This window comes from Platalea leucorodia (assembly GCF_965183815.1).
Source record: "Platalea leucorodia genome assembly, chromosome: 12".
Lineage (NCBI taxonomy): Eukaryota > Metazoa > Chordata > Aves > Pelecaniformes > Threskiornithidae > Platalea > Platalea leucorodia.
In genome coordinates, this window is record NC_138834.1 from 17,616,500 (window position 1) to 17,756,742 (window position 140,243).

General features: G+C 43.2%; 4 protein-coding genes and 1 long non-coding RNA gene across 14 annotated transcripts; 3 read left to right on the forward strand and 2 right to left on the reverse strand.

Annotated features, from left to right (window-relative positions):
• Nucleotides 1-528: 528 nt before the first annotated feature.
• Nucleotides 529-10,887, reverse strand: SNAP29 (synaptosome associated protein 29). Its single transcript, XM_082324772.1, has 5 exons — nt 10,411-10,887; nt 8,663-8,859; nt 7,843-7,928; nt 6,640-6,744; nt 529-4,917 (listed from the first exon to the last, which is right to left on the reverse strand). Exons 1-5 carry the CDS (start codon nt 10,636-10,638, stop codon nt 4,760-4,762), a joined length of 774 nt encoding a protein of 257 aa, XP_082180898.1. The 5' UTR covers nt 10,639-10,887; the 3' UTR covers nt 529-4,759.
• Nucleotides 10,888-11,149: 262 nt separating this feature from the next.
• On the forward strand, nt 11,150-76,531 carry PI4KA (phosphatidylinositol 4-kinase alpha; the record flags this gene model as incomplete). 2 transcript variants are annotated; one of them, XR_014229551.1, is made up of 56 exons in its annotated part: nt 11,150-11,347; nt 13,966-14,082; nt 15,311-15,404; nt 16,081-16,169; nt 16,881-16,953; nt 17,295-17,554; nt 18,252-18,318; nt 20,086-20,234; nt 20,838-20,903; nt 21,946-22,042; nt 22,438-22,629; nt 23,389-23,489; nt 24,247-24,376; nt 25,438-25,570; nt 26,236-26,331; nt 27,064-27,247; nt 28,037-28,140; nt 29,120-29,288; nt 33,074-33,124; nt 46,273-46,381; nt 46,916-47,052; nt 47,985-48,118; nt 49,115-49,197; nt 49,473-49,543; nt 49,661-49,785; nt 50,396-50,477; nt 51,195-51,278; nt 51,635-51,724; nt 52,950-53,069; nt 54,704-54,796; nt 55,150-55,306; nt 55,582-55,709; nt 56,967-57,125; nt 57,392-57,543; nt 58,059-58,166; nt 58,873-59,000; nt 59,081-59,200; nt 59,853-59,932; nt 60,083-60,276; nt 61,019-61,109; nt 61,910-62,077; nt 62,636-62,689; nt 63,933-64,053; nt 64,357-64,486; nt 66,620-66,690; nt 67,565-67,637; nt 67,757-67,827; nt 68,428-68,537; nt 69,149-69,253; nt 69,721-69,846; nt 70,169-70,289; nt 71,495-71,654; nt 72,907-72,996; nt 73,872-73,955; nt 75,876-76,033; nt 76,112-76,531. XR_014229551.1 is itself a non-coding variant. In XM_082324881.1 (55 exons), the coding sequence occupies 55 exons, from the start codon at nt 11,150-11,152 to the stop codon at nt 75,925-75,927; spliced, it is 6,351 nt and encodes a 2,116-aa protein (XP_082181007.1). In that variant the 3' UTR covers nt 75,928-76,531. The 2 variants fall into 2 exon arrangements, 1 of the variants encoding a protein (XP_082181007.1); XM_082324881.1 differs by having other exon boundaries at nt 75,876-76,531.
• SERPIND1 (serpin family D member 1) lies at nt 36,004-42,684 on the reverse strand (the record flags this gene model as incomplete). Its single annotated transcript, XM_082325127.1, has 4 exons — nt 36,004-36,218; nt 36,634-36,778; nt 37,750-38,023; nt 41,829-42,684. 4 exons carry the CDS (start codon nt 42,682-42,684, stop codon nt 36,027-36,029), a joined length of 1,467 nt encoding a protein of 488 aa, XP_082181253.1. The 3' UTR covers nt 36,004-36,026.
• A 5,462-nt stretch (nt 76,532-81,993) lies between the features above and the next one.
• LOC309596573 lies at nt 81,994-84,660 on the forward strand. Of its 2 annotated transcripts, none has more exons than XR_014229557.1 (3): nt 81,994-82,253; nt 83,316-83,507; nt 83,759-84,660. It is a non-coding gene; the product is annotated as an uncharacterized lncRNA (long non-coding RNA). The 2 variants fall into 2 exon arrangements; XR_014229558.1 differs by having other exon boundaries at nt 81,994-82,166.
• A 3,111-nt stretch (nt 84,661-87,771) lies between these two features.
• Nucleotides 87,772-101,563, forward strand: LOC309596562 (uncharacterized protein). Of its 8 annotated transcripts, XM_082324926.1 has the most exons (9): nt 87,772-87,810; nt 90,877-90,972; nt 91,361-91,477; nt 92,641-92,750; nt 92,952-95,918; nt 96,640-96,831; nt 97,083-97,192; nt 99,423-99,987; nt 100,909-101,563. In XM_082324926.1, exons 1-4 carry the CDS (start codon nt 87,783-87,785, stop codon nt 92,673-92,675), a joined length of 276 nt encoding a protein of 91 aa, XP_082181052.1. In that variant the 5' UTR covers nt 87,772-87,782; the 3' UTR covers nt 92,676-92,750; nt 92,952-95,918; nt 96,640-96,831; nt 97,083-97,192; nt 99,423-99,987; nt 100,909-101,563. The 8 variants fall into 8 exon arrangements, 6 of the variants coding, with proteins under 6 accessions (XP_082181052.1, XP_082181050.1, XP_082181051.1 ...); XM_082324924.1 differs by having other exon boundaries at nt 92,641-95,918; XM_082324925.1 differs by lacking the exon at nt 92,641-92,750.
• Nucleotides 101,564-140,243: the final 38,680 nt, after the last annotated feature.

Consider the following 140,243-nt stretch of genomic DNA (forward strand, 5'->3'; position numbering starts at 1 on the left):
CAATTCCCATTTGTTGAAGAACTCTTAGCACAAAGGCAGCAAAACAAGGTTATCAGAATTTAAAAAAACCTGTCAATCTCCCTCTAGCATATTGACCTTCCCTTTTCAGAGCTTTTGTAACAGCACTTCTGAATCTCTGCTTTGTGGTATCAAAGTTAATTAAACTCTACTACAAAAAAAATTTCAGAAGCCAAGTTCCTCCCTTCCTGGACAGATAAGAACCTAACTGAAGGTCAGGACATTCTGAAGTTTTCTGCCATCACCAAATTTGGGACCACAAGGGAATATTACATACCTGTTGGTTTTAAGTTTTCAAGATGGTACTTTTTTTTTTTTTTTTTTTTTTGCCTTACTCCTGTTCTGCCTGCCTTGCTCATGCATCCATCCAGTTTATGATATACCAAGCACTAAGGCAAGGTTAGTTTTCAAGCAACGTCTTGAATTATTCTATCACCACAAGTTAAAGTTCGCAAAAATAAATGCCTGTTTGCATTCCTCTTTCAGGATCTGAAAGAATCTACTCAAGAGTCAAGTAGAAATGTAATACCTTCTTTTTATTCTCAGAAAACAAAAACCACCAGCCGAAAAATTATTTCCATTCTGGCACAAACTTAACAGAGTAGGTCCAGCATTTTAACAGATCTTATTATGGGAAAGAAGCGTCAATGAAGTTGTAATCAAAGAATTTTAGGAAATAAATGCAAAACCTCTCCATTAACAATAAGCACCTTTACTGACTGTCTTACCATTCAACACTCATTTCATTCAATCTCCTAAACTGCTGAACTACAGTCCAGTTTAGCATTTAAATAAAAGAAAGATATTTCAATTTGACTTGTATAAAAAGTGGTATACTTGGGTGGCATAGAAGTAAAGTACTATTTAAAAAAGCCAGACACAAGCAATCACTACCTGTGGTTTTGAAAATTAAGCCCCGTGTATTCCGAAGTCAAAATTAACACATATCCTCCATATGATGTTATGCTTGTAAAAATGCCTACAAAAATCTGTTTGTTCAGAAGGCAGAGTGGTTGGAAAGTATTTCCTATTTCACCATTTAACAAATGACATCATTTCACAAAAACTACTAGGCAGCAGAATATTTCAGATAAATTTCACATATTAAAAAAGAACCCAATGCCATATAGTATCCCAACAATTTCAGTAGGCCAATAGAGTTCAGCACAGCAACAAATCTTTGTAGTACAGACTAAAATTTAGCTATACATCATTTGTTACAGTATTTAATTCAGTGCTCAGGAAATTTAAAAATTGAATACACCAAGGAATCTAGTAGTCAGATACTGGTTATTCCCACTTTTTTTTTTTCCTTGCTATTTTTACAGTATGTCGTCTTCTATCTACATTACGAAGGGTATGCTACTTCAGTGTTTAAAACCTCTGCAAAATTGATTAGCAAACTGTTTGAGAAGCAAGAAAATCACCTTTTATAAAGAAGACAATTTTTTTTTTTTTTTCTATCTTCTTCTGACCTTAATATTAAGCTTCTACTCAAGCCAGTAAGAGTAAAATTAACCAGAGCTATTTTGCTGCGAGGACACCAATTTCTACGCCAACATGAGTATTTAGGCAAAATCATTTAACTTATAAAGTTAGCGCTTCAGTGTAAATTAAATTTCTTCTGAAAGTCCTATATCCTACACAAGGTAAGTTTTTCAAGAGTATCCAAGAAGAAATAAAACTCTACCTCAGGAAATAGTAAGAACAGCTGCTGAAATAAATCCTTCATAACACATGCAACATGACATTTCCTGGAAAGGCAAGAATCATGGTGGTTTTTTTTCCTTTAAATTTCCCCTTTCTGCAGGATGGGAAGATATTCTAATGAGCAAAGTTCATCACTATTACAAAATAGTGGTGTCTCCTCATGTCAGTTAGACTTAAGTTCTTTATCAGCATAAAGCATCTGTATGAAAGCTGAGAAAGGGAATTCAGTTTGTAGCAGAAATTCATTTATACCCATGCACAATCTTTTTTTCCCCACAAAAGAAATCCAATGTGGGAAATAATCCTTTAAAACAAGGCCATTAAAAAAAAACAAACCCAAAAAATAAATAGAGTGGTAAAGCCTAAGTAAAGAAAGACATACATTACTGAGACAGCAAATGGGATTGTTAGAAGAGATGAGAAGTTAGACCTCTGTATGACTTCCACATGGCTGAGATCCTGGTTTTCTAGTCTGCTTGGTTCACAAGGTTCCCAAAGCAGAAACAGGCATTTATTTTTGTATTCCCCATCCCTGCCTGTGTTTTTAAAGGCAAAGATATCCAGGATGCAGTAAACATTTCATAAGGCTAATACAACTACACAGTTGACCAAAAACTTGAGTCTGTTTTGTGAAAAAATTTAGGCTAACAAAATGGAATAGCTTACACGAGAAAGGCAACACACTTCACTCTTAAATCAACAAAAATTTTTGCTTGGATTCAAGCTCCACGTTTCTTATTACACATAACACAACTAGATCCTCCAGCTACATTTTTCCTCCATTAACCATAACTTAGTGGAGAAAGTCTCAGTGTACGTCCTAGTTGCCAAAGTCTTACTTTGGAAAAAATGTAGTGAGAAATAGTTGCATACAGGTGAAGGCAGATTTCACACTAAAACAAGTCTTATTAATTACTATGCAATTTTTTGGTATTCTCTGTTCTGGAGAGAATTTATACATCCTTTCTAAGATGCAAGTGTTTGTTAACCAGTATTGGGACAAGAAAAAATACAAGTCTTTTCACCCTTTTTATTAAAAGGAAAAAGTCAAATAAGAAACTAAAACAGGTATAATCAAAATTTCAATCTTACTTCACTGCAGTACTTAACATTTCTAAAACTAATGATTGTGTCATTTACTAAATAAACGTATCAACCATCTTGAGACATCAAATCATACAATTAATAAATATTCTAACAGAGTAAGAGAGAATTAATCATGGTATACACCCTAAAAGTTAGATGATACATTGATAGTAATAAACTTTTTTATGGTTCCAAATGAGTATAAATGACACAAAGTGAAAATTAAAAAGCAATCAAAGGACTGCTGAAATCAATGACATAAGGGGAAACAGAGGCTCACCTTAAATCTAATTCACAACTCTATTTTGCTAGTAATCCCAGGAATAATATTTTTTTCCATAATACTATGTCCAAGAAGTGTAGCTTTTTTAGTGATTTATTCTTCCACAAGGGCACTTTCAGGAGACGCAGTAAAACAAGAAAGGCTCAAGTTTTCTTTTCTCCCTAACAATTGGGTGCACTTTGTAGCAAGTGAGCTCAATGTAACAAATCCCTTGAAAAAAGGGAAAGGGAAGGGTGTGAATGTGATGTTCATGAAGGATACAAGCTTGATAGCCCTAAACCCCAAGGTCTTCCTTTAATTCATAAGATAATGTGGCACCAGCTCAAAAAAGTAACTATTTCTGAGCCACTCATTATCATCTGTGATAGCGAGTGCTGCAATGCTGACACGGGTCCCTTGACCTCTCCAAACTAAAATAAGTTATTTGTTTTCAAGACAGACAGCAAGTTCTCATTGTCATGTCTTCAGGCTGGAGTAGAATTGTAATAATTTTGTTCTACAGCGACACTTACAAAGGAATAAAACAAATTGGAAGGCCCAACTTGTATCTGGAAGACTCCAAAACATTTTTGAGCTTTTCTTCATTTGCAGGAACTTTTCATACCTGCTAAGCCAATGCAGAAGTAGGTGAACCATAGCTGATTTTCTTAAAAACAGTCACATTACCTAGGAAAACAGAGCATCTGCTCAATCCCTAATCACATTTGAATTAAATGTTAAATTAAAGAACAATCTCCTATGATCTGTTTGTGCAATATCAGACCAACTTTCCATTTCTAAAATGGAAGCTATTTTTCAAATAGCCACCTAACTGAATGACCTGAGAAAGAGCACAAAATAAAAAAGCAAATGGTGACAATTTCTACAAAAGAATCTTTAAGAGCACATATGTTTAAGTCCTGATTTTGTTACCCAAACATTTCGGGTCACCATCAATCTTGCAGACCATAAGATACCCTTAGAGATCTTTACTGAAAATATTGCAAAGGTGATAGCATTTAGTGACCCAAACATAAACCCTCCAGTTCGTGGATCCACCATTTGGCAAAAGTAATCTTCGGAAAGGGAACACGCACAGGATATTATCATTACTGCATGACCCCCTTGATATGCTACAGCTTCCACAGAACAGTTTGTTCCTTAAGCCCCAGAAATGCCAGAGAACAGTCACCTCGAATTATTTATACAGCTGGAAATCAGCATTTTTTCAGAATTTAAAATAGCTGTAGGTAAACAGAATTAGCAACACTTGTTCTGAACAAAGCAGCATTCTGTTCCCCCTGCCCTCTCCCCAAAACAGAGGCAAAATGCAGTTACTTTTCTCATCACAGCTCCCAGGCCAAGGACACTGAAGCTTTGTAGATTGCAAATTCCTCCACGCACATGACGCAGCGTTATACAACTGAGCAGAGTATCCAGCACAAAAGCATTTACCAAGTGCTGAGAGATTTTACTCAACGTGCACTTTTCCCATGTACATTATGAAGAAATTTAAGGTATTATGCTGCACTTAAGATTATGCAATTTTAATGACAACAAAATCAATAACATATCAGAAAAAAGAGAAACAGACGCTGTCCAAGATTTTTTAAGAGTTCAGCTGAGATAAGACATCCAAGAAGAACTGACGCTGGACAAAAAAAAATTACTTCTAAAAATCCTTTAAAGTTGTCGGACTTTTTTATCAGTGCTTTTAATATTGACGTCCAGCGTCTCTACTTTTTTTGTTAGCCGATCCAGCATATCATCTTGCTCATCTATTTCTGTCTGCAGACCAAGGGCTAGGTTTTTCAGACGACTCAACCCAGAAGACATCTCATCTGTCAACGAAGAGAGGGACCATAAGAAATCAAAGCGGTTGTTTAATGTTTAAATAGACACTATTGGGATTCCCTCTTCTCCCAGACCCTGGGTTAGAAAGTGCTAGTTACAACTGTTCAAGTCCAAGTCTTCTCCTCCAATAGTGGAAGCACCGATATTTTAACACTTCTACTGCCTTACTATCAGAAATAACCACTTCCTTCTTTTTTCCATCACAAGTTAACTACAAATGCTTAAAACCAAATTGGACCTTTATAAAATGACATATCCTGTAATGTAGTTTTTACTTTTCTTTTTTTTTTAACTTATTTTATAGAAAATTGGGTACATCTTTTCTCAGCTCAGTATACAGAATATGCTCACTACCTCAATTGTTTTTCTTTAAACTTCATGCAGAGATATCGTCAACACACTGAAGATTTAAGCAGTTAGTTATTTAACATAGATGGAAAAACCCCATTTCCAGATTTTCTAGTTTGGCTACAAGGAAACTACTTTATTGTATGATTGATTGGTATAAATGCTTCTGAGGCTAGTAAGTTTTGCACAGCTTAGGAGTAGAACAAATGTGCTTCCACTAACTCTTACGCTTGATTATTTCTCTTTGATCTATTCCTTTCTGATTTCTTTCCAATCTCTTCTTTCTAGGTCAGCTAAACAATGACACATGTAAGCAAAGAGGCACTTTGTATATATGCTACAGAACAAAGGAAGAGAAAGTCAGCTGAATGGTTTGGGGAAGTAATAAAAGAAATGCAGCAAATTCACAAATTAAATATTTAGTGCCTTTTGAGTCTTCTGTTTTCTGCAAAACATGTTTATTTCAAAAGCTGCACACAGTTGTAAATTCTTTGGGTCCAAAATGATGTACAATGTAATATCAGAGTTTAACTGTCAGGTTAGTTGAATGCATCTTTCAATATAAGTGGTAAGCTTTAGAAAAAAGGTAGTAAGTACCCATACTGGTATAATCTGGATGCCAATTTGAAGCGGTTTTTCCTTATTAATATTACTAGTACCCGCTTAAGATTTTTCAGAATGGATGCTTAAGCCTGTTTGTCCCAGTGATATTCCAGTCAACTTACAGGATGATTCAATGAAACATTTTCATATCCCGAATGCAAGCATTATGGGATATTTCAGCACCATTTCCTCATTCAAATGACACAGATTTGCTAGCATATTCACATTTGGTAAGAATGTTTTTCTTATTGTCAATATATGATCTAAGGGGACTCAAGCTTTTGGTGTGGGTTTTCTCCCCCTGGTCTCTTTGCTCAGGGACAGTTCAAAATCTAACTATTTCTAAAGCACAAGCATGTTGCAGAAGAGTTGAAGTACTGATGTCAATAGCATATCAGTTTCCACAACAGATTTATACTATTCCAGGCATCCTAGCCAGTTTGTTTCTCGCTGGTTTCACGTGAAATGCATTTCTAACTCAGATTTGTTATTAATATTTGCAAGCAGTTGACCCACAGACATCCCACAGCATTCCACCATTCAAATAATGTATGTTTCAATCAAACTTTGGATTCTGCCACGTAAACAGTTTTGAAATGCAGAATACAACCAAAGGATTTTGTTTTTATTATCTAACTTCATACGTGAACTAAAGGAAAGGTGTTTGTTGGCAATATATTACTTAGTAATTTTCTCTGGCTTAAGAACCAAAAATTGAAAATTGCATTACATCAAACAGCTTCAATTTCCACGCTCACCTAAGTTGTTATCAATTTTCTGGTGGTAAGCTCGCAGGTGTTGGTTCTTCGCATAGGAATCCTGTTGCACTGAAGAAACTAAGTCTGCTTTGCTGAAATCATTGTCTGTTAAGAGTATAAAATACAGAATACTATATAATAAGAAAGCTAGCAAGAAGAGGCTTTAAAGTTTTAGAAGGGTTATTAAAAATTAGTCTAACCACAGCTGCCATGTAATCACATAACCTATTAGCAGGAGTATCAAACAGTCCAACATCACTATCTATAGGGCACCCCTCAAGATGAACAGTTATCAAGCTACAATTATGAACTTTCGGGCTGCCTTTTGTAGTTCTACTAGGTAGTTGAGAGAAAAAAAGAAGAAAACCCAGCCACCCAACCAACAAAGCACGTAGGTTGGTAACTTCTACCAGCAGTTAGCATTCCCCCAGGTCAAGCCACCAGAGAGTTATTTCTGCCCTCTATTGGACAGACTTTTAATATTATGTGGAGTGGAATGGAGATTAATGTTACCAAAAAGCATTTCTTTACTTACAGAACTACAACTATAAAGATACCCTGCTGCTTTCTAACTCATACTAAACTAAATAACTGAACCCCACTGTAAAAAAGGAACAGTTACTTTGTACATAAAAGTCATCACAGAAGTCAATGTACTGTGAGAATGGGGAACAAGACCAAACCGTGTACACTTCCTTGCATGAATCAAATAACTACTTCAGTGTGAAGGGTTATAGTCTGTGTTTGAAATAACAAGGAAAACATCTGAAAACTATGACAATTGACAGTTTAAAAAGAGAACCTCTGAACGTGTAAGTTAACATTTTGGCAAACATAGGACAAGGCTGCCTGCACATTGTGTGGATTCTTGGCTATAGTCTCCTCTGTGCAAATATAAGCACTGGATGCTTTTAAAGTCTTTAGTGGATATAGCATAAATCCCCCACAGAAAGGGCTAAATAAAATCTGTATCCAAGTAAAAAAAAAAAAAAAAAAAATCACATCTTCAGTATGGGTATAAAGAGTTTTAAGGGAAACAATTCCCTAGAATTCAAAGCCATGAAGGCTGGGATACAAATCTCCAGACATTAGGCAGCAATGTAAGTCAGCAGTTGGGCAGGCTGAAGGGTCTCTGCCTTCACCACTGTGCAAGTTTGCCCCATGTTGATGATAGACATTCAGAGTAAAATAAAGTTAACAAACCTGAATTATCTAGCTTCCTTAAATTTGGATGACTTTCCTGGTATTTTGACTCTTGTTCTTTACTAGACATCATTGCTTCTTTTAATCTAGTAATAAAGAGAATAAAAAGAAAACATTCCTATGGACCACAGGCCTCATTCTGAATCTGTTAAACAAGAACAGGTATAAAATTTATCCAAGAAGACCAAATTTGTAAGACCTGACCCAAAATGTTCCTTTAAAATGACCTATTAGCATTTGTCTCCAGTGAAAGCAGAACCAGACATTTTAGTGCTGAAAATAGCATACAGAAACTTTGATATCAAAACCAAAGCTGTATCTTCTGTTTTGGAGGCAATCTATTCCTTTCCTCTAGTGGAGGATGGAGGGGGAAGGGAAGGAGAAAAATCAATCCATGCAGCATTACCAGGCTTTACATAAATTTCTCACAGTAATTTTACAGCAGTTAAGTTTTATTTACAGCTTTTAATAGAAGCTAGAGAAATACACATAATATTTAACTGGAAGCATGTCAATGCTACAAATCATGATTTCCTGATAAGACTGAAGTGAGCATGATAATTCAGAAGACTGAAGAACTACTTGTGTAATTTTGTGTAACTGTTTGCATTAATTTCCCACAAATACAAAGTTATTCTTACCACTACAAATATAAATAAAAGTAAAAATATTTTTCTCAGAGTTAAAGGAAAAAGGGAGCTAGACACCCCCTCAGGAGTTTACTTGACAGAATCAACAGATTTTTAAGTTCTGATTTTCTGGTGACATTTCAGAGATGCTGTAGGAGATAAGTCCCAAGTAAAATTTGTATTTTACTTACCGACTGTTAGCATAATATTCAGGGGTTCCATTCTGCTCTGGCTTGCTCTCTGGTGGTTTGGCTTTGAAGTAGTTTACCAAGCCCCCCCAAACACTCTTAATGCTATTTATGTGCCTTTGACTAGTCTTCAAGTCCTGGTCCATTTTATCTACCATCTGCTCTGTGCGCTTCAGTGCCTCTCCTTGACGTACAAGCTCCTAACATATTGACAGAAAAAGAGAAGATAGTAAAGCCAAGATAAACTGAAACATCAAATATTTTTAACAGACACTCTAAAGGGAAAATAACAGAGTTCCTTCATCTGTGTAGATTATTTCTAAAGGCATACAGTTTCTTCCTCACTCCTCTTCCTCCAGGGCATTTCAATCAAGAGTTGCTAGTCAGCCATAGTATTAACCAGCTACAAAATCCTCATCACTTCGCAATGCCCAGGTTCCTGACACCTACTACAAACAGCATCCAGGAATTTTCTGTATTGGCCTTTTGTCAGGTTGACATCTGTGTTTCTTCTTGATGAAACAAGCGTGGCACCAGATAGGTGATATAGTGAAAATGCAAAGGTTTATGGCAGGGAAATGAGCAAGCAGAACTATTTCTAGCTGTGAATGACACGTTCATGAAAAAGGGATACTATTTTCACATTACTGGGGTGTTCCTGGTAATTTAGAAAGAGAATAACCAAAGGAAATAAACAGAAATAGACTTTTCCCATACTGCAGGAACAATCTTTTAGCTAATACTAACAGTGTAGAATTTAGAAATTCTGATATATGCAATTATGTTATTTTTCTAATTCAGCAGCACAAATGCTATCCTAAAGTAATCCAAAGATTAATTCTGGCAGGAAAGTTGCCTGCAGCTAAATTAGTGCAAACCAAAGACCTTGTGTTCATATTCTCTCGACACTTTGGGTAATTCTAGCTGAATATGACTTCACCCCCTCCCCCAATAAAGCAGCAAACACATACAATTCAAGCTTTACCATGTGTTAAGCCTAAATTCTTGATTCCTCATTTGTGCTTTTCTGGACAAACAAATCACGAGGCTGCAAGTTTGCAGAAGTGCTGCTGAGAACCCTCTTCAGCATAAGCACCTATTGCAGCTGGTGGATGCTCTCACATTAACTTAGGCAATCGCATTACTAACATTCAAGGAAACATCCCATTAGCAGGTGACACAATGGACAAGACCTTTACGAGCGATGTCTCTGAGTATAAGCTCTACTCTGAAACAAGTGCAGAAGAATGAAGGAAATGATTAATCGGGATGATGTGAGCACATCACAAGCAACTAACTGAGTAGACTTTTCATTTAACCAAGAGAAGAGCTGAAAACTTTTTAGACAGATAAAGATATATATAAATGCCCTTAATAAGACTTAGTAAGAATTGTTAAAAGCAGATAAAAACAAAGTTGAGTCTCAGTATTGTACAGACACAGAAGGTCTAACCGGGATTTTTTTCTTCAAAAAACAAACCGCCGCCACCCAGAAAATCAGTCCGCAGTACCACAGAGGGATATGCTGCCTCTGAAACAGTGAGAAACTGTAGAAAGAGATATTTCGGGAGACTCTCGGGGGAAAAAAGGAAAACAAGACACACCCCCACACACACCCCGGAGGTTTAAGCCGACAGGCCTGGCGGCAGGCGCGGCGCAGCCCCCGGCGGTACACCGCAACCGCCCCCGGGACAAGGCTCCGTTCCCCGCTCGCCCCTCGAGCTGCGCTGCCCCGCGGGGCCGCGACCCACCTCGGAGGCGGCCACGCCGATCCGCTCGGACTCGTAGAGGAGCGAGAGGGAGCGGGCGGTGCTGTCGGCGGTGGCGGCGGAGCGACGCAGCACCTCCTGCTGCAGGTACCGCTGCCGCTCGGCGCCGCCCGCCTCCCCGCTGCCCCGCGCCGGCCACGCCGCCGCCGCCGTCTCCTCCTCCTCGTCGTCGTCGTCGAAGGGGTTGTAGCTCCTCGGGAGGGCCGACATGGTACCGCTGAAAGCGGGTCGCGGAGGAAGCGTCCGCGGTGAGCGCCTCACGGAGGCAGCACCCCCAGCCCTCGCTCCTCACGGGAGCCGAGCCGAGCCGAGCCGAGCCGAGCCTGCCCCGCCGCTCGCCGCCGCCTCAGGCTGCGGCCCGCTCCGCTCCTTCCGCCCACAGGTCGCCGCCGCGCGCCGGGCGGAACCAAAGCACGCGCCCCCCTCCGGGGCGGGACGAGCGCGCCGAGCGCCCCTGAGGGAGGGCGGTTGCCGGGAGAGGCTACGGCGGCGCGGGGGGGAGGGTGCCGGGCTGGGCGCGCCCATCTGTAGGGCGGGGCCTGGGGGCGCGCGGTGAGGCAGGGAGGGAGGGGCACCGGCGAGGGGCGGGGCGGGGAACCGGCCGGCAGTGAAGCCGCCACGGGCGCCGCCATCTTTGCGGCGTGATTGGTGTTGCGTGATCGCGTGCAAGCCAGCGGTCTCGCGAGAAAGGGCGGGGCGGCCCGTTACTTTCCCCCGCAACATGGCGGCCGCGGCTGTTGCGGCGGCGGCAGCTGCTGCTGCGGCGGCGGCGGCCGCGGCGACCACCACAGGGGCGGCGGCTCCGTCCGCGGGCGCGGGGCGGGGGAGCAGCGCAGGTAGCGCGCGCGGCTTCTACTTCAATACCGTGCTGTCGCTGGCGCGGTCGCTGGCGGTGCAGAGCCCGGCGCCGCTGGAGAAGGTGAGGGGCGTCCGGCGCGGCTGCACGTGTGGGGAGAGGCCGACACACGTGGGGGGCTGCGTCTGTGGGGGGCTGCGTCTGTGGGGGGCTGCGTCTGTGGGGGGCTGCGTCTGTGGGGGCGGTAGGAGTGTCACGCGTGGGGGCTGCGTCTCGCGGGGGCGGTAGGAGTGTCACGCGCACGCGTGGGGGCTGCGTCTGGCGGGGGCGGAGGGGCGTCATGCGAGTGCGATCTGTGTGTATGTCACGCGAATGGAGTCTGCGTGGAAGGGCCCGCATCACGGGTGCCGTGGCGGGGAGGCATGGGGCCCTTCTTGTGCAGAATATTTGTGCCGCGTGGGTGGGGAGGGTGGGGGTGTCCGTGGCCCCGTCATGCGTGGGAAGGGGGTCAGAGCCAGCGCGCCTGCCCGCGGGTGGGTTTACGCCCTGACCTCGCGGGGGCTGTGGCCGCGCCCGTGGGAGGCCGGGCCTGGCGTCTCCGCTGGTGCCGCGGAGGATGCCGCGCCCTTCAAGCGGGGGCTGTCCCGTGGCCGTGGGAGCGGGCTTTGGCAGCCCAGCTGGGGGGGGGGGCGCCGGGCCTACGGGACGCTCGGGAGGCCCATCTTGACCGAAAAACACCGGCGCGGCGGGAGGCGTTGGCACAGCAGCCACGGCCGGAGACCTCGGAGCAGCCCCCCACACCCTCGGGAGGAACGTGGGTCCTCACAGCGGCTGCGCGTCCCTGAAATTTGTGGAACATGGTCTTGAAAGCGTAATTAGTCTCGGCCTAATTAGAGCTAGTTGCTTTATTCTACATATCTGGTTAAATCCAAGCAATGCAATCAGCTCAAGGTAAAATCTGCCTGGTTGAGATAAACCTCGACTGAATGTAACACCAGACAGGGGGTCTTTCTCTGGACAATTCCCTTCATGGGTCTCCGCTGCTGGCACGGGCAAGTGTTGTGCTGCTGCGGGGAGGAGAGGTGGACAGCCTGGTGTTTCGGGAGTTGGCTTCTCTGAGCATAAAGTGCTTGAACTTCTAAATTGCTCCGTGCAATGATGAAAGATGACTAAATTATTGAAAAGCACAGCTCTGTGCTGGTGAAAACTATAGTGCTTGTTCTTGGCTAGCTGTTGCAGGCTTCTTTTCTTAGTTCTTGTTCTGGAAGTCTACCATTGGTCTGACAGCCAGCCGTGAATAGTTTTTTTTAAGCCTTGCTGTTGATTCACTAATATCCAGGGATATTTTTTCTTTTTAGTTTGAGGGACTACAGTAGGAGATAAATGATATTAACAGTTCATGTCTAGTTCACTCATGTTATTGCAAATATTAACCTGATGTGGGACACACGCATCAGAAGTTATTTTCCAAAGTTCCTATTTCCTCTGCTGTATTTTATGTTGAGCAAGAGGATTATTTGTGTTGTGTTACAGGTCTTGTAACTCTGAGGTCTGGCAGTTTAAGGACCAGAATCTTAAATTCCACTGAGCATCCAGTAAATTCTTCTAATCCTCTAGGGAAATAGGTTCTTGATTTAGAAATTTCAAGGCGGGGTGTTTAAAGAGTTATCTAAATAGGAAGTAACTTGACATTCAAACATAGGTCATTCAAACATAGGTATTTATTATGACAGTCCTTTTTAGGTAATATTTATTAACATCAAGGAGATTTATAAGCAGACAATATGCTTGTTGCATTTTTCCCTTTCTTAACAGTTCCATAGGAAAACAAAGTGTTTGGGAGATTTGATATATTCTTTAGATGTGTGTTTGCTGGGTGTGGAGTGAAGTAATAGGTAAGTAGTGAGAAAATAATAGTTCTGGAAACTTACTCTGTTATGTTAAAAGGCTTTGAGCAAAAGTCATACTCTGCTAGGTAAGAGTTTATCGTTCAGTGCCGTATATGAAAAATGCATTGGTGTAGCTGTAACCAAAGCTCCATCTGCCTGGTTTTTGTTTATAGGAATTGAGTAAATATGATATACGTGCCTGCTGCATATTTCTTGCACATCCAAAATGCCTAGTGAATTAGTGGAAGGAAGACTTTGTTGTACCTGGGATGCAGGAATAAGTTCTGTGAATGTGATGCTCTGAAAAGTTTCAGAAATTCTCTTGAGATGTGAAAACAAGCAAACAGCTTGATCAAGTGTTGAAGAAAACTTTTAAATCGACCCATGTGGTGGTAAAAATGTTTGACATCTACTTGAGATTTTTCTGTCTTTTTCTAGTTTCTGTCATTCATCAGTCTTTCCTAGCCCTTAGATGCTCTCATTAAGATTGATGACTAAAGGAGGGCGATGTGGCCATCTGTCTTCCAGAAAATGAAAAGACTACTGTCCACTTCAAACACAGGAGGTCTGAATGAGTCTTGAAAACTACAGCCTGGCAGCTCGTTTCTCTGCTGTGAAAATATTTGCAATTGTATTAGTGCTACCCAGGCCTGTTGCTTGGCGTGCTCTAGGGCATGGACATGATGTCTAGCTCTGCTCCATAAAAGAGAAGCTGAGAGCTTTTTGCATTGCTTTCCTGAGGTCTACTGGTGGATTTTTGAAAGACAGTTATAACACATGTACTGTTGTTCCCCTGCATTGTTTGACACTTCTGGTTTTGTTCCACTGTTTTTTCCCTCCACTGTTTTTCAGGTACAAAAACTGCTCTGTATGTGTCCAGTGGATTTCCATGGGATTTTCCAGTTAGACGAACGTCGCAGAGATGCTGTTATTGCTTTAGGAATCTTTCTAATTGAATCTGACCTTCAGGTATTTTTCCCACTTAGGCTAACTCTATTTAACTTGAAAGATTTTGGGTGAATTCAAATGTAGTTGTTCAATGAATGAAAAGTTGGTATTTGCTATTCACAAAAATAAATATAAAGATGAGAGATAACAGATGGATGCAGGCAGGAGGAGATCACAAGGAAACAAGGACAGTGCTGACGAGTGTGATCGACAGTAGCCATGGCACTGCCGCAGCCAAACTGCTGTTGTGGTGTTTGGTCATCATATCTTAAGGAGAGAAAGGAAAGGCTATTCAGGAGGGTTCGCTCAAACCACATGTGTCATTACGTTCTTCCCCACATGCTTCTAAATGACGTGTATGTTCCACCATACTCCTGAATGTCAGGTTTGTAATAGGCCTTTTCATGCCTGGTGCTAGCCGGGATAAAAAGACAAACAGTGCACATAGGCTGCATTGTATACGAACATCCCTCTCATGTCTGTCAGCCTGTTTATGACAAGCTGGTTCTCTTCCCTTCGAACTGTGGGCGTGATTTCGTGCAGAGGAAAGGAATGATATACCGAGTCCTAGGTCCAAAGTCATTAGACCTAACTCTTAATTTGTTTAATATTGCTAGTGTTTGTATCAGGCCTGAATTTCGTCCTATTTAGTATCTACTATGATACAGCTTACATGCATATTGTCCTTTTTGCTTTTTTTGTAGCATGAATTTTAAATAAGGCAGCTGTATTCACGTTTCGTAGCATTTTTATGATGTTTTCAAAGCCAGCAGTTAATATTAATTAATCCTACTCTATGAGGAAGGAAAGTGCTATCCTTTGATTTGCAGATTAGGAAGCTGAAGTTACACAGATGTGCTAAGTGACTTGCATAAGGCCATGGGATGGATCACGTGCTGAATTGGGACTGGCACTCTGAATTTCTAGCTGCCTTAAAATTATTTTGTGACCTGGCTGTAAACTAATAAATTGTTTGGGGCTAGTCACTGTTCTGGAACTCTTTTCTTCAACTTTCATGGAGAATGAACTGTTGCCTGGAATGAAAGGATTGGACTTATAGCACTGAATTGGCTTACTTTCATTTGCCTGTGTTGAAATCAGTTTTGCAATATTCAGGAAGCCTGTGGAGTAATCATTAGAAGTGAGTTCTCTGTGTGGTTAATGTAGTCTTTCCATATGTCTAAAATACCTTGAGATGATATGGTTCAGCTTTTCTTCTCCATTTTCAATAGAGTATTTTCCTCTTTAGCACAAAGATAATGTGGTTCCTTACCTCCTCCGGCTTCTGAAGGGTCTTCCCAAAGTCCAGTGGATAGAAGAAAGCAATGCACGGAAAGGCAGAGGTGATGTTTGGGTTTTTTCATTATTATGGAATGCCAGCCAGGAAATAGACATAATAAAGGTTATTCAGGACATGGTACAAGGGGAGGCGATAGGTCCTGCTAAGTTCTTAGCCCCTGACTCAACAGCCTTTAATATTGATTTTCTTTAGAAGCAAAGAGGAATCTGAATAGCTCCCAGCTTTCTTCCTTGGCTGCTTTGTGATAAATTGCACTTTCCAAATAATTCCGCGCTCAATGTATTTTGTTACTGAATTGGAGAAGATTGTGTAGCAGTTAGAGCAGGAGAGTGGAACCTGAGATTTGTACACTTTACTTTTAACTTTGATGCTTAGTTGCTATTTAAACTACTTAATTTCTTGCTCCCTTAATTAAAATTAATATAAGGCTACTTTTCCAAAGGGGTTATTATAAAATTTAATTTTTTTTCCAATTACTTGAAAGCCTGGAAAAGTTTTTAATTATTGAAGTTATTCTTTTAACATTTCATGCTGAAATTATGATAGTTAGAGTGTACTTCTAAATTTTGTAATCAATCCTATGTTTTTCTACAGTCTGTCTCAGAACTGTATGACATGGGAATCGCTTATGTCTTCTTGCTTTATTATTATTTGCTCTTTCTATGTTGATTCTCTCTAATAATGCTTATGTGGCTTATTTTCTGTCCGTTACTTTGCAGGCTTGCTTCCAGTTGCAGAAAACTTCAGCTTCTGCTTGGTAACGTTGTTATCAGACGTTGCTTACAGGGATGCGTCTCTCAGAGAGCAGGTAGAGTTTATTTTAGTTTGTGCTGATGTAGTACCCAATTCTCCAATGCTGCAGTACTGACAAATGTCTAGAGAAGAGTACACCACAGCTGCTTTCTTTCTTGCAAAGGGATTGATTGCTTTAACATGCGTACTGCTGCATTATTTTGCTTGTGTTAATTAACAGCCAGGTACCTAGAAGATATTCATAAGTCTGCTGTCACTTCCAGGTGTCAAAGGATGTCCCTTGCTGAGCCCAGAGTTTTAGAATTCAGGTTTTGATACTGAAGTTAGGACTGCTGCAATTTTATTCTGCTAGTACATACCAGCTAACTGCAGACTTTACAAAAGAAGCTGGAACAGCCTCCCTGGGCACTGGAACAGGCTGCCTAGGGAAGTGGTTGAGTCTCCATTCCTGGAGGTATTTAAAAGACAGGTAGATGTGGTGCTTAAGGACATGGTGTAATGGTGGACTTGGCAGTTATAGGTTAACGGTTGGACTCGATGATCTTAAGGGTCTTTTCCAACCTTAACGATTCTATGATTCTATAAGCTCTGTAAGCTGAGTGAGGACAATATACTTTAGTCACATAGCATTAAAAAAATCTTGTTTACAGAGGTGCTTATGGTAATATTTGCAAGTTTCTTTTGTGTTGTAGTGATCTAGTATAAGAGAATAATATCTCTTTACCAAAAGGTATTTTTTTTTTAATGTCTGTCTTGATTACTTTAGATTTTGGATGCAATTCTACAAGTAATGCAGTTCCTGTTGGGAATGTGCCAGACCCCACAAATGCATGATAAAGGTACTACTGAAATAACTCTTTATATTGTTGCTATACCTGTAACTCCTGTCCTCTGAACTTCTCCTGTGTTTTCTAATTATCAGGATCACTCCTGAAAAGTGAGCAGCTTTTTCTTTCGACTGCTCTTAACAAATATTTATTCTGTTTGTTGCTGACTGGTAAATACGGAAGCAAGAGAAGTGTGTTAATTTGCAGTACCTTCATGGTTATTCCTCTACTTGCACAAATAAGTCTTTGCAAAGCCCATTAGGCTGAAACAGTTTAGTGAAGTGGTAGCAAAACCGTGAAGAGGAAGTCCTAAGTTACTGTTAATAACTGTTATATGTGTTTTTCTTTTCCAGAATATTTATGCAAGTATGCAGTACCCTGCCTGATAGGAATTTCTCGAGCCTTTGGTCGCTACAGCAATTCAGAGGAGGCTCTCCTTTCAAAGCTTTTTCCAAAAATTCCCCCACATTCCCTGAGAGTTCCAGAAGAGCTTGAAGGAATTCGCCGACGATCCTTTAATGATTTCAGATCAATTCTTCCCAGTTCTCTACTCACTGTTTGTCAAGAAGGAACGCTAAAGAGAAAGGCTAGCAGCGTATCTAGCATCTCACAGGTTTGTATGACTTGCTGCGTGTTTGAGTCAGTGCTTAGATGATTTTGTGGATGTCCTGGTGGAGCTAAGACCGCATTAAGCCTGGATACGCACACAGTCTCTTAACACATTATTTGACGAGATGCAGGGATCTTTATTTTGGTTCTGCTACTGAGTTTCAAAATTATTGTGTAGCTCAGAAACTACAAGATTATCAGTGACAGTTAAACTAACAACTGTACTAATAAGTCTTCACATGGAACAACTGGCAAATCCTATTCCTTGTGTTGTTCTCATGGAAAAGCATTGTAACGTATATCTGCGAATTTGGGAAGCTGGCACTTGATGGCTAATGTTTTCAGAAGTGCTGAGGATATGTGAGCTCTCACTGGTTTCACCAGGAGCTGTGGATGTTTGTTGTCTTAGGGGAAGAATGGATTCAGATGCTGGTTTTGAAACCAGAGATTGCTATTAGCATGGTTTCATACAGTACAGGAGTCGTCATTCTGATCTCTTCCCTTTAGTCGAAAGCACTGAACTAGCTTTTTTTAACTTCCCATTTTTGGTTGGAATTGAGCTGTTAGGCCTGGCAATACATAGTTCCTGTTAGTTTTGCTTGAAGCTGTGCTTCATTATAAAGTGTATGAACCATTCTCTGGAAGATTTTTCAATGCTTTATAAATAGTTTGTAAATTATGGCTTTTGTGTGATGTTTCAGGTTAGTCCTGAACGTGGAATTCCCCCTCCCAGCTCTCCTGGAGGATCTGCAATTCATTACTTTGAAGGTAAATTATTTTGCAAAGGAACAGTGTGTGATTTGGGGGTTTTGTTGCTATTTATAGAAAATTGAAAACCAAAATAATTTTGCCCCCTTTCTTTGCCCTCTAGAATTCTTATAGTAATTCTCTGGCACATGCCGCTAGGATTTTGAAAAATTTTAGGGTGTAAAGACAGTAGGAAGTTGTTATTAACACCGCTGGTTTCCAGGCTCAGTTGTTTCTAGCAGGCTTCTGAGAGAGACATGATTTCCTTACTGCTAGGCTGTGCCTAGTACTGAAGAGCTTAATTCAACTAAGCCAAAAATATTTCAGGAGATTAGGCTGAGTAACTTTGAAAAACAAATGTTAATATCATGCCTCACTAGACAATTAAATTGTTGGACTAGGGTCTGGAATTTTGAGACCTTTGTGGCACGTTGTATAAATCTAAAACAACTGCTCCATTTGAAGTAAATGTGATATGGGCTATTGTGTAAGAACTAGTAATTTGCTGAAGTGAGAAATAATAAAGGAGACACTGAAGTCAGGTGCTCACTAATGTGTGTTAATTACTGTATCACAAGGCAGAAACGTGAAATATTTTCACGAATAAATATACAAACTCTTAACCACTGAGTTTTGGTAGAGCTCTAGGTGCGAGTTCTGCGTCAAAGCAGGGCTTCAAAATAAACTGTCTTTCATGAATCAGGTGGAGGACTAGCTCTGCATCTGAGGTGTTTTTGTGTCTCTAGTTTTGTCTGGCTCTTTGAGGTTTTTGACAGTTTGGGCATTCTCTGTTTCTGGGTCATTCTCCTCTCTTGAGCACTGACTTAAATTAATTTCTTCCACATTACTTTTCTTTTTCCTTCATGTTACTATTTGTAGAGGCATCTGTCTTCCTTAGTCATATCATGGGATTGCAGGGTAATTCAAATATCATTCTTAAATTGCCAAGTAGGAAGAGACCTGTTTGTCTGCTGTCTACCCTGTTGAACCAACCTATACTTCTTAGATTTTATGGTCTTCATGTTTTGAATTTAAAAACAAACAAACAAACAAAAAACCACGCTGCAGGTTAGATAGCGACTATAGTTGTAGAACAAAAATAATCAATTAAAAAACTATAGGTGGATAGTGGACAAGTTTGTAAAAATTTCAGAACCCTTTTAATTGTGTCTCTAGCAGAGTTATGATTATTTTAATCAGGATTTTATTTTCAATACTAACTCCTACCAGATATTTCAGATACAGGCAGCCCTTGTATTATTTCCGATAATATAGTTTGTGATAGTCTTACTTTCTGAAGAGGATGAGTAATGACCTTGTTTTTATTCTGGCCAAGGCTAATGGTTTAGAAAAAAGGACTGAAAACTGTTTTTTTTTTTTTGGGGGGGGGGGGGGTGTCAATAAATAGTGTTGCTTGAAAGCCTATTAATCACAAGAACATTACTTAAGCACAGGCAGCTGAGTACTTTAAAAAGGCAGAGATGTAATTTCTATAGTGGAAACAGTGCCAAAAGCAGTATGCTTAGTAAGTTGTTTGTTGTTTGCTTAATTGAATCTGACAAGTAATTTGATTTCTCTTTGCCTTCAAATCGCTATAGTGAATTGGTGAATTTTCTGTCTTGATTTACCAGTAGATTAGCTGAAATGCACCTCTTGATAGCTTGCAAGTTAAAGACTGTACCTGTGTTGGAAATAACTCTTCAGCAGTGACTAAACATTACCATTAAACAACATCTATATATTCTCTCTCTTCCCAAACTTTTATTCCTGTTATTTTTTTCTGATCAGGTTCATATCTTCCTGATGGGAGTGCACTGGATCCTGATTATTACTTCTCTACAATCAGCTCCAGCTTTTCAGTTTCTCCTCTCTTCAATGGCATTAACAATAGAGAGTTTAACATCCCACTGGAAATGCTCCGTCAGCTGTTGAACATGGTATGTGATGAGTTCTTATGAAGGCTGCAGTGAGATTGCATTGTAGATATTCATGCTAGAAGTAGATGCAGTTTAAGTTTAAGCTTTCAGAATTGCAAATAAAAAGACAGTGTTTATCTCTCAAGCTTTGTGTAATGTTATTTTTATGGCATTAAACATCATGCTTCAAGAATATTTTTAAAAAGCTCTTATATGAACCATGAAGAATTTGGAAAATCAACTAAGTTTATGACAGCTTATTCCTGTTTGAGTCTTGCAGACTACTTGATCTGAGGTAACTTATGTGCTGCTAGTTGCTGAAATAGAGGATTGGCTTTTGCTGTGAGAATGAGACCCTTTTCTAGAAGGGTTTAGTTGCTGGGAATTCTCGCAAGTGACAGAAACTACTGGCCCCGTCTGCTTCCTGCACCAGCTATTTTGGAACAGCACACAGAGGCTCAAATATATTCATTCTTGTTGCAGCCAGAACTTCTTGTAGTTTTAATTTCATCTGACACTTTGCGGTCAAGTGACCTGTGTTTTCTGTGCACAGGCAAAATTGTATTGTCTTCCTATCTAGAGCCATCAACAGCAAATATCCTTTTTTTTTTTCTTCCTCTGTAGGTAAAACAGATCGTTGGGGATTCTCTGCTAAAGACCTTAGATGCAGTTGTAGCTGAAGTTGCAGAGGTATCTTTTTAAATTCCCTTTCTAATGACTTGAATACTTCATTTTTTTGTCTTAATAATTAATACTTGGAAAATCAGTCTTTTACCTGTGTAAGGTATGCCTTCTCTTTGCAAAGCAATACTAATTTCCTGTTTGAACTGTTCTTTCAGTGGTTTAAATCTAGCCTTGGACTGTGTAAAAATGAGCGGGTGAGGGGGGAATGTTTTTCACTAACATGGAAGGAAATAGTTATTCTCTTAAAAAAATGAATCATTTTCTTACTTTAGCTCTGTTATCCTGCTAAATTACAGCATTGGTTGCCCCAAACTGGTTTACTGTACACTAAGGTCTTTATTGCATATTACAGTAACATTGTCTTTTTTCATGTAGATAAAATGTGTTGGTTGTTTTCTTTTTCTGGCTTGGAAATCACTGCTGCTCTTTTAGGTGCCATTTCTACAAGTTTAATAGCGTTACAGTTTGTGGACCTTTACTTTCAGAGGTAGCATACTTGTTTCTGTAGGTCTGTGAGTCCTTGTTTTCCCCTTCCTGGGGGCAGCTCTGTAACAGCCTCCATCACGTCTTATGGCGTTAGCCTCATCTCCTCGGGGGCGTAAAGCTGTGTTGAAAAGAGTATGTCTTCAGTTGTGTGGGAGAATTACTTTGCTGTTCTCTCCAGCCTTCCTTCGATTACTGCCATATTTGAAATGTAGGCTGAAGTGGAGACAGCTTCAGTTTCTCTTTTTGCTATCTCAGTAAAATAATAGGTTTGAATCCTCTTTTTTTTTTTTTTCTTTTTTAACAACACTGTTAGAACATGTATGTGCTCTTCAAATTGAAAGAGTGACTGAATTGTTTAATACACTGAATGGCTGTACTTTTCCTTTTGATAAAAGTAGGGGGGGAAAGCTGTGAGGTTACTTTTGGTACCTGTTTTAAACGCTTATTTTCATAAGGAAAATGGAGGAAAATAATTATGTGACTGGAATGAGAAGATTTATTTATCCATACAATGGGAAATACTTAATTTTGAATCTAGCAGGTTGCTTCTTTTCTCTTTCAGATGGGTGCTAATACAGATCTCTATTATAAAACATTCAGTGACCCTCTTTATCTTGCTCAGTTTAAAATGCTGAGAGACACATTATACTATATGAAAGGTATAGTATTTGTATTTTTTTTTTTATTTATCCTTCAGTATGTTTAGGATCCAAAGCATTGTCTGCATTGTATGAAGGTCTTGAACATAGGGGTTTGCATTTAATGGAAACTCCACGTATGCAGTAAAATTTGTATTTTGAAATGTTTCCATATAAAAAAAGTGCTATGGAAATAGGAAAAAAAATATTCTGAGCACCACTAAAAGGGTTAATAGATGGCATTTCAATTGTCTGCGTACTGGTGGACTTTGCTGTGAAATTTATCTTTTAGGTAGGGGATGAACTTTATGAAATAATTTCATTTATAACGTAGCAATGGATTTCATATATGCTGTCATTCTGACACACTGACTCCCATCCTTCTAGCATAATGCTATTTCCTTTTATTTCTTTAGACCTTCCCAACTCATTTGTGAAGGAAATCCATGATTTTGTGTTAGAGCAATTCAACAGCAGTCAATCAGAACTTCAGAAAATCCTTCATGATGTGGATCGACTGCACAATGAACTGAGTCCTTTAAAACTGCGTTGTCAGGCTAATGCTGCCTGTGTGGATCTCATGGTGTGGGCTGTGAAAGATGAGCAAGGTAAAAAAAATGCTCTTCGGTCTCTGGAACGTCTGTCTTTTTTTAAGTTGTAGAAATACTTATGAGGTCTCTGAGAGTAGATGATGCTCAGAGAAATATAAAATAAATTTCAGCAGAATACTTTTTGCTAATAGAATACAAGAGTAAAACTTCCATCAAAAAGTCATCAAATTAGTTAGCTAGGTAGTTAGACATCTCTTCACAGAAATGGAAACAGAAACATCCTATTGGTTTATCTACAAGAGGTGGTATAATTGCTGCATTACATGCAGCTGCTTATTTTCTAGTTTATTTTATGTTTTTATTTATTGCTCTTAGTGTCTTAAATGTTTCTCAGTTGTTCTTTTAAAGAAAATGTTTTTTCTTCATTGCTAACAGGACTGGGAAGCTCTTTCTCACTTTTTCTCAATTTTTTTTTTTTCCTTGTTGTATAATTCTTACACATTCTCTGAATATGTGAAGAATTTTTTCCTTTGGACCTTGCAATACTTAATTGCTGTCAAATGTGAAGTACGCTCAAAATCAAGTACTGTCATTCTTTAAGTCATAGTGTTTGACAGTTGTTTGGTGCAGATGCTAAGTTTCCAAAACTGTTTTCACAGAAGAAGCATTAAATATCTTTGAAGAATTGTAGTATGAGGATAGTGAAGCTGATAAGTTTTCTGTGTTGTTTTAGAAATTCCAGTAAGCATTGGGTTGTGTGTGGCCTAATAACAAATCTGATAAACATAAATTTTTCTGTTGGATTTTTCATTTAAGGTGCAGAAAACCTGTGCATCAAGTTATCAGAGAAGCTGCAGTCGAAAACCTCAAGCAAAGTCATTATTGCTCACTTGCCACTGCTAATTTGCTGTTTGCAGGTCTGTCTTTACAGTATTTGTACTACATCAGTGAGTGAGAGTTTGGGGGGTCTTACAGGTTGCTAGAATAACAGTTTTTGTCTGCTATTTGTATTACTTTCCATCAATGTGTTCTATGTTTGGATTTTAGAGGTCTGGTGTGGAAACCAGAACTGTGGTAGAGTAGTGCTTTCAGAATTTTCTTATCTCAACTACTTCTTGAAGAATAAAATTCATGAGCTTTTTTTAATCAGTATTTCATTTCTGAAATAGTTCTCAGTCCATTACATAAACAGTTAAAATACTGGGACTGGCAGATCACTGAGTTTTAAGACTAAGACTTCGTTATTCTAATTTTTATGTCTTCTTATTGGGCACTTACTCGTAGTCCTACAAATGTGGTGTTTTCCACCACATAGTAAATAGTAAATTATCAGGATTCTGTAAATGTTGGAACTTGTCCAGTAACTTTATTTTTAGAGAGTGCAGTTCATTTCGTGTAACTCCTGTGAAATCACCCAGGAAGAGAGCAGCAAGGCTTGACTGGCATGACATGCTCTAGGATAACCTAAAAGAACTAGAGGCTTGAAATTCTAAATCTTCCGCTAAAAATTGAATCCCTCAGAAGTATGTATGGTTTGGTTTGTGTTTGTTTTTTTTTTTTTTTTTTTTTTTTTAATTGAGGTGAAGTTGCAAGCTTACTGTTGAAATAAAAATTGTGCTGTGATATTCTGAAGCTATATTCCTTTTTTTTTTTAATTTCCCTTTCATTTTTTAGGGTCTAGGTCGTTTGTGTGAGAGGTTCCCTGTTGTGGTTCATTCTGTCAATCCATCCTTGAGAGACTTTCTTGTGATACCTTCCCCAGTGCTTGTGAAACTTTACAAGTATCATAGCCAGTATCACACAGGTAAAGGAAAAAAGGTCATGTTCCAAAGGATATGCTAGTGATTGTTTTCCAACTTGCATGTCTTTTGATGCTTTTGGATATTTTGTGGTGATATAGCTGTAGGGGGAAATGGAGATGCATCTGTGATGTTTTTGGAGGTGAAGAGGAGGAATGCAAATCAAATACAAATCAAAATAGGAGTGTATCTAAGCGCAAGCAGTATATGTAGAACTACATTTTATCCTAGCACCAATGTTGCTGTGCCTCTTCTGCTGAAACCGAGGTAGTCATACTTCAAGCACTTTTGTCCTCAGTGAGATCACTAACTACTATAGTGTGATGCTGCAGTATTGAAAGTTGTATTGTGTGTGTCAATCTCCTGCATTCAATTCAGAGCAGTTTGCTTAGGGCTTTGTCCACGTGGTTCTTCAAAAACCTCCAAGGACAGAGATTCTACAACCTGAGCCAATGCATAATTATTCTCATAGTGGGGGGGGAGGAATCACATACCCAATTGGAACCTCCGTTGTGTCAAGTTATGGCTGTTGTGTATCATTCTCCCATGAAGCCTGCTGCTGTCTTCTTGGTAACCTACTTTACACTTCGGAAGGCAGCCGCTAGGTCTGTCCAAAGCCACCTCTTCTCCAGGGTGAACAAGGCTGTGTTCCTAAGACTCTCCATACAGGTCTTGTGCTCCAGCCCCGTGACCATCTTGATGGCGTTTGGCAGGTTTTTTGTTGTTTTTTTTAAATTGTAGTATCAAGTTATGATTTCCAAAATGAAAATGTTCAATTTAAATCACTTGCTAATGCAAAAGCAGTATCATAATACTAAAGCAGAACAGGTCAAATGAGAACTGAGGGTGACTAAATTTGGGAATAATTGTTTAGGAATAGTTAAATGCAGTAATATCTTGCATAGCTAGTGACAACACATGCACTTCCAAAGTTCTTCAGCTCTCTGAGCTGTAAAGTAAGCTGTTTTGCACTCGCTGACCAGATTTTGCCCTCCCTGTGTGCTCTCATCTTGGGGGAAAAAAAGGTATTTCAAATGGTGCTGATTTCTGTACTCTGTGTTCTTAGTAGGTGGTAATGACATCAAGATTAGCGTAACCAACGAGCATTCAGAGTCCACTCTAAATGTAATGCCTGGCAAGAAAAGTCAACCATCCATGTATGAGCAGCTGCGTGACATTGCCATAGACAACATCTGCAGGTAAGAAGAGAGACTTGCACCATGTTGGAACACGTGTTTTACTTCCCTAGCAGAAAAGTACTGTGACGTTCAGAATGTGCTGCTATAAAGGCTTTTTGCCTTTTTGAATCATGAGTTCATTTGCCTTCAGACATCTCTTGGTTCTGTTTATGACCTAATTGTAAAGTAATAATTCAGTCTCATTGTTTTGCTTCCCACCTACGTAATTCATGCTAGTCGCCATTTTGATACTCAGTGGAGTTTTTGTTTTCTGCTTAGATTATCATGTTGAGTGAGCCTCCTGTAACAGAAGGATTGTTATGCACTCAGATGTGGGCAGTGTAATGACTATCCTTCCCTTCTAGACAGCTACAGAGAGCTGGAGGAAAGACAAATAGTTGGTGACTAGAGACAAGGGATTAAAGTTTCTAAAGCAGTGGATTCTGAACTTAGCTTATTGCATATCCTCATCTGTATTGTTGCTGGAGAAAGCAGCAGTAGAAACTCCGCTCATTTTTTTTAAAATACACCTACAGCATTCCTAGGCAGTCAGTTCTTATACATCAGTATAAACTTTTTTCTCTTATACCTGGCATGCATTTAAAGTAGTAAAAAGTCAAATGTTTAATTCATGCACTTTTTTTTTTTGCCTGTTCTAGCAAGTTTTCTGTTCATTGTTATTCCAGATGCTTGAAAGCTGGCTTGACTATAGATTCGGTGATTGTTGAGGCCTTTCTTGCCAGTTTATCTAACCGTCTGTACATCTCTCAAGAGAGTGATAAGTAAGTTGTTAGTCATCAAACCAATTTTTTCTTCACTCAGTGAACCTAAAGCTTATTCGAAGATGTAAGTACAGGCAGCATTATTTTAGAATTAAGTGTCTCTGAGGTTAGCGAGCTTGTATGTGCGGTCAAGATCTTCCCATGCAAATCTTTGCAGAGCTGAGCCCTTGTTTTCATACTGAGAGGTACGGATTCATTTTTATCTGATTGAATCAGTAAATCTTTGGTGAGTATTAGCCAATTTTGAGTCCTAGATTGAGTGATACTCTCTCTGCTGTACCCTTCAGGCTTCAGTCATCTTTTATGGTTAGACACGGCTTCTCACTTGTGGCATTTGACTTGCTTCATTTTTAAGAGACTTGCCAACCAAGAAACCTCCAAAGGGAGGTCCTACAGTAGCTGGTCTAACTGTCCTGTATTAATGTTTTGCAGATCACTTCTACCTCTCTTCACTGTTGTTTCTAGAACAGTTTCTTCATGGATTAGTGTGGGTTTCTTGGATAGTGTTGGGGGGGGAGGTGTTTTTTATTTCGAAAACCAACTTGTGGAAGTATATCTCTAATGTTAATGTTGGGAGTAGATGGGTATATAGAGTGGCAATATTAAAGCTGTTAGTGATGTTTAAATTTAGTGTATGAACTGTTTCTTGTATGAAATGTAACCATGCTTGGAGGTGTTGATAACTCTTGAACAGTTACATGTATGTTTTTGGGTTTTGTTTTTTTGTAACAGGGAAGCTCATTTGATTCCTGACCACACAATTCGTGCTCTAGGGCACATTGCAGTGGCACTGAGGGACACCCCAAAAATGATGGAACCCATCCTACAGATCTTACAGCAGAAGTTTTGCCAGCCACCTTCTCATCTTGATGTACTCATCATTGATCAGCTGGGCTGCTTGGTTATCACTGGAAATGTAAGGAAAGAACTGGCCAAGAGAGTGCCAGTTCATGATCCCTTTCCTTTAGTTAAAAGGAAACATATTTTAGAAACTGTATTTGCAGAAGGCTTTTAAGTTGGGTGTTTTTTTTTTTTTTTTTCTTCACCACAGGTATGCGCTTGTATAATCCTCATGTCTCTGTGGCATCAGAAAACAAAAGCTAATTAATAATGTGTAAAATGCTGTCCCTGTAAAGAAGATTAGTCCCCATACAAAATAATAAAAGTTTCTTAAAAAAAAAAAAAAATAAAAAAAACCCCAAAACAAAAAACACCGAACTCAATGTTTTCAAAAGTTATTAAGAAGTTTGTAAACTTGGCCTATGTCCCAAATAAGTGCACAGTGTCTTTTTTCATATCAGTAATTAACTTTCAAAGTCTTGTAGGTCCATATATTTGAAAGTATAGATTGCCTTTTTCAGTTATACAAGGATTAACCGACTTACCTGTACTGAATGTAATTTGTGCCTCTGGGCGATCAATTAATTGCCAGAACTCAGAAGCCTGACAAAAAAGTTTTCCATCAGGAACGCAGATTTAAAGAATTTTTTAAAAGAAATCTGTAAAATTTGAGCAATTAAAAACACTAATAAAAGCACTTCCACTGTGTGCTTTATGGAAGCTGAAATCGTTGCTCAGGCTATGACTAGATACGTATCTGAAGAACTTTGTAGTACTTAGTGTATTTTACCGGGTTGTTCTTTAGAGAGATTGTATTCAATAAGTTCTACTTAGTGATTTGTGGGTTTTGTTTTGTTTTTCCCAGCAATATATTTACCAGGAGGTGTGGAATCTGTTTCAGCAAATCAGTGTTAAAGCAAGCTCAGTTGTTTACTCTGCCACAAAGGACTATAAGGATCATGGATACAGGTAACACTTAGCTGTGTCCCTTAAATGTATGAATACTATATCGAATATCCTTTATGCTACGTCAGGGATTTTGACTTTTTCCCGCTATGTTTTATAATGAGATTATAAATAGTACTGTTCTTTTTTCTTTTTTCTTTGATGTTAAAAAGTAATATATTAGTTTAAAAATAGTAGCACTTCATAATGTAGAGATTCCGAAAAATGTTTTTCACTACAGGTAGTATTCATTCCGCCCCCCCCCCCCCCCCCCCCCCCCCCGTAAGGAGTTAGTGTTTGTAAATGGTAATTGACATTGATGACTTATGTTATCTCTAACTAGAGTAATTAATCTCTTAGCCTAGAAAAGCTAATGAAGTTCCATTGGGTTTGTGTGTGTGTTGTTTTTTAAATGTGGTCCCACTATTTGTTAGGGATTAAATGCAAGCCATTAATAATTTAATTCTTAGTATGTAAGTATGCATTGTAGTCCCTGAAAATTATCACTGACTTGGTTGATAGATGGGGTAGGCTGGGTATCTTTTAATGTAGTATGTGAGTAACCAAGAGGACTATTCCTGTCAGTATGTTTTAACATACTGTCTGACCCAGTGCAATCTCAGCTTTAACAACAACTGGTACTAGTTCTAATTCTTCTGCTCCAGAGCTTTCCCTATGCAGAAACACAGCCCTTTGCTGCTTTTTATCTGTAGCCATATCTGCTACAGGTAAGTAATTTCCTTTTGGCCATGACAGCATCGTAAATGAAATGTCCTCCAGAGGCAAAGCTTACAAATAGTTTCTCACTTAAATACTGATTGCATTTCAGTTCTTAGCAAAGTGATGTGCTATTCATAAAAACAAAAAACAACCCTCCCAAGAAAACCTGAGTGAAAAAATGTCAGCAGCCTAATTACAAGAGTTACTATCAGCATTATGAAGAAAGCACTGAAATTATAAAACTTTGAGGAATTGCTTGTTCATAACTGTTCTTTCTTCTCAGACACTGTTCCTTAGCAGTCATTAATGCCCTAGCCAACATCGCTGCTAACATTCAAGGAGAACACCTTGTGGATGAACTACTGATGAACTTGCTCGAACTGTTTGTTCAGCTTGGGCTAGAAGGAAAGAGAGCTAGTGAGAGAGCAAGTGAGAAAGGACCGGCACTGAAGGTTGGATATTCACTGTTTTTTAATTGTATGCAGCTGTGCATTTATATGGATGGCACTACTAAACATAGTCTTCTGTCTGTTTTTTTAACCAAACCCACACCTTACACACACAGAAGAAAAAATCACGCTTTATTAAACCCAAGAATGTGTTCTGATCATGGAATATGAGTGCAGGTCTATAACGCCTTTCAAACACCTAACTAATCTGTATATAGTATCTGAGACAAAGCAGTGGTATGTCTGTTGTTCAGCTGAGCCTGATTTTGTGTGAGGCTGAGTAAACTGTCTTGAGTGTTGAGCTGTTAGAGGCAGAGCTGCAAAGAGAAATACGGAAGGCTGACTACTGAATGCCTCTTACTAATTCTTAAAGTGTCTTTAGGTGTGACAGAATTCTACTTCTAATTTTAGTGGTGTCATAGGATTATAGGAAAACTCAGGTTGGAAGGGACCTCAAGAAGTCATCTAGTCCAATGTCCAGCTTGAAGTAGTCAGCTTATGTCATCCTGATTAATCCTGAATTGGTGCTATGAGTAGGTGCATCTTGATTTCCGTGCCCCCCCCCCTCCCCCCCCCCCCAAGATCCAAGTTGATGCAGGCCTGTCTGTCTAGGCTTATAATGGAAACAGTGCAGTGAAGTGAAAATTACAGATTTAATAAAAATCTCTGATTTTTAGGGGTGCTTTATTTAGAGAGCAAGTTCATTCAAAAAACTTGCCTAAGAAAGATGAGACTTGTCTCTTAGATTAATTTGTATGGTAAGAATGCTTTGCAGAAGAGTATATTTGAGTGATTTTGTTTTAAAACAGAATTCTTTTAAAATGCAATTTTCAGTTGTGATTTGTGAAATTTAACACATACTGGCTGTTAAAAGTCTATGAGAAGGTTTGGAAGAGGAATGTCTTTAAATGCTAACTAAATTTTTGCAGGAGCAGTTTATATGCAGTTACATTATTAACTCAGAACTCTCTGCTTTTTTTCTTATGTGAAGACTTTTTCACCTTGCTTCGTATTAGCTTTTCTTTCCATTTCAATAAAGTATCCACAGTACTCAATGTGCCTATTCTATTTAAGAAGCAAACAAAAATCTCAGCCTTTCCCACAAATACGTTCCTCTCATCTTTGCTCTAAAATATACTCATAAACAAGCTGTTAACCTTGACTTTTGCTCTTGAGATATATATTATCGTTTGAAAAGCAAAATGTGGTTGCGCCCTACTCATAAAAAATCAGAGCCTTCCTCCAGTTATGTTCCTCCCTGGTGTTCAAATACTGTAACCTCTGGGCATTCATGCACTGCCTTAGGATAACCTCAAGGTGTTTGATAGTGATTTTATATACAAAAAATACACTTGTATGTTTTAATAATTCAAATGTGTTCATACTGAAAAGTTAAGGTTTTCTTGAAGATGCAGTTTGAGAGCTGTTCCCTGCTTTTTAGGGCAGATAGGTAACACTTCCTTTTGAAATAGGCACATTTTCCTAGTACTGAGGGGAACAATGTGGGGTGTTTTTTTTAACCTCTTTTTTTTTTTTTTTCTCCACCTCCTGTGCATGCTACATTTTAATAGTACTAAGTTCGTTCTTTATCCTTTTATGGGATGGGTGAACTCTTGGTAAATCCCTCTGAAAGGAATCTGTTTGCTTTGAAGATGGACTGCATTTAATCGGGGATATCAGCTCTTCTCTTAAAAGGGAACTAGGACATGCCTAGAATCTGCTTTTCGTGAAGTCTATGGTGGAAAATTTCTCTCCACAGGTTTCATAGATCCTTTTAACCACAGATAAGCGAGCTGAAATGGTGAAAAACATATTGTAAACATTGCTCTAAAGTGACACTTCTAAATTAGTTTCCACCCTCCTCCTTCCAGGGATATTTTTCCACTGTTTCAGTTTTGGAATCACTATGGGAGACAAACTGCTGCACTGACTTAAAGCCACCTGGAAATAGAAAAATATGTGATTGATTTAACATGGATTTGAGCTAGGAGGCAGTGTTTCTTTATTATGAAGATACTGATAGCAGTTTTCACTAGAATACTCAATGTAGAGTAAGTTATGAAAGGTGTTCTGAAGAGTGAGTTACTTAATTTTCAAGAAGAGATAAAGTAGGTAAAACACTGCACATGCTGTGCTCCCAAACAAAAGCAATTTTTTTCTTTGATAGTTTGCCTATGTCCTCTGCTTCTCAGCATACCTTTTTATGGACTTAAATTTGCTTGCTAATAATTAAAATGCTTCAGTGGCTTATTTGTTCTGTTTTAAACCAGATTTTTCAACCATGCAAAAGTGGCTTCTGTGAGGGGAAGAAAAATAATAACTTTTTTTTTCTCTTGCTGATAGTTAACACGAATGTCCTCAGAGTATGCCTAGGGATGGAAGTCATTGCATCTTCTTCATCCTCAGTGCCATATGTTGTCATAAAGAGGCTGATATTCCATTTTTGTAATAAAAACGCTAGTAGAAAAGTGGGTTTTCTACAGTTCTATCTGTTAGTGTTGTGTGCTTGGTTCTGGCTATCATTTAGCTTGCATCTCTACTCTGACTCTGCAGCAGTTAGTCACGTGCAGGGAACTGTCCTGATGCTAGCAAAAAAAATACAGTGACTTTTTCCAGTTGTTCCTACCCCTTAGAGTGACTTGAGTGCTGTTCTTTTATTCCCTTCAAAAATATTTAAGAGTCCATCTTTTGTTTTGCTTTATCGTGGACACTGCAGGAAGGATAACTAAAATATGTTTTAGTTGGGTTGTATCATTATTGTTTCATCTGAAGACTATTTGGCTTTGTTTCTCTCTCTCCTTCCCCTTCCCCCCCTCCTCTTCTTCTCTCCCTCACTCGCTCTCTTTAAAAAAAATTGCTTCCTTTTGGTTTATCCGGCTTCATGCAAAGCTGTACCTTGTCAGCATGTCTGCCTTGCCTCCTCCCTGTGGGACCAGCAGTCTCTGTACCTGGTCTCTCTCTTGTAAGGAGGAAGCTGGAGAGTTCTTTCCCTCCCAAATCCAATGTGGAGGCATATGGGAGGTAGGGAAAGACTTTAGAGAGGAGATGTCTCTGAGGATGGTATCTGTGCTGTCACTGTTTGCCTTATCAGAGAAGGTGAGAGGCAATGTGCTGTGTGCAGTGAATGTTTTCAGTTTTTAAACACTGTATTTGGCCAGGAGCAAACACACTTGTTGTAGAGAGTGCTAAAAAGTCCTAATAAGTCAAAAGAAATATGTTTTCCTTCTGCTTCTTATATTTCAATGGAAAAGGCTGTTCCCCCTGCTTATATAACTTCTTGAAAACTGTGTCTCTTTACAGACTTTTTTTTTTTTTTTTTTTTTTTACTTCATTTTGGTAGTAAAATGAGACTTTTAGTAAACACTTGTCACTTGTCTGTGGCTACCCATTTAATGTGAGCATTTTTCTTGCAGTTGTTGGATGCCAGAGTAGACGTGGTATCAATGAATATTTCCCCCTGCTTTAGCTCAAGGCATAATACCTAACTTCCAAACATAGAAGACACTCTGCTGGAAGGGGGAAAAAAAAAAATCCCTTCAATAATCTGTGAGGAGCCACCTGAAAAGCTTTGTTGGAAGACTCCAGGGTGTGCGCAGTCCTGTGGATTTTTGGGGTGCTCTCTTGGCCACCTCGTGCACATCTGTTTGCAAGACACAGAGTTGTAATTGGCAATGTATATCTTCATTTGCAGAGACAGTAGGAATGTTTGATGCCTGAAATATGTCTTGTAGTAGGTATCTTAGAAATGCTTTTGTAGATGTTTTGATAATTTGCTTTTTCTTTTCCAGGCCTCCAGTAGTGCAGGGAATCTGGGTGTGCTTATTCCTGTTATTGCTGTGGTGAGTATCCAATGGTTGGGTTGTTGCTAACAGAGTAATTTTTCTCACATATATCAAATATCCGTGCTATTTCATGGTCAAATTATTTGATTAAGCATCCAAGAGAAATATTGTATGTATTGTATTGTAAAATAATATTTTTTGCTCTAAGAGGGGGAAACATTTGTTTAATAATGACATATCTCTTAAAATAATTAATCTTTTGTGATTCAGGGTTAGATTGTTGCTAGTCATGAATTCAAGAGATTCATGAGCTAAATAATACCACCGGAGATATTTCTTTGAATAGCATTTGGTGTGCAATGTAATAAACAGCACGTATCTGTGGCCTGGGGAGAAAAGTGAAAAACAAAAGTGAATAGAAACAGAGTTAAAAATATATCTTAGTTTGGCAGCACAGTGAATTCTGCTTCTTAAAAGGAAAAAAAAAAAGAAAAAAGAATTCTTGAGAAAGGAGGGAAGAAGTGTCCTGTGTCTCCTGAAACTAGAATTGGCTGTCATGCTTGAAAGCATTTTAGGAAATGTGCAAGGACACCGATGTCCATTCCAGACTCATTTATTTTGAGGTATATCTGGTTTTGGTCTTGGATGACAACTTTTTCTGGGGGAAAACCAGTTTTTTTTAACAAAGTATAACTACTAATTCAGCCAAAAATTGGTGTGCAACCATTCTAGATCTCCAACAGAAAATTTGGTATGTCCAAGCTGGGTTTCCAAGTCAGTAGGACTAGTTGCCTAACTGCTGTAACTTTTACAAAAAACATCATTTCTAAAAGATCCGTAGACAAACTTTGTAGAGGACAAAAAGCATCATGTCACTTTCTCCCCTCCTGAAGTTGAATTCTTCTGTGGAACTTTTCCTGCACAGCTAGTGGGACAAAAGGGGAAAATGTATTACATACTTGCAGTAGGTATGCCTACTCGTAACTTGTTCATAGTGCACATCCATTAACAAGCAGAAAAAAATAATTCATTTCATACCTTGCCCTCACAAACCTCTTTACTGAAGCTTTTCAAAGAGCAGAGCCTAAAATTAGCACTGGTTAAAGATCAAAGAACTGTTCCTTTCCTTTCCCTGTCTCTTCCACCAGTTTCCAACATAAATTCTTCCTGAATTCACCAGCGATCACAAGGGCCAGATCCTAGCTTTACAGAAATGTGTTTATAAATGTCTTGGATGGCTGTTATTCAATAGCTGCTCAGTTTTTGCATGAACTAGCTAGTCCTGTGTTGAGAGATATATTCTAGTGGGTAGTATTTTTCAGCTGTCAGTAATGCCAGCACTGATTTGAGTGAAAGCAGGATCATTCCTTGCATATTGAGAAAAGATTAGTGCTTGTTAGAGACCTAATGTAAAAGTACTTTTTGGTTTCAAATTTTTATTGATGATATATTTGTTCTCAATAGCTAGATAACTGTATTTTTCTTAACCAATGTGACCTTTAAATGGAGTCAGATAGTGCCAGAATCTGAAGCAAGAGTTAATGGTTACATTAGGGTTGTTGAAGCAAATATTTGACTTTCTTGCACAATGTATGAAGATCATGAGTTTTGAGCAGTAGCTGATTTGCTTTTCTGCTTGACCTCTTTCCCTTGAATAATGCCTGTTACTTAGGTCTCAAAACCCCCATATTTCAGATGCTCCAGCTCATTTAATCATTGATAAACTAATTAAATCTAGGGTGTGAATATCTAATCTTTTGAATATGCTTTTCTTATGGCTTCATTTGCATATTTTTGCTAACATAAGACAAATTTATAATAGGAATATATTTAGATGGATACAATATTTGATACTGCAAATAGTAATAAAAATATGCTCACTGGATTGTGAAGCACATTTTTTCTAAAAGGTATGATCCAAAGGAAGGTATGCAAAGGTGAGGATGTTCATTGGCTTTAATAACTTGAATGTAAGGTGGAACTCTGTTCCTTATACCGGGCAGGTAGTAATATGCTACAGAGCGCAGATAAATTTCTCTTTTTCAAATATGAAACAAGCTCTATACAGCATTCATGTTCTTACCAGAATGATTCAGAAAGTTTACAGTCTTAGTTTAAGACTTGAAAGGTTTCATCCATTGAATCAAGTGTGGAGGGTGTATTTGAATTCTTAACAAATGTGATTGCTATAAATCACGAGAGGATTAGGTGGTACTGAGATGGTGAAAAGAGCATTTTGCTAGCTGCTTTCACTATAAAAGGTATTCTAAGTATCTTTATATAATTTACCTGGTTGGCCTAATTCTGATACTGCTTGTACTGATGAAGATCTGAGAACTGTATTGAAACAATACAAGTTAGGTTGGGCAAAAGTAGTGGATCCCTTAGTACTTCATTCCTCCAAGACATTTTTATCTCCTCTTATTTGGTACACTGGTCCATGAGGTTAATTGTGTGTATCAGTCTGCTGAATGTTAAATGATGCAAGCAAAAGAAAGAATGTAGACACCTACTCTTTTTCAAGTTAGATTATGTGAAATACCCAGGAGAGACTTAGGTTTCTAAGACTGGCCAGGTATTCAGGATTTCCTTATTCCTATTTATTGTAGTAGCGTCCTAGCACAAATCTAGAACTAAACTTCAAGAATCCAGATAGTCTAAATATTTTATTGATTACATTTTATACACTGAAGTAGAACACAAAGTGTAAGTTACTTTGATTTTTTTTTTTTAATACACTTGTAGCCATACATGGCACTAACCATTTTAAATTGCAGTTAAATTATCTACTGCTATGAGTCCATTCATGTGAAACTACCTGTAGATAATATATTTTCTTTTGATACCAGTGGCTTTTGTATTGGCTAATATGACAATAAAATTTCCTTTATGATACTGCTATATTAACATGTAATTATACAGCCCATGTATAACAGCATGTTGGAGGTCTTCTCTGCTTTTAAGACTTGGCTGGGTTGACAACTCTACCCATGAATAGAAGGCAACTGGTACGATGTTCATAGATCAGAAACAAAAAGGGGCGGTCGACAATAAAGCGAATCTGAGTAGAAAGAGGCATAAACCCGACATTGGTTGTTGCTCCAGCCTCTGTGCCTTCCTCATTCACGGTTATTGTGCCTTGATGATTGAACTGTTTAAACAAACAAAAAAAGGAAAACAAACAAAAAAGAAATTGAGGATCTCTTAAGTATACTCAAATGATGTGCTCACAGCCTTCCCCCCCTCCATGTTTTGCACGTGGCTCCCTTGTGACACTCTTGCCGGTAACTCCTATGCGGCAGCAATCCTTTGGTTTTGTTTTGTGAATAAGCTTGTTCCCAACTGACCACGCTGCTTTTAGTGCCTTTGACATCTGATTAAACATGTTCCTCATTACATGAATAGACAAGGACATGCAGAGAAACCCACATCCCTCTTATGTCCTCCAGGAAAGATGAGAAAAAATATTATTTTAGCTTACTGTGAATTATTATTACTGTGTTGCCATGTTTTCAGGTGATATAGTTTAATCAGAAAGGAAATGAAAGGAGGAGACGAGTAAATACCCTGTCAATGGTGACTTTCTCATCTGATATACCAGAGTAGTCGCCTTTTTCATTGAACAGTTCTTCTATTCCCATGGATCTCAGATAACCAATCAAGTTATAACTCTTCTCCAGCTTAAATTTAGGCAGAACCACTTCTCTTGTTCTAGTTAAAAAAAAAAAAAAAAAAAAAAATCATTGAGGAGATATATATTTGCTTGACTCCTTTGCTTTACATATCTGTTGCAGTTTGGTTTTTTTGCTGTCTTGAGCAAGCAGGACACAGTAATACACAGGACTGTTTACTGTACTTTTACTTTCAAAACTTGGGCGTCGTTACTTTTAAGCTGTGTTTTAAAGAATTAATTTCCTTCCCAACACTGTTAGTTCGTCAATTTAATATTTCACTTATGATTTATTTATGTGTATATGATATATGGCTTTGAGCAGTTCAGTATATGGTTGGATATGCCTGTAATAAATGTTGAACTGTCAGATTTTCTGGAGTACTAAACTGGAAATTTGTCACTTATTATATGCAATAGAAATAGGTTGGCTTCCCTGAATAGCACATCAAATCAGCTCTTTTTATGTTTTTATCCCGTCTGAAGACAGATACCACCTAGTCTCATGTTGCACAACAGAGGCCAGATAATTTTTTCTCTCCCCTAATTGTGATGTCCATTGTTGATTACTGAATGCGTGCCTTCAACACATCAACAGATGTGTTGAAATGCATAGTGCTGAAATGAACATAAGCTGCTTTCCATATGATTGAGATTATTCTGCACAAATAACCTGTTGTTTTTAACTCCTGTTTTTCCTCCTCACTGTGAACTTTATCAGTAAGAACTTTTTCTTTAAATCTACAACATTAAATACTTAATAGAAAGAATTTTGGAACTCCATTGGAATTTTCCACCTCAATCATCCTTGATTTCTTGATGATATTTAAATTTTGAGAGATCACTGGTCCTGAATTTTTAATTCAATAAATCCATATTTTGGGGGTTTTTATTTAGGTTTAATGTTTTTAATCAAAATATCATGTTATCTTCTGTGCTCTTTACTTACCCTTATCAATCTCATCAAGAAAATACATTAAGACTTTAGCAAGGTGTACTTTTCAGCAGATACCTGTTTGTCATGCTCTTCTGCCATTTTTCCACCACTTGAGGTGTTATCTGCTTTTCTAGGGCTTTCATGCCAGAGAGTTTATGTGGAAGTACAATCAGCATGCTGATGTTACCCACAAAGGGGAGCTGGATCACACTGCAATCTAGCTCAGGGTCTGCAGCCGCTAGGAAGTTCCCTTTAGTCTGCATCATAGGAACCTTTATTGTTTGCTTCTCATTCAGTCGGAAACTTCTCTTCGTTGTCATTTCCACTGGAAACTTATTCTCCCAAGTTCCTGTTAGTACAATGCAGAAGACAGATAAACAAAAAACCCCGAGGTCCTTGTTTAATAAAATATTCCCAGAATAACCATTTACATTAAGTTTTAATTCATGTGAATTGGGAATTACTGTAGGAGATTGTTGATTTCAATTAAGCCTGACTAAGAAGACAAGTTTTAAAGTAACTTTAAAATTCCTGGCTTTCTTTCTAACTTAACATTTGTCTGATTTGAATGTTCTGAATTACAAAAGCAGGTGTACACAAACTGGAGATCTGAACGGGCTTTGTATGCACGATTTTTTTTCTACAAGGAACCTAGAAATTACGAAGTTTAAACAGATGCAAAATATTTGACAAGGTTTGCACCTAGCAAAACAACTGACACAACTGTATTTTCTGAGAGATCTGATGCTTGAAACCAGACTGTTCCAAGCATCAGAAACATCAAGCTAAGTAATGGCTGTTTTCATTTTGCATAGAAGATACTATGCTGAAGGCATTACCTTGACTTATTCCATTCAAGCCAGTTAACTTTCTGTGTAAAGACATCCTGAAGAGTTCAGGTGTTGAATGCTTAATTCTATGAGCCAGTTTGGTGTGATTTCAGCACACCTACGTGAGCCTGTCATCTGACAGGTTTGTGCCCAGAGAATACATTTCAATGTATTTTGCAGCCCAGAAAGCTTTGCCATCAGGGTTTGAATCTTCCTATGTGAGGATTCTTTGGGTACCCCAAATATTTATCAACTGTGTAAAAGAAGGTGCTTTTTTAAAGTGGTGTTCCTATTGATCTCTTTTCAGAACTGAGGCTCTGGAAAAAACGTTATTTTTTTCTTAACAGGCAGAAAAAGCTAGAATTTTGTAGTGGAAACAGGGTTACTGGTACTTCCTGTTAAAACTCTGGATTTTAGGTCACTGTTGGCAAGCAAGTACATGGGAAGTGTGGCTGTGACGGTGTGGAGAGACTACAAATTTAACCTTAATCAGTACCTTTTTTTTAAAAGGTTGCAAGTGATTCTGAGATCCTTAATCTGACTTTGCAAAATTGACTGTGAAGTAACAAAAAAAGCCTTAAGTCCAACTTTCATTCTAATAGTTTCTTCGTTTGTTGGGCTGATGGGGAGCAGTTTGAGAAGTGATCAGACTGTGGTTAATGTTCTGAAGGGAACGGGATATAAAATGGATTGGGCTGTTCCCTAACAAATTGTCTCACTTCTTGGGAAAAGCCAACATCTGTCTGTTCTTCAGGGAGCAGAATTCACAGGCGCAGGACTCTAGCTAAGTAAAGACATGAAGCTGCTGTGGGTCGGGGGAGCTTCAGCAGCACTGTTGTCACCTGAGGAATGGAAGACATTTATCAGCTCTTCCTAGTAAGAGAGGAGCTGGGGAACTTTTTTCTTGAATGCAGTGTTTGTCTTGGGGTAAAATACTGTTCTCCAGCAGGAGGCATGTAGTTGTCTGGGATCAGCTGCAACCAGTTGGCGCTTCACTAACTTTTGTGACTTCCTGCTTTGAATCTTCCCACCAAGAGGTCTTTTGGATCCATCTGTGGTGGCAGATGTTGTCTCCACTAATTGACTTCTGTCTTGCATTCATGACTAGAATCTCACAGAAGCAATTTTGGATCTGTCAGAATTTGTCACTTGTCAAAAGCTGCCATGATCTACCATGGCTAAAATAACCAGCTGATACTTGATAGGAAGCTTATAAACGATTGTTCAGACCTCTGCGGAATGGAGGGTGCATCTCAGTTAGAGGTAGACTGGACACCTACACAAGATAAAATTTGCTTCTCTACCAACGTGAATAGTTTCCAATAGTTTCTTGATGGTATTTAATATAAAAGGAGCTTGAGACTTCATGGTGTTTGGCAAGTATCCCACTACTCAGTATCACTTGTACTGAGCATCTCTGTGTACCTGAGAATACTTATAGGTTTCTTAGCTCTGAGGGCTTAACAGAGCTTGTCTGCAATGATGCAGACAGTGTAAGTATTGTAAATGGAAAGATGTGGACAAAAATTAGCATGTCTAGAAGGACTAGTGGGGAAAGTAGGAAACCCAGGAGCAGAACTTGCTTTTAAAAAGTTCAGTTCCACTCGAAATAAATTAGCAGGAGACTGTCACTATAACACGAAAGAATGGGAGACAGCAATATAGAATTGATCTTTTTGATTTTGAGGGTTAGAAATTACAGCCTTCAGCAGACAGCACCCAAGGCAATTTGGACTAAAAGGACTCCATGGAGAGAAGAAAAAGCCAAGAGTCCTTTTGGTCTTGATGACTCAAGAGATCCAGTACTAAAGCTATTTAATTTTTGGTCGTGGTTTTGTTATTTTGAGATAGCACAAGTATTTAATAACTTCAAAGTAAAACAGGAAGGTATTTTAAATTTGACCAAATTGTGAAAAAATAAGGCATCTGTTTCACTTTGTATAATCCTTTTCTTAGGATGGTCTGATGGACAGTAAAGCCATGTATTTAATATATGATATGATCATCAGAGATGTACTTAATGATACAAATAAGTCCCTTTTGGATGGTACTTCAGAATAGGGGATTATTTGGATCTTATGCTAATGACTGCTTCAGATCTTATAAAGAGACAAGTAGCATTATTCAAGGAAGTAGTGCCTTGCAAGTGAGTGGGAAAAGGTACGTTTCATAAACTTACAGGAGTGGTGTTCCTAGAAGTTCCTATAATCAAATGCTGAGAAGGCAGGTGTAAGAGAGCCCTTGAGCATGTTTCCTGGAAGCAGGGACATAATTGGAAAACTGAAACTCCTTTATAAGTTATGGAAAGGAGTATGTTGTACTTCCAAACATTGTTATCCTTTTGTGCTAATCTGTCTTTCCTTACCACTGTTTTAAGTCACCTACATCTGATTTTCATCTTAATCAGTCAGTAACGGCTCCCTTTTTTTCCCGTAGTTCCTCTTTCATTGGCACCTCCCACTTTTTGCTCGTTTAATACCACTTTAAAAGTTTGTTGAAAAAATTACCGAACTTTCACTCTGAGGCAGATAAGCAATGCTGAAAATCTCACCGCAGACTCTTAGTTTAAATGTAAAGCAATTGAAAATAAGGATTTATAATAAGAATATATTGTACAGTCTTTACTTCAAGCATCTTTAACTGTTCAGCCTATAGTGAAACATGTAGGAGCCCCTATCAGCAGGCAGTTCTTGCTTACTTAACTGAAATATTCCAAGTAGTGAATATGTTTGGTTTTAGTTTTAGAAGAATACTGTTTTGGTGGTTCTCTTCAGTCCCCTGTATAGGCTTGTTGACAAGGATCATGCTCTGATTGTATAAAAAACACATACTTTAAGCTGAAATTCTTTATAGTCATTCCTATGAATCCTGAATGCTTCAGAAATGTTAAGTGTTTTAACTGAAATCAACCTGTACCATTTCAGTGAAGCCAATAACTTGAAGCAGGACTGAATGTGACTAATAACTTGCACATGAACTAATACCTCACCATCTGACTTCTACAAAGCTTATGCTTTCTGAAGCTATTCTGCATTCATATGTTGTTTTTTAGTCTCACTTTTAGAGTACAAGGTTTTGGATGTAGTAAGCATTTGGTGTGTCTGTACAGTGCCCACTAACTTCAGGGCATGACTGGAACATCAGTGTGCTATAGAAACATGCAAAAAACTGGCTAATAATAGAGATTCTTCTTAATGAGGGAGTCAATAAGCTTTTTTTGAACTGTAGACTAGAGTTAAGTTCAGTCTGGGGTTTCTAATGAAGTATGCAGTGAATGGCAAACTGAGAAAATCCCTTGCTAAGACTGAAATAACAGATTCTTACCTTTAAAGTAAAGACAGTTAAGAATCATCATCAGTGTTGTAGGGTTTACATTCACAAGAGCTTCCTTTATTAATCCTTTGGTCAGCTTCAAAATGCGTTCATTGGTTTTAGTTATGAAGTTAGGATCTGAAAAATCAGCTGGTTGGGCATCAGCAAAGTAATATGTTTTCATATTGTTTCTGAAATCATTCAAAATAGAAAAGTCCTTCTGAATATAAAGGTCATTGACAGACCTCAGCGTATAACCAAAATTACGCCTGAATAGCCGATGAGTGAGTTTGCGGAAAAGATTATGAACAGTCATGAGCTCATATTTGGTGCTGGCATTAATGAAGTCTTGAAAGCCAAGAACAGATAACACTTCCTGATGAGTCTGACCCTTCAGACCCAGAGAAATCATAGCCATTGCAGTGGAAATGCCAACAGGAGCCATGAGAATATTATCTGAAGAGTTGGCTTTGTCTGCCACACTGCGGTAGAGGTTGAAGCCAAAGTTTGCGTTGAGGATATTGAGGCGCTGGATTCTGGTTTTGCCTTGGAATAGTTCAAGAATATTTCCTTGCTGAATTTCAGAAACCATGTATGGGCCAGCATCAATAATGTCACTGTAGTCATCTTCACCCAGTATCTTGTCGAGATCTAGATAGTCCTCTTCCTCCTCCTCTTCAGGAATCAAGTCATTAGTGATAGTGTTTTCTCTGTGGAACTCGGGTGGTAAGTTTGGCATATCATAGGTCCCATTTTCATGTGGCTGTGCATCTTTAAGGCTTTCAAAATGCTCAGTGAAGTCCTTGACGCCACAAAACGTGGAGGTTATGATGAGAGCAAAGGCAAGCAAATGAAATAGGAACTTCATTCTGACGGGTCAAAACCTGGAAGACAACATAACACAGTTGAGAGAGCACAGGGTAATTGAATTTTAGTTATCTATTCCCTAATTTTAGGTCCACACTGAATTCTGTCACAGCAGAAGGTCTATAGTTACCTTATTCAACAGCTTTTTTTTTTTTTTTTTTTTTTTTTTTTTAGTGGAACAGAGCTTAATTAGATGGATAAATCTGTTCTACTGGTAATCGGGTTTTGCTTACATAATGCCTCCAGCCTGCCAAAGAATTGGTTGACCTCCTCCCATAGAAGTCATTCTTATTGGCATATTTCAGCAGTACCAAACTCATTACCTAAAATATGTGGGACTCTATTTATAAACCTGTAACACTTAAAATGTGTACCAACTGTGTTACTAGTGTATGCCAAAAATACGACGTGAAGATAAGTTTGAAGATTTGAACTTGGTAGGAGGAGAGATTAGGGATCCACCACAGGAGCATACCAGAAGGCTGAGATATACTGAAGAATTTGAAAAACAGACATCCTGTAGCTACAACAAAAATGGGAGTTTTGTGGTAGTATTTTTGGAGGAGCAAGGCTGAAATTTGATGGAATAAAGGAGATCAAGGGATGTAGCAAAATCTCCAGCAACCTGGAGAAAGACGTGTATTTGCATTAAATACCATTAGTGGGACTGCACTGTGGGAAGCATTAGGCATAAACGTATGTCCTGGCCTGCTCATGGTCTTACTCAGCTGTGTTACTACATGTCTGTGTGCACTTTTTGCAGCTGTGTATATTCATCTGCTGCTTCTGTAAAGGATTGGCTTGATTCTGCTTTTTAGTTATGTTTTGTTTCGGTTTACTTTTGTGTAGCACTGCACAGCATGTGCTCTCCGTTTTCTTCATGAAGTGAAGTCTCTGCAAGTTCCTGTACAGAACTTTCTCTATAGTCTTAGTGTTATCCCAGTGCTGGATTTCTAACCTCACTTCTTTTGTGTGAGGATATATTTAAGTAGAACCTGCATTTTTCTGAAGGGGACCTTAATCTCTTCTTCATCTACTGTGTACTGGACTGTTGCATTTTTAAAATTATTTTTAAAATCAAGAACTATCTTAGATATGTATTGTTTGAAGATAATCCGTCAGGCTTACTCAGCTGTAAAACACTGTACCAAGAAGTGGGTCTGAGAGGCTTTTCACCATAATGATGGGTTACAATAATTACAGTGATCTTAAAAAGATATGAAAAAGTGTAATTCCTTCCTGTGACAGTCAAAGACTGACCACAATGTAAGTGTTCAATAGCTCTGTATCAACTGAGACTGTGAAATGGGTGTCTGAATGCCAGGGTCTTGGTTTTTGCTCAGACTTCTTTAGAAAGTTACTTGATGACTTTATATAAAGTCAATTTCTATTGATAGTACTTTTTTGAGTAAAATGGCAATATAATCTAGGACAAAACACTGAATACAGTTAAAACAAAAATCTTACTAATATGTTGATTTAATGTGGTGTTTTTTTTCTTTTAATTAGCAAATAGTCTAAAGAACTGTTCTGTAGAAGTAAAATACATAGGTATATGTACCTGCACATCTATGAATAAAACCAGCGCTTGAAGCAAAATATTTTCAAACATGTTGTAGCAGGACTGAAGTAACTGAAGTAACAGTTTAATTTTCAAAACCCTTCCCCCAAACTAATTAGCCTGAAATCCTAAAACCATTTAAGGTGATTATCCCACATAAAAAATGAATTGTTTTGCAACAATGAAGGATCCATAGAAAGTGCTTTTTAAATGCTTTTACACTGTGACTGAAGGACTTGAGTCAGTCTTTTTTTTATTGTTTCTTCATAAATTCATCACTTTTTTCCCCTGCCCCCAGAAATCAGGCTGTTACAGCTGAGATACTCTGTCCAGTAACCATTGATAAATGTTTTCTGCTTTTGGCATAGAAGAATTTGCTTTCTCTAGTTCCCAACTTTGCATTCTTGTCTTTACCAAAGTTCGATTATCGGTTAGCTGCACTTACACAGGCAAAACATTCCCCCACTCTGCAATGTATATGTCTTTGGTCAGATCTACTTAAAATAACAGAAGATGTAAATGAAGCTTACCTTTAAGCCACTGTACAGAAGGGATGTGTTGAATAGCTCAAGTGAGGGGAATGGCAGAGTTTAAATCTGAACTTTGACGCTAGTTTTTTGTGTATCTCCAAAGTAAACATTCGCTAAACCAAACACTGCTAAACTTACTTCGTCAGCCAAAATCCCTCCCTTGCCTAGTGATCTCTGCTGAATTGTATGTTTTTTGCTGAACTACTTTTATGGCTTTGCAGGTACTTGTTCTCTTTTGAGGAAGATCTTTGGGCAAAAATTGGTGTGTATGTAAAGTTTCAAAGTCAAGCACACACATAAACTTGACTGTTAATGACTAATAAAGCCATGTCGCTGCTATTTTGTGCTGAAATGGGGGGGCATCTTACTGCAGATGTGGTTGAGGCCTCTGTGGTTGTGATGGTCAGGCTTCTTCAGTCAGTGTTATATTGGTGCAAACATTTGTGTTGCACAAGCAACTCTTTACCACAGTGCTATTCACCAGCTTAAACTCAGATTAATTTTACTATAATACAGGGATTTCTTCATGTGTGGTTTTTTTAAATGAACAATCTGCCTCATGATTTACAAATATATCCAAAATTGGCTTTGTATAAGGTTTCACTGAAATACTGCTGGCTTTCATACCTCAAGGGAATTATTGTACAGTTAGAGAAAACTCCTTCAAGCTAGATTAGAATCTAACATTTTCTTAATAAAGTTTGCAGTAATAATATACAGTCATACTGAATAAAGCTTGCAGTTTAATGGGCCATTTCTTTCTTTTTTTAAACACTGCCTGTGCGTCTATCGCTTTCAAGGATAACACACTACGAGCTTTGTTATATAAATTTATCTAACGTTGCATATCATGTTGGCTGGGAGTATAAACTGTGCTCCTCTAGTGGTAGCAGCTGTTTGTGCAAAAAGTATCAGAGAATTTTAATAAACGTGGTGAAAATAATGCTCCTTTACTTGCTTGTTTAGATAGTAAGTAAATTCTCCAGAACTGACGTCATTGTGTGCGTGGGTGCAAACAATGTAAGATCCCCAACTGGTGCCTCAATGTATTTTCACAAAGCCAATAAACAATAGCAACCAGAAGTACATTTGACTAATATTTATTTGGTTTTGAGTTCCTTTGCACTGAAACAAAGCTGCATGGCATTGTCTTCAATACAGCTTAAAGGACCGCGTGGTCTCTTCCTCGCTGCAGTTGATAGTGTACTAATGTTATGTATTCTCTTCAGAGGTTACTGTATCAGCATGGTGTTATTCCTGTGTAAAACAAAGGAAATTGTTACTTCAGGCACCTCAAATGTTAGCATTTAAGATATTCTAACAAGATCTAATTTTCTTCAATATAACAATAGCAAAGTAATACTAGTTTTCATAGATGACAAAGAATATTACTTTCATAAATCGTAGTAAAGAAGGTACTTGAATTGATCCCCTGGCATGGAATTAAGTTATTGTAACTCCCATCATTTTCTGATGTTAATTTTTATTTCTTTGGTAGCTCACTAGACGCTTGCCACCCATCAAGGAGGCCAAGCCCAGGTTGCAAAAGCTGTTCCGTGACTTCTGGTTGTATTCAGTGCTGATGGGATTTGCTGTGGAAGGATCAGGTAGTGTAAATTCTAAGAGAACAATATTGATGGTCACATATAAACTCTTGATGAATGTAAGTGTGCCTGCATGTAAACCATTCACAGTAGGCTGAAGAAAATTTGTAGGCATAAAGACACTACAAAGCAAAGAGCTTACATGACAGTTCTCTGGGAGGATTACTTTACATCTTTTCTCTGTTTTGCAATGAGATTCAGCACAGTACAATTAGTTCTTGTACTTAGGGTTTGGGGTTTTTTTCTGAAGCTAATACTGCAGTTAGCCTTAGTTAAATATGAGTTTTGATAGCTAAGTTCCTGAAATGGAAGATCAGACACATGGAGTACAATAGTAATGAAGTAGAAACTTCTAATCCAGTGAGAAACTTCACTTGGAATCACCAAAACATATTTATTGTGTTGAGTGTTTGTGCTTAAGTGCATGAAAACTTGGCCCTAGGAAGTAGTACAAAGCTTGACAATGCTAGTTAACTTTCTGAATCTTAATACTGTTTTTCTCCCTCACGCCACCTTCCTCTTTGTGCTGTGCTTCAGGTCTCTGGCCAGAAGAATGGTATGAAGGTGTATGTGAAATTGCCACCAAGTCTCCATTACTCACGTTTCCCAGCAAAGAACCACTTCGATCTGTTCTTCAGTACAATTCTGCCATGAAGAATGATACAGTGACTTCTGTAAGAATTAACTTCTATTATCTCCTTCCATAACACCTATCAGAGTTAAATGATACAGCAACCATGATATATTGAAATAGCACAATACCCATTCAACCTGCCTCCTATTACCGAAAAACAGCTTTTTTACACTACTCTTATGACAGCAGCGTACTTAAATGACTTGGGTTTAGTTTTATTGAATGTTAATACAAGTGTTTAGGGTGGTAGCAACACTATTTTGATTAGCTGTAGAAAACAAGTCTTTGTGCAGAGATGGAAGCCTTTTAATAATTTTTCATCTATTTTGTATCAGACAGACAAAAATTGCACTGTTTAAAAAAAAAAGCAAACAAACAAACTTTGGAAGGAAACAACATATTCAGTCTTTCAAAGAAATGTTAAGTGAGCTTTTTCCCTTTTTATCCTCTGGCTTGGTACTGGTATACTTCTTTCTCCCTAGTGTTTGCAGGATAGATTTTACCTGAGGACTATTTGTGGTAGCAGTGTAAAGTGGATTGAAGAGTTGCAGCTTACGAAATGTCTTTGGCTCCCAAATAATACAGAAATCTGCGTTGTGCCTAGATACTTAGTTCTGTGACATCAAAGAATGGCACAGCAGACCCCTGAAGTTTCAGAAGCTGGATGAGGTTGATGTTGATCAAAACTACACACATTTAGTGTAGGAATTGTATTTCTTCTCTGCATGGAGACTAGCAGTTATTTCAGCAGGGAGCTTGACTTCAATATTTAATTCTGTTTAATTCTGTATTTGAAGAATCGTGACTTGCTGAGTCAGAGCAGGTTGGTCGTAGTCTGCAGACAGAGGCATCCTGGCATGTTGTTTGTGAAGGTTAAGAAGGAAAAAGAGTAATAGCTGAAAGTAAATGTCTTCAGAACACAAACTAATGTAGTAACTCCCGCTTCAGATAACCTCATGTATTCATCTCTAGGCTGAATTAAATGAATTGCGGAGTACCATAATAAATCTCTTGGATCCTCCTCCAGAAGTGTCAGCGTTGATCAATAAGTTGGACTTTGCCATGTCTACCTATCTCCTTTCTGTTTACCGCCTAGAGTATATGAGGTATATATATATATATTTTTTTTTACTGATGAATTTAAAAAAAAAAAAAAAATTAAAAACTGCGTATGTTCAAGTCAGACTTGCCAGACACTGAGATAAATGAGAATTATTAGCTCTATTGAAGATTCCGAGACTGGGAATTCATCTGTGCAAAAATGCCTTTAGAGTAGATAAAAAGGATGGAATAATATAGTATGACCCCAAAAATGGGATCTTCTCTGTATAGGAACTAATAGAAGATGGACAAAAAGGTTCTTCCAAGGCATGTCTTGCAAGCGTAATGTATCCTCTGCACAAAGTCTTGTGCTTGCACCTCTGAAGGACAGTGTAGACACTTGCCTAATCTACGAGATTAGCATAATGTAGGTGCTGAGAAATTTTTTTTGTAGTGTACCTTTTTCCCCCCTCAGTAATGTGTGTTAGGTTGTACTAATCAAACATACTGAACTCAGCCTTTTTTTTTCTTTAAGTGTATTTATTACTGCAATTCAAAGAAGTGTGTAGCTGAAAGCTGAGGTGGAGGTCTAGCAGTGAGGAAAGTAGGAAGAAACTTCTCCATCACGTTTTGACTTTGACAGTAACTGACAACAGGGATGACTGTTCCCAGAAACATCGTGGCTGTATTTTAGAAATAATTTTTTAATAAGTGGTATTTCCATCATATGCAAATTCAACAGATGCAAAGCCTATAGAAATGCCAAAGATTGTACCATGTTTATATGTTTGTGGTTATTGTATAAGTGCATCATCATCGGGTTTCCCACTCCTGAGGTGTGAAAGTTATTGTCGCAGTAACAAACCAGCATTTTATGATCTGAGCCCTTTTAGTTGAATGTAGAAACAAATAGCAATATCACACTTATTAGAGACTTAAAATCATCATGAAATGAACAATGACCGTATGTGTGGTGTGTACCGTGGAATTAAAGTACATAGATTTGTGTTGAAGATGTTTAAAAGAAAAGAAAACAACCCACAAAACTCTTCTTTTCCTAGGGTGTTGCGTTCAACTGACCAAGATCGCTTCCAAGTTATGTTTTGCTATTTTGAGGATAAAGCAATTCAAAAAGACAAATCTGGTAAGATTACCTGTCTGGGTTACCTTGCAACTTGAGATGCTAGGAAGTTATCTCCAGGCATGCAAAACTAAAACAAATCAGGCAACTATGTAACAAAATTAATCATGTTCACTAGATTGCTGTTGGCATTCTTGCCAAGAATGGTGTTTTTGTTTTGAAACAACTTAGTTCAGTGTTGGCTGAGTAAACGTAAACACTTTTTTACCTGTTAAACATGGTTTATAAAGCAAATGTAATTCTGATAATCAAACCTGTCGCTTCTCTCGATTCCTTAGGCATGATGCAGTGTGTGATAGCTGTTGCTGATAAGGTGTTTGAAGCTTTCCTGACAATGATGGCTGATAAAGTAGGTTACATAGAAACTAAAATTTTAAATTTGTATAAATGTTCACATCTCAGTTTATGAAAGTGTGCTTGTTGTTTTCCTTAAGAGCTTCATACTTCTCTTTGGCATGCTTTTTAGCCTAAAACCAAGGAGAACGAAGAAGAGCTGGAGAGACATGCTCAGTTCTTGCTGGTGAACTTTAACCACATTCACAAGAGGATCAGGAGAGTTGCAGACAAATACTTATCTGGTCTGGTAGACAAGTGAGTATAGATATAATTTTCCTGTTCTCTTTCCACATTGACTGCTTAGTGATTACTTATGCAATTGATGGCAACGGTCAAGTGGATTTCTTGGCTGATACTTCTGCTGAAACATCTTCTTGAAAACTAACATTCAATAGTTTTTTTAACCTGGGGTCTGAAACCCCTGCTTAAAATGTCTGTGTCTGCTTAGTATTCCCATGGATGGAGCAAAGCAAAGTGCCCAAGAAATAAATGCAATCTCGACTCCTATGAAATATCTCTGCTTAGCTTGCTCTTAGAGAGCTTTTGACTCTGTATTGAGCTAGGCTGTTGTGAGCCATGGCAAGCTTTGTGGCTTCTGTTGAGTATGAGCTTACCTAGTGATGTATATAGCTGCTCAAAGGGCATCTATATATAGCTGCTATATATATATATATATATATACACACATATATATATATATACACACTATATATATATATATGCGCTATATATATATATATATATATATAGTGTGTATATATATATATGTATATAGCGCTATTTGAGCAGCTCCATTTCTTGATAAAATAATTTCCTTCCTCAGCTCTCCATGGTTATTGTGTTTCTGAATCCTGTCTTGTTCTAGATTTCCTCACTTACTGTGGAGTGGAACTGTGCTGAAGACTATGCTAGATATTCTGCAGACACTGTCACTGTCCCTTAGTGCAGTAAGTTCCTTTTTTAGTACTGCTGTTAGGGAAATCAAATGTATGTTTCTATTTTTCTTTTCCTTTTGTAGAACTTTTTTGCTTTGTTTTGTATTTATTTGATACTTATTTGAGTTCTTAATTTGTTTTTTGCTTTCATCACTAAGATAGATAAGATCTTAATTTTAAGTTCTGTGAAGTAAGGAGTGCATTTGCATCCCTATTTCATAGGCAGTAAAACTAGTGCTAGAAGGTTGTTGTCAGGTGTGGTTCAGAAAGTCAAATTTAGCATCAAGAATAAAACACTGGATTAACAATTCTGGGTTGTAACTGTAACTGTCTCATTTGAAATAAAAGTTTGGTGGTAGCTTGTTTGTTTGTGTTTTTTTAAATGAATTATGGTTGTCAGATTATATTCTTTTCAGTCTATGTACGTGTATCCATATTCCTTGGATTTATTACATACTAGTATTTTTGAAGATGGAAATGCTTGATAGAGTTCTATTTTTGTACTAAATGTTAAGGAAAGGGCATTGGATCTTTAAAATTATTTATATTGAGAACCAAACTGGAATACAAACTGTCTCTTAGAGCTATTCAGATTGACTTTGAGAGCAAATACTAGCAAAAAGGTTTGTTATATCAGATTCGTTTTTTGGGAAGAGTGCTACCTGTAGTGTTCAAGTTAAGTGATGATGAATTTTATCTTATTGAGAATTGATGATTGGTTTTGTTTAGGACATTCACAAGGACCAACCATATTATGACATTCCTGATGCTCCATATAGAATAACTGTCCCTGACACGCATGAAGCCAGAGAGGTAGGCGGTCCTTGATTGATCAAACAACAAAATAATACCTGATTTTTTTATGTCTTGGAGATAAATTAGCGAGCTACTCTGGTCCTTTTTTTAAAAAATACTTTCCTAGGTAAGGTTTTTCAAATACAATATGACACTTGGTATTTCTGGTTTTCTGAATCTTATTATTTTACTTGACTTGAAGTGTGACAGTTTGTCGCTTACCAAGGGTACATTTAATTGTTAGATAAAATTTTAACCTTACCATGTTGCTGCAACCTGTATTACTCCCGATGTTACTTATTACACAATTAAAGCTAGTGCCTCTTGTTAATGTCCTGTATTTTACTGATTGTATTAATGTTTTCTAATTCTAGAGTATAGTCAAGGATTTTGCTGCACGCTGTGGGATGATTCTGCAAGAAGCAATGAAATGGGCTCCCTCAGTTACCAAATCTCATCTACAGGTAATGAGCCTGCTTCTGTGAAAGAATTTGATCTTCACAGATCTTCAAAATGAGAATTAAATTATGTGATGTTTTTGATTTTTCAGGGTATCTAAGCATCATTTTAAATTTTTCTGTTGCTCTAAGATTTCCTTTATAGCATTGGCAGAGAATAATTAGAATTTTTGATGTGCTATGACTTTTGATGTAGTCCAAACTTGTGTATCTTGAAAATAACAGGTTTGTAAACAGTTGATCATCCTGGATTTACTTCAGAAGTCAGAATTTGGTATAATAGAATGCTTTGCCTCGCAAAGTTTGTTCTAATGCTGGTGCATTAGCTGAAAATATCAGCTGAACTGAAACGTACGATTAGGATGTAAAACTTGTTTCCTGTTTCCCTCTTGGGAGGATTTTTTTTCCTGTCTTTGTTGTTCTTTTTTTTTTTTTTAAATATGGGGAAACACTGCTAATACATGAGAACACTGTAAACTAGAGACTTTAATTTGAGCATGGGTGTAGTAAACGCTCAAAAACGCTGTCACAAGACAACAAGCAAAGACTACAAAAGGCTATTTATGATGTACTAATGAAATAAATAAAATATACTTTATGTAACCAAAAAGTCTCACTACAGTAAAATGAAGGTCTCTGTTAATCCTTTGCTGAGTAGTTGAAGAAACTATGTAGTGCAGGTTAGACTAGTATTCTGTCTAGAGGTGCCCAACCTAGTGCTGATAACAGAATTTCTGGGGAGGCTCAAGATCTTGGACACTGCATATCTACCTGAAGTTTATATTTCCTTCCCTAAAAAAAACTCAAGGGATTATATACTTATGTAAAAGGATAACTAATTATATTCCCTTCTTACATGGAGTCCAAAGCACTTCCTTTTTTAAGGTTCTTGTTGTGAAAGGTGATTATTTTTAAAGACGACCTCAGCTTTCAAGTACCTATCTAGACCACTTTATCCTTTTACAAAATGGAACGAGTCTTACTCTTTACATATTTAGGAGGACATTCAGAGTTTTTTATTGCCAGGGGAGCAGTGCCTAAAAGGGATGAATAGAAACAGTCTATTTGTTGTCAGGTATGTGTGTAATTAAGTTTTCTGGTAGTTTGCAATGAACGCAATGCTTGCTTATAAACTGCCTTGTTTTGAAAAACACAGTAGTTTTCCAACAAACACTTTTTGTTTGTTTTGGTTTTTGTTTTGGTTTGTTTGTTTGTTTTGGTTTTTTGTCAGGAGTACCTAAACAAACATCAGAACTGGGTATCGGGTTTGTCCCAGCACACAGGACTGGCTATGGCTACAGAAAGCGTTTTGCACTTCGCAGGCTACAACAGACAGAACACCACTCTGGGCGTGAGTATTGGACAAAATTCTTGTTCATTTGTTTGTGCAGCTGTATAGCTATCATGTTAATTTTATAACATTCAGTATAGCCACATAATATAGATTTTCTAAGTCACCTTTGTCATAGCACTTGAATATTACTCAGAAAGATACCTTATTTCTTCCATCTCAAATCAGGGTATCTTCCAATCATGTTGTTCTGTAAAATACTGAAAAGTAAGACGGTAAGAACCAAGGAAATAAAGCTGTATCTAATGCTGTTTAAGAGTTTTCCGTACATTATTTTTAATTTGAAAGTAGTATCTTTGTGTAAGGCTGAAATGAGCTGCTTTCTAGAATAGTAACGTAGATGAGTGTTGGGTGACAACCGTTTGCTCTGAGTTTTACATAGATTCACTCAAAGCAAGCTTTTGTGTTGAACATCTCATGCAGTTATATGCAGGTTTTTACAGTTACTTTTTTCTCATTTGTGATTGTAATTTCTGATCTCCTGGAGAAACATCTAGTAGAATCGGTTGTATCATCAGCCAGCTGGTTTTCTAGCAGCAGCTCTGAAACTGCCTCCATGCCCAGCTTTATCAGGATTTCCTTTTGGTTCTCTGTTAGAGTTGTCCTTCTAGACAGCGCTAGTCACTAAATGTAAATAGGATAAAGAACTCCCAGGACTCAGGAGTGCAGTCATGTAGTTCCCTAAAGGGGCAAGGTGAAAAAACTTCATAGAATAAAGACTGTGCTGGAAGAAACTAGAAACTTAATAACTGGAAAGGAAATAAGAGAAACAACTTTCTCATTTTCTTAATATGTTAACAGTATTTGTTTTGATTGGGGCCCTCCTGCATGTCAACCAGGTGACAAAAGCTCTTTAAGAAAGGTTTCAGATTGATCGCAGTTTGTTTTTCCTCTTGCTTTATTCCCATGGGCCGGACATTGCTAATGCAAAGATAATAGTACACAACTTTTATATCCAAGATGTAATAAGAATAATTCTCAGAAGTTTATCCATTGCCCAGCCAAACTAGCCATTAGCAGTACTGAAGCAAAGCATTACAGGAGTGTTGAATTTCTGGTGGTTTTGCTGGCCTTGTATTTTAGTATTAAATCCTCAATATAAAAAATTCATTTTACTGTATAAAGAATCATTCTTTTGTTTGTTTTTGAGGAGAAACCTCTGAGTCACAAATTCCTGAGTGCTTCTGTAAAGGGAACCATGGATTACTAGTGTACTTTTTAAAGACAGGAACAAAATACTTTCTCTGCATTACTGTCAGTTCAGCAAGCTGTTGCATGGAGAGGGCAGAACCAAGATCACATCTATTCTTCTGTCTTCTTCCTTACCTGTTCATGAAAAGGGAACAACAGTCCCAGAGATTCTACCCTTTTTATGCTTTTTTTTTTGGTCCTTCAAAAAGTATATACAAATACATACATATTTCAAACTGTATACGTGGTATTAATGCAGATTAATAAGATTCCTTATTTCATTTTTACCAGTCCGGGTACTGTTATACCTAATAGTCCTGATACTATTCTGTTTATTACCATAAAGAAAACTAAACTTAAAATATATGTGAAGGTACAAATAGAAAAAAAGACAAGTGGTTGGATGTGAACAGTATAAACATCTATATGTGGTCTGGTCATAGGCAACCCAGCTAACTGAAAGACCAACTTGTGTGAAGAAGGACTACTCCAACTTCATGGCTTCTCTTAACTTGCGCAACCGCTATGCAGGAGAGGTAAGTACAGGATTTCTCATGAGTGTGGAGTGTCCACGAGCTCTGGCATGGCTTTTCAGCCACGGCTGAAAAGGCTTTTCCAACTTAAACTGTTGTATGGTTCTATGTTATTTTAAGCACGGACTCTAAAGTTAAATTCCTTCAAGATAAAGGGTATAGTTTTCTTAGGTTATTAAGCAGATCATTTTACTGTTGGTCTTGCAGAGAGTTCTTAGATTGCAGATAAAGCTAAAGATTTAGCAAAGTAGTAAAAAAAGATGTCTCTGTGGAGTTCCTGAATCAGCACATGACCAATACCAAACTAGATTCCTAAAAATACTGTTCTCTGTTGAAAAACCCATTGTATTTTACAGGTTTCTGGAATGATTCAGTTCTCAAATGCTACAGGACGAACATCTGACCTGAATAAACTGATGGTCAAAGAGCTGAATGATGCTCTTGAATCAGGCCACACTGAATTCTACACCCAGGCGATGTTTAAGTTGACTGCACTGCTAATAAGCAGCAAAGGTAATGAAAACCAAATGGAGTTCTGCTTTCTGGCTGTGAATGCCAAGAGTAATAAACTACAAAAACTATCCATATAGAAACCCAGTACCCATCAACTTGAAGCAAAACTGTGTTTTGAGTTTTTTCAATTAAGCTTATATTGGGGAGAAGCCTTCTTAAACTAGAAACTATTTATTAGGAATTTATTATTACATGCTGTGCACACGAATTTCATGCTGATGTGAAAAGCGTTTGTTTATTCTATTGAAGAAATCTGAGTGAATGTTTGTTTTCAGACTGTGATCCCCAGCTCCTTCATCACCTGTGTTGGGGACCCTTGCGAATGTTCAATGAACATGGCATGGAAACAGCAATTGCTTGCTGGGAGTGGCTGCTTGCTGCCAAGAATGGAATAGAAGTGCCGGTAGGAAGCTATTTAACAACTCTTTCTCTGCCCCTGAGAAGAAGAAAATTTTGAGAGATTAACAGCTATTGTGAATCTGTGTCAAGTAAGGATGTTAAATGCATTGTTAATCACTTTAGGCTGCCAGGAAATCTCTGCTCATGTATCATTGGAAGTCTGAGCACCCTCACAAAGTGGACTGTGGGAAATGGATCCTTCTTAGCAGCAGCAATGATTATAGCAAAGGAAATCTGTTAGGATCTCAGCTGTAGAATTTACTTTGCCGCTGAGATGCCTGAGCTGCTCGTGAATCAGGTTGTGAACTACCACAATTTATAGAATGGTGTTTTAAAACAAATAGAAATCGATGTCCTTGCTCATCAGTCAGAGCCTCTGGTATCTGGCATTGCATCCTTGCAAAAAAAAAAAAAATAGGCTTGCAAGTGTCCTAATCCTGTAACAGGCTAGACGAGCTGTATTTTGTGAAGAGGGGATGAATCTAATAGCAATAAAGCAACTGAACATGGTGTAATGACAGTCTACACACAGCTGTGAAAGATGCCTCTGGAAATTGCTCCAATTAGTGAGCACTAAGTATTTCACTTGTTGGAGATAATCATCAATCTAAATGTACTTAGGTCAGTTTACATGCACATTTTGGTGTTTAACTTCTTAAGCATCAGTTTCATTTTTTCTCTTTAGGCTTCTGGGAAATTTCTTTGTATCTTGTTGAGGAGATCAGAGAAGCACCTTTGGTTGCTGGGCCTCCTTTCTACCAGAGGATGCCGCTCCCTGGAGCGGGTTCAGCAAAAGTGAATTGTGTGCCATCTTTATGTTGCGCGCTTCATCAGTTGTGTGTGCTCATGAGCCAGACTGTGTCCCGCAGTACGTGAGAACCTGGCATACGCTTGTGTCTGCTGTCCTGGTGTTGGAGGCAGTAACCTTTAGTAGAGCGGGAGGACGGACGGCACCAGATGATCTAACAGTTCAGTCTCCTCAACAAAATACAGCGCTTGTCCACCATTGCCCTCAGTCTTTCCATTACTAGCTGAACTTCTGGGGGGGGGGGGTGTCTTTCTTCCCGTCGTAATTTAGGACATGAAAGAAACATTTTTTTTTTCTGGTGGGGTGTATAGACCTGTCTCTGCCTCTCCATTAATATTGCAGTGAATTTTAGTTGATGTATTAGATTCTTCTGTGCCCTATAGAGGAAGGTTGTGCTTTCCATGTAAAAAGATGCTCTGGAGACAGGAAACACCGTGACCTTCCTTTTTGTAGTTCATGCGGGAAATGGCAGGAGCCTGGCAAATGACAGTGGAGCAGAAAGTTGGCCTCTTTTCTGCTGAGCAGAAAGAAGCAGATCCATTAGCAGCCTCGGAAGAGAGCCAGCCGAGGCCTTGTCCGCCAGAGGTGACTCCACATTACATCTGGATAGAGGTGTGTATTTCTTCTGAATGTCCCATGTATGGCAGTGTTGCAGTGATGCTGTGATTAAGCTACTCTGCACTATTTGTTCTCATGATTCAGGAAGGAGTGGAGTCATGATGGTTAGTCCCTCTGCCTCAGAGCCAGGAGACACACTCTTTTTAGATGAGCATAATAATTGAGGGGGGAGAAAGGTGTTTGATGCCGGAAAGACTGGGGGGTTTTTTGAGATGAAAAAAGGTCAAAGGAAGCATGGCATGTCTTTCTCTTTTTCTCAGTTTTTGGTGCAGAGATTTGAAATAGCCAAGTACTGCAGTTCTGACCAAATAGAGATCTTCTCCAGCCTGCTCCAGCGGTCTCTTTCATTGAACATTGGAGGGGCAAAAGGCAGTTTGAATAGGCATGTGGCAGCAATTGGACCCCGATTTAAGTGAGTAGTTTGCGTTTTTTCCTTGCTGGAAGAAATAATGTTATAGGGGGGTGGGAGAAAAAAAAAAAGAATACTAAATGTATAACTTGTCCTTGGCTTCAAGTGGTGAAAATTCCCTTAAAATCCTGGAATGATGTAGTCTAAGCTGTGTTATCAAAGTAGAAGTAGCTAACGTTAGCTTGAAAGTCATATTTGGTGCTTCAGAAAACTTCATGGGATAATTTCATGTAGTGAATTGCCTGCATTGTGGATCCAGTCAATGTATCAGCTGGGGATAATCTTGCTGCATCAATTGTTTTCACTTTTTGTGACTTGAAGGCTTCAACTTTCTATGGTTCAGTAGTCACAGCTTTAGGAACACACTGGTGATAATGAAAACAGTTTGCCACGAGCTCCGAAACAGACACTTTTCAATGAGTTGAACAGAGTTACAGGTGTAGCTGTGGTTTGTAAGGCGTTGCGTTGGTCACCATTTTGGGAATGCCAACATTTTCATTCTCTATTTCGCTTATTAGGTTGCTGACTTTGGGGTTGTCTTTGCTGCATGCTGATGTGGTTCCAAATGCAACTATTCGAAACGTTTTAAGAGAAAAGATTTATTCAACCGCCTTTGATTATTTCAGGTACTTTTTTATTTGCAACTACTTACTGAAAGTGTGTGTGTGATTTCCGTGATACTTGAAAGCAGCAGCTGTCTTTCTCTTCTAGTGATTTAACTTCTTCCTTTTCCTTTTTCGCCCATTTTAAGAGAAACTTTTGTTCTCCATGTGCTTTTGTGTAGTTCATAAACCATCTCAAAGAGGCTTAGATAAAAGTACCAGTTTTTATGTGTGGTTTATAAAGTAGTATCTTCAGGAATGTTTCTGTTCTTTCTTTCCTTATTTTGGAGTTTATTCAATGCTCAAAACTGTACCCAGATTTATAAGATGTAAAGAATTGCTCTTACAGAGTGTGTGGCTGAAATAATAGTTTCACTGTTTTGAAAATACACCCACACTGAATCCGATGATTTCAACATTTGACACAGGCACAACAGAAAATAATATAATTGGTAGGAATGTCTGAATGCGAGGAGGTCAGTCAGTTATAATACTAAATTTCAAATTAATCCAGGATGCTGACAGACTGCTGCTTAATTTTCAGTTATAATAGGAAGTTTGTACTCTTCAGTTAGACGGAATAAGGCAATGAGGATAACACGTAGTGATGTGTAGTCTCATCCTTGTAGATTCTGCTCAGAATAAGAAATATGACTTGATTTAGATTTGTGTGGGTTTTGTTTTTTTTCTAATACATTCGACTTCACATTATTTGTGTGATTTCTTTAAGTTGTCCCTCGAAGTTCCCTACACAAGGGGAAAAGAGGCTTCGTGAGGATATCAGCATATTGATCAAATTTTGGACAGCCATGTTCTCAGACAAGAAGTATCTGACAGCCAGCCAACTTGTGCCTCCTGGTGAGTTCCTTTATGTGCTGTTTCAAAAGCCCGTTGTTTCTTTGATCGGATTCTACATCAGATCTGTGCTGTGTTGTTAGATAATCAAGACACCAGGAGCAACCTGGACATCAATGTTGGATCTCGGCAACAGGCTACACAAGGATGGATAAATACTTACCCTTTGTCCAGTGGCATGTCAACCATATCTAAAAAATCAGGTATCTTTTTGATTGAAACCAGCTCATTGCAGCCAACTTTACAGCATATTTTATAGACAGATACTGCTTAAAGGCAATATTTACCTTTAATACTGGGCTCTTGTTCTTCTAGCAGGGTATTTAATTACTGGTGGCAAACTTCGGAGAGGGGGCAGAAAAAGTCTCACTGGTAGCAAGCAGCAAAGTTTTGAAATTACCTGTTTTGTTTGATAGAATGTTCAATTCCGTAGTGCAGAAGAAAAGACTGGAGGTCAAGAAGTATTGAAATCCTGTACGGACATTGCTTTGTTTGTGCAAAAATGCCCCTAGTGCTTTTTGTGGGCAGCAGGGTGACATTAGATTGTGGGCTGTGTTTTTGTACAGTTGTAAACTATGTGCTCGTTCTTTTTAGTAGGCTGTCATGTTTCTAAAGTGAATGCAATACTGGCTAAATTGATATCCCTCTAGCCTGTTGTACTCCATATATTCAGAGAACAACTGTATGTTGAGTAGCTGCAGTGCTGACTTTCTGAAGTCACTCTGATCTAAATTTACGCATGTCCTATGGTTATTAAGTTCTTATGTGCTAATGTTGCCCAGTGTGGACAGTTTGAAAGCAGCATTTAACATACTGAACAAAAGCCACTGAAAACTTTTTTATCCTTTTCTCAAGGAATGTCTAAGAAGACTAACAGAGGTACGCAACTACACAAGTACTACATGAAGCGAAGAACATTACTGCTTTCATTGCTGGTGGGTCATCAGAAGAATGGGAAAACTGCATGAATTTCTAAGACCCTGTTGTTGTTGCAGGATACATAAACTAAAGTATGAAATTGAGGGTGTTTTTTCTTCTTCCAGAAAACGCCTTTTTTTTTTTTTTTTTTTCCCTATTTCCCTCAGGCTACTGAGATTGAACGCTTAATCACATGGTACAATCCACTGTCTTCCCCTGAGCTAGAGTTGGATCAAACTGGAGAGAGCAGTGTAGCAAACTGGAGGTCTAAGTATATCAGTCTTAGTGAGAAGCAATGGAAGGATAATGTAAATCTGGCTTGGAGCATTTCTCCTCATCTTGCTGTACAGCTGCCTACCAGGTGAGATATTTCAGGAAACAGAACTGATGTAATTCCTGCTGCTTAGAAGTTGAGTGAGTACTTACACTGTAAGTACTGATGCCACTTGCTCCTGTTTACAGCCCCCTTGCATACTTTCACAGCTGGTTGAGACCTTTGGAATGAAAAGAACTGGATTACTTAATAGACTCATTTGGCTCAAGCTCCAGTGGAGTCCAGCTTCCTTTCCTGCCACCCATTCTTCGCTAACACTTAGACAGTGTTTTGTTCAGAAGAAATCATATTTGGTTTTTAATAGCATTTAACCCATTAGCAGGCATAGCATTTAAACAGTGGTAAAAGTATCTTTGAAAGAAGTGTTCTAGCTATATATTGGCTTGCACTTTAATAAGTATTATAGGAGAATTAGCATAGTTGGCTCCGGAATGGAAAGGAAATTCTTTCCCCCTTACAACAGTGATAGTTTTTGCCAAGTAGAGTTCTGCACACTGGTTTCTGTAGAATCCCAGACAGTATATTTCAGCCAAGAATCCAATAGTGGGCTAAAATACTAGTGGTTTCTACAAAAGCATTGGATGAGGACCAGTTGTTCCTGAATCCTCTTTTGACAGCATATTGGTCCCTCAGTGTGCATTATTTCATAGTTGGACTATTTGTTTATTAAGCATATACTTTTCTGCGTTTTGCTGTCCTCATCTTCACATAAATAGAAGAGGCTGTCAAAATTTTCTAATAACGTTATTGTATTCCTGGTTATACTTAGATTTAAGAACACTGAAGCTATTGGAACAGAAGTGACCCGTCTGGTCCGGTTGGACCCAGGAGCTGTTAGTGACGTTCCTGAAGCAATAAAGGTACTTTTGAATACTTATACTGTTACAGGGCCCCAGTATGCAAGTTTCATTCAGATACATTGGAAAATAGTGTCTTTATTTAACACAGTGTATGTTCTAGTGCTAACCATAGCTCTGTAAGAGAGAATGACAGAACAGCTATGGAAATAGGGTGCTGAGGCAAGAATCACAGTAATAAGAATAGGTGGCTAGTTAGCTAATGGTACATCTTGCTCCTGCATATATTCTGACCATACACAAAATGTCTCAAAACTCATCACTTGCAGTACAGCCACCATTTCAGACCACTGGACCGAGTCATGGTGAGTGCTGCTGCTGAAATTATTTCAAGCTTAACCCATTCTGTGTGTCAAGAGGCCAAGCCTCTTGAGATTCAGGAGACTCATCGTGCTGATCTGCAGTAAAGCATTGTAGTCATGTGAGGGACAGTCTTGTCAGAGCTGCGTTCTGTATGTCACCTGTAAAATAGATGACAGGAAAACTGAACCTTCTTTGACTCTTATAAAAGGGGTCATCCTTTCTTCTTTCTTCCTATGCTAGAACTCCTGTATTTTGCTTTCAGTAACTTGACTTCACTAACTTCATCTGGTGATCTGGGAGGTGAGGCGATTCTAATAGTTAGGTTTCCATGGAAGAAAAAAATGCTTTAGATAAAATACCTGTGGTTTTTTAAAATAATATGTACCATGTTTCACTTCCCCTGCTATAGGAAGCTAGATTATAGCATTACTGTCTGATGTGTATTACCCAGATATTATTGGGTGCTATAAACTCCTAACGTGTCTGATCTGCTTTTTCAGTACCTGGTTACCTGGCATACAATTGATGCTGATGCACCTGAGCTCAGCCATGTTCTGTGCTGGGCACCAACAGATCCACCAACTGGCCTTTCCTATTTTTCAAGCATGTATCCACCTCATCCTCTAACAGCTCAGTATGGGGTTAAAGTCCTGCGATCTTTTCCTCCGGTAAGATGAGTTCCAAGAGAGCCTTACCACACCAAGTAAAGTTATGGCCTTAGTCGTTGTGGCCACAGGCTTCATTTTAATACCATGGAGAGACATGTACGCTAAATGGGCACACCACATTGCAGAATGAGAATAGATTGGGATGAAAAGTTAAAGTTGATTGTCCCACATATTACTGGCTTGTGTACTTGCAACTTTTTTGTCGTAAATCACACTGAGCTGAATTCTTCAGACTGCTCTTCTCAGATTGTTCCTTTTTAATCTTCTCTCAGTAGAAAGGTGTTTCTTCTAAAGCAGTAGAAGGCTGGATTTTTAACACTTGTCAGACTTGTATTAGGACTGTAAAACACGTGATTATTAATGATTTTTTGAAGGGAGTAACTGGACAGAAAAATACTTTGAAATGAGGAGGTGGCATATATGTAGTTTAAAATAAAGAGGCAGTGGTACTTTGTTCATCACCTAGCTGAAGGGAGCTTTTCTCTGTGCATGTGACCTGTCTTCCCTTCTGACTACTAAAACAATAACAATAAAAACCCTGCCATGTTCTCTCTTCAGGATGCCATTTTATTCTACATTCCACAGATTGTTCAGGCACTTCGGTATGACAAGGTAAGGATATGAAACAGCTGCATATGAACAAACCAGATTTTTTTTAAAGCAGCTTTTAGACTTAAAACTGCAAATCAGGCAAAATTTAAGCTTAAACTAATGCTGCTTGTGATTGTCCTATATCTAATACATAGAAGAAAAATTATTGTCTCTAGAGGCTGGCTTGCTTTGGATACACCTCTTCTATGAACAGGTAAACTTGAGAAATCAGAGGCTATGTACTTCATCTGTCAGGAAAGAGATTTCATTATGGGAAACCCCAGATGAGGACCCTGTCTCAGTAAAGCTTTTGAAGGTCTGCGTGAGACAAGCAGTAATGAAATTAAATCACTATCCTTAATCATTTTGCTGTGGAGTTAACCAGAGAAGACATCTAGGGGGTGTCTCCATCATTTATATGAAATCGGATCCTAGCTTCATCTTGCAGAATGAATTTCTCCTGCCAAGTTCAGAGTTCATTAATGTGAGATCATTGTTATCTGCCCACAAGGTATGTCAACTCTGGTCAGTCCATTATTTTCAGGTGAAGAAATCCCCAGCCAGTAGTGTGGGTGACTGTATATAGTTATTCTTTGAGAGCTTTGCATAGATAAGTATCCTCTGCAATGTGGAACTTGAACAGCAGACATCTTGTCTGTTAATATCAGTCAAACATAGAAACATGTACAGACCACAGGAGTAGCTGCAAGTAGAGGAAAGGGAATGCAACTTCTGGAATGAGTAGGATTCCCTTGTACGCTTCAACTTCTTTTGTAAGTTTGTTCTTATTTTCTAGGATTTCTGTGGAACTGTGCTACCGTGTGCAGTTCTTGCCACCAAAATGTGCAGTCCATATGACGCTGTCTAGATTTCTGGTATTACAGGAGCATTTAGTGATGCCAAGCAAGACCAATGTCTCTGTTGTACTGTGCCTTGTACGCATACTGGGAGATGCCCTAAGCTCAAAGATATTTGAAATCCAAATAGAACAGATAGAAAATGGCACAGAGGTGAGAAGAAGTTTGGTTAGAATAATGGAATAGGTCAGTAATAAAGCTGAAAACAATTTAGGTCAATTTACTACTTGTTAAAATACACTGCCATTCTTCAAAGGTCTTTTTAGCAACGTGAATGAGAGTGCAGAGGTCTTCTTTCCATCCATTAAATATTTTTGAGTTTGAAGAATAGCTGTTAGAAGCAGTAATATCAAGTCTGCTAGAGTTGTAATGATCTTTGATCCTTACTGGACTGGATGTGGTTGCAGATGGGTTACGTTAGAGAATACATCCTGTGGGCAGCTGCCAAATCCCAGCTCTTGGCTCACCAGTTCATCTGGAACATGAAAACTAATATCTACCTGGATGAAGAAGGACACCAAAAAGATCGTGAGTGCTTTAAAATATAATCTAGCTTGACTCCTTTCCTTGTCTCAGTTCAGAATAAATCTCCTTCCTGCTTCTCTCTTGGCAGGAGAAATCCTTTTAGCTAGGAATTTCTCTTTCATTTGTAGAGAGAGGGCCCATTCTGTAGAAGTGTTCTACCTGACCGAATGCATCAAAAGAGATGTGGCAATGTTTTCATCAGTACCTTTTTTTGAATACTATCCGAAAGTGGCTATTTCCATCACCCATATCATTTAGCCTTTTGAAATAAACTTCTGACACAAATGCTTCCTTTTTCACATGTAGCTGACATTGGGGAACTTCTGGAGCAGCTAGTAGAGGAGATAACTGGCTCATTATCTGGCCCAGCCAAGGAGTTCTACCAACGGGAATTTGATTTCTTTAATAAAATCACCAATGTTTCAGCCATTATCAAGTAAGTATTGTACTTTGGAAATTGTGCTGGTTTGGGGCTCACTGTTCTTTTAATGCCCAGTGTCCTGATTAAGAGGCTAAGTTGCTTTTAGGGGTATTGGGATAGTGCTTTCAGGAAAAAAGAATTAATTACTTCTATGATAAGAAAAGGATTTTTTTTCTTAAATGTAACTTCAGAGTTGCAGCAGGATGCAAAGGCTCATTTAAGTTTGACTTTCAGGGATAATTCAGATCTGCCCTGATCTCAGTGCTCGTGCTTTGAGCTAGCAGTCTGTCTGAAACAGCTATAACTTTTTACTTTGGAAGCAGATGATTCTAAACTTGAACTTTAGTTTTTAATCTGATTTTATCGAATACATTGTAGTTCATAATAGTGGAATGAGGTTCCATAGAAAAGTGCAATGATACAGGAATGGAATTGGTAAAGCAATTGGTGCTCTAGTCCTAGTTGAAATCCCATCAGTCTAGTTGTCACCTGCATCATTAATTTGGCTTTTTGGATATGCTGCCAGTGTTCTCTGGAACAGTAAGCAGAGCTTAATTCAGGCAGGAAAAACAGCACTTCTCTGTTTAGGTCCAGACTAACTGTCATTTTTTTTTGCATATTATAACTTGTTATCAACATTTTGTGTGGAGTTTAAAAACAAACACACAAAAAATCTCAAGTGTGGGTAAATGGTTTACCTTCTGCTAAAATGCCATGAAATTGTCTTTTCCTCTTCTCAAAAAGATTTCATTGTGCAGTGCAATACAAAGATGATTGTTCTTTTTGCATATGTAAGTCTTTTTCCTTCATTCCTAAATCGTGGTTATGGAGAAAGATTTGGTGTCATAAACATTGGATTGTTGATCTCTTAAAACTGAAAGACCTGCTCATAGAGAGATTCTCACTGTTGACTGTGAAGACTGCAGTAAGATATGTAATTTAACTTTTATAAAGCTTTGCCAGTGGATGGCAGCAGCTCAGCACACAAGCTCTAAGTCTGTAAGTGTGGTTTCATTGCATATTTTTAAAACATTCTCTGGTGTATGAAAATATTTGAAAGTCATATAAAATGTGTTTCCTGGAACATACCTCCTTTAAAATGAAGCTTTGCAAACCACTGGTATAAGGGCATCAGGCTAAAGGACACTTACATCACAGAAACAATCAAATATTAGGTGCCTTCTATGTGCATGTGAAGATGTTTTCACCCAGTAGGATAAGTTAAAAGCAGGGGTTAGGATCTGAATATCTTGATATTTAGAATTAAATCAATCCACTGTTTGTTAGTATGAAGTCATAATTAAGCAACTGATAATAATTGTGCTTTTCAAGCATTGCATTTTGCACCCAAGTGTTAAAATGAATCCATTTTTTGTGCATCTCCAATGTAAAGACAACATAGAGGAGATGTTGTTTGCTTTGTAGATGGCATAAGTGAATAAACGTATCATCTGTGATGATTTCATTATCTTAAATGTTACGTTGCTGCTTCAGTAATGTGGTGTACTGCTTAAAACTAGAGCATGAGTAATACCTTTCAGATGCATGCTGCTACACCAGGTGAGCATGCAATTGTGTGACTGACTTCAATAGATGGTGAACACAAGTGCCTGTTCAAATTGGGTAATTGTACGTACTAATCATTAACCATGTTACTAATTATCCAGTTGATACCTGCAGTCGTGCTAAGTATGTGAACAAATTAGGCGTGTAATTGCATGGGCATTTTGCTGGCTTGTCCTTTTCCAGTTAGCAATGTTCTTATTCTAGAATAAGTTCCACAAGGGAAAACTATATCGGTATAACTATAGTGGTGCTTACAAAGGTGTAATTATGCTCAAATTTCTGTATAAGGAAGAGCCTTCATATATTTCATTCACATCTCTTATGCTGTTTGGGTTTGTCAACAACCTGTATGTCAAATCAATGTTAAAACTACAAAGCAAAGACTATAACCTTCATTAAGATAGAAAATGTTCTGGTTAGGTATTGAGCCTGTAAGTTCTCTAGAAGTGGTGCCGTAAGATCTTTGTCGTTACAGGAAGAAACATTTTTAGTGAAGTTTGTATAAATTTGAAACAAATTTGAGACTAGTACATAGAATAATATATAGCATGCAGATAAATAAACTATCATTCATCTTTCTAGGCCATTCCCTAAAGGAGATGAAAGAAAAAAAGCTTGTTTGAGTGCTCTATCTGAGGTGAAAGTTCAGCCTGGTAAGAAGTGATTTAATCATATAAGATAGTGGGCTTTTTGCATTCAACATGAATACTGTATTTTCTGCAAGCAATTCTTGAAATCTCTGCAAGTGGCAGCTCTCAGTTTTGGTGCTGGTGGCTGTTCTTCTGTTACGGTTGGATTGTTTCTCTCTTGACACAATTCAAATATTTTTACCCACCTGATAATTTCTATATGGTGCATCCAAACTTGCCCAAGAGCAAGTTAGGTAACACACATCGTGGATAAAAGTAGAAATGTATGTCTGAAGAGGGAAGATAAATAAGCTCTTTTTCTTTGGACCACCCTCTTTTTAGAAAACATGAGGCGCTTTTGAGAAGTTAAGTTATCTCAAGAATGAAGCGTGTCCAGTTCCTTTCATTCTCCTTTTTCTCCCATCAGGCATTCCCTTCAAACGTCATTGTTTGAAGGTCCTTACAAATCTTGAACATACGTTTTTCCCAATCTGAATCTTCTCTTCAAAATGGAGTTTGACGAAAGCTTTTCCTGATCGCTGTCTAACAGGTGTCAATTCTCCTACCCTGTGTTGGTTGCTAAGGGCCCTCCCTAGTGCACTGGGACATACTGCCACATCTTATTAGGGACTATTGTAGAAGTCCTGTCTGTACATTTCTGTGATACAGATTCTGCAGTGTTAATTCAAAACCGTATTCTATTAGTTTCTAGCAATCACTCACTAATGCAAAGGATACTGCATCCTTCGTGGCTCACAGACTGTAATCTCCATCTCTAACATTTTATTTAATTCAAAACTACGTACTGAAGTTACAGACACTAACATCAGTTATTCTCCAACTTGCATTGTCACACTAGACAATGGATTTGTCTTCAGCTGTCTGTTCCATTTTGCAGGCTGTTATTTGCCCAGCAATCCTGAAGCTATTGTTCTGGACATTGATTACAAATCAGGAACTCCTATGCAGAGGTACCATGCTCTTGTTATATTCTTCCATTAAGTTAATTCATGATATTTAGGTATTTTTCTATAAATTCTTGTTTGGTTAACTTGCACCCATCATCATCTTTGTTTTTATTACCATTTAGTGCAGCAAAAGCACCCTACCTGGCCAAATTTAAAGTGAAACGATGTGGAGTTAGTGAGCTTGAAAAAGAAGGTTAGTAACTCCATCTTAACCATTGACACTACTAATTAAGAGTCAGCAATTCCTTTGAAATCATCTGCTTTTAGTGACCTGTACTGCTGCAGTAAAATTATTTCCATGTTGAACTCTATCTGCAATGGTTTGACTCAGAAATGAAACTGGATCAAAGGAAGACAGAAGAAAATTCTGAAAACTTAAATCCATTTTTTGCCTTTTTTTTTTTTTTTTTTAAGTCCCAGGAAGCAAGCCACATAAGTGTCTTGAAGAAATGTTAACAGTTACGTTAGACTAACATATAAATGGGTTGCCTTTCCCTGGTTTTTTCACTGTAGCAAACTCCAGGTTTTGGCAGTTTTTTCTCATAATAAATTTTGTGGGATGATCTAGCTGACTAGTTTAATGCAATTCAGGTATTTATCAGGTAAATCATGAACACTATTTTGATATGTTCCAGTAGACAAAGGGAACTATTTTATGGCATTCAGCTTGCAAGGCAGAAATATCTGTAGTGCACCTGCAGTGAAATGTGTTTTTGAGTGCAGAGGGCTTGTCATGATAGAAAGTTACTAATTGAAATCCACGTCTGGGTTTTGCTTTCTACTCTTCTTGCAGGTCTGCGTTGTCGTTCTGATTCCATAGATGAGAGTACAGAAGAAGGGGTGGACAGTAAGAAAATCTGTTGGCAGGCAGCTATCTTTAAAGTGGGCGACGACTGCAGACAGGTACAAAGCTATCAGGCTTTGCAGTTATAGAAGACAGATTCGTAGGTGACAATATGTAAGAAGAAAATAATTTTAGTATAGAAATATTTTTCTTTGGAATTTTGGGAATATCCACTAGTTATGGACTGAGGGAGAGAACTGTGTTGTACCACCAGAGAAATTCTGGTTTGGAAACAAAGGCCATTCTTTCAAGACAATATCCCATGACTTAACGTTCTTTTTCAGAGTTTATTTTCCGATTGTACTATTGGTAACATAGCAGTAGTTTCCAAGGTGATATCTTGTACATTGAAGTTTGATTGGTTTTGATTAAGAGGGAATGCTAGCTATTATACGTGGAGTTACGAGTTGCCTCTTATCAAAGAGTGATGGAAAAGTCTGTTCTTAGGTCAGCAGTTAAATCTTCAGTGTTGCTTGCTACCCACTTAAAAAGCATTTATCTTTTCCCTTTTTGATTTCCTCCAGAGCCACAGTGCGTGCACAAGCACACATCTGCAGACTTGCTGGGGTAACTTAATGTTCTCTTCAGAGTTCTTCAGAGGATTTTTGTAATCTTAACTTATGATCCATAACCCCTGTAATGCTTGTGCAATTTTTTTCTTGTATAACAGGATATGTTAGCTTTACAAATCATCGATCTCTTCAAGAACATATTTCAGCTGGTAGGCCTGGATCTCTTTGTGTTTCCATACAGAGTGGTGGCCACAGCTCCTGGGGTAAGTGGGCAATTAACTGTACTGCTGTAGAAAATAGTTCCTAATTAAAAAAGATTTTCTCTTCCAGCACACATAAAAATGTCATACTGCAAGGAAATACTACCCACATTACTTATGCCAAATATTTGGAGTACCAGCAACAAAAAGAGTCTTCCCTCTCCCACTTCCTGCTTTTCTAAAGCTTTTGGCTCTGAAATTTTTCTGCCTGTGGTTATTCATGTTTGTTGTTTGATTTTTTGGGACTACATTATGCAAGTCAGTGGAAAGTCACAAAGCTTGTCTTATGTTGCATGGAAATCCTAAAAAAAATTTATATACTTTTTTTATGAATAAACTAGAAATTCTGTATTCAGTGATTTATAGGCTTCCCCACGTTTCCCAGGAGACCTGTATGACTGCCAAGAGCCACGAACAAAATATATGTTGGGAGCGTGCTTTACAGACCTGTTTCTCTTCTTCCCCTTCAGTGCGGTGTTATTGAATGCATTCCTGACTGCACATCCCGTGACCAGCTGGGCAGGCAGACAGACTTTGGGATGTATGATTACTTTACAAGGCAATATGGAGACGAGTCTACCCTTGCATTCCAGAAGGTAAAATGTCAGTTGGCAAGCACAGCAAAATCTCAACTGAGAAACATTCTAGGTATAAGAAATAATGACAAATAATTGGATAATGACTACCATAATGCTGTATCTGGTTTCTGATGCTGATAATCCATTTTTAGCTATAAGTGAGTTAGCTAAAGAATGTATTGCAGCTGTAGATGTATGGAGCATACCACTGAACATTGCTTCAAACTAATCGTGAATGGAAAAAAAAGAAAAAACCCTTTGTTCAGCTGTATCTGCTCCTGGGATGGAGAGTTATTAAATTCTCTGTGTTCTGATTTGTTTTAACTTCTTGTTTGTACAGGCTCGCTATAATTTCATCCGCAGTATGGCTGCGTATAGTCTTCTCCTGTTTCTGCTCCAGATTAAAGACAGGCATAATGGCAACATCATGCTGGACAAAAATGGACACATCATTCATATTGGTCAGTCATATCCACATTTGAATTTCAGTAGTTACCTTTTTCCTTCTGCTGTAAAGTATTGCTCATAGAAGACAGTAAGCCATTTCCCTTTTGAGAACAATTTATATACTGATTTCACGGTTTGTAAATATACATGGGATTTTTTCATGCCTGTTCAGTATTGTATGTATATTTTTGTTGGCTGATTCTGTGTAAATTTAGCTTTGCAAAGTTTTACCAGTTTCCAGAAAGTATATACACACATATGTATGGATTATGCATGTGTACATACTTATGCATTCATACATACCTATATGTGTGTATTTATATGTATAAATATGTAAATGTATCTTTGGGTTCCTTTCATCACTGTATGGCACTGGTGAGGCTGCACGTCGAGTACTGTCTTCAGCGTTGGGCCCCTCGCTACAAGAAGGGCATTGAGGTGCTGGAGCGTGGCCAGAGCAGGGCAGCGAGGCTGGGGCAGGGGCTGGAGCACAAGGCTGGGGAGGAGCGGCTGGGGGAGCTGGGGGGGCTCAGCCTGGAGAAGAGGAGGCTGAGGGGAGCCCTCATCGCTCTCTGCGACTGCCTGAAAGGAGGCTGGAGCCGGGGGGGGTTGGTCTCTTCTCCCCAGTAACAAGCAATAGGACGAGAGGAAACGGCCTCAAGCTGTGCCAGGGGAAGTTTAGGTTGGATATTAAAAAAAAACTTCTTCACCAAAAGGGCTGTCAGGCATTGGAACAGGCTGCCCAGGGAAGTGGTTGAGTCTCCATCCCTGGAGGTATTTAAAAGAAGGGTAGACATGGTGCGCGAGGACATGGTTTAGTGGTGGACTTGGCAGTTATAGGTTAATGGTTGGACTCGATGATCTTAAGGGTCTTTTCCAACCTTAATGATTCTATGATATAAATTAAATTTGACAAGTAAATTTATATAATTGTGTGAGGCTGTAACCTGTGCTTTAGCTTTGCTTTTCTGGAACTGCACAGATGTTTCAGCAAGGAGTTTATTTGATGTCATCATTCTTATGTCTAGTCTAATGTCATGGTGATGACTCTTTTGTTGGTGTTCCTGCACTTCACCAAAGCTTTTTTCCAGTTGGAGTTGAAATGTTGGTAGAAAACTATGTATTAATACGTGAAATCCACCTCTCCTTTCTTCTGTCAGATTTGACAGCGTACCAATAAACAACAAAGTTTATGAGGCAGCTTATCTTTTGTGCACAGATTTTGGATTCATGTTTGAAAGCTCACCTGGTGGAAATCTGGGCTGGGAGCCTGACATTAAGCTGACTGATGAGATGGTGATGATAATGGGAGGAAAAATGGAGGCAACTCCATTCAAATGGTTTATGGAGATGTGTGTCAGAGGCTATCTGGCAGTCAGGTAAGGTGTTCTTAACTGCTCAAAAGTGGAAGTGCTTTGCATGCCTAAAACCAGACGAGAAGATAAATAATAAATGTTTGTCTGAGGGTCTGAGAGGGTCTGAGCCTGTCAAACTGTCCTGGTACATCTTGCAAACTTTGAAACAACTTAATAATCCTGCAGTTTTACAGCCTAACTTTGTGGGGTTTTTTCTGTTCTTATTTGAAAATTTTATAGATTACATTCAATTTGTAAATGTGATGTTACACACATTTCCTCACACAATTTAGTATGCTGTTAAAACTTTGCAGTAAGAAACTACAAGAGAATCAAAATCTTTCTTGTTTTCCCAAATAGGACAACCACATTGATCGCCATTTCAGCTAGAGTTAATTAGGTAGGAGATGTGAAAAAGTGCTACAGTTTTCTGATGTAAAATACGCAGGGTTTTTGGTAGCTCAGCTCTTTAGCTGTGATTGCCAGCCAGTCACAGTGAAGATCTGGAACTTTACCTTGCTCCATAACAAGTAAACAGGGTTTGCTTTAAGGTGCAGGAGCACTAATAGATCTATATGAAGAGGATGTTGCATGTGGGTAGGAGGAGGACAGTACAACAGAGTCCAGATAAAAGCTCATTCTATCACAAGTATAAAGTATTATTGATGTTACCTTACAGAATCAAAGTTTCTTCAGCTAGTAGCCCCAGAAGGGGCTGTTTTGGAGACAAGATCATTTTGGTTCCTTGAAGGGGGAGCAGTCTGGAGAAAGTTTTGTGTCAAGGCAAAAACGTCACCCAAGTAGTAAAGTAATAGCTGGCTTGGTAGGTAATAAATGTTCTGAGTGGGAAGAGAGGAAGGAGAAGGGAAGCTGGGCTGATGTAGCAAAGAATTACATAATTAAGAATTAGAAGACAGTCTGTTACTGTGATATTGCTGGTTTCAGCCTTTTGTTCTGTTTTGATGCAGATTCAGCTTTCTGATGCCAAAGAAATGTTGTTTACTAAAGCATTGCTTTGTATAATCCTCCTTGAGACTGTTCATCTTGCAGCATTCTGAGTATCTGGTAGTCCAACATAAAGGAGTGAAATTTAATTAAAGTGACAAATTGCAAGCAATGGTGTAGCTCCACCATCAAATGTAAGAGGATTACATGTGTTGATTTAATTACAGAAAAAGGTGTGATCCCGCTCGTTGAACTCCTCAGCTCGCCTGCCTTACCTACTACGGCTGCAGAAGTTTGAGTGCTGTAACCTTTTTGTCCTCTTTTTCTCTAGGCCTTATATGGATGCTGTTGTCTCACTGGTTACATTAATGTTGGATACAGGGCTGCCCTGTTTCCGAGGGCAGACAATTAAGCTGTTGAAGTAAGTCAGCATATGTATGAACTGGAAAATGTTCCTATGTTCTTCACAGAATGTATACTGTCACAACTTGTGCAGTGAGTATAGGTGTCATGCTACTCAAATATCTTAAATGTTTTAGCGCTGTAAAAATGGTAACTTTTGTTTATAGAATATCTCAGAAAGTAGGAATTCCAGAGGCCTTTTCATAGAATTAAGTTCAAGCTGTTCAATGACTGTGCAAGCGTGTGGATTATCTTTAAATTCATAGGACTAGCAAAATAATACTGTAAAGGAAAGATCTGCTTTAATTGAGAGGTAATGTGTTGCAGAGTCTGATGCCCTCTGAAACTGTGTTGGACTCTGAAGAATAGCATCTTAAAATTTGTTCTACAGATAATGCAGAACTGAATGAGACTATGTTGTAACATCCAGCAGCTTAGGCAAGTACCAATTCTAATGTGACACTTTAAACAGCCCTTCAGGCTTATGCCTCCAGGGTTAGCTCCAGAATGAGCAGAGTTAGCTCAGCATTTCCTGCATATAACTTCCTACAATTTCCTAAAGATAAGCACAGATTCATGAAGTATAATGGGCTGGAGCTCAAGGGCAACTCTAGGTACAAAAATATTTTCAAAGTAGCAGCTGCCTATAAAGAGGGATCTGCTGTTCCTAGAGTTACCACTAGACTGATGTTCACAGCCTCTGTCTCTACTATAAGACTAACAGCAAGTGCTTATAAAAACATTACAGAATTTGTACGAGGTAGTCTCACAAGAAGTAGGTACTTGCAGCAAGTGAAATCAACAGCTGGCTGAGCTTGTGCAATGACATTTCTCTCATGCTCAAAGGAAACCTCACTAATTTTACTCTTGCTTTTTGTGATTTTCTGCATACAGACACAGGTTCAGCCCCAACATGACTGAACGGGAGGCTGCAACTTTCATCATCAAGATCATTCAGAATTGTTTCCTCAGCAACAGGTTTGACATCTATGCATGTCTTCTCCCTATGGCTAAAGGAAGGTCATCAAGCTTTGAGCAAGGCTAAAAAGTAGAGTTTTATCAGTCAGATACCAAACATTTTTGAGTTGTCGATATTTAGATAATGCAGGATAGCAGCTTTGCTTCTGAACATGCTGCATCTCCTCCCTTTTACGCTGGGAAGGAAGGCTTAAGCCTAGGCTGGTCAAATAGCAAGGCTGGCTAGTCTAAAGAATAGATGATTTTCTGTCCGAGTGAATCTTTGCCCCAAAACTTAAGTATTTTGGCTCCTGTGTCACGGCACAGCCAACTGTACTATTAGGGTTATATGGCTAGTTGTGATATCCCCTTTAAATAGGGTACGGTCACCTCTATGAATAAAGGGATAAAGAGTAAAGAATGGTATTGAATGGCAACAGGAATAGCATGCCTTCTGGTCAGAACGAAGAGAGACTGATCTTGAAGCTTGTTCCTTTTTATTTTGTAAAGAGGTTTCTTAAAAAAACAATGTGCACGGTCCATTGATCTGAGCAAGAATGAAGCTGAAACAGGACTACAGTAACTTTTCAAAATCTTTGTTATAATTGCTTGTAGGCATTAAGTTGCCTGAATCTCCTCCTGAAATTCAAAGCTGCTATTCTGTGCAAAAGTGTATTTGACTCTTCTCTAGAAATGAGTTCTAGTTGTTCTACTAATTTTTTCTTCATGACTTGGTATTACATTAACGTATTAATCATTTTGCTAGACCGTATGTTACTTATTGTGTAATACTGGCTAGGGAAAATGCCTGAGGTAGAGAACACTGGCAATGTGGTTTTTTAATGTCTTTGTAGCTGGGCCATGTTTATTTGTCGTCTACTACTCAGTATGCTGCATGGAATAATCAGTTCTTAGCAATTTAAAAATCAACTTCATCACCAGCTAGCCAATCAACTGTAGGTTTTTTCCCTTTAAGTATACAAATAGTTTGGTATCCTGTGCAAAACTCTTGAAAGGAAATGACGTGTAAAATGTAGTTTTAATACATTTACTACTTTAAGTATAATAAACTTAATACTTAAACATCTTAAGTGCATGTTTTATTATTAGCCCAGACAATACAGACTTTGTGGGATATATTGGAGAGTCTAATACAAACTCTTGTGTAGTTCCATACGGGGTCAGCTTCAGACCAGTAAGGCTTACTGGCTGAGATATAGCCTTGCTAGAACTGAATTGGATTTTCTAGTGGCTGCTGGTGCATCTGCTCAGAATCTTAGATTAATATTGGGGGGTTACGAAGGCAGTCTCACTGCTGTGTGAATGCCCAGAGCCAGCTTAGTTCTGACAAGCTTGAGCTTCTCTACTTGTGGCGTGGTTAGTCTGTGACCTGAATAAGCTCTGCCCATGGATAATTGAGTTATCTGTAACAAGGCTTAGATTTGTTTGTTCAGTCACTCATCAGAGATGCTGCTATTAATGCTGCTGTTTCCCCTGCACTTTTTTTTTTCATTATTAGCATTCTCCTTAATTAAGATTACTTTTATTTCCACATAATCCTGTCTCCATGCAGCCCTGATGATCTTGCTTCGTTCATTACGTGTTTCCTTCTCCTAAAACAAACTGCCAATGCAACATGAGGCGCTTCTGGCTTATTGCAACACATGATCCAAGGTGCTATTGCTTTTGCAACACTGAGAAGCATGGAAATACTTTTTTTTTTTGCTTAGTTTAAACAAGAGCAAGATGTTTTGTGCTGTTCATAATAGTAACTGGGCCTTCACAGTGCCTTCAAAGTGTGAAGGGCTAGTTTTGATTAGCAGATAATTTCCTTCACCCATGTTTTGTTTCTGTGGGATCTTGATCTTTGTTTCTGTGACAATGCGTGCAATGTTTTTTTTTAAACTTTTACTTACCTCTGGCTTTGCTTTTCTTCTCTAGGAGTAGGACATATGACATGATCCAGTACTACCAGAATGACATCCCATACTGAGACACTAGATCACTGCCGAAGTGAAACAGGCAACCCTGTGCCCTCACTCCAAGCTTATAATAAAAAGGAGATGCTCAATCACACCTGGCTATCTTCCATCTTTTGTGTATGTGCGTGTACACGTGGGTACATGTTTCTTGGACATTGCAACAATCAATCTGATTCATTCCTTTCTCTTTACCAGGTTATATATATTTCTGTCTTTCCATGGATTTTTGGAGTTGGGCTGCAATCACAATAAAAATTGTACTGTGATTATGAATGTGTGAAAGAGGTCAAGCTTGTGGAGTTGGATAATTTTTCATGCAATGCAAGGATTTTATAATGCCTTTAAAAAGTAAAAAACAAACAAACAAAACCCAAATGCTTTCCTGCACAATCCCACAAAATGCCATGGAAGGGGAAGGGTATGGATTTCTCTTTTGAAGCAGAAACGTTGACTTGTTCTAATTTTACTGTAGAAAAAGCCTGATAATCATCTAAGGTGGTGATGTCTGTGTAGCTGTGTTCATACTTTGTTCTGTACATGGTCCCCGCTGTGTGGTCAGTATTTCATATGTACATGAAGAATGTATTTTTTCCTTTTGTGTGTTTTAAAAAAGAGACTCTACTGAAAATATATTTAATCTATAAAATGTAATAAAAGACCTTAGAATTTGTGTCTGTTGCAAATCTTTTGCCATGCGCCGAGTTTTAGCTTATACACTACATCATTCTGCGCATTTGTGTACTGTTCATTATGTTGTGACCTTTCTTTCTGCTGGAGAAATCGGATTTCTTCTTCAGCTTTCATCCATCGTAATTAAATTTTTTTTATTCATAAAAGAAATGATTGGTGCAAGACACCCACAGAGCTGAAATGTAGGAGAATGGTAGAGCTCCCCCCGCGCTGCTTACAAAGTAGCCCAGCCCCGGGCTGGGACACAGGTCTTCGGGAAACGTCTGTCCCTTTCTACAGGCTCGTCATTCCAGAATGTGCTCTTGGAAATGCAGACAGTCCCGTCTTTAGTTTTTTTTTTTTCCCCCTGGCAGTCCGATCCGTGCCCGCTCTGCGAAGGGGCTGCTAGGAGCGGGGCTGGGCCGCTTGCAGCGGGCGGGCAGGCCGGGCTGGCGCCCGGGGAAGGGAGCCTTGTGGCGCTTCTTCGGGCACGGCGCTTGTCGCCTCCGTCGCGGCCCGGGGAGGCGGGGAGCGGCGGGGCAGGGCTGCCCGCGCCCTCCGCAGCTGCGGCTGACGAGGCCTTCGGGCGCCCTGAGCGGGCCCGCCCGGACGGGCGTGGCTGTGAGGGGGCTCGGCGCCGAGGCGGGCACGCGCCCCGAGGGCGCTCAGCCCTGAGGAGGGGCCGCGCTTTGCGGGGGTCCAGCTCTGAAGGAGAAGTCGCGCCCCGAGGGGGCTCGGCCCTGAGGAGGGCTCAGCGCTGGGGGGCGCAGGTGTCGTGAGGGAGACCCAGCCCTGAGGCGGGGTCGAGCCGTGAGGTGGGTTCAGTCCCGAGAGGGTGGGTGTGTCGTGAGAGGTACCCGGCCTCAGGAGCAGGTTGCTGTTCACACGAGGGCCCGGGCCTGAGAGGCGGCAGCGGCCCTGAGGATGGCCCTGGGCTGTAGTCGCCCAGCCCGGGCTCCTAGGGCTACTTGGGGGCTGGGCTGCGGCAGCAGGTCGAGCCTTGCCGGGTGCAGGGAGGTCTGTGTGTGAGGGGATGGTTGGGTGCCTGCCCTGCAGGGCCGATGGTGTGGCCGCAGACACGTGCCAGCGTGCCCTTTTGAGCACCTTTGGGTCAGAACTTGGAATCTCCCTGGGTGAGTTTCTGCTTTGCTGATAGGACTCCCAGCATGTCCAGTTGGCCCAGGGCAGCTGGAGCTGCTGAGGGGGGCAGCCGGCCCAAAGCTGGGCTGGCCAAGGAGGTCCCTTTCAGAGAAGGCAGCTGAGGCAGTGGCAGAGGGATGCGCTGCTGTGCTCTCAGCTCAGGGAGGCGGGGGCAGCGAAGGCAGCATGCTTTGGCTCTGCCTGTGAGATAAGAGTCCTGTTTCCCAGTATGGAAGGGCTGCAGCCTGCCTGTTTCATTAAGAAAATGGCTTGGACTTTTGCCACAGGTGTTAAAATGGGTCTTGGGCCAATAATAATATTAGGAATAATAAATGGAATTCTGATAATCATAGAATCACAGAATGCTTTGGGATGGAAGGGACCTTTAAAGGTCGTCCAGTCCATCCCCCCGTGATGGGCAGGGACATTTACAACCAGATCAGGTTGCTCAGAGCCCCGTCCAGCCTGGCCTTGAACGTTTCCAAGGATGGGGCATCTCCCACCTCTCTGGGCAACCCCTTCCAGTGTTTCACTACCCTCATTGTAAAAAAGTTCTTCCTTATACCTAGTCTGAATCTACCGTCTTTTAGTTCATCACCCCTTGTCCTATCGCTATTGGCCCTGGTAAAAAAAGTTTGTCCCCATCTTTCTTATAAACTGCTTTTAAGTATTGAAAGGCTGCAATAAGGTCTCCCCGCAGCCTTCTCTTCTACAGGCTGAACACCCCCAGCTCTTTCAGCCTTTCCTCATAGCAGAGTTGCTCCATTCCTCTGATCATTTTTGTGGCCTCCTCTGGACCCGCTCCAACAGGTCCATAATGCTGGACTTCAGAAAGTTACTCCCAGCTGCAAATCTCAACCCACACAGGAATTTCTGTGTGTTCTAGCACAGGATGCATGGAATTTGCTAGAGTGCAATTAAAGCCGTCCAGGGTTTTGTATTGGAAAGTGAATGAATTTGAGTGTTCTTCACAGTGCTCGCTTATTTTACATACTTCAGTCAGGCTGCCTGGAGAGCTGACATGATCTTAGTTCCTTCTGTCAAGTTTGTCCAGAGACATTAAAGCAGCTGGAGCTAATTGCACATAGAGGTCAACTGAAGTTATCACAAAAGCAAGTTGTTTTGCAGTATGCTCTTAAAAACTGTAAGATGTCTGCATTTGAGATCTCTTGGTTGTTATCATTTTTTCTGCTATGAAGCTTGCAGAAATGTTGCGAATGTGTTAAAACTCCGTGTTAGTAGGAAAGATGAGCTCTTGCAACTTCTTTTCTTGCTGTGGTTTCTGGTGATGGTGTGTGCCAAAGCATACCTGCTGACATCTGCAGATTTCATTTTCACAAGCTGACTGTGCCTCCTTTTCTTCCCCTCAGGGTTCCTGCCCACAGCACAAAGGTGGAAGAAAACTCCCCTATAATTGAGCATCTGTTGAGATACAGAGGGGATTAGGTCGTTTGCATTTAATCATGCAAGGCAGTACCCTAAAGCTGATTCTTCCTAAATGGGATGTGTTCTGTAGCTTCCTCCAGGGACACTGAGGAAGTGAGAACGCTTAAGATGCTCCAGTATTTTGCAAGCACTTCAGAGATACTGAATCAATGCAGTTGGAGACTTATTTCACCTTCATCCTCCCACCAGGGAAGGATGCATCCTTTATGCAGAGAGGCTGGCAGGACTTCCAGAAGTCTCTCAGGTAATTAAGAACAGATAGAATTAAGACCTACATGAAGATATTCTGAAGGCTTTTGTCCCTGAACCTTATGCCAGAATATGTCCTGATGCCTCCACAGCCCTGGGAGAAAAGAGGCATCAAAAAGAGGGGAAAAAAATGCTCTTAAACAAAAAAAAAATTTCTAAGCAAAGATGCTCCCATGGTTTCTCCACTGTTAGAAATCCCATCACAGTGAGAGACAGACTTCCCTGGCTGTCCCCACTGCAGTTCCTTCTGTGTTGGCCGTGCATATAAAGAGCCCTTAAGAAAGGAGCAAAATTTATAGTGATTCATTTGCATCTGATGGACCCAGGGTTCAGTGCTACTGGTAACTTTATCAGCACTATTCAAATGCTAATCTCATTATGTGTGTTAGAGACTGGAGCGCAGCAATCCACCTCCATTAGTTCGGTGTGCCCGCGTGATGTTCTGGCTGGTGCACAGGGTCGCGGTACCCCCTGCGGACACCCAGCACACGCTGCATGGCACCAGCAGAGAATGGGAGGCTGGTGGAGGAGCCAATGAAAGGAGCAAACATGTGAAGAGGAGCTAAAGTCATCTTTGGAAAATGCTGGAGAGGGGGAAGGGGATTGTGGCCAACAGAATAGTTTAGATTAGACTTTTTTTGCCCCTTTTCACCATAAATATGTCCATCCTTTTCCCTTGTTTCCACATGAATGCTGTCAAAAAAAAAAAAAGCAGTAAACAAAAGAATTTGTCCTGAATGTAGATACATTTTAAAAGCATGATTAATAATTGTTTGACCTTATGAAAAATATTGTGCCTGTGCTGTTTGGTGTTAAGACATGGCATTTTTGCTTGTCCCATGTAACAAGGACTAAAATCTGCTGGGTGGCACGTGGCACACTCGGAGATAGCATGCACAGGGGTTATTTCTAGATAAAGGCTTTCTGACAGAACCTTGTTACTGAAAGCACCTTGAAATAATGTTTGGAGGCGCTGCTGCAGTTTCCAGGCCTGGTGTGAAGGAGGCCTACCCCAGGCTGTTACCTATAGCATGTCAGTGGTGGATTGGTCGGTTTGAGGTTTTTTGTGCCTCTGCTTTTGTAAGGATTCTGCATTTGAGAGGTCACAGGAGTTATAATCCTGAAGGAGCAAGATTTGTAAGGTGACATAGTGTATTTATTAGATAAGCTACTTAGCTGGCAAAAGCAGATGAGCTTTGATAATGCGCATTCCTGGCATCAGCTGGCTTATTAAATAGCACAACTTCCCCAAAAGGGTTGTTTTTCTGATGTGCCGTTGCAACTACAGCAGCCCTGTTACTAGAGCTTTGTAGTTCTAGGTGATGCCTTTGTGTTTATTTCTGGTACAATATCAGTTGCCTAATAGCAGTGACAGTGTTCCTGTGAGTATTGTTATTCTAACACATCCCTCGCCATGATCAACATGGTCATGGCTAGCCTCAGTGCTTAGCGTAGCAGCAACACAGCGCGAACGTGCTTGCGTTAAGGGCTGTGAAGGTTACGCGTGGCTCTGCTGCCTGGGGAGAGCAGAACAGGGAGGATGACACAGCGACGCAGGTAAGTCATCACACGGGCCGACAGCGATGGCTGGCAATTCACTGAAGGGAGAAGTTACCTGCCTGACTGCATTCAGGTATCTCTTCCCTAGGGAAGCCTGGCAGCCAAAAGGGGAAGGGAACTGGGAGTGATTGTTGGGAACGGGGGTGTAAGTGCCCACACAAAGACGATGTTATACGGCCTGGCACCCACCCCCACCTTTGGGAATTAAAAACCCCTCATTGGCAACAGGTACAGAGCTGGGAATGTGCCTTGGTCTGTTCTTAAGCAAGTGTCTCAGCTTTGCAGTGACAAGCCTGGCACTGGGGGGGTGACTGGGAGGCACTGGGGGGGACTGGGAGCCACCGCAGTGCATCATGGGACAGTGGGGGTCCATGCCGGGGGCTGCTCCGGGGGATTGTGGGATCAGGGCGGGGCTCCTTACTCTTATTACGCCTACTCTTATTCCCTTTGGTTTTTTTAATAATTTATTGACTTAGTGCCTTCACTCTTAAAATTTTCTTTCTACCTGTCCATTTTAGTTTGCTGTCCCTATTTCATTGTTTTTTCCTCATCCCCGTTGCTTTTAAAATTTTCTTTTATTCCCTTTGCCTTTATTTTGCTGTCTTTTCTTTCAGTAATTTCTTATCTTTCCTTAGGGCCCTCTGTTTTGAAATTTTCTTTCTCCATCTGAGTTTGCTGTCCCTATTTTTTTATTTTTTTCCCTTTGCTGTTTAAACGTTTCTTCTACACCGCCCCTAGCGACGGGCCCCGCCCCTGGAGACCGCGCGGCAGGGGAACGGCACCGCCCCTAGCGACGGGCCCCGCCCCTGGAGACCGCGCGGCAGGGGAACGGCACCGCCCCTAGCGACGGGCCCCGCCCCTGGAGACCGCGCGGCAGGGGAACGGCACCGCCCCTAGCGACAAGTTATGCCCACAGCGACCGCCTGCGTTGACTTGCGCATGCGCAGTGCGAGGGGGCGGGGCTTCCGGGGCGGAGCTTCACCGGCGCATGCGCCATGTGACGTACAGCTTTACGGGGCGCGGCGTCGCTGGTGCCGCCCCGGTGGGAGTCTCGGGTGCGGCGGAGCGGACTCGCTCCTGGGACCCGTTACGTCCGTGACTGAATAAACACTCGCCTTCTCGTTTGCCCTCACGGCTGCGTTTGCACTCTCCTTGCACCGGGCAAGGGGCTGTGACGGAGCCCAGGGTAGGAGCTGACGCACTATCGGGGTCGGGGGATGGTCCCCTGCTCCTGCTGGGCTCCAGCTGTAGGCCGGGGCTGGAGAAGGCCCAGGTGCGGGCAGTGAGGCTGATGACGCCGGCCCCTCCCTGTGAAGGGGGGCCTGCTTGCGGAGGGGCTGGTGCTGGGGGGGCTAGTGATGGAGGGGCTAGTGATGGAGGGGCTAGTGATGGAGGGGCTAGTGATGGAGGGGCTAGTGATGGAGGGGCTAGTGATGGAGGGGCTAGTGATGGAGGGGCTGATGGTGCCTCGCCCCGGGTGGCCGTGGAGGGGCCAGTGTGAGCCCAGGGAGGAGCGGAGCGGTCGTTGGGCTGCGGCTGCAGGCAGGGGGGAGTTGAGCGGGGATCAGGGAAAGCCCCGAGGAGGGCAGCGGTGCCTGCGGGGGAGCGGCCGGGCCGGTGGGAAGGACGGAGCGTGGAGGGTGTGGTGCTGTGTCGGAGCCGGGCAGCCGGGGCTTCCCGGAGCCGAGCGGGTGGGCGCCGCACCGGCTCGGGGCTGGGCGGTGGTGGGGCGCAGCACTGTGCCGGGTCGTGGCCGGGCGGGGGGTGCCGGCTGGAGCTGGAGCCGGTGGCGGGGGCTGCCGGAGCCGTGCTGGGGGCTCGGCGGGGCTTCCACGTGCGGCGGTGGCGCGGGAAACGGTGTCCCCGCAGGGTCCAAAAGCAGGGAGGGCTGCATCTCGCGGCATCTTGGAGCCCGTGGCTTTTGGTCGGCTATGTTGGTTCCCCGGGCCATGCCGGGAGGTGTAGTTTCTACGGCCGTGGCTGCTGGGCAGTCGCATTGCTCTCGGGCTCATGCGGTGTGCCGCAGTCCCTGCTACCGCAGCGGCATGAGGCGCAGTTTTGTTGCAGGTTTTGTGTGGTTTTCTGCGGGCTTCTGTCTGTGGCTGCTCCCCGAGAAGCAGCACGCTGCTGTCCCGTAGCACCAGATCGCCCCCAAGCCCTGTTGTGAAGACCACAAGCTGGCTCTCAAGTGGGCTGGATTCTCTCTTAACGCGGGTGCCGTTACCAGCAGCGCGGGGAAGGAGCAGCGTCTCCAGAAGCCCCTGCAGAAGGAGGGGCTTCGGCCAGGGGCGACCTATGGTAATAACGGTCGCCACTTCTTCTTTCCCTGTCCCAGAGGCCGCGCTGAGGACGCGGTTGTCCATTCCTCCCGTGGGGATGCTGCTGACAGCACCTGCCTCAGGCTTGCCTGGGTTGTCTCTGCCTGACCTCACTCTCCTCGTGGTGTGGGGGCGAAAAGGGACAGGAGGAGCGCTTACTGGCTGTGGACAGGAGCTGCCGCGGCTGAAGCCGGAGAAGCTGGAGAAAGGTGAAGAAGAAGAAAGGAAGGCCATCTGGCTGACCGCTGCCTCCCGCTGCAGGCAAGAGAGAGCCTGCCTCTCCGGGTGGGAAGGGATCTCTCTTTGTAGTGCACCGCAGGCCAGACCACCAGTGTGCACCACAGGGCCTGTAGGCATAATCCAAAGCGTGGTACAGCCGCGTAGTGCACGAGGAAGCGAGGCTACGTGTCTAGGAAACCTTGTCTCGTAAGAGCTGTGAGACACCCACGTATTCTCTTAGGTGGAGGACAGCCGAGTGACTGGAGTTACAGAAGAGGAAGGGAGGAGAGAAGGAGGAAGAAGCATCTGAACTGGCCAATTCTCCCAGCAGCACCGAGAGCGAGAGCTGTGGTGAGTCCCGGGCCCTCCCTGCCTCTCCCCTGGCCCTTTCTCTTTTGCACGCTGCTGTGATCCATAGTGGTCTGCAAGTACAAGGTACGTCTACGATGCGTGTCTGCATTTTTCCTAAGGTGCTTGTAGTATGGACTTCAAAGTTAACATTAAGAATGTGCCAACTCTCCTTCCTTCTGTAGTTTTTCTATGAAATACTTCAACACAAAAACTACTACTGTTTTCTAGGCTTTCCCAAGAAGCATTACCAGCCTTGTAACTAGCGACAGCGAGTCCTGACGTGGTTTCAGTGAGTTACTGCTTCAGCAGCGTCCTTTTTCCTTAACCTATAGTGTGTGGTTTCTTACTCTGTTTCTCCTAGTGATGCTCACCGGGTACCCCCCAGCCCAGGTTGGCCTGCCGGTCGTGAAGTGTCCCGAGGGTAAGGGGCTGGCCCCGTGCCTGGAGGCTCCCGGCTCTGTCTCCGGCGGGTGCCCCGCGGGTGCGGCAGCGAGGGCTGCGTGGTGGGGCGAGTCCCGGGCCAAGAGAGAGCGGGGAGGTTTGTTGCCCCGGGGAGCCCGTCCCAGCGCGGGAACGGAGGGGGAGCACGGCAGAGCAGAGCCTGAGCGAGAGGTGCGGCACCGTCCCCCGGCAGGCTCCCCCCGCGGCGTGGGGCAGCCACCGGCTTGCGGGACAGGGGCCGGGGGGGGCTGCAGCCGTTTGGGGGGGCTGCCCCCATTTTATTGTTCTGGCAGAGCTCCCCTTTTCGGGGGGGCGCCTACATATGTAAATGGCATTATTAAAGTAGCCGTTTTCCTTGTTTTGTGCCTTTTTTGGGGGGGTGATTAAAAAGTGTGGAGGGGTGTGGAGGGGTGTGGAGGGGCCTGGGGTGTCATGATGTCATTTGGGGCCCCCCAATGTCACTGGGGGTGGGGGCGTGATGATGAAACAGAGGAGCAGGTGAGTGGGGGATGAAGGTGTCACGGGGAGGTTTCCCCCCAGAGAAGGGGGGTCACAGCCCCAAAATGCCTGAAAACTCGTCTGTGTGTGTGTGTATGTGTGTGTGATTAACCATGTTAAAAACTGGAAATACGGGTGCGAGGCATTGCAGTAGAGAAAAATCTCTCGCCTTTATATATATATATATTGAAAAGTAATATTCATTTATATATTTATAAATAAAAGGATTTCAAAATACAAACCTGTACCTGCTATGTTATAGAAATTATTAAAAAATCTAAATGGAGATAGATAGGGTTTTAAAACAAAAAAGAACTTGTCTCTATGTTAAGAAATAAAGGAGTTTAAAATGCAAAAAGAGATGATGTAGGTGAAGGAATTTAAACCAGGAGTCAGTCTGGATAGGTAGAGGTACCTACGCTTACCCTGTGTCACCGAGTAAGCCTGAGTAGGTATCCAATCGAAGTAAAGGTTCTATGGAAGTGTAAACAGATAACTAAGTCTAAAGAGGTAGGATTGTAAGTAGATACCAAAGTCTAAAGAGAGAAGTCGAAGATATCAAAGTGTCAAAATATCCAAGTCCAAGAGCAAAATATCCAATATCCAAGAGCAACACAGTTTGGGGCTCCCAGGAAAGCTGAATCCGCCTGGATTTGTGCAGCTGGAAAGCAAGCACAAACACACCACACCACACATGCACACACTTACACCCCTCAACCCCCCCCCCCCCCCCCCCCCCCCGCATTTTAACGCAGAAAACCAAAAATGACCCATTGTTATAATGTGGAAAAGCGCCGGAAAACCCCAGAACTGAATATTTTGGAAAAGCAGAAACCCCCAAGTTTTGTATGATGTAAAAGAAAAAACAAAAAAGAACAACAACAAACAAAAAAACCCCAAACGAAAAACCCGCGCCAATTTGGGCCAAATCTGGGGTGAACCGCGGGCAGTTTGAGGGGCATTGCTGGGGATTATCTGGCGTGGATTCCTTCTCCGGAGCGGAATATCCGTTGCGGGTTATCCCAGGTGAGTTATCTGCTGTGGATTATGCCGGGTGGACCCCCTGGTGTAGGTCATCCCCACTCGTGTCCCCCCGTGCACCTTTGTACCCACACATAGCCGCTGTCCGTCTGTCTGTGTCCGTCTCCTCCCCCCTGTCCTCCTCTGCGTGTCTCTCTGCCCTCCCGAGTGCTCTCCACCCAAACGTCCCTCCACACAAGGTTTTTCCCCCCGTGCGGGTTTTTTTTTTTCCCCGGGCCGTGCCCCCCCATGTCCCCTGCCCTCCAGTCTCACGGCCCTGCTCCACCCCTCCCCTAACCCCTTTGCTTCTGGACCCCCAGCTCCGCACGGGCCACGGGCAGCCTGGGGAGCTTCACCCCGAGCCGTTCCTTTCCCCCCTGGGCAGCAGCGGTTCTGCCGCTGCTACAGGCAGGCGCTTTCTGGACGGGCGAGGGGCTGGGACGACCGGAGGCTGCCGCACGCTCCGGTCCGAGCGAGACGCTGTTCCCGGGGGACCTGGCGTAGGGAAAGGCGAGGGACTGTCCGCGCTGCCGGTGGCTCTTCAGAAGGGAACCGCGCTCTGGTTTTAGCGGCAGAAGGTGTCGGTCGGGCAGCCGCGTAGCACTGTGCTGAGCGACGGGGCAGGCGTCTGGCTTGTTGGAGTCCAGGCGTGTTTCTTGCCTCGCAGTCTTGACGCCAAAACAAGCAGGGGGTTCAGGTTCCCAAAGCCTTTGGACGTGGGAGCAAGATGACAGCTAGGTCTCTAGCAGCACAGTATTTCAGCCGTGTTGCTTGCTGCAAATGGCTTGCAGGCCAGGAGATGTTGAGAGGGGTCTGAAACAAAGAAAGGGAGCGTGGAAGTGGTTGTTTTAAGGCGGCAAATGAGGCAGCCGAAGGAAGCGAGCGGCTCAGCCGCCGCCTCGGCGGACCAGCCCCTCCAGCCTCCCGAGTCTGGCGCGCCGCAGGCGGTCAAAGCGCAGGCGCCGCGCTCGCTGGCGGGAGCGGCAGGGAGCGCAGAGCTGCGCTGCCGTCCAGAGCGGCGAGGGAACCGTCAGGGCTCTACGGCCATCTGGTGCGGCCAGCCGACGGGCCTCTTTGCTTTCCCTGTTTCACGTCTAATTCCTTTGCGTGCTGCAGGGCAGGGTGGTAAGTAACATCACGCAGGTCTTATTTAAGTGGCAAGCCCTGCGCGGGAAGCCCGGGGCGGCGCAGGATGAGCGGAGGGCACCGCGGCAGAGCCCGAGGGTCACCGGCGCATCGCTCGCTCGCAGATCGCGCGCTTGCCGGCGGTCTGCTTGCGTGCACCGCTTCCTGATAATCGTAGCTGCCCCTCTCACACAAAGCAGCTTTCAGTATGTCCTCGCGTGCCTTCAGGATGTCAGCAGTGTCGCTTTTTTTTTTTTTTTTTTTTTTAATAAAATCTCTCCAGGGTCTGTTGGCTCGCTGGTGTCACTCTCCCACCCCTGATGCCACATGCAGATGAATCCAGCAATCCCGGGGGCTTACTCTGGGGGCAAAAAAGCCGAGCCAAGGCAAAGGTATTGACCAGGTTCCCTGCGCTGCTTCCCCCGGCTGGGTCCTGGGGTGAGGGGCGCGGACAGAAAGGGCCAGCAGCCCTCTGCAAGCTGTCAAGTGCAGAGGACTGAAAGGCTCGAGCCGCTTGGGTGCTTTTTGGTGGCGAGGCAATGGCTCTGGCTGCGTGGGCTGTGAGCGGGAGCAGGGGCAGAGAAGGGCGAGGCTTGTGCCCCCCCCCCTCGTAAGGCGGTGGCGGCTGCGGGCGGCCCAAGGCGGGCCGGGCTGCGAGTCCTTTGTCCCCGCGGGGAGCGCTCGGAGCGCGGGGCTCGGTGTGGTGCTGCCGCCTGGCGTCCAAAAGCGGGTACTGCAGGCCGGGAGCCGCGCAGGGGCGTCGTCGTCCACGTGATCCCCGGTGCCGGTGGCCGGTACCGGGCATGCGACAGCGCGGTGCCCGCGGGGCGATGCCGCCGCAGCCGTTGCTGCCTCCCGGTAAGGAAGCGCCGCTCTCGCCGCCCGGGAGGTGCTGGCTGCTGCTGGCACGGCTGCCTCCGCCTCTGCTGCAGCCCCGCCCCGGCCCACGCCCCCGTCCTGGTGTGGAGCGGCCCCGCCCCTAGCGACGGGCCCCGCCCCTGGAGCCCCCCGGCAGGGGAAGGGCACCACCCCTAGCGACAGGCCCCGCCCCTGGAGACCACCCCGGTGCGGTGTGTCAGGGCGGAGCTTAGCTGTGGGGGGCGGAGCGTTGCGGTGGTAAGGCGGAGCTTTGCCGTGTGAGGGCGGAGCTCCACGGGCGCATGTGCGATGCGTAGGGGGCGGAGCTTTGCAGTGGGAGGGCGGAGCTTTGGCCGTGCATGTGCGCTGTGTCAGGGGCGGAGCTTAGCCGTGGGGGGCGGAGCGTTGCGGTGGTAAGGCGGAGCTTTGCCGTGTGAGGGCGGAGCTCCACGGGCGCATGCGCGCTGTGTCGGGGCGGAGCTTTGCTGCGTGGGGCGGAGCCTTGCCGCGGGAAGGGCGGAGCTTCTCTGGCGCATGCGCGCTGTGTCGGGGGCGGAGCTTAGCCGCGGGGGGCGGAGCGTTGCAGTAGTAAGGCGGAGCTTTGCCGTGTGAGGGCGGAGCTCCACGGGCGCATGCGCGCTGTGTCGGGGCGGAGCTTTGCCGCGTGGCGCGGAGCCTTGCCGCGGGAAGGGCGGAGCTTCTCTGGCGCATGCGCGCTGTGTCGGGGGCGGAGCTTAGCCGCGGGGGGCGGAGCGTTGCGGTGGTAAGGCGGAGCTTTGCCGTGTGAGGGCGGAGCTCCACCGGCGCATGTGCGATGCATAGGGGGCGGAGCTTTGCAGTGGGAGGGCGGAGCTTTGGCCACGCATGCGCGCTGTGTCGGGGGCGGAGCTTAGCCGCGGGGGGCGGAGCGTTGCAGTGGTAAGGCGGAGCTTTGCCGTGTGAGGGCGGAGCTCCACCGGCGCATGCGCGCTGTGTCGGGGGCGGAGCTTAGCCGCGGGGGGCGGAGCGTTGCGGTGGTAAGGCGGAGCTTTGCCGTGTGAGGGCGGAGCTCCACCGGCGCATGTGCGATGCATAGGGGGCGGAGCTTTGCAGTGGGAGGGCGGAGCTTTGGCCGTGCATGCGCGCTGTGTCGGGGGCGGAGCTTAGCCGCGGGGGGCGGAGCGTTGCGGTGGTAAGGCGGAGCTTTGCTGTGTGAGGGCGGAGCTCCACCGGCGCATGCGCGCTGTGTCGGGGCGGAGCTTTGCCGCGTGGGGCGGAGCCTTGCCGCGGGAAGGGCGGAGCTTCTCTGGCGCATGCGCGCTGTGTCGGGGGCGGAGCTTAGCCGCGGGGGGCGGAGCGTTGCGGTGGTAAGGCGGAGCTTTGCCGTGTGAGGGCGGAGCTCCACGGGCGCATGCGCGCTGTGTCGGGGCGGAGCCTTGCTGCGGGAAGGGCGGAGCTTCTCTGGCGCATGCGTGCTGTGTGCAGTGCGGAGCGTTGCTGCAGAGGGCGGGGTTTGTCGCGGGGATGGCGGAGCTTCGCCAGCGCATGCGCGGTGCGTCGGGGGCGGGAATCGCGCGGTGGGCGGAGGTTCCCCGCGCGGAGGGGCCAGCGTGAGCCCAGGGGTCGTTGGGCTGCGGCTGCAGGCATCGAGGAGGTGAGCGGGGAAAGCCCCGAGGAGGGCGGCGGGAGGCAGGGAGCGGGGAGGGTGAGGTGCCGTGTGGGAGCCGGGCGGGCGGAGCTTCCTGGAGCCGGTCCGGGGGGGCGCCGCGCCGCGCCGCTCCGGGGCCGGGCGGCGGGGGGGCGCCGAGCCGCGCCGCGCCGGGGCCGGGCGGCGGGGGGGCGCCGGGTCAGCGCCGGTGGTGGGGGGCCGGCCGGAGCCGGTGGCGGGGGCTGCCCGGAGCCGCGCTGGGGGCTCGGCGGGGCTTCCACGTGCGGCGGTGGCGTGGGGAACGGTGTCCCCGCAGGGTCCAAAAGCAGGGAGGGCTGCGTCTCGCGTAAGGAATGAAGCTCGATGGAAACTGATATTGAAGTTTAGTTTTCCGTGATTTTTCTTTGCCATTCGGGCGTGGATGGCACGGTGTCCTGTGGCTCGGTCCACGTTCTGTTCCGTGGAGCCTTCGGTCTAGGACTTTGAAGTAAGGAAGTTTGTCCTTCCAGAAAAGGGCTAGTCGCTCCTAGGATTGAGGTGTGGACTTGCAGAGTCTCTTAGGCACGTGCTCGGAATTGGAGGCGAATTTCACTTGATGTTGCTGCTGTTTGTCTTCACTTTCCTTCCTTTCCCCATGGCTCCATCATGAGTGGGAGCTCTGAATCATCATTTTGTTTTCAGTCTCGAACACGTTTTTTTACCCAAGGAGGTGCTACGTTTAGAAGTTAATGAGTTTTGTCACAAACGCATCGGTCGATGCGATTGCGTTGCGATTGTTAAAACCCCCAAAATAACACCAGTCTTACGGATCTGGCCTATTTCTTCTGAACACGGATTCGTCACGTGCAAATCGGGATACAGGTCGTCTGCGCTTTGCGCTCTGACAGGACGCTGTGCTGAGACAGGGATGAGCTCCCAAAGGCAAAAAATACAAGGTCGTGGGGGTTGTTTTTGTTTGTATTTGGGGGCGGGGGGGGTGGTGTGGATTCAAAAGAAAAAAAAAGAGCGCAGTGTTGACTGGTGGCAGCCTGCAGAGCTCTTTTGCTGCCCGACCTCTCCTTTTCCTCTCTTGAACTCCTCTTTCGTGGCTGTAATTGTCATTTGGAGACGTTCAGAAGAGCGGTTCAGTGACTTGCCTGGGTCCGTGTGCCAGTAATACCAGGAAGGGAAGCGCTTGAACCGGTAGCAAATCAAGTTGGCTAGAAGCAGAGGTTCTGAAGGAAGAACAACGATAACAGGAAGCAAATAGCAAGTTCCCAAAAAATGGGCGCGTGTCAAACGCATCCGAGTTTTATGGCCAAATGTTGTTTGGCAATATGTTCCAAACGGCTATTTTTTCCCTCCCTCGGTTGTAGCCTTCGCAAAACTTCACAAAACCAGGAAGCTTGGGACTCCTACCCAGCTTTATGCTACGGGTTTTTTTTTTCCTCTCTCAGCAGAGTGTCAGCTGCCGCCGTTTCACCGTGGTCACCCTTTCTTCTGCCGTGAAAGTGCAAGACGGACGGAAAGGCTCCATAGCGGTCTGCGAGTACAAGGTATGTCCGCGATGCGTGTCCGCGTTTTTCCTAAGGCGCTTGTAGTACGGACTTCAAAGTTAACGTCAAGAATGTGCCGGCTCTCCTTCCTTCTGTAGTTTTTCTAGGAACTGTTTTAACGCAGATACTAAAAGTCAAAGAAGGTCTGCGCTGGAGCGTGTTACGCCTGTGCAAAGTCGGCTTCCCTCCGTTTATTTTGCCTTCCCGAAAGCGCAATCTTGTGTTTCTGTGCGCTTACTAGGAAAGGATATTGGGAAAACAATTTTATCCTAAAAGAGGAAAGACAATGTTTTTGAGAGTTCAGGCGTTCGGAAGAAACAGGCTTTGTTTTCGTCATAAAAGCTGTGTGCTTTTTCAGTTAATAAGTTTTTAAAATATCTTACTGTAGTACTTGAAAAGCTTACTGCGATACTAGCGTCCGTACTAAAAGCGATCAAGGTCCAAGAGAGATGTGGACAAAAGAGGAGGAATCGGCGTCGCTTTCCCGAGAAGCATTGCCAGCCTTGTAAGTAGCGACAGCGAGTCCTGACATGGTTTCGGTGAGTTACTGCTTCGGCAGCATCCTTTTTTCTTAACCTACAGCGTGTGATTTCTTACTTCAGCTGGAAAGAGATTTTCCAGAATGGAAATCTTTCTCATTCAAAGAAGTTGTGTTTTATGAACTCCCCATCAGAGTGGGGATCTTCAGAGATGATGTGCTTGGCAGTAGAAGTCAGCAGCAGCAAGACTTTCCACTCTCTTAAAAAAAAAAAAAAAAAAAAAGCCTGTTTGCTTCCAAAGACCCGAGCACAGCACGTCTTCCAGAAGTTGATGGCATCGCTGGTTCTCAGTTGCAACAGCTGAGATGTCATCAACACGCGTTCCTCTGCATGCTTTGGCGCAGCCAAAAGCGTTAGCAAATCTGCCAGTCCTTTTTGGTAGCCTTACGCGTTGCAGCCCCGGGGATTGGATTCTGCCCCCAAAGTAAAGCCGTATGGGGGATCTCTTCTCTCACGGATTTTTCTCTCCTAGATGTAACTTTAGGGAAAAAAAAAAAAGTTAAAATTGGATATAGAAACTGCCTTGCGTTGTTTCAGCTGTAACTGCCAACTAGCTGTGGCGTACAATTGCTTAGGTGTGTTTAAGCAGTTAGGTAGTTGTTCTAAACGTTGACCAGGAGAGGCAACTGAACGTTATGGGTTTATTTCCCCCTGCTCTTTTGACGGAGTGCTCTGAAGTACTTTCTGTCTGTCTGGCTTTCAAGGGTGCGTTTCCCTGGCAGTTCAGCAGCATCTCTCTTGGGCGGCGCGGCTGGCCAGATGTCGCTCCTAATGACGTAAGGCGCAAAAAAACCCTGGTCGAATGATAACTGTGTATCTTGGAGACAGATAATCTACTGGTATCGATTCACAGCTGTGCAAGTTAAATTAATGCAAAAGGAAAATCCAGTCCTTCTCCAGTAGAAGTATTTTTATTGGATGTTTATAAACACACGCACAGCTTTTTTAGTATGAAGCGAATTGCTGCGATTTGTCCTTTGGTTTTCCTTTTACCCTCGAAAGCGTTACGCTTCGCTTCCAGCTTTGTCGACCGAGCCAGCAAGATGTGCAGGAGCAGCTGCGAGGGCCGTAGCTGTTGCGGCGGACCTGTAAGCGTAGATTCTGATTGCGGTATGCCCTCGTCCTGCAGCCTCGCAGGGTCGTCTCCCTGCAGCCGTGCCGTAGGGGAGGGGTGAGACGTTTTCCAACGCCGGCAAGAGCGTGTGCTTTTATGCGAAGAACGTGTTCGGAATCGTACCGGTTAGTCTTAATGCTGATGGGAAGCGTTCAGGTTGCTCTAGCTTTTAAAGGATGTCTTGTATTTGGAGCTGACCTGCTTACCTCGAATCCTCCTTGAGCTTAACTGCTCTCCTCTCCCTTGCTCTGACTGAATTCCTCTACTCGCTGCTGTGCTATTTTTTTTCACATGCTGAAATATCGCTTGGGCTTTTTGTTTTTCAGGTGTCTTGTTGCAAGCGTCTCGTGATGCTCGCTAGGTACCCCCCGGCCCAGGTTGGCCTGCCGGTCGTGAAGCGTCCCGAGGGTAAGGGGCTGGCCCCGTGCCTGGAGGCTCCCGGCTCTGCCTCCGGCGGGTGCCCCGTGGGTGCGGCAGCGAGGGCTGCGTGGTGGGGCGAGTCCCGGGCCAAGAGGGAGCGGGGAGGTTTGTTGCCCCGGGGAGCCCGTCCCAGCACGGGAACGGAGGGGGAGCACGGCAGAGCAGAGCCTGAGCGAGAGGTGCGGCACCGTTCCCCGGCAGGCTCCCCCCGCGGCGTGGGGCAGCCGCCGGCTTGCGGGACGGGGGCCGGGGGGGGCTGCAGCCGTTTGGGGGGGCTGCCCCCATTTTATTTTTCTGGTGGAGCTCCCCTTTTCGGGGGGGGCGCCTACATATGTAAATGGCATTATTAAAGTAGCGAGCTGCTGGTCGGGGCTGTTTTCCTTGTTTTGTGCCTTTTTTGGGGGGGGTGATTAAAAAGTGTGGAGGGGTGTGGAGGGGCCTGGGGTGTGATGATGTCATTTGGGGCCCCCCAATGTCACTAGGGGCGGGGGCGTGATGATGAAACAGAGGAGCAGGTGAGTGGGGGATGAAGGTGTCATGGGGAGGTTTCCCCCCAGAGAAGGGGGGTCACAGCCCCAAAATGCCTGAAAACTCGTCTGTGTGTGTGTGATTAACCATGTTAAAAACTGGAAATACGGGTGCGAGGCATTGCAGTAGAGAAAAATCTCTCGCCTTTATATATATATATTGAAAAATAATATTCATTTTTATGTATATATATATAAAAAAGGATTTCAAAACACAAACATGTACCTGCTATGTTATAGACATTATTAAAAAATCTAAATGGAGATAGATAGGGTTTTAAAATAAAAAAGAACTTGTCTCTATGTTAAGAAATAAAGGAGTCAGTCTAGATAGGTAGAGGTATCTACGCTTACCCTGTGTCACCGAGTAAGCCTAAGTAGGTATCCCGTGTAATCGAAGTAAAGGTTCTATGGAAGTGTAAACAGATAACTAAGTCTAAATAGACAGAATTGTAAGTAGATACCGAAGTCTAAAGAGAGAAGTCTAAGATATCAAAGTGGCAAAATATCCAAGTCTAAACAGCCAGCTCATCTAAATAGATGTTCTATGGAATAAGAAGTGTAAATAGACACGGACGTGTAAGTAGAGATGATATTTAAGCATAAATCTATGAAAGTGTAAATAGGCACGTACGTGTAGTAGATATCAGTGTAAGCAGGTAATATGCCTCAAAGGTATCTGTTGCCTGAATATATGTATGTGTAACTAGCTACGTAAGTGTAAAAGTCTATGCTACAGAAGGTTTCTAAAATGGAAAGAAACCCTGTTTATAGAAAGGATTTAAAAACTCGAACTCCCCCTCGAATCTCTCTTGAAGGTATAAAAGCACTTTCTAAAGCTGTCCCTTCCCCCTTTTTCCATCCTGCTTTGGGGCCAGTTTTCCCCAAACGGGGACTTTCCCCTGCGCGGCCACGCAATTTGGAGGGGGGGAGCAACACAGTTTGGGGCTCCCAGGAAAGCTGAATCCGCCTGGATTTGTGCAGCTGGAAAGCAAGCACCCCCCCCCCCTTTACCGCAGAAAACCAAAAATGACCTGTTATGATGTGGAAAAGCGCCAGAAAAACCCAGAACTGAATATTTTGGAAAAGCAGAAACCCCCAAGTTTTGTATCATGTAAAAGAAAAAACAAAACAAAACAAAAAAACAACAAAAAAAACCCCAAACGAAAAACCCGCACCAATTTGGGCCAAATCTGGGGTGAACCGCGGGCTGTTTGAAGGGCATTGCTGGGGATTATCTGGCGTGGATTCCTTCTCCGGAGCGGAATATCCGTTGCGGGTTATCCCAGGTGAGTTATCTGCTGTGGATTATGCCGGGTGGACCCCCTGGTGTAGGTCATCCCCACTCGTGTCCCCCCGTGCACCTTTGTACCCACACATAGCCGCTGTCCGTCTGTCTGTGTCCGTCTCCTCCCCCCTGTCCTCCTCTGCGTGTCTCTCTGCCCTCCCGAGTGCTCTCCACCCAAACGTCCCTCCACACAAGGTTTTTCCCCCCGTGCGGGTTTTTTTTTTTTCCCCGGGCCGTGCCCCCCCATGTCCCCTGCCCTCCAGTCTCACGGCCCTGCTCCACCCCTCCCCTAACCCCTTTGCTTCTGGACCCCCAGCTCCGCACGGGCCACGGGCAGCCTGGGGAGCTTCACCCCGAGCCGTTCCTTTCCCCCCTGGGCAGCAGCGGTTCTGCCGCTGCTACAGGCAGGCGCTTTCTGGACGGGCGAGGGGCTGGGACGACCGGAGGCTGCCGCACGCTCCGGTCCGAGCGAGACGCTGTTCCCGGGGGACCTGGCGTAGGGAAAGGCGAGGGACTTTCTGCACTGCCCCTGGCCGGAGCCGAGCGGGAGGGGCTGCCCCGAGCCGGGCGGGTTGGCCCTTCCCTGGGTCGTTGCCGGCGGTGGGGGTACCCGGAGCCGCGGGGGGTCTCGGCAGGGCTTCCGGGTACGTCGGCGGCGAGGGGAACGGTGTCCCCGCAGGCTCAGAAGGCATGGATTGCTGCACGGGGCTTCCGGTCGGCCATGTTGGTTCCCCGGGGCATGCCGGGAGGTGTAGTTTATATGGACGTGGCTGCCTGGAAGCCGCATTGCTCTCGGGCGCTTTCGGTGCACCGTAGTCATTGCTACCGCCGCGGCCCCTGCGGCACGAGGTGCAGTTTTGTTGCAGGTTTTCTGTGGTTTTCTGTGGGCTTCCAGCTATGGCTACTCCCCAAGAAGCGGCGCGCCTCCGGACTCTCGGTGCTGCCACCCGGGATCTGCGCAGGCGCGGTGCAGCCCACATGATCCACGCTGTCAGTAACGGCAATGGGATACTGCGGTGCCTGTGGAGTCATGCCGCTGCGATCATTGCTGCCTGCCGGTAAGGAAACGCCGCTTCCGCCCCGTGGGCACGCTGTCGGCAGGTGCTTGGCGCCCAAAACGCAGACGGCAGCGCTGCTGCCGCCCCTGGGCAAGCGCTGCGCGCTGGGTGCTCGCTGCTGCTGCCGACGCTGCCTTCTTCGCTGTTACCACAGCGTGGTGGCGTGCCGGGCGCGATTGGCGGTGGTGGGTGAGGGCCAGGAGCACCAGGGAGGCGAGCGAGTTCCTTTGAGTGTGCAGGAGTGTCTCCTGCCTGCTGGCTGCCCGGGGGTGGTGGGACAGGAAGCTTCAACCTGCCCGCTGCGGCAGGCTCTTGGTCTGCTGGAGGCGAGCTGGGCCAGGGCAGCCCCAGGGAGTTACCTAAAAGCTGATAGAAGGGAAGAGGGGAAGGAGGCGGATATCCCCTAGGCGCAGAGGCGGGGCGCCTCCCCGACTCGCCAGAGCTCCCCCTGAGCCTCTCCTGGCCCTGCTCACCCCGTGCAGCTGCCCCCTGCTCCAGCACCTCCCCTGAAGCCTGTCCCATAGCACGAGATTGCCCCCAAGCCCTGTTGTGAAGACCACAAGGTGGCTCTCAAGTGGGCTGGATTCTCCCTTAACGCGGGTGCCGTTACCAGCAGTGCGGGGAAGGAGCAGCGTCTCCAGAAGCCCCTGCAGAAGGAGGGGCTTCGGCCAGGGGCGACCTATGGTAATAACGGTCGCCGCTTCTTCTTTCCCTGTCCCAGAGGCCGCGCTGAGGACGCGGTTGTCCATTCCTCCCGTGGGGATGCTGCTGACAGCACCTGCCTCAGGCTTGCCTGGGTTGTCTCTGCCTGACCTCACTCTCCTCGTGGTGTGGGGGCGAAAAGGGACAGGAGGAGCGCTTACTGGCTGTGGACAGGAGCTGCCGCGGCTGAAGCCGGAGAAGCTGGAGAAAGGTGAAGAAGAAGAAAGGAAGGCCATCTGGCTGACCGCTGCCTCCCGCTGCAGGCAAGAGAAAGCCTGCCTCTCCGGGTGGGAAGGGATCTCTCTTTGTAGTGCACCGCAGGCCAGACCACCAGTGTGCACCACAGGGCCTGTAGGCATAATCCAAAGCGTGGTACTGCCGCGTAGTGCGCGAGCAAGCGAGGCTACGTGTCTAGGAAACCTTGTCTCGTAAGAGCTGTGAGACACCCACGTATTCTCTTAGGTGGAGGACAGCCGAGTGACTGGAGTTACAGAAGAGGAAGGGAGGAGAGAAGGAGGAAGAAGCATCTGAACTGGCCAATTCTCCCAGCAGCACTGAGAGCGAGAGCTGTGGTGAGTCCCGGGCCCTCGGGGACCTGTCACCCCTCGTCTGTGCCCTGGTCCCTCCCTGCCCCTTCCCTGGCCCTCTCTCTTTTGCATGCTGCTGTGATTTTTCTTTTTTTGTTCTTCCCTGTACCTGTTCTCTTTTCACTGTTCTTCTGTCCTGCTCCCTTTTCCTCTCTCCCTTCATCCATCTTGTTCTACCACCCCCTGCTTTTTTTCTCTCTCTGCGCCTTTGGCCTGCTCCTTCTCCTTCCTTTTGTTATCCTCTGTCTCTGTCCTGCAGCCCATTGTTGTTTTTCCCTTTTCCATCTTTTTGTCCTGATCTGAATCCATCTCTTTTTCTGTCCTGTTCTCTGATGTTCTTTTCCTCTTTGCACCTGTACATGCCGCTCTGTGTCCCTGCCTCCCTGTGTCTGTCCTCCCTCCCTTCTTCCCTTCCTCTCTCTATCCCCTTGTCTTGCTCACTGTTGCTGTTTCTTTTCTATTCTGTATCTCACTGTCCCTGTTCTCCTTCCTGTTCATCTCTTACTCTTTGTGACCCTTTGTGCTGCTCCCTGTCCCTATTTTTTATTGCTTCCCCTCTCTGTTCCTGTTTGTTCTCGTGGTCCACCTCTCTTATTCTTTCTGTTGCTCTCGTATGTTCTCCATCTCAGCATCCTGCTCCCTGTCCCTCTCTCTCTTGCAGTATCCTGCTTTCTGGCTCCCTGTCCCTCACCTGTTTTCTAGATCGCTCTGTCCTTCCTCCAGTCTTTCCTTGTCCCTCTGGCCTGCTACCCGTCACTGGTTCGTTCTTTCGTCATCTCTCTGCCTTGCTGCTATCACTCTCCTCCTCTCTCTGTCTCTAATGTTTCTTTCACCATCTCTTCCCTGCTCCTTCTCTCTTTTCTTTCTGTCCTCCATCTTCCCTGTAACTCTTTGTCTGTATATCTCTGTACCACTTGTTCTCCCATTGTTTCTCACTATACCCCCCCGGCCCAGCTTGCTGTCCCATTATTCCCCTCTGTTCTGCTCCCTTTTTTCTCATCCTGCAGCCCAGCGATGGTTTTTCTTTCTCCCTCTCTTTGTCCCGATCTCTCTCTCTCTCTCTCTTTCTCTTCAATCCCTCTGGCTTGTTCCCTGTCTTTTTGTCTCCCTCCCTCCCTCCCTTATTCCTCTCATTTGATTTCTCTCTTGATCTGTCTGTTTGGCTACTTGCTCATCATTTTCTCTCTCTTTCCCTCTGTCCTGCTCCCTGACCCTGTTTTTCTTCTGCCATGTCCTTGCAGGCTCCTCATCCCTTTTTATTGACTTATCCATCTCCCTGTCCTTTTCCCTGTACCTTTCTTTCTCTGCTCCTCAGTCCTCCCTCATTTTATTTTTCCTCTTTCTGTTCTTCTGTCCTGCTCCCTATCGCTGTATTTTCGTTTTCTGTATCTGCTGCTCCAGAAACAACTGCCAACTTGTCCCAGGGGAAGGGATGAGGGTACAGGCAGCGAACCCCATAGCAGACTCACTCCTGGGACTTCTACGCATTAATGAATAAGCACTTGCTGTCTCCTTTGCACTCATGGCTGTGCTTGTACTCCTTTGTACTTGGTGAGTGGCTGTCAGAGAGCCCAAGGGAGCAGGTTACACGGTGGGTGTCAGGGGCCATGGCTGCAGCTGTGGGCTGGGGCTGGAGGAGCCCCAGGGGGGCCAGTGAGGCTGATGGTGATGGCCCCTCTGTGTAAAAGGGCTGCAGCCCCAGAGGATGGTGCTGCTGGGGCATGCCTGCTGGAGAATGCTGATGAGTTGCAAGGATGTTTCCAACCCACTGGTGCAACAGGCTGAAGTCAGTTGGAGTCAGGCCCCATCAGGGCAGGTCCCAGGGATTTTCTGAGAGCTGGTGGAGAGGATGCAGGAAGAGGGGCAGGAGATGGCTGCCCCCACCCCTCTGGGTGCCCACCCTCTGGAAAAGGTGCTGGGTGCCTCCCCAACTCAGCAAAACTCCTCCAGCCCTGCTCGCCCCATGCAGCTGCCCCCAGCTCCAGCACCTCCCCTGAAGCCTGTCCTGTAGGCATGGTCTGCCCACAAACCCTGTCCTCATGGCAGCAAGCTGGCCCTTGAATATGCTTTGTTCTCCTTAAATGCAGGTGCTATTAGCATCAGTTCAGGGAAGGAGCGACGTCTCCAGCAGCTCCTGCAGAAGGAGGGGTTCCTGCCTGAGGAGAGCTACAGTCATCCCTGTGGATAATGGTTGCTTGTTCTTTCCCTCTCCCAGAGGCAGCACTGAGGACTCGGTTGGCGGTTCCTCTCCAGGGATGCTGGTGATTGCATCTGGCTCAGGTTTGTGTGGGTTGCCTTTGACTTCATTCTCCTAGCGGCATGGGCAAAAATGGACAGCTGGACGCTTCCTGGCTGTGGACAGGAGCTGCCGCAGCTGAAGCTGGAGAGGCCAGAAAAAGGTAAAGCAGCTGAAGAATAAAATAAAGAGGAGCCAGCCAGCAGCTGCCTCCAGCTGCAGACAGGAGACAGCCTGCCTCTCAGTGTGAGGAAGGATCCCTCTTAGTGTAGCCCTCAGCAGACCCAATTGCCAACGTGCACTGCAGGGTCCATATGCGTAACTGGAAGCACAGTACAGCCAGGTAACACGTGCACGTGTGAGGCTACGTATCTGGGAAGCCTTGTATTGTAAGAGCTGTAAGACACCAGTCTGTTCTCTTAGGTGGATGACAGTCAAGCAACCGGAGCCACAGGGCCAGGGGGGAGAGAGAGAGAGAGAGAGAGAGACAAAGACATGTCCGAGCTGTCCAGTTTTCCAAGCGGCTTGGAGAGCGGGAGCTGCAGTGAGTCCTGGACCCTTGGGGCCGTGTCGTCCCTATTCTGCATCCTGATCCTTCCCTGCCCCACCTTCTCTTTCTCTCGCTGCTGTCATTTTTTTCCGCTTCCCTGCACCTCTCCCTCCCTCATTCTCCAAGTCCCCCTCTTTATCTGTTGTTCTACCCCTATGTTTTTTTCCTCTCTCTGTGCTTCTGTCCTGTTCCCTGTCCTTCTTTTTTCATCCTCTGTCTCTGTCCTGCAGCCCATAACTATTTTTGTCTTTCTTCATCTATGTCTGTCTTCCTATCCCAACTTTTAAAATTTTTCCTCGCCTGCCCTTTAGCCCTTCACAATTCCCACCCCTTACCTCTCTATCTTCGTGTCCCTATTTTTTAATTCCTTTATCCCTGCTCTGTATTCTAAATAGACTTTTTCTTTCTTCAATTCTCTCGTTCCAGGTCCCTGTCCCTGTCTTTTAACTTCTTCCCTCTCTGTCCCACAGCTGCTTTTTGTCTTTATCGTTCTCTCTCTGTCTGGCTCCATGTCCCTATTCTTTAATTCCCCTTCAGCTTCAGTCTTTCCCCTTCAGCTCATCAAGGTTTTTTGGCATTTCTCAGTTTATCTCTGTCCACCTCACTGTCCCCTTTTTAAAATTCTCCCTCTCTGCCCTGTGGCCCATCGCTATTCTTTGTTTTTCTCCATCTCTCTCAGGCTGATTCCTTGCCGCTTCCTCCTCTCTGGCCTGTAGCCCATCGCTATTTCCCGCCCCCCCCCCCCGTACCTCTCCCTCTGTGGCTCCATTTCCCTATTTTTCAGTCCCCTTTCTCTGTCCTGTAGGCGATTGCTGTTGGATTGGGTTTACGTGGCAAGGTTTTGTTAGCTGGGGCAGGGCAGGGGCTGCAGGGGTGGGTTCTATGAGAAGACACCAGGAGTTGCCCCTATGTCAGGCACAGCCACTTCCAGCTCCGAGATGGATCTGCAGCCGGTCCAAGCTGAGTCCATCGGCAATGCTGGTTGTGCCTCTGGGATGGACATTTAAGAAGGGGTAAAAAATGCTGCGCAGATGCTGTGATAGAGAAAACGTGAGTGTGAAACAGCCCTGCAGACACTAAGGTCGGTGATGAAGGAGGGGAAGGAGGTGCTCCAGGCACTGGAGCAGAGATTCCCCTGCAGGCTGTGGTGAAGGCCATGGTGAGGCAGGTCGTCCTCCTGGAGCCCGTGGAAGTCCGCGGTGGAGCAGACATGCACTTGCAGCCCATGGAGGACCCCAAGCTGCAACAGGTGGATGTGCCTGAAGGAAGCTGTGACCCCATGGAGAGCTTGCGCTGGAGCAGGCTCCTGGCAGCACCTGTGGCCCCGTGGAGAGGAGCCCACACTGGAGCAGAAGAAGAGCACGAGGAGGAAGGAGCGGCAGAGATGATGTGTGATGAACTGAGTGCGACCCCTGCTCCCTGTCCCCCTGCATTGCTCGGGGGTGGGATGTAGGGAAGTCAGGAGTCATGGAGATGAGCCCAGGAAAAAAGAGCAAGGCGGTTTTTAGATTTGTTCTTATCTGTTGATAAGATAAGAACAAATAAGATAAGAACAAATAAAACAAAACAAAATAAGATAACAACAAATCTTGTCCTACTCTTGATTTTGATTGACAATAAATGGAATTAATTTCCCCAAGCTGAGTCTGTTTTGCCTGTGACAGTAATTGGTGAGTGACCTCTCTGTCCTGTTCTCAACCTACAAGTTTTTTTTGTTGTATTTTGTCCCCTTGTCTTGTTGAGGAGGGGGAGCGGCTTGGTGAGTACCTGGTGGCCAGCCGAGGTCAACGCACCACAGTTGCCTTCTATCAGGCTCCCTGTCCCTATCTTTCAATTCTTGCCTATATTTCTTGTACCCCATCGCTTTTGAAACTTTCTTTCTACTTCTCCATCCTTATTTTTTAAATTCTTGCATAGGTTTCTCAAACCCAGTTGCTTTTTAAATTTTCTTGCTACCTTTCCCCCTCTCTGTCTCCCTGACCTAATTTTAATTTCTTGCCAGTGTTTCTTGAACCCCATTGCTTTTCAAATTTTCTTCCTACTTCTCCCTCTCTGCAGCTCCGTGTACCTGTTTTTTTAATTCTCGTGTATGATTCTTGTATACTGTTGCTTGTAAAATCTATTTATGTCTCCCTCTATCCATCTTCCTGTCTCTAATTGGTAATTCTTCCCTCTCTGTCCTCTACCCTGTCACTTTTTACACTTTCTACATCTCCCTCTTTCTAGCTCCCTGTCCCTATGTGTTAGTTCTTCCCTATGTTTCTTGTACCCTGTTGCTTTTAGAAAATTTTCTTTCTACGTCTACCTCTATCCCGCTGTTTCTATTTTTTTATTTCTTGCCTATGTTTCCTTTCCCCTGTCACTTCAGAATTTTCCCTGTCCCTTGTCTTGTCTGTCTTGTTGTCCTGCTGGTCCCTTCTGCCTCTCTCTCCTGCTCCCTGTCTCTCTTATTTATTCCTCCATCCCTCTGTCCCTGTTCACCCCTGCAGTCTTTCTTCTGCTCTCGTCTCTCTACACAGTTGTCCTGCTCCCTGTCCCTCTTGTTCGCAGCATCCCATTTTCTGGCTCCCTGTCCCACACCTCTGTGTCCCTCTGTCCTTCCTCCTGCTTTTCTCTTCTCTTTTCTCCCTCTGTCCTGCTGCATTTGGGCACTGAGCCTTGCAGCCAACTCACTGCCAAGATTTCTTATGTGCATTACTGAATAAACTTCTCCTGCCTCGTCTGTGCCCCTGGATGTGTTTGCAGCCCCTGGGTGCAGAGCATGTGGCTGTGGAGAGGTGCAGGGGAGGGGGTGATGTGCTGTGGGGCTTTGGCAATGGCCCCTATTCCTGATGGGCCCTCGCTGGGGCAGCCCCAGGTGTGGCCAGTGAGGCTGAGGATGGGGCTGGCCCTGCTGTGTGAAGGGGCTCCAGCTGTAAAGGAGGCTGCCTGGGCATGCCTGCTTGAGAAAGCTGATGAAGGGGAATGGGCTGAGGAGGGAGGCCTGCAGGCAGGTGCCTCCAGCAAGGAATGGCCAGTCTGTGTGGTGAGGAAGGATCCCTCCGAGCTGTCCCCGACAGGGCAGACACCAGCATACAGTGCTAGGAGCTCAGTGCCTCTGTTGGCTATGTGGGTGAGCCACCAGGTATTGAGGAAGCCTTGCGGATGAGGAGCATAGAGGTGTCCGCTGCATGATGCTGAATGGGCGAGGGTCCGGCATGCAGCACTGCAGAGGAGGAAGGGGCAGAGGCAGAGAGAGAAGCATTGAGGCGATGAAGGTCTCCTGCTGGCACCAGGAGCTGTGGTGAGTCACGCGTCCTCTCCTCTGCATCCTGGCCCATCTCTGCCACCCTTCTCCAGATGTCTGCCTGCCTCCTTTCTCGGTCTCCCTCTCTGCCCACCTACCTGTATAGCTCCCCAAAACTTGTTATTCTTCTGCCAACTCTGGAGAATACCCCGTTGCATTTTAAATTTTTTCTATGTGTGTCTTTAGCCAGCTCCCTCTCCCTGTTATTTAGTTTTTCTGCACTGCCTTGTAGCCTATTACTTTTAAATTTTCATTTCTATATCTCCTCCCTATCCAGCTCCCTGACCCTATCTTTTTTAATATCTCCCTCTGCTCTGTACCCCATTGCTATTCAAACTTACTTTCTATGCCTCCCTCTATTTGGCTCCATTTTGCTATTTTTAATTTCTTCTCACTCTTTCCTTCACCCTGTTTGTTTTAAAATTCCTTTATATATATGTATGTCTCTCACCAGCTCCCTGGCCTTATTTTTTAATTCTCGCCTGTGCGAATTGTATCCCATTGCTTTTTGAATTTTCTTTCTATTTGTCCCTCTATCTTCCACCCTGTCCCTGTTTTAAAATTCTTTCCTGTGTTTCCTGTACCCTGCCACTTTCTCTTTCTGTGTATCCCCTTATTTGTCTCCTTGTCGTTATTTCTTAATGTTTTCCTATTTGTCCTGTACCCCATTGCTTTTTAAGTTTTATTTCTGTGTCTCCCACTATGCGGCTCACTGTCCCTATTTTTTTAATGCCTCCCTTTGGTTGGGGAAGGGTCTGTCCAGGCATGCCTGCCTGAGGGAGCTGATGAAGGGGAGCTGTCCAAGGAGGGAATCCAAGGGAGTCCTGCAGGCAGTTGCCTCCAGCAATGAATGGCCAGTGCCTGCAGCGAGGAAGCATCCCTCCAAGCCGTCCCTGACAGAGCACACTACCAGCACGCAGTGCTGGGAGCTCAGTGCCTCCATCAGCTGCACAGGAGAGCCACCGGGAAGCTTGGTGGTGGAGGAGTGTTGAGGCACCTGCTGCCGAGGCAGACAGAAAAGCATCAGGGCAGTGAAGGTCTCTTGCCGGTGCCAGGAGCTGCGTTGAGTCGCGTGTTCTGTTGTGTGCATCCTGGTCCATCTCTGCTGCCCTTCCCCAGATCTCTGCCTGCCTGCCTCCCTGCCTGTCCCTGCTTCTGTCTCCCTCTCTGCTGGCCCACCTACCTGTCTGGCTCCCCAAAGCTTGTTACTCTGCTATGAACTCTGCCCTGTACCACTTCACCTATTAATTTTTTTCTGTTTCCCTCTTTGTGGCTCCCTCTCCCTATTTTTTAATGCTTTCCTGTATTTTTTGTACCCCATTGCATTTTAATTTCTCTCTCTGCATTTCCCTCTCTCCAGTGCCTTGTCCCTATTTTTTAATTCCTCCCTCTGTCCTGCACCCCATAGCTTTTAACATTTTCTTTCTATGGTTCCTTCTATCCATCTTCCTGTCCCTGCTTTTCTAATATTCCCATTTCTTGTACCTGATCACTGTTTAAATTTTCTTTCTACGTTGTCCTCTATCCATCTCCCTGTCCCTATGTTATAATTCTTGTCTATGTTTCTTGTACTTAGTTGCTTTTTAAAACTCCTTCTAGGTCTCTCTCTATCAGGCTTCCTTTCTTGATTTTTAAAATTCTTCCCTCTATTTCTTGTACCCCATTGCTATTTGATGTCTCTTTCAAGAATTCCTTTTATCTGGCTCCCTTTCCCTGAATTTTAATTCCTCCCTTTCATCTGCATACCTCCTCGCTTTTAAAATTTCCTTTCAATATTTCCTTCTATTGTCATCCCTGTTCCTATTTTTTAATTCTTTCCTATATTTCTTGTAGCCTGTTGCTTTTTAAAATTTCTTTCTATGTCTCCCGCTATCTGATTCCTTGTCCCTATTTTTTAATTCCTCCCTCTCTGTCCTGTACCCAGTTGCTGTAAAAAATTTCTTTCTATGTCTCCATTTATTTAGTTTCCCGTTCTTCTTTTTATTTTTTTTTTCTGTCAATACTATACTCTGTCAATTTAAAATTTTGTTTTATGGCTACTTTTAGCCAGTTTACTGTCTTTATTTTCTAATTCTCTCCTGTCTGTCCTGTACCCTGTTGCTGCTTCAATTTTCTTTCTATGTCTGCTTTTATCAAGCTCCCTATCCATAGTTTTTAATTCTTTCCTGTGTTGTGTACCCTGTTGACTTTAAAATTTACTTTTATGTCTGTCTCTAGTTTTTTCCCCATTCTTGTTTTTTGATTTATTCCTGTCTTTCCTTAAAGCCATCACATTTTACATTTTCTTTCTACGTCAAAGTTTATCTACTTTGCTGTCCCTAATTTTTGTTTTCCTGTCTATCCTGTACCCTGTAGCTTTTAAAATTTTCTTTCTATGTCTCCTTTAACAAATTCACTGTCTTTTTTATGTTTCTCATCTGTCTTGCACCTAATTGCTTTTGAAATTTTCTTCCTATGTCTCTCTGTATTTTTCTCCCTATTCTTATTTTGTAACTTTTCCCTTGTCTTTCCTTAATGCCTCCACTTTTATAATCTTCTTCCTATGTCTCTCTCTATCACCCTACCCTTATTTTAATTTTTCTTCACATCTTAATGCCTTTGCTTTTAAAATTTTCTTTCTATGTCAACTTTTAACCAGCTTTCTTTACCCATTTTTAATTTTTTTCCTCCTTGTCTTTTACCCAGTTGCTTTTAAAATTTTCTTTCTGTGTCTACTTTAACGATTTTACTGTCTTTATTTTTAAATTTTCCCCTGCCTGTCCTGAACCCCGTTGTTTTTTTAATTTTCATTCTATGTCTATTTTATAAAGATCCCTATCTGTATTTTTTAATTTATTCCTGTGTTGTGTACCCTGTCACTTTTAAAGTTACATTTCCATGCGTACTTTAACTTAAAAAAAAAAATCAAATTTTCTTTCTCCATCTCTTTTAATTTGCTGTCCCTATTTTTGAATTTTTCCCTTCATTTCCCTAATCCTCATTGCTTTAAAAATGTTCTTTCTATGCCTACTTTTTTCCCTTCGATGTCTTTACTTTTAATTATTTCTTCTCTTTCTTCAGTGCCCTCACTTTTAAAATTTTATTTCTACATCTCTGTTTTAGTTTGCCATCACTGTTTATTAACTTTTCCTTATTTCTTTAATCACCATTGCTTCTAAATTTTTCTGTCTGCTTTTATTCCAATTGTTGTCTTTAATTCTTTCTTGTCTTTCCTTAGTGCCCTTGCTTTTTAAAATTTTGTTTCTGCATCTCTGTTTTAGTGCACTGTCCCTAATGCTCATTGCTTTTTAATTTTTCTTTCTATGCCTACTTTTATTCTGTTCACTGTCTTTATTTTTAATGATTTCTTGTCTTTCCTTACCACTGTTGCTTTTAAAAATTTCTGTCTATGTCTGCATTTTAGTTCAATGTTGCTGCTTTGTACGGCTTTCCTCTCTTAATCCTTTGGCTTTTAAAATTTCTACTTGCATCTTGTTTGCTGTCATTAATTTTTAATTATTCTTTCTTGTTTTTCCTTAGTGCCATCACCTTTTAAATCTTCTTTTCCATCTCCATTTTAGTTCACCGATGCGATTTTAAAATTTTTTCCTTATTTCCTTAATCACCATTGCTTTTAAAAGTTTGTCTGTTTTTATACCATTTCCTGTCTTTATTTTGATGTATTTATCCTTAATTATTTTTTGTCTTTCCTTAGTGCCCTACCTTTTAAAATTTTCTTTCCACAGCTCTCTTTTAGTTTGCTTTCTTTTTCTTTTAGTTTTCTTTCTATGCCTACTTTTATCCTGTTCACTGTCTTTATTTTTTAACGATTTCTTGTCTTTCCTTAGTGCCTTTGCTTTTTAAAATTTCTATTTATGTCTGTGTTGTAGTTAGCTGTCACTATTTTCAGTGCTTTCCTTTCTTAATCTTAATATTTGGTTTTTCCTTTTTTCCTTTCTTAATCTTGATCATTGGTTTTTAAAATTTTCTACTTTTATCTCCTTTGCTGTCATGAGATGTTAATTATTTTTTCTTGTTTTTCGTTACTGCCATTGCTTTTACAATTTTTTAATTCTACATCTCTCTTTCAGTTCACAGTTTCGATTAATTTTTTTCCTTATTTTCCTTAGAGTTTGCCATCGCTGTTTTTTCATTTGCTCAATATGGCTTTAATCTCCATTGCTTTTAAATTTTCTGTCTCCTTTTATCCCCTTTGCTGTCTTTATTGTGCTGTAGTTAATTATTTCTTGTCTTTCCTTAGGGCCCTCCCGTTCTAAATTTTCTTGCTCCACCTTTAGTTTGCTGTCCCTAGTTTTTAGTTCCCTCCCCTTCTTTTCCCTAATGCTCATGGCTTTGCAAATTTTCTTTCTATGCCCGCTTTTCTCCTGTTCACCGTCTGTAGTTTTGAATGATTTCTTGTATTTCCTTAGTGCATTTTTGTTTTATTTCTGCATTGTAGTTCACTGCTGCTATTTTTTAGTTCTTTCCTTTCTCCGTCCTTTGGCTTTTAAAATGTTCTACTTTTATCCCATTTGCTGTTGTTAGTTTTTAATTGTCCTTTCTTGTCTTTCCTTAGTGCTATTGCTTTTCAGATTTTCTTTCATCATCTCCATTTTAATTCAGTGATGCTATTTTTGAATGTTATCCTTATTTCCTTAATCACAGTTTCTTTTAAAGTTTTCTGTCTCCTTTTATTCCATTAGCTGTCATTATTTCCCTGTATTTATGTTTTAATTATTTCTTGTCTTTCCATAGTGCCCTCACTTTTTAAATTTTCCTTCTCCATTTCTTTAAGTTCGCTGCCACTATTTTTTAATTTTTCCATTTATTTCTCTAATTCCTGTTACTTTTTAAAATTTTCTTTTATCCTGTTCCCAGTCTTTATTATGCTGTTCTTTTAATTACTTCTTGCCTTTCTTTAGTTCCTTTGCTTTTTATATGTTCTATTTTAATCTGTTCTAGCCTGCTGTCTCTATGTTTTAATTTTTCCCTTATCGCCCCCTTTTAAAATGTTCTTCCTATGCTTACTTTTATTACTTTTGATGCCTTTATTTTTTAATTATTTCTTCTCTTTCCTTGGTGCTGTTGCCTTTAAAATTTTGTATCTATGTATGCCTTTTATTTTGCTGTTTCAATTTTTTAGTTTTTTTCTCTCTTAATCCTTTGGCTTTTAATATTTTCTACTTTTATCTCATTTGCTCTCTTTATTTTTAAAGTGTTTTTTCTTTTTTTTCTTTAGTGCCATCTCATTTTTTAAATTTTCTTTTTATGTCTCTCTCTCTTTTAGTTCGATGCTGCTATTTTGTAATGTTTTCCTCATTTCCTTAATCACCTTTCTTGTTAATATTTTTTGGTCTACTTTTACCCCATTCACGGTCTTTATTTGTCTACCTGTATTTTTTAATTATTTCTTGTCTTTCCTTAGTGCTGTCGCTTTTTAAATTTTCTTTCCACGTCTCCATCTTAGTTTTCTGTCCCTATTTTTTAGTTTTTCCCTTGATTTCCTGAATCCTTCTCACTTTTTAAAAGTTCTTTCTATGGCTACTTTTTTCCCCTTCACTGTCTTTTAAAAATGATTTCTTTTCTTGCTTCTTTGCCATAATTTTTTAGATTTTGTTTCTTTCCACTTCCTTGTTGTAGTTTAATGTCGCTATTATTTTTTCTTTATTTCCTTAATTCTATTTGCTTCTAATATTTGCTGTCTACTTTTATTCTGTTGGCTGTCTTTATTTTTAAATTATTTTTTGTCTTTCCCTAGTGCCTTTGCTTTTAATTTTCTTTCTACATCTCTGTTTTAGTTCACTGTCCCTATTTTTAAATTTTTCCATTTTATTTCCCTAATCCCCCTTGCTTTTCAGATTTTTCTACTTCTATCTCATTCACTGTCTTTATGTTGCTGTCTTTTCTTTTAATAATTTCTTGCCTTTTGTTAGTGCCCTTGCTTTTTAGAGTTTCTTTCTGCATTTATTTTAGTTCACTGTCCCTATTTCATACTTTTATCCTTTATTTCCCTAATTCCCCTCTGCTTATTAAATCTTCTTTCTATGCCTACTGTTATTACCTTTGAATTTTTTTAATAATTTCTTCTTAGTGCTGTTACTTTAAAAATTTTATTTTTACATCTCTGTTTTAGTTTGCTGTCCTTATGTCATAATTTTTCCTTTATTTCCCTAATCCCTGTCGCTTTTAAAATTGTCTACTTTTATTCCCTTTGCAGTCTTTATTTTGCTGTCTTTTCTTTTAATAATTTCTTGTCTTTCCTTAGTGCCCTCGCTTTTTCAATATTCTTTCTCCATCTCTGAGTTATTTTTCAATTTTTCCCTCTATTCCGCTAATTCCCCTCTGCTTATTAAATGTTCTTTCTATGCCCACTTTTATTCCCTTTGCTGTTTTTTAAAAAAATACTTTTTCTTTCATTAGTGCCATTGCTTTTTAAATTTTCTTTCCACATCTGTTTTAGTTCACTGTCCCGGTCTTTTAATTTTTCCCTTTATTTCCCTAATACCCATCACTTTTAAAATGTTCTTTCCCTGTCTACTTTTTTCCCTTCGATATCTTTATTTTTAATTATTTCCTTAGTGCCTTTGATTTTCAGTTTTCTTCCTATGTCCCCGTTTCAGTTCACTGCCCCTACTTTTAATTTTTTTCCTCTATTTCCCTAAACTCTGTTGCTTTAAAAATTTTCTGTCTACCTTTATTCCGTTCACTGTCATTATTTTTTAATTATTTCTTGTCTTTCCTTAATGCGGTCGCTTTTTACAATTTCTGTCTCTCTGCATTTGTTTAGTTCGCTGTTGCTATTTTTTTAATTCTTTCCTGTCTTAGTACCTTGGCTTTAAAATTTTTGTTTCTATGTCTACTTTTATCTAGTTTGCTGTCTCTGTGTTTAATTTTTTTTCTGTTTGTCCTCTACCCAGTTGCTTTTGAAATTTTCTTTCTATATCTACTTTGATCAAGCTCCCTATCCTTACTTTTTAATAGTTTTCGGTCTGTTGTGTACCCCGTTGCTTTTAAAATTTACTTTGTATGTGTCTCTCTCTTTGTCCCCCTTTCTTTATTTTGTAGTTTTTTCTTGTCTTTCCTAAGAGATGTGGCTTTTATTTTTCCTATGTCTAATTTTATCCCATCCAATGTGCTTATTTGTTAATGCTTTCCTGTCTGTCCTACAGCCTGTGCTTCACTTCATCTATTTTCTTCCTATGTCTGTATTTAGATTGCCATCTCTATTTTTTTCATTTTCCTGTCTCTTTATCCCTTGGCTTTTAAAATTTTGTTTCTATATGTAATCTGGTTTGCTGTCCCTGTTTTTAGTTCTTTGCTGACTGTCCTGTACCTCTTTGCATTTTCAAGTTTCCTTCTAGGTCTACTTTTATCAACATCCCTATCCCTGTTTTTTAATTCTTTCCTGTCCCATCCTTTTTGAATTTTTCTCTTTCTCATCTTTTACTCAGTTTTCTCTCCCTATTTTTAATTTTTTCTGGTTTTCCTTACCCTGTCGCTTTTAAAATTTTCTTTTTATGTCTCCATTTATCTAGTTCCCTTTCCCTTATTCTTAATACTTTCCTGTCACGTACCATGTTGCTTTTAACGTTTTATTTCTATGTCTCCGTTTATCTAGTTCCCTGTCCCATTTTTCTTTCCTGTGTTTCCTGTAGTCCATTGTTTTTTATTTTCCCTTTCAAATCTCCCTCTACATAGCTCCCTTTAACAATTTTTTACATTTCCTGCCTCTCTGTCCTGTTCCCTTTCTATTTCTTGCTCTGTCTTACATTCTCTAATTTTTAGTTCTTGCCTATGTTTGTTGCTTTTTAATTTCTATTTCTATGACTGCCTCTATCCAACTTCCTGTCACTTCTTTTTACTTCTTTCTGCTTTTTCCCCCTTTTGTAGTTTCCTCTCTGTCTCCCTCTATCCACCCCCCCCACCCCCCCCCGCCCCGCTGCCTGTGTGTCTCTTATTCTCTCTGTCCCTCTCTGCTGTTCCTGTTGTTCTGCTCGGTCCCTTCTGTCTCTCTCCCCTGCCCCCTATTGCTCCATCTCCCTGTTCCTGTGGTTCTCTACTTCATCTCCCCATCCTCCTCCTTGCTGCACTCCATTTCCCTTTCTCTCAACACCCTTGTGCGGTCCCCCGTCCCTCTCTTGTTCCCAGCATCCCATTTTCTGGCTCCCTGTCCTACACCTCTACCTCCCTCTGTCCTTCCTTCTGCTTTCCTCTTCCCTCTTTTCCCTCTGTCCCACTGCCTTTGGGCACCAAGCCTTGTAGCCAGCTCATTGCTGGGATTTCTGATGGGCGTGAAGGAACAAACATTTGCTGCCTCCTTTGTGACCCCAGATGTGTTTCCAGCCACTGCCCTCTGGGTGAGTGGCTGTGGTTGGGTCCAGGGGATGCAGTGATGTGCTGTGGGGCTGGGGTGATGACCTCAGTTCCTGATGGGTTCCAGCTAGGGCAGCCCAGGTGGGACCCATGAAGTGAAGATGAGGCTGGGCCAAGGGTTTAAAAGGGCTGCAGGTTGGGATGGGCTGGGCTAACTCCAGGTGCAGCTGGTTAAGCTGAGGATGGGGCTGGCTCTGCTGTGCCAAGGGGCTCTAGCTGGTGAGAGGGCTGCCTGGGTACATCTGCCTGTGGGAGCTGGCTGAGGAGTGAAACAAAGGGGCTTCTGCAGGCAGCTGTCTCCAGCAAGGAAGGGCCGGTCCCCACAGCAAAGAAGGATCCCTCCCAGCCATCCCTGACAAAGCGCACCCCCAGCACACGGCACCGGGAGCTCCGTGCCTCCATTGGCCTCACATGTGAGCCACTGTGCACCTGGGAATCCTCATGGGAGAGGAGCATTGGGGCACCCACTGCCTACTCCTGGGTGGGCAAGGGTAGGGCAGCCAGCCCTGTGGAGGAGGAAGGGGTAGAGGCAGAGAGAGAAGTCTCGGGGCGGTGAAGGTCTGCCAGCGCCAGGAGCTGCAGTGAGTCGCACATCCCCTTCTGTGTGTCCGCGCCCATCCCTGCCATGCTTCTCCAGATATCTGCCTGTCCCTGCCTCTGTCTCCCTTTCGGGCCGTCCGGCTCCCCAAAGCTTTTTGCTCTTCTGCTAGCACTGTCCTGTACACCGTTGCCTTCTCCATTTCTTTTCTGTGCCTCTCCCTTTCTGGCTTCTCATCCGCTACTGTTTCATTCTTCCCACACTACCTTTTTCCCAATTGCTTGTGAAAAGTGCATTTCTAGGTCTCCCTCTACCCAGCGACCTGTCTCTGCTTTCAGACTCCCTTTGCTCTACACCCCAACACTCTTCCCATGTCCTTTCCCTGAGGCTGTTGATCTGGCTCCCTCTCCTGATACTTAACTTCTTACCCGTATGGCCAGTACCCCATTGCTTTCTAGTTTTTCCTCTATGTCTCCATTTATCCAGTTCCATGTCCATGGTTTTTATTTCTTCCTGCATGTTCTCTACTTCATAGCTTTTAAAATTTTGTTTCAATGTCTTTAGTTTGCTGACCCCATTTTTAATTTTTTTCCTTCTCTGTTCTTAGTCCCTTTGCTCTTTAAATTTTCTTTCTACATCTCCGTTTTAGTTCACTATTGCTACTTTTTAATTTTTTCCTTACTTCTTTAATCACTGTTGCTTTTAAAATTTTGTCTACTTTTATTCTGGTTTCTGTCTTCATTTTTTAATTATTTCTTGTCTTTATTAGTCCCTTTGCTGTTTAAATTTTCTTTCTACACCTGTTTTAGCTCACTGTCCCCATTTTAAAATTTTTCTATTTCTGTACTGCCCATTGCTTTTAAAATATTCTTTCTACTCCTACTTGTTTTCCATTCGCTGTCTTTTTTTAATTATTTGTTGTCTTTTCTTAGTGCCGTCACTTTTTTAGATTTTCTTTCGCTGTCTCCATTTTAGCTCCCCATTGTTATTTTTAAATTTTTTCTTATTTTATCCCTGTTGCTTTTAAAATTTTTTGTCCACTTTTGTCCCATTTGTTGTCTTTATTTCGCTGTCTTTATTTTATAATTATTTTATGTCTTACTTCAGTGCTCTCGCTTTTAAGACTTTCTTTCTACATCTCCATTTTAGTTCACTGTTCCTATTTTTAAATTTTTCCCCTTTATTTCCCTAATCCCCCTCACTATTGAAATATTCTTGCTATGTTTACTTTTATTCCCTTTTTTGTTTAATTATTTCTTGTCTTTCCTTAGTGTCCTCGCTTCTTAAATCATCTCTTTTCGTTTGCTCTCCTGTTTTCGTAATTTCTTCCTTTATTTTGCTAATGCCTATCGCATTTTTAATATTGTTTCTATGCCTACTTTTATTCCCTTTGCTGTCTTTTTTTATAATTCCTTGTCTTAGTGCTATTGTTTAAATTTTATTGTATGTTTTTATTTTCTGTTCTTATTTTCTTTGCACACGGTGGCATGCCCCCACGGCAGCCTTTGTGCATGGTGGCAGAGCCCCCAGCCCCATGCCAGCCTTAGCACGTTGTGGCATCGTTGTTTCCAGTAAGGCTTGCTTTCTCTGTTCAGTGCTTTGCATGCTGTAAGTTTAAGGCAGATGAGCAAAATCGCTGCTGCTCCTCCTGCAGCCTTTATGCCATCTGGTGGTTTGTCCCTCCCCTTTCCCAGGTGATTGTGGGAAGGGTGGTGGGCAGGGCCAGGGGTATATGAGCTGCAGCCTCATCTCAGGGTGCTCATTCTGCTCCTGGACTTCTTTGGTGTCAGTACTCTGCTGTTCCTTCAGTTGACTGCAGATTTTGACCTGCCTCAGTTATCTAGGCAGGTGTGTTTTGACATTTAAAGAAGCACAGGTGTCTGTTTGAGGTAAGGGCTTCAGGACCAGTCAAGGTTCCATAGCATATATAGTAGAAAGTATACTTGCATGCAGCTTTGTTGTTTGTGGTTTGGTTTGGTTTTTTTTTTTTTTTTTTTTTTTTTTTTTTTAGGTCAGTAATTTTGATTGGGTGTTCAGGGGTGGCAAGATGGTTCAATAGTCTTGTTTTGTTTGTTGTTTTGTTGTTTTTTTTTTTTTTTTTTTTTTTTTTTTTAATTCTAAGTGCATTATATTTTTCTGGAATTCCTGATTTTGTTGAAGATAGAACCTTGTTTTTCTCACCAGTTTTTCCATGCAAGTTGTTGACACCATCTCTTAATAGGAGTGATGGTGAGATGATCTAGCAGGGGTTAAGGTGGTCATCTTGTATGCATCTGTATGTGGAGTTTTAGCATTTTTCAAGAAAGCAGCAGGGTCATAAGGTGTAGTGTCTTTCAGGTTACGGAACCGTTCATCGTCTTTCTTGATCGCCGACAGAGTACCACGTTGTCCCTGGAACCTTTGCGGATTGCAATAGGCCCCTTCTAGATTATAAGCTTCAGGACTTCACTGATTTTGTGGGTCTGTTCCAGAGCCTGGAGTCTGTGGGAAGATGAAAGATAAGCCGGGCTTGCAGAACATGGGGTGCAGCTTGGAAGAGCAGCTCCCGAGGAGTGGCCGACATGGGGGGTTCAGGGGTGCAAATACAGGGCAGAAACTGTCGGGAAGGAGTGGGCTTCCTTCCCTGCCAGGTCAGGAGAAGAGAAGGTGTTTCGCAAGTTTTGGGAGCGGGGGATGGTTGGGAAAGGGAGGCAGGTTCATGAGCCTTTCTCAGATGGGTTTTGCAGTTTTATTTGGGTTTTGCCGAGGTCTGTTCTGTTTTTGTCTCTCCATGGCCGACGGGAGATACGACGGAGTTAAAAGGGATGCGGCGTAAACTGTCCAGGCCTCCATATCACAACATGCGGGGGCGAACGTCAGACAAGTCTCGTCTTGTAAACCATGGGGTACATTAAGGTACGTGTGGCAATTAAACACGGACTCCGCATATGAGTTGAGGCGAAGACAAGTGAAGATGACGATGACACTTTATTTTTACAATCTATCCCTTTTATAATATGATCTAGAATTCACGAGCAAGCAAAACCCATTTTATTGGCTACTGTCTTGCGTCTGCGCGTCTCCTCAGCGTTACTTATTGGTTCTTCAAGCTGGTGCACGCGATTTCCTCTTTCAGGGATGTATCCAATCTCATCCTTATTTTTCTGCCTCTAAGTTTCACCAACTTGTTTGTAACAAGCCTCAAGGGCACAGCTGCATCTTGTCAAAGTAAAACAGCCTCTCATTTATCCCCACAGGTACAAAAAAAGATATCCTCTGGAACTCTTGGGTGTCCGCTCCTCCGTGCCTCTTTCTCACTTCATTCCCCGAGCTAATTTTTGCATCCGTCCCTTCACCATCCATCAGGACATCACAGAAACTGTTACTTAGAGGCATTGACTGGGCACTTATTTCCAGCGCAGGCTTGTGTCGCCGTCTTCCCTTTCCTTCCCCTCTTCTGGAGAAGAGGATGTGTATTATTTGTGCTTTTAAAAATCTCCAGGGAGCACCATGTCTTTTATCGCAGTCCTGGACATGCAAGATTTTTCTATTATTCTCTTTTTGCCCTTTTCCTTGAGTGCCCAAGGAGGCTTGCTCTAGTGTCGGTCATGACAATGATGTTCTTGGGTATAGTGTTTTTAGCACCGGTTCCTGTAGCCGTAAGGTGTCCGTTTCAGATCTCTGAGTCGCCGTGTCATGCCATTGCGGTTTCTCCATCGTCAGACTGCTGCTGTAATTCCCTAAGGGGCTTTGGAGGTCGCTGGGCTCGAGGGTCTCCTCGATTGGAGGAGATTTCCAGAATGGAAATCTTTCTCATTCAAAGAAGTTGTGTTTTATGAACTCCCCATCAGAGTGGGGATCTTCAGAGATGATGCGCTTGGCAGTAGAAGTCAGCAGCAGCAAGACTTTCCACTCTCTTAAAAAACAAACAAAACAAAAAAAAGTCCGTTTGCTTCCAAAGACCCGAGCACAGCACGTCTTCCAGAAGTTGATGGCATCGCTGGTTCTCAGTTGCAACAGCCGAGATGTCATCAACACGCGTTCCTCTGCATGCTTTGGCGCAGCCAAAAGCGTTAGCAAATCTGCCAGTCCTTTTTGGTAGCCTTACGCGTTGCAGCCCCGGGGATTGGATTCTGCCCCCAAAGTAAAACCGTATGGGGGATCTCTTCTCTCACGGATTTTTCTCTCCTAGATGTAACTTTAGGGAAAAAAAAAAAAGTTAAAATTGGATATAGAAACTGCCTTGCGTTGTTTCAGCTGTAACTGCCAACTAGCTGTGGCGTACAATTGCTTAGGTGTATTTAAGCAGTTAGGTATTTGTTCTAAATGTTTACCAGGAGAGGCAACTGAATGCTACTTCCGCCCCCCCCCCCCCCCCCCCCACTCTTTTGACAGAGTGCTCTGAAGTACTTTCTGTTCCCTGGCAGTTCAGCAGCATCTCTCTTGGGCGGCGCGGCTGGCCAGATGTCGCTCCTAATGACGTAAGGCGCAAAAAAACCCTGGTCGAATGATAACTGCGTATCTTGGAGACAGATAATCTACTGGTATCGATTCACAGCTGTGCAAGTTAAATTAATGCAAAAGGAAAATCCAGTCCTTCTCCAGTAGAAGTATTTTTATTGGATGTTTGTAAACACACGCACAGCTTTTTTAGTATGAAGCGAATTGCTGCGATTTGTCCTTTGGTTTTCCTTTTACCCTCGAAAGCGTTACGCTTCCCTTCCAGCTTTATCGACTGAGCCAGCAAGATGTGCAGCAGCAGCAGCAGCGCGAGGGCCGTAGCTGTTGCGGCGTACTTGTAAGCGTAGATTCTGATTGTGGTACGCCCTCGTCCTGTAGCGTTGCAGGGTCGTCTCCCTGCAGCCGTGCCGTAAGGGATGAGACGTTTTGCATTGCACTAGAGAAAAATCTCTCGCCTTTATATAGATAGATAGATAAAAAAATTCTATATTTATTATATTAAAAATATGTATTACATATATAAAATAATACTAATATATCTAAAATTAACATATGTATTTAAAAAAAGGATTTCAAAATACAAACCAGTATCTGCTGTATTATATAAATTATTAAAAAATAATTTTCTGTAATTTTCTGTCTCCGTTTTAGCTCACCCATGCGGGTTTTAAATCGCTTCCCGATGTTCTTAATCGCCGCTTCCTCTAAACACTTTCCCGTCTCCTTTTGTCCTCTTTGCTGCCTTTCTTTCCCTGTATTTCTGTTTTCATTCTTTCTTGTCTTTCCTTAGGGCCCTCGTTTTTTGAATTTGCCTTCGCCGTCCCTTTCGTTCGCTGTCCGGTTTTTTTAATTTTCCCATTTGTTTCCCTAATCCCTGTGGCTTTTTCCATGTTCTAGGTTGACTTTTCCCCTTGGGGTTTAGCTGGGTTTAATTGTTTCTTCTCTTCCCTTAGTGCCCTCGCTTTCTAAATTCTCCTTCCCCGATGGAGCTCCCTGTCGCTATTTATTAAGTTTTTTCCTTATTTCTTCAATCGCCCTTGCTGTTCAAAGCGTCCTGCTTTTGGCTGGCAGAGAGTTAAGGTTCTTCCTAGTAGCTGGCACAGTGCTGCCTTTTGGATTTCGGATGAGCGTCACGTTGGTAACGCGCTGACGTTTTGTTTGTCGCTAAGTAGCGCTGACACCACTCAAGGACCTTTCAGCTTCCCGTGCTCTGCCCGGTGCGCAAGAAGCTGGGAGGCGCCACAGGCAGCTCAGCTGCCCCAGACCGGCCGCAGCGCTATTCCCTACCGTGGGACGTCACGCTCGGTATGGAAACTGGGGGGCGTTGGCCAGGAGTCAGCGATGGCAGCTCGGGGACGTGCTTGGCATCGGTCGGCGAGTGGCGAGCACCTGTCTAGTGAAGCGCTTGCTTTGTATGCTCTTATTGGTTTATTATTATTATGACTACTACTACTACTGCTACTACTAGTATTACTAGCATTCTGTTGTCTTTTCCTTCAATTGTTAAACTGTTCTTACCTTAACCCACGCGTTTTCTGACTTCCACCCTTGCAGTTTTCTCCCCCGTAGCGGCTGTGTGGTGCTTAGCTGCTGGCTGGGGTTAAACCACGACAAAAGCTTCTGTCTACTTGCATGCCATTTGCCGTTTCCATTTTTTAATTCTTCCTTGTCTCTATTAGTACCTTTGCTTTGTCCATTTTCTTCCTACGTCTCTCTTGTAGTTCACTGTCCCTCTTTTGAATTTTATCTCTTCGTTGCCCTAAGTCCCGTCACTCTTGAAGTTTTCTTTGCTTTTATCCCGTTCCCTGTCTTTAGTTTGCAGTTAGTTCTTCTCTTTCCTTAGGCTCCTCCCTTTTGAAATGTTCTTTCTCCGCTTTTAGTGTGCTGTCCCTAGTTTTGAGTTTCCCCCCTTCATTTCCCTAACGCTCCCCGCTTTTGAGGTTTTCTTCCTACGCCTACTATGATACCCTTCACCGTCTTAATTTTTAACGGTTTCTTGTCTTCCCTTCGTGCGGACCCTTTTTAGAAATTGCCCGTTTTGCCTGTGTTGTAGTTCCCCGTCGGTATTTTCTTAGTTCTTCCTTCTCTTAAACCTTTGGCTTTCAAAATGTTCTACTTTTACCTCGTTTGCTGCTCTTCGGTTTTAGCTCTCCTTTCTCGTTGCTCCTGAGTGCTGTCACTTTAGACGTTCTCTTTGCCGTCTCCGTTTTAGCTCACCCATGCGGGTTTTAAATCGCTTCCCGATGTTCTTAATCGCCGCTTCCTCTAAACACTTTCCCGTCTCCTTTTGTCCTCTTTGCTGCCTTTCTTTCCCTGTATTTCTGTTTTCATTCTTTCTTGTCTTTCCTTAGGGCCCTCGTTTTTTGAATTTGCCTTCGCCGTCCCTTTCGTTCGCTGTCCGGTTTTTTTAATTTTCCCATGTGTTTCCCTAATCCCTGTGGCTTTTTCCATGTTCTAGGTTGACTTTTCCCCTTGGGGTTTAGCTGGGTTTAATTGTTTCTTCTCTTCCCTTAGTGCCCTCGCTTTCTAAATTCTCCTTCCCCGATGGAGCTCCCTGTCGCCATTTATGAAGTTTTTTCCTTATTTCTTCAATCGCCCTTGCTGTTCAAAGCGTCCTGCTTTCGGCTGGCAGAGAGTTAAGGTTCTTCCTAGGAGCTGGCACAGTGCTGCCTTTTGGATTTCGGATGAGCGTCACGTTGGTAACGCGCTGACGTTTTGTTTGTCGCTAAGTAGCGCTGACACCACTCAAGGACCTTTCAGCTTCCCGTGCTCTGCCCGGTGCGCAAGAAGCTGGGAGGCGCCACAGGCAGCTCAGCTGCCCCAGACCGGCCGCAGCGCTATTCCCTACCGTGGGACGTCACGCTCGGTATGGAAACTGGGGGGCGTTGGCCAGGAGTCAGCGATGGCAGCTCGGGGACGTGCTTGGCATCGGTCGGCGAGTGGCGAGCACCTGTCTAGTGAAGCGCTTGCTTTGTATGCTCTTATTGGTTTATTATTATTATGACTACTACTACTACTGCTACTACTAGTATTACTAGCATTCTGTTGTCTTTTCCTTCAATTGTTAAACTGTTCTTACCTTAACCCACGCGTTTTCTGACTTCCACCCTTGCAGTTTTCTCCCCCGTAGCGGCTGTGTGGTGCTTAGCTGCTGGCTGGGGTTAAACCACGACAAAAGCTTCTGTCTACTGGTATGCCATTTGCCGTTTCCATTTTTTAATTCTTCCTTGTCTCTATTAGTACCTTTGCTTTGTCCATTTTCTTCCTACGTCTCTCTTGTAGTTCACTGTCCCACTTTTGAATTTTATCTCTTCGTTGCCCTAAGTCCCGTCACTCTTGAAGTGTTTTTTGCTTTTATCCCGTTCCCTGTCTTCAGTTTGCAGTTAGTTCTTCTCTTTCCTTAGGCTCCTCCCTTTTGAAATGTTCTTTCTCCGCTTTTAGTGTGCTGTCCCTAGTTTTGAGTTTCCCCCCTTCATTTCCCTAACGCTCCCCGCTTTTGAGGTTTTCTTCCTACGCCTACTATGATACCCTTCACCGTCTTAATTTTTAACGGTTTCTTGTCTTCCCTTCGTGCGGACCCTTTTTAAAAATTGCCCGTTTTGCCTGTGTTGTAGTTCCCCGTCGGTATTTTCTTAGTTCTTCCTTCTCTTAAACCTTTGGCTTTCAAAATGTTCTACTTTTACCTCGTTTGCTGCTCTTCGGTTTTAGCTCTCCTTTCTCGTTGCTCCTGAGTGCTGTCACTTTAGACGTTCTCTTTGCCGTCTCCGTTTTAGCTCACCCATGCGGGTTTTAAATCGCTTCCCGATGTTCTTAATCGCCGCTTCCTCTAAACACTTTCCCGTCTCCTTTTGTCCTCTTTGCTGCCTTTCTTTCCCTGTATTTCTGTTTTCATTCTTTCTTGTCTTTCCTTAGGGCCCTCGTTTTTTGAATTTGCCTTCGCCGTCCCTTTCGTTCGCTGTCCGTTTTTTTTAATTTTCCCATTTGTTTCCCTAATCCCTGTGGCTTTTTCCATGTTCTAGGTTGACTTTTCCCCTTGGGGTTTAGCTGGGTTTAATTGTTTCTTCTCTTCCCTTAGTGCCCTCGCTTTCTAAATTCTCCTTCCCCGATGGAGCTCCCTGTCGCTATTTATGAAGTTTTTTCCTTATTTCTTCAATCGCCCTTGCTGTTCAAAGCGTCCTGCTTTCGGCTGGCAGAGAGTTAAGGTTCTTCCTAGGAGCTGGCACAGTGCTGCCTTTTGGATTTCGGATGAGCGTCACGTTGGTAACGCGCTGACGTTTTGTTTGTCGCTAAGTAGCGCTGACACCACTCAAGGACCTTTCAGCTTCCCGTGCTCTGCCCGGTGCGCAAGAAGCTGGGAGGCGCCACAGGCAGCTCAGCTGCCCCAGACCGGCCGCAGCGCTATTCCCTACCGTGGGACGTCACGCTCGGTATGGAAACTGGGGGGCGTTGGCCAGGAGTCAGCGATGGCAGCTCGGGGACGTGCTTGGCATCGGTCGGCGAGTGGCGAGCACCTGTCTAGTGAAGCGCTTGCTTTGTATGCTCTTATTGGTTTATTATTATTATGACTACTACTACTACTGCTACTACTAGTATTACTAGCATTCTGTTGTCTTTTCCTTCAATTGTTAAACTGTTCTTACCTTAACCCACGCGTTTTCTGACTTCCACCCTTGCAGTTTTCTCCCCCGTAGCGGCTGTGTGGTGCTTGGCTGCTGGCTGGGGTTAAACCACGACAAAAGCTTCTGTCTACTTGCATGCCATTTGCCGTTTCCATTTTTTAATTCTTCCTTGTCTCTATTAGTACCTTTGCTTTGTCCATTTTCTTCCTACGTCTCTCTTGTAGTTCACTGTCCCTCTTTTGAATTTTATCTCTTCGTTGCCCTAAGTCCCGTCACTCTTGAAGTGTTTTTTGCTTTTATCCCGTTCCCTGTCTTCAGTTTGCAGTTAGTTCTTCTCTTTCCTTAGGCTCCTCCCTTTTGAAATGTTCTTTCTCCGCTTTTAGTGTGCTGTCCCTAGTTTTGAGTTTCCCCCCTTCATTTCCCTAACGCTCCCCGCTTTTGAGGTTTTCTTCCTACGCCTACTATGATACCCTTCACCGTCTTAATTTTTAACGGTTTCTTGTCTTCCCTTCGTGCGGACCCTTTTTAGAAATTGCCCATTATGCCTGTGTTGTAGTTCCCCGTCGGTATTTTCTTAGTTCTTCCTTCTCTTAGACCTTTGGCTTTCAAAATGTTCTACTTTTACCTCGTTTGCTGCTCTTCGGTTTTAGCTCTCCTTTCTCGTTGCTCCTGAGTGCTGTCACTTTAGACGTTCTCTTTGCCGTCTCCGTTTTAGCTCACCCATGCGGGTTTTAAATCGCTTCCCGATGTTCTTAATCGCCGCTTCCTCTAAACACTTTCCCGTCTCCTTTTGTCCTCTTTGCTGCCTTTCTTTCCCTGTATTTCTGTTTTCATTCTTTCTTGTCTTTCCTTAGGGCCCTCGTTTTTTGAATTTGCCTTCGCCGTCCCTTTCGTTCGCTGTCCGGTTTTTTTAATTTTCCCATGTGTTTCCCTAATCCCTGTGGCTTTTTCCATGTTCTAGGTTGACTTTTACCCTTGGGGTTTAGCTGGGTTTAATTGTTTCTTCTCTTCCCTTAGTGCCCTCGCTTTCTAAATTCTCCTTCCCCGATGGAGCTCCCTGTCGCTATTTATTAAGTTTTTTCCTTATTTCTTCAATCGCCCTTGCTGTTCAAAGCGTCCTGCTTTTGGCTGGCAGAGAGTTAAGGTTCTTCCTAGGAGCTGGCACAGTGCTGCCTTTTGGATTTCGGATGAGCGTCACGTTGGTAACGCGCTGACGTTTTGTTTGTCGCTAAGTAGCGCTGACACCGCTCAAGGACCTTTCAGCTTCCCGTGCTCTGCCCGGTGCGCAAGAAGCTGGGAGGCGCCACAGGCAGCTCAGCTGCCCCAGACCGGCCGCAGCGCTATTCCCTACCGTGGGACGTCACGCTCGGTATGGAAACTGGGGGGCGTTGGCCAGGAGTCAGCGATGGCAGCTCGGGGACGTGCTTGGCATCGGTCGGCGAGTGGCGAGCACCTGTCTAGTGAAGCGCTTGCTTTGTATGCTCTTATTGGTTTATTATTATTATGACTACTACTACTACTGCTACTACTAGTATTACTAGCATTCTGTTGTCTTTTCCTTCAATTGTTAAACTGTTCTTACCTTAACCCACGCGTTTTCTGACTTCCACCCTTGCAGTTTTCTCCCCCGTAGCGGCTGTGTGGTGCTTAGCTGCTGGCTGGGGTTAAACCACGACAAAAGCTTCTGTCTACTGGTATGCCATTTGCCGTTTCCATTTTTTAATTCTTCCTTGTCTCTATTAGTACCTTTGCTTTGTCCATTTTCTTCCTACGTCTCTCTTGTAGTTCACTGTCCCACTTTTGAATTTTATCTCTTCGTTGCCCTAAGTCCCGTCACTCTTGAAGTGTTTTTTGCTTTTATCCCGTTCCCTGTCTTCAGTTTGCAGTTAGTTCTTCTCTTTCCTTAGGCTCCTCCCTTTTGAAATGTTCTTTCTCCGCTTTTAGTGTGCTGTCCCTAGTTTTGAGTTTCCCCCCTTCATTTCCCTAACGCTCCCCGCTTTTAAGGTTTTCTTCCTACGCCTACTATGATACCCTTCACCGTCTTAATTTTTAACGGTTTCTTGTCTTCCCTTCGTGCGGACCCTTTTTAAAAATTGGCCGTTATGCCTGTGTTGTAGTTCCCCGTCGGTATTTTCTTAGTTCTTCCTTCTCTTAAACCTTTGGCTTTCAAAATGTTCTACTTTTACCTCGTTTGCTGCTCTTCGGTTTTAGCTCTCCTTTCTCGTTGCTCCTGAGTGCTGTCACTTTAGACGTTCTCTTTGCCGTCTCCGTTTTAGCTCACCCATGCGGGTTTTAAATCGCTTCCCGATGTTCTTAATCGCCGCTTCCTCTAAACACTTTCCCGTCTCCTTTTGTCCTCTTTGCTGCCTTTCTTTCCCTGTATTTCTGTTTTCATTCTTTCTTGTCTTTCCTTAGGGCCCTCGTTTTTTGAATTTGCCTTCGCCGTCCCTTTCGTTCGCTGTCCGTTTTTTTTAATTTTCCCATTTGTTTCCCTAATCCCTGTGGCTTTTTCCATGTTCTAGGTTGACTTTTCCCCTTGGGGTTTAGCTGGGTTTAATTGTTTCTTCTCTTCCCTTAGTGCCCTCGCTTTCTAAATTCTCCTTCCCCGATGGAGCTCCCTGTCGCTATTTATGAAGTTTTTTCCTTATTTCTTCAATCGCCCTTGCTGTTCAAAGCGTCCTGCTTTCGGCTGGCAGAGAGTTAAGGTTCTTCCTAGGAGCTGGCACAGTGCTGCCTTTTGGATTTCGGATGAGCGTCACGTTGGTAACGCGCTGACGTTTTGTTTGTCGCTAAGTAGCGCTGACACCACTCAAGGACCTTTCAGCTTCCCGTGCTCTGCCCGGTGCGCAAGAAGCTGGGAGGCGCCACAGGCAGCTCAGCTGCCCCAGACCGGCCGCAGCGCTATTCCCTACCGTGGGACGTCACGCTCGGTATGGAAACTGGGGGGCGTTGGCCAGGAGTCAGCGATGGCAGCTCGGGGACGTGCTTGGCATCGGTCGGCGAGTGGCGAGCACCTGTCTAGTGAAGCGCTTGCTTTGTATGCTCTTATTGGTTTATTATTATTATGACTACTACTACTACTGCTACTACTAGTATTACTAGCATTCTGTTGTCTTTTCCTTCAATTGTTAAACTGTTCTTACCTTAACCCACGCGTTTTCTGACTTCCACCCTTGCAGTTTTCTCCCCCGTAGCGGCTGTGTGGTGCTTGGCTGCTGGCTGGGGTTAAACCACGACAAAAGCTTCTGTCTACTTGCATGCCATTTGCCGTTTCCATTTTTTAATTCTTCCTTGTCTCTATTAGTACCTTTGCTTTGTCCATTTTCTTCCTACGTCTCTCTTGTAGTTCACTGTCCCTCTTTTGAATTTTATCTCTTCGTTGCCCTAAGTCCCGTCACTCTTGAAGTGTTTTTTGCTTTTATCCCGTTCCCTGTCTTCAGTTTGCAGTTAGTTCTTCTCTTTCCTTAGGCTCCTCCCTTTTGAAATGTTCTTTCTCCGCTTTTAGTGTGCTGTCCCTAGTTTTGAGTTTCCCCCCTTCATTTCCCTAACGCTCCCCGCTTTTGAGGTTTTCTTCCTACGCCTACTATGATACCCTTCACCGTCTTAATTTTTAACGGTTTCTTGTCTTCCCTTCGTGCGGACCCTTTTTAGAAATTGCCCATTATGCCTGTGTTGTAGTTCCCCGTCGGTATTTTCTTAGTTCTTCCTTCTCTTAGACCTTTGGCTTTCAAAATGTTCTACTTTTACCTCGTTTGCTGCTCTTCGGTTTTAGCTCTCCTTTCTCGTTGCTCCTGAGTGCTGTCACTTTAGACGTTCTCTTTGCCGTCTCCGTTTTAGCTCACCCATGCGGGTTTTAAATCGCTTCCCGATGTTCTTAATCGCCGCTTCCTCTAAACACTTTCCCGTCTCCTTTTGTCCTCTTTGCTGCCTTTCTTTCCCTGTATTTCTGTTTTCATTCTTTCCTGTCTTTCCTTAGGGCCCTCGTTTTTTGAATTTGCCTTCGCCGTCCCTTTCGTTCGCTGTCCGGTTTTTTTAATTTTCCCATGTGTTTCCCTAATCCCTGTGGCTTTTTCCATGTTCTAGGTTGACTTTTACCCTTGGGGTTTAGCTGGGTTTAATTGTTTCTTCTCTTCCCTTAGTGCCCTCGCTTTCTAAATTCTCCTTCCCCGATGGAGCTCCCTGTCGCTATTTATTAAGTTTTTTCCTTATTTCTTCAATCGCCCTTGCTGTTCAAAGCGTCCTGCTTTTGGCTGGCAGAGAGTTAAGGTTCTTCCTAGGAGCTGGCACAGTGCTGCCTTTTGGATTTCGGATGAGCGTCACGTTGGTAACGCGCTGACGTTTTGTTTGTCGCTAAGTAGCGCTGACACCGCTCAAGGACCTTTCAGCTTCCCGTGCTCTGCCCGGTGCGCAAGAAGCTGGGAGGCGCCACAGGCAGCTCAGCTGCCCCAGACCGGCCGCAGCGCTATTCCCTACCGTGGGACGTCACGCTCGGTATGGAAACTGGGGGGCGTTGGCCAGGAGTCAGCGATGGCAGCTCGGGGACGTGCTTGGCATCGGTCGGCGAGTGGCGAGCACCTGTCTAGTGAAGCGCTTGCTTTGTATGCTCTGATTGGTTTATTATTATTATGACTACTACTACTACTAGTATTACTAGTATTCTGTTGTCTTTTCCTTCAATTGTTAAACTGTTCTTACCTTAACCCACGCGTTTTCTGACTTCCACCCTTGCAATTTTCTCCCCCGTAGCGGCTGTGTGGTGCTTGGCTGCTGGCTGGGGTTAAACCACGACAAAAGCTTCTGTCTACTTGCATGCCATTTGCCGTTTCCATTTTTTAATTCTTCCTTGTCTCTATTAGTACCTTTGCTTTGTCCATTTTCTTCCTACGTCTCTCTTGTAGCTCACTGTCCCTCTTTTGAATTTTATCTCTTCGTTGCCCTAAGTCCCGTCACTCTTGAAGTGTTTTTTGCTTTTATCCCGTTCCCTGTCTTTAGTTTGCAGTTAGTTCTTCTCTTTCCTTAGGCTCCTCCCTTTTGAAATGTTCTTTCTCCGCTTTTAGTGTGCTGTCCCTAGTTTTGAGTTTCCCCCCTTCATTTCCCTAACGCTCCCCGCTTTATAAGGTTTTCTTCCTACGCCTACTATGATACCCTTCACCGTCTTAATTTTTAACGGTTTCTTGTCTTCCCTTCGTGCGGACCCTTTTTAAAAATTGCCCGTTTTGCCTGTGTTGTAGTTCCCCGTCGGTATTTTCTTAGCTCTTCCTTCTCTTAAACCTTTGGCTTTCAAAATGTTCTACTTTTACCTCGTTTGCTCCTCTTCGGTTTTAGCTCTCCTTTCTCGTTGCTCCTGAGTGCTGTCACTTTAGACGTTCTCTTTGCCGTCTCCGTTTTAGCTCACCCATGCGGGTTTTAAATCGCTTCCCGATGTTCTTAATCGCCGCTTCCTCTAAACACTTTCCCGTCTCCTTTTGTCCTCTTTGCTGCCTTTCTTTCCCTGTATTTCTGTTTTCATTCTTTCTTGTCTTTCCTTAGGGCCCTCGTTTTTTGAATTTGCCTTCGCCGTCCCTTTCGTTCGCTGTCCGGTTTTTTTAATTTTCCCGTTTATTTCCCTAATCCCTGTGGCTTTTTCCATGTTCTAGGTTGACTTTTCCCCTTGGGGTTTAGCTGGGTTTTAATTGTTTCTTCTCTTCCCTTAGTGCCCTCGCTTTCTAAATTCTCCTTCCCCGATGGAGCTCCCTGTCGCTATTTATTAAGTTTTTTCCTTATTTCTTCAATCGCCCTTGCTGTTCAAAGCGTCCTGCTTTCGGCTGGCAGAGAGTTAAGGTTCTTCCTAGGAGCTGGCACAGTGCTGCCTTTTGGATTTTGGATGAGCGTCACGTTGGTAACGCGCTGACGTTTTGTTTGTCGCTAAGTAGCGCTGACACCGCTCAAGGACCTTTCAGCTTCCCGTGCTCTGCCCGGTGCGCAAGAAGCTGGGAGGCGCCACAGGCAGCTCAGCTGCCCCAGACCGGCCGCAGCGCTATTCCCTACCGTGGGACGTCACGCTCGGTATGGAAACTGGGGGGCGTTGGCCAGGAGTCAGCGATGGCAGCTCGGGGACGTGCTTGGCATCGGTCGGCGAGTGGCGAGCACCTGTCTAGTGAAGCGCTTGCTTTGTATGCTCTTATTGGTTTATTATTATTATGACTACTACTACTACTACTGCTACTACTAGTATTACTAGCATTCTGTTGTCTTTTCCTTCAATTGTTAAACTGTTCTTACCTTAACCCACGCGTTTTCTGACTTCCACCCTTGCAGTTTTCTCCCCCGTAGCGGCTGTGTGGTGCTTAGCTGCTGGCTGGGGTTAAACCACGACAAAAGCTTCTGTCTACTGGTATGCCATTTGCCGTTTCCATTTTTTAATTCTTCCTTGTCTCTATTAGTACCTTTGCTTTGTCCATTTTCTTCCTACGTCTCTCTTGTAGTTCACTGTCCCACTTTTGAATTTTATCTCTTCGTTGCCCTAAGTCCCGTCACTCTTGAAGTGTTTTTTGCTTTTATCCCGTTCCCTGTCTTCAGTTTGCAGTTAGTTCTTCTCTTTCCTTAGGCTCCTCCCTTTTGAAATGTTCTTTCTCCGCTTTTAGTGTGCTGTCCCTAGTTTTGAGTTTCCCCCCTTCATTTCCCTAACGCTCCCCGCTTTTGAGGTTTTCTTCCTACGCCTACTATGATACCCTTCACCGTCTTAATTTTTAACGGTTTCTTGTCTTCCCTTCGTGCGGACCCTTTTTAAAAATTGCCCGTTTTGCCTGTGTTGTAGTTCCCCGTCGGTATTTTCTTAGTTCTTCCTTCTCTTAAACCTTTGGCTTTCAAAATGTTCTACTTTTACCTCGTTTGCTGCTCTTCGGTTTTAGCTCTCCTTTCTCGTTGCTCCTGAGTGCTGTCACTTTAGACGTTCTCTTTGCCGTCTCCGTTTTAGCTCACCCATGCGGGTTTTAAATCGCTTCCCGATGTTCTTAATCGCCGCTTCCTCTAAACACTTTCCCGTCTCCTTTTGTCCTCTTTGCTGCCTTTCTTTCCCTGTATTTCTGTTTTCATTCTTTCCTGTCTTTCCTTAGGGCCCTCGTTTTTTGAATTTGCCTTCGCCGTCCCTTTCGTTCGCTGTCCGGTTTTTTTAATTTTCCCATTTGTTTCCCTAATCCCTGTGGCTTTTTCCATGTTCTAGGTTGACTTTTCCCCTTGGGGTTTAGCTGGGTTTAATTGTTTCTTCTCTTCCCTTAGTGCCCTCGCTTTCTAAATTCTCCTTCCCCGATGGAGCTCCCTGTCGCTATTTATGAAGTTTTTTCCTTATTTCTTCAATCGCCCTTGCTGTTCAAAGCGTCCTGCTTTCGGCTGGCAGAGAGTTAAGGTTCTTCCTAGGAGCTGGCACAGTGCTGCCTTTTGGATTTCGGATGAGCGTCACGTTGGTAACGCGCTGACGTTTTGTTTGTCGCTAAGTAGCGCTGACACCACTCAAGGACCTTTCAGCTTCCCGTGCTCTGCCCGGTGCGCAAGAAGCTGGGAGGCGCCACAGGCAGCTCAGCTGCCCCAGACCGGCCGCAGCGCTATTCCCTACCGTGGGACGTCACGCTCGGTATGGAAACTGGGGGGCGTTGGCCAGGAGTCAGCGATGGCAGCTCGGGGACGTGCTTGGCATCGGTCGGCGAGTGGTGAGCACCTGTCTAGTGAAGCGCTTGCTTTGTATGCTCTTATTGGTTTATTATTATTATGACTACTACTACTACTGCTACTACTAGTATTACTAGCATTTTGTTGTCTTTTCCTTCAATTGTTAAACTGTTCTTACCTTAACCCACGCGTTTTCTGACTTCCACCCTTGCAGTTTTCTCCCCCGTAGCGGCTGTGTGGTGCTTAGCTGCTGGCTGGGGTTAAACCACGACAAAAGCTTCTGTCTACTTGCATGCCATTTGCCGTTTCCATTTTTTAATTCTTCCTTGTCTCTATTAGTACCTTTACTTTGTCCATTTTCTTCCTACGTCTCTCTTGTAGTTCACTGTCCCTCTTTTGAATTTTATCTCTTCGTTGCCCTAAGTCCCGTCACTCTTGAAGTTTTTCTTTGCTTTTATCCCGTTCCCTGTCTTCAGTTTGCAGTTAGTTCTTCTCTTTCCTTAGGCTCCTCCCTTTTGAAATGTTCTTTCTCCGCTTTTAGTGTGCTGTCCCTAGTTTTGAGTTTCCCCCCTTCATTTCCCTAACGCTCCCCGCTTTTAAGGTTTTCTTCCTACGCCTACTATGATACCCTTCACCGTCATAATTTTTAATGGTTTCTGGTCTTCCCTTCGTGCGGACCCTTTTTAAAAATCGCCCGTTATGCCTGTGTTGTAGTTCCCCGTCGGTATTTTCTTAGTTCTTCCTTCTCTTAAACCTTTGGCTTTCAAAATGTTCTACTTTTACCTCGTTTGCTGCTCTTCGGTTTTAGCTCTCCTTTCTCGTTGCTCCTGAGTGCTGTCACTTTAGACGTTCTCTTTGCCGTCTCCGTTTTAGCTCACCCATGCGGGTTTTAAATCGCTTCCCGATGTTCTTAATCGCCGCTTCCTCTAAACACTTTCCCGTCTCCTTTTGTCCTCTTTGCTGCCTTTCTTTCCCTGTATTTCTGTTTTCATTCTTTCTTGTCTTTCCTTAGGGCCCTCGTTTTTTGAATTTGCCTTCGCCGTCCCTTTCGTTCGCTGTCCGGTTTTTTTAATTTTCCCATGTGTTTCCCTAATCCCTGTGGCTTTTTCCATGTTCTAGGTTGACTTTTACCCTTGGGGTTTAGCTGGGTTTAATTGTTTCTTCTCTTCCCTTAGTGCCCTCGCTTTCTAAATTCTCCTTCCCCGATGGAGCTCCCTGTCGCTATTTATGAAGTTTTTTCCTTATTTCTTCAATCGCCCTTGCTGTTCAAAGCGTCCTGCTTTCGGCTGGCAGAGAGTTAAGGTTCTTCCTAGGAGCTGGCACAGTGCTGCCTTTTGGATTTCGGATGAGCGTCACGTTGGTAACGCGCTGACGTTTTGTTTGTCGCTAAGTAGCGCTGACACCACTCAAGGACCTTTCAGCTTCCCGTGCTCTGCCCGGTGCGCAAGAAGCTGGGAGGCGCCACAGGCAGCTCAGCTGCCCCAGACCGGCCACAGCGCTATTCCCTACCGTGGGACGTCACGCTCGGTATGGAAACTGGGGGGCGTTGGCCAGGAGTCAGCGATGGCAGCTCGGGGACGTGCTTGGCATCGGTCGGCGAGTGGTGAGCACCTGTCTAGTGAAGCGCTTGCTTTGTATGCTCTTATTGGTTTATTATTATTATGACTACTACTACTACTGCTACTACTAGTATTACTAGTATTCTGTTGTCTTTTCCTTCAATTGTTAAACTGTTCTTACCTTAACCCACGCGTTTTCTGACTTCCACCCTTGCAGTTTTCTCCCCCGTAGCGGCTGTGTGGTGCTTGGCTGCTGGCTGGGGTTAAACCACGACAAAAGCTTCTGTCTACTTGCATGCCATTTGCCGTTTCCATTTTTTAATTCTTCCTTGTCTCTATTAGTACCTTTGCTTTGTCCATTTTCTTCCTACGTCTCTCTTGTAGTTCACTGTCCCTCTTTTGAATTTTATCTCTTCGTTGCCCTAAGTCCCGTCACTCTTGAAGTTTTCTTTGCTTTTATCCCGTTCCCTGTCTTCAGTTTGCAGTTAGTTCTTCTCTTTCCTTAGGCTCCTCCCTTTTGAAATGTTCTTTCTCCGCTTTTAGTGTGCTGTCCCTAGTTTTGAGTTTCCCCCCTTCATTTCCCTAACGCTCCCCGCTTTTGAGGTTTTCTTCCTACGCCTACTATGATACCCTTCACCGTCTTAATTTTTAACGGTTTCTTGCCTTCCCTTCGTGCGGACCCTTTTTAAAAATTGCCCGTTTTGCCTGTGTTGTAGTTCCCCGTCGGTATTTTCTTAGTTCTTCCTTCTCTTAAACCTTTGGCTTTCAAAATGTTCTACTTTTACCTCGTTTGCTGCTCTTCGGTTTTAGCTCTCCTTTCTCGTTGCTCCTGAGTGCTGTCACTTTAGACGTTCTCTTTGCCGTCTCCGTTTTAGCTCACCCATGCGGGTTTTAAATCGCTTCCCGATGTTCTTAATCGCCGCTTCCTCTAAACACTTTCCCGTCTCCTTTTGTCCTCTTTGCTGCCTTTCTTTCCCTGTATTTCTGTTTTCATTCTTTCTTGTCTTTCCTTAGGGCCCTCGTTTTTTGAATTTGCCTTCGCCGTCCCTTTCGTTCGCTGTCCGGTTTTTTTAATTTTCCCATGTGTTTCCCTAATCCCTGTGGCTTTTTCCATGTTCTAGGTTGACTTTTCCCCTTGGGGTTTAGCTGGGTTTTAATTGTTTCTTCTCTTCCCTTAGTGCCCTCGCTTTCTAAATTCTCCTTCCCCGATGGAGCTCCCTGTCGCTATTTATGAAGTTTTTTCCTTATTTCTTCAATCGCCCTTGCTGTTCAAAGCGTCCTGCTTTCGGCTGGCAGAGAGTTAAGGTTCTTCCTAGGAGCTGGCACAGTGCTGCCTTTTGGATTTCGGATGAGCGTCACGTTGGTAACGCGCTGACGTTTTGTTTGTCGCTAAGTAGCGCTGACACCGCTCAAGGACCTTTCAGCTTCCCGTGCTCTGCCCGGTGCGCAAGAAGCTGGGAGGCGCCACAGGCAGCTCAGCTGCCCCAGACCGGCCGCAGCGCTATTCCCTACCGTGGGACGTCACGCTCGGTATGGAAACTGGGGGGCGTTGGCCAGGAGTCAGCGATGGCAGCTCGGGGACGTGCTTGGCATCGGTCGGCGAGTGGCGAGCACCTGTCTAGTGAAGCGCTTGCTTTGTATGCTCTGATTGGTTTATTATTATTATGACTAATACTACTACTGCTACTACTAGTATTACTAGTATTCTGTTGTCTTTTCCTTCAATTGTTAAACTGTTCTTACCTTAACCCACGCGTTTTCTGACTTCCACCCTTGCAGTTTTCTCCCCCGTAGCGGCTGTGTGGTGCTTGGCTGCTGGCTGGGGTTAAACCACGACAAAAGCTTCTGTCTACTTGCATGCCATTTGCCGTTTCCATTTTTTAATTCTTCCTTGTCTCTATTAGTACCTTTGCTTTGTCCATTTTCTTCCTACGTCTCTCTTGTAGTTCACTGTCCCTCTTTTGAATTTTATCTCTTCGTTGCCCTAAGTCCCGTCACTCTTGAAGTTTTCTTTGCTTTTATCCCGTTCCCTGTCTTCAGTTTGCAGTTAGTTCTTCTCTTTCCTTAGGCTCCTCCCTTTTGAAATGTTCTTTCTCCGCTTTTAGTGTGCTGTCCCTAGTTTTGAGTTTCCCCCCTTCATTTCCCTAACGCTCCCCGCTTTTGAGGTTTTCTTCCTACGCCTACTATGATACCCTTCACCGTCTTAATTTTTAACGGTTTCTTGCCTTCCCTTCGTGCGGACCCTTTTTAAAAATTGCCCGTTTTGCCTGTGTTGTAGTTCCCCGTCGGTATTTTCTTAGTTCTTCCTTCTCTTAGACCTTTGGCTTTCAAAATGTTCTACTTTTACCTCGTTTGCTGCTCTTCGGTTTTAGCTCTCCTTTCTCGTTGCTCCTGAGCGCTGTCACTTTAGACGTTCTCTTTGCTGTCTCCGTTTTAGCTCACCCATGCGGGTTTTAAATCGCTTCCCGATGTTCTTAATCGCCGCTTCCTCTAAACACTTTCCCATCTCCTTTTGTCCTCTTTACTGCCTTTCTTTCCCTGTATTTCTGTTTTCATTCTTTCTTGTCTTTCCTTAGGGCCCTCGTTTTTTGAATTTGCCTTCGCCGTCCCTTTCGTTCGCTGTCCGTTTTTTTTAATTTTCCCGTTTATTTCCCTAATCCCTGTGGCTTTTTCCATGTTCTAGGTTGACTTTTCCCCTTGGGGTTTAGCTGGGTTTTAATTGTTTCTTCTCTTCCCTTAGTGCCCTCGCTTTCTAAATTCTCCTTCCCCGATGGAGCTCCCTGTCGCTATTTATGAAGTTTTTTCCTTATTTCTTCAATCGCCCTTGCTGTTCAAAGCGTCCTGCTTTTGGCTGGCAGAGAGTTAAGGTTCTTCCTAGGAGCTGGCACAGTGCTGCCTTTTGGATTTCGGATGAGCGTCACGTTGGTAACGCGCTGACGTTTTGTTTGTCGCTAAGTAGCGCTGACACCGCTCAAGGACCTTTCAGCTTCCCGTGCTCTGCCCGGTGCGCAAGAAGCTGGGAGGCGCCACAGGCAGCTCAGCTGCCCCAGACCGGCCGCAGCGCTATTCCCTACCGTGGGACGTCACGCTCGGTATGGAAACTGGGGGGCGTTGGCCAGGAGTCAGCGATGGCAGCTCGGGGACGTGCTTGGCATCGGTCGGCGAGTGGCGAGCACCTGTCTAGTGAAGCGCTTGCTTTGTATGCTCTTATTGGTTTATTATTATTATGACTACTACTACTACTAGTATTACTAGTATTCTGTTGTCTTTTCCTTCAATTGTTAAACTGTTCTTACCTTAACCCACGCGTTTTCTGACTTCCACCCTTGCAATTTTCTCCCCCGTAGCGGCTGTGTGGTGCTTGGCTGCTGGCTGGGGTTAAACCACGACAAAAGCTTCTGTCTACTTGCATGCCATTTGCCGTTTCCATTTTTTAATTCTTCCTTGTCTCTATTAGTACCTTTGCTTTGTCCATTTTCTTCCTACGTCTCTCTTGTAGCTCACTGTCCCTCTTTTGAATTTTATCTCTTCGTTGCCCTAAGTCCCGTCACTCTTGAAGTTTTCTTTGCTTTTATCCCGTTCCCTGTCTTTAGTTTGCAGTTAGTTCTTCTCTTTCCTTAGGCTCCTCCCTTTTGAAATGTTCTTTCTCCGCTTTTAGTGTGCTGTCCCTAGTTTTGAGTTTCCCCCCTTCATTTCCCTAACGCTCCCCGCTTTATAAGGTTTTCTTCCTACGCCTACTATGATACCCTTCACCGTCTTAATTTTTAATGGTTTCTTGCCTTCCCTTCGTGCGGAACCTTTTTAAAAATCGCCCGTTTTGCTTGTGTTGTAGTTCCCCGTCGGTATTTTCTTAGCTCTTCCTTCTCTTAAACCTTTGGCTTTCAAAATGTTCTACTTTTACCTCGTTTGCTGCTCTTCGGTTTTAGCTCTCCTTTCTCGTTGCTCCTGAGTGCTGTCACTTTAGACGTTCTCTTTGCCGTCTCCGTTTTAGCTCACCCATGCGGGTTTTAAATCGCTTCCCGATGTTCTTAATCGCCGCTTCCTCTAAACACTTTCCCGTCTCCTTTTGTCCTCTTTACTGCCTTTCTTTCCCTGTATTTCTGTTTTCATTCTTTCTTGTCTTTCCTTAGGGCCCTCGTTTTTTGAATTTGCCTTCGCCGTCCCTTTCGTTCGCTGCCCGGTTTTTTTAATTTTCCCATGTGTTTCCCTAATCCCTGTGGCTTTTTCCATGTTCTAGGTTGACTTTTACCCTTGGGGTTTAGCTGGGTTTTAATTGTTTCTTCTCTTCCCTTAGTGCCCTCGCTTTCTAAATTCTCCTTCCCCGATGGAGCTCCCTGTCGCTATTTATGAAGTTTTTTCCTTATTTCTTCAATCGCCCTTGCTGTTCAAAGCGTCCTGCTTTCGGCTGGCAGAGAGTTAAGGTTCTTCCTAGGAGCTGGCACAGTGCTGCCTTTTGGATTTCGGATGAGCGTCACGTTGGTAACGCGCTGACGTTTTGTTTGTCGCTAAGTAGCGCTGACACCGCTCAAGGACCTTTCAGCTTCCCGTGCTCTGCCCGGTGCGCAAGAAGCTGGGAGGCGCCACAGGCAGCTCAGCTGCCCCAGACCGGCCGCAGCGCTATTCCCTACCGTGGGACGTCACGCTCGGTATGGAAACTGGGGGGCGTTGGCCAGGAGTCAGCGATGGCAGCTCGGGGACGTGCTTGGCATCGGTCGGCGAGTGGCGAGCACCTGTCTAGTGAAGCGCTTGCTTTGTATGCTCTGATTGGTTTATTATTATTATGACTACTACTACTACTACTGCTACTACTAGTATTACTAGCATTCTGTTGTCTTTTCCTTCAAATGTTAAACTGTTCTTACCTTAACCCACGCGTTTTCTGACTTCCACCCTTGCAGTTTTCTCCCCCGTAGCGGCTGTGTGGTGCTTAGCTGCTGGCTGGGGTTAAACCACGACAAAAGCTTCTGTCTACTTGCATGCCATTTGCCGTTTCCATTTTTTAATTCTTCCTTGTCTCTATTAGTACCTTTGCTTTGTCCATTTTCTTCCTACGTCTCTCTTGTAGCTCACTGTCCCTCTTTTGAATTTTATCTCTTCGTTGCCCTAAGTCCCGTCACTCTTGAAGTTTTCTTTGCTTTTATCCCGTTCCCTGTCTTCAGTTTGCAGTTAGTTCTTCTCTTTCCTTAGGCTCCTCCCTTTTGAAATGTTCTTTCTCCGCTTTTAGTGTGCTGTCCCTAGTTTTGAGTTTCCCCCCTTCATTTCCCTAACGCTCCCCGCTTTTGAGGTTTTCTTCCTACGCCTACTATGATACCCTTCACCGTCTTAATTTTTAACGGTTTCTTGTCTTCCCTTCGTGCGGACCCTTTTTAAAAATTGCCCGTTTTGCCTGTGTTGTAGTTCCCCGTCGGTATTTTCTTAGTTCTTCCTTCTCTTAAACCTTTGGCTTTCAAAATGTTCTACTTTTACCTCGTTTGCTGCTCTTCGGTTTTAGCTCTCCTTTCTCGTTGCTCCTGAGTGCTGTCACTTTAGACGTTCTCTTTGCCGTCTCCGTTTTAGCTCACCCATGCGGGTTTTAAATCGCTTCCCGATGTTCTTAATCGCCGCTTCCTCTAAACACTTTCCCATCTCCTTTTGTCCTCTTTACTGCCTTTCTTTCCCTGTATTTCTGTTTTCATTCTTTCTTGTCTTTCCTTAGGGCCCTCGTTTTTTGAATTTGCCTTCGCCGTCCCTTTCGTTCGCTGTCCGGTTTTTTTAATTTTCCCGTTTATTTCCCTAATCCCTGTGGCTTTTTCCATGTTCTAGGTTGACTTTTCCCCTTGGGGTTTAGCTGGGTTTTAATTGTTTCTTCTCTTCCCTTAGTGCCCTCGCTTTCTAAATTCTCCTTCCCCGATGGAGCTCCCTGTCGCTATTTATGAAGTTTTTTCCTTATTTCTTCAATCGCCCTTGCTGTTCAAAGCGTCCTGCTTTTGGCTGGCAGAGAGTTAAGGTTCTTCCTAGGAGCTGGCACAGTGCTGCCTTTTGGATTTCGGATGAGCGTCACGTTGGTAACGTGCTGACGTTTTGTTTGTCGCTAAGTAGCGCTGACACCGCTCAAGGACCTTTCAGCTTCCCGTGCTCTGCCCGGTGCGCAAGAAGCTGGGAGGCGCCACAGGCAGCTCAGCTGCCCCAGACCGGCCGCAGCGCTATTCCCTACCGTGGGACGTCACGCTCGGTATGGAAACTGGGGGGCGTTGGCCAGGAGTCAGCGATGGCAGCTCGGGGACGTGCTTGGCATCGGTCGGCGAGTGGCGAGCACCTGTCTAGTGAAGCGCTTGCTTTGTATGCTCTTATTGGTTTATTATTATTATGACTACTACTACTACTAGTATTACTAGTATTCTGTTGTCTTTTCCTTCAATTGTTAAACTGTTCTTACCTTAACCCACGCGTTTTCTGACTTCCACCCTTGCAATTTTCTCCCCCGTAGCGGCTGTGTGGTGCTTGGCTGCTGGCTGGGGTTAAACCACGACAAAAGCTTCTGTCTACTTGCATGCCATTTGCCGTTTCCATTTTTTAATTCTTCCTTGTCTCTATTAGTACCTTTGCTTTGTCCATTTTCTTCCTACGTCTCTCTTGTAGCTCACTGTCCCTCTTTTGAATTTTATCTCTTCGTTGCCCTAAGTCCCGTCACTCTTGAAGTTTTCTTTGCTTTTATCCCGTTCCCTGTCTTTAGTTTGCAGTTAGTTCTTCTCTTTCCTTAGGCTCCTCCCTTTTGAAATGTTCTTTCTCCGCTTTTAGTGTGCTGTCCCTAGTTTTGAGTTTCCCCCCTTCATTTCCCTAACGCTCCCCGCTTTTAAGGTTTTCTTCCTACGCCTACTATGATACCCTTCACCGTCTTAATTTTTAATGGTTTCTTGCCTTCCCTTCGTGCGGACCCTTTTTAAAAATCGCCCGTTTTGCTTGTGTTGTAGTTCCCCGTCGGTATTTTCTTAGCTCTTCCTTCTCTTAAACCTTTGGCTTTCAAAATGTTCTACTTTTATCTCGTTTGCTGCTCTTCGGTTTTAGCTCTCCTTTCTCGTTGCTCCTGAGCGCTGTCACTTTAGACGTTCTCTTTGCCGTCTCCGTTTTAGCTCACCCATGCGGGTTTTAAATCGCTTCCCGATGTTCTTAATCGCCGCTTCCTCTAAACACTTTCCCGTCTCCTTTTGTCCTCTTTGCTGCCTTTCTTTCCCTGTATTTCTGTTTTCATTCTTTCTTGTCTTTCCTTAGGGCCCTCGTTTTTTGAATTTGCCTTCGCCGTCCCTTTCGTTCGCTGTCCGGTTTTTTTAATTTTCCCATTTGTTTCCCTAATCCCTGTGGCTTTTTCCATGTTCTAGGTTGACTTTTCCCCTTGGGGTTTAGCTGGGTTTAATTGTTTCTTCTCTTCCCTTAGTGCCCTCGCTTTCTAAATTCTCCTTCCCCGATGGAGCTCCCTGTCGCTATTTATTAAGTTTTTTCCTTATTTCTTCAATCGCCCTTGCTGTTCAAAGCATCCTGCTTTTGGCTGGCAGAGAGTTAAGGTTCTTCCTAGGAGCTGGCACAGTGCTGCCTTTTGGATTTCGGATGAGCGTCACGTTGGTAACGCGCTGACGTTTTGTTTGTCGCTAAGTAGCGCTGACACCGCTCAAGGACCTTTCAGCTTCCCGTGCTCTGCCCGGTGCGCAAGAAGCTGGGAGGCGCCACAGGCAGCTCAGCTGCCCCAGACCGGCCGCAGCGCTATTCCCTACCGTGGGACGTCACGCTCGGTATGGAAACTGGGGGGCGTTGGCCAGGAGTCAGCGATGGCAGCTCGGGGACGTGCTTGGCATCGGTCGGCGAGTGGCGAGCACCTGTCTAGTGAAGCGCTTGCTTTGTATGCTCTTATTGGTTTATTATTATTATGACTACTACTACTACTGCTACTACTAGTATTACTAGCATTCTGTTGTCTTTTCCTTCAATTGTTAAACTGTTCTTACCTTAACCCACGCGTTTTCTGACTTCCACCCTTGCAGTTTTCTCCCCCGTAGCGGCTGTGTGGTGCTTAGCTGCTGGCTGGGGTTAAACCACGACAAAAGCTTCTGTCTACTGGTATGCCATTTGCCGTTTCCATTTTTTAATTCTTCCTTGTCTCTATTAGTACCTTTGCTTTGTCCATTTTCTTCCTACGTCTCTCTTGTAGTTCACTGTCCCTCTTTTGAATTTTATCTCTTCGTTGCCCTAAGTCCCGTCACTCTTGAAGTTTTCTTTGCTTTTATCCCGTTCCCTGTCTTTAGTTTGCAGTTAGTTCTTCTCTTTCCTTAGGCTCCTCCCTTTTGAAATGTTCTTTCTCCGCTTTTAGTGTGCTGTCCCTAGTTTTGAGTTTCCCCCCTTCATTTCCCTAACGCTCCCCGCTTTATAAGGTTTTCTTCCTACGCCTACTATGATACCCTTCACCGTCTTAATTTTTAATGGTTTCTTGCCTTCCCTTCGTGCGGACCCTTTTTAAAAATCGCCCGTTTTGCTTGTGTTGTAGTTCCCCGTCGGTATTTTCTTAGTTCTTCCTTCTCTTAGACCTTTGGCTTTCAAAATGTTCTACTTTTACCTCGTTTGCTGCTCTTCGGTTTTAGCTCTCCTTTATCGTTGCTCCTGAGTGCTGTCACTTTAGACGTTCTCTTTGCCGTCTCCGTTTTAGCTCACCCATGCGGGTTTTAAATCGCTTCCCGATGTTCTTAATCGCCGCTTCCTCTAAACACTTTCCCGTCTCCTTTTGTCCTCTTTGCTGCCTTTCTTTCCCTGTATTTCTGTTTTCATTCTTTCTTGTCTTTCCTTAGGGCCCTCGTTTTTTGAATTTGCCTTCGCCGTCCCTTTCGTTCGCTGTCCGGTTTTTTTAATTTTCCCATTTGTTTCCCTAATCCCTGTGGCTTTTTCCATGTTCTAGGTTGACTTTTCCCCTTGGGGTTTAGCTGGGTTTAATTGTTTCTTCTCTTCCCTTAGTGCCCTCGCTTTCTAAATTCTCCTTCCCCGATGGAGCTCCCTGTCGCCATTTATGAAGTTTTTTCCTTATTTCTTCAATCGCCCTTGCTGTTCAAAGCGTCCTGCTTTCGGCTGGCAGAGAGTTAAGGTTCTTCCTAGGAGCTGGCACAGTGCTGCCTTTTGGATTTCGGATGAGCGTCACGTTGGTAACGCGCTGACGTTTTGTTTGTCGCTAAGTAGCGCTGACACCGCTCAAGGACCTTTCAGCTTCCCGTGCTCTGCCCGGTGCGCAAGAAGCTGGGAGGCGCCACAGGCAGCTCAGCTGCCCCAGACCGGCCGCAGCGCTATTCCCTACCGTGGGACGTCACGCTCGGTATGGAAACTGGGGGGCGTTGGCCAGGAGTCAGCGATGGCAGCTCGGGGACGTGCTTGGCATCGGTCGGCGAGTGGCGAGCACCTGTCTAGTGAAGCGCTTGCTTTGTATGCTCTTATTGGTTTATTATTATTATGACTACTACTACTACTGCTACTACTAGTATTACTAGCATTCTGTTGTCTTTTCCTTCAAATGTTAAACTGTTCTTACCTTAACCCACGCGTTTTCTGACTTCCACCCTTGCAATTTTCTCCCCCGTAGCGGCTGTGTGGTGCTTGGCTGCTGGCTGGGGTTAAACCACGACAAAAGCTTCTGTCTACTTGTATGCCATTTGCCGTTTCCATTTTTTAATTCTTCCTTGTCTCTATTAGTACCTTTGCTTTGTCCATTTTCTTCCTACGTCTCTCTTGTAGTTCACTGTCCCTCTTTTGAATTTTATCTCTTCGTTGCCCTAAGTCCCGTCACTCTTGAAGTTTTTCTTTGC

What these genes read in the sequence shown, in the direction of transcription:
- SNAP29 (XM_082324772.1), bottom strand. Translation starts at nt 10,638, where the DNA reads ATGTCGGCCCTCCCGAGGAGCTACAACCCCTTCGACGACGACGACGAG. An exon ending in TCGGCGTGGCCGCCTCCGAG is followed by an intron (nt 8,860 to 10,410) that starts GTGGGTCGCGGC and finishes TCAATATGTTAG; the next exon opens with GAGCTTGTACGTCAAGGAGA. An exon ending in AAGGAAGCTAGATAATTCAG is followed by an intron (nt 6,745 to 7,842) that starts GTTTGTTAACTT and finishes TACTCTTAACAG; the next exon opens with ACAATGATTTCAGCAAAGCA.
- LOC309596562 (XM_082324921.1), top strand. Translation starts at nt 95,864, where the DNA reads ATGGGATACTGCGGTGCCTGTGGAGTCATGCCGCTGCGATCATTGCTG. An exon ending in GCGATCATTGCTGCCTGCCG is followed by an intron (nt 95,919 to 96,639) that starts GTAAGGAAACGC and finishes TCCCTGTCCCAG; the next exon opens with AGGCCGCGCTGAGGACGCGG. An exon ending in GCCGGAGAAGCTGGAGAAAG is followed by an intron (nt 96,832 to 97,082) that starts GTGAAGAAGAAG and finishes GTATTCTCTTAG; the next exon opens with GTGGAGGACAGCCGAGTGAC.